This window comes from Diadema antillarum, unplaced genomic scaffold (genome assembly GCF_040938485.1).
Source record: "Diadema antillarum isolate AM-2024a unplaced genomic scaffold, OU_Dant_1.0 seq00000912_RagTag, whole genome shotgun sequence".
In the NCBI taxonomy this organism is placed as follows: domain Eukaryota; kingdom Metazoa; phylum Echinodermata; class Echinoidea; order Diadematoida; family Diadematidae; genus Diadema; species Diadema antillarum.
Genome location: NW_027271768.1, coordinates 1 through 144,179, shown reverse-complemented (window position 1 = coordinate 144,179; position 144,179 = coordinate 1). Strand labels below are relative to the sequence as shown.

Genomic DNA, 144,179 nt, shown 5'->3' with positions numbered 1-144,179 from the left:
CATACGCATTGTGATTTCCATCCTATACTACAGTACTAGATTCATATTACTTGCATTATGAAATTCTTTTACCATCAAAATATACCCAAAGCATATGGAATCATTGTTGATGTCATTGTTGTATGAATGGCCCTTTGTCCTTATGATAACAAATTTTACAACAACAACAAAAAACAAGGAAAAGTAGAAATTACGCGGTGCGTAAAATATGTCCCCGCCGGAAGTAGCATTTAGTAGCAAAATGTACAATATCGGTAAAAAATCAAGGTCAAAGGTCAAAATTCTGTGTAGAAGTTTTGAAGCCCTCACCTAGTGCCATCACAAAAAGCAAACGGAATCGAAATCGGGTTAGAAATGGCGAAGGAGTAGCATTTTGTAGCCAATGTACAATATAGGTCAAAAATCAAGGTCAAAGGTCAAAGAAGTCAAAGGTCAAAATTCTGTGTAGAAGTTTTAGCCCTCACCTAGTGCCATCACATAAAGAAAACGGAAATGAAATTGGGTTAGAAATGGCAAAGGAGTAGCATTTTGTAGCAAAATGTACAATGCAGGTCAAAAATCAAGGTCAAAGGTCAAAGAAGTCAAAGGTCAAAATTCTGTGTAGAAGTTTTGAAGCCCTCACCTAGTGCCATCACATAAAGCAAACGGAATCGAAATCGGGTTAGAAATGGCGAAGGAGTAGCATTTTGTAGCAAAATGTACAATATAGGTCAAAAATCAAGGTCAAAGGTCAAAATTCTGTGTAGAAGTTTTGAAGCCCTCACCTAGTGCCATCACATAAAGCAAACGGAATCGAAATCGGGTTAGAAATGGCGAAGGAGTAGCATTTTGTAGCCAATGTACAATATAGGTAAAAAATCAAGGTCAAAGGTCAAAGAAGTCAAAGGTCAAAATTCTGTGAAGAAGTTTTGAAGCCCTCACCTAGTGCCATCACATAAAGCAAACGGAATCGAAATCGGGTTAGAAATGGCGAAGGAGTAGCATTTTGTAGCCAATGTACAATATAGGTCAAAAATCAAGGTCAAAGGTCAAAGAAATCAAAGGTCAAAATTCTGTGTAGAAGTTTTGAAGCCCTCACCTAATGCCATCACATAAAGCAAACGGAATCGAAATCGGGTTAGAAATGGCGAAGGAGTAGCATTTTGAAGCAAAATGTACAATATAGGTCAAAGGTCAAGGTCAAAGGTCACAACTGAAATTCTGTGTAGAAGTTTCAAAGCTCCCATGTAGTGCTATCATATAAAGCAAACAGAATCAAAATTGGCTCATAAATGACAGAGAAGTAGCAAATTGAACATTTTGATCACACACGGACGCACAGACAGACGGACGGACAGACAGACGGACGGACGGACACACGGACACACACACGTACGGAGCCCGTTTCATAGTCCCCTGCTCGAACTCGTTCGGTGGGGACAAAAAGAAAAAATCCTGGATCCAAAATTTAATACATGTAATCTGTTCCTTGCGTTAATTATCTATTCTTCCCTGAAAATATCTCTAAATTTGTCTATATTTTCCAATGTTTTGCAAACAGACAGACAAGAAAGCAACGCTGGCAAAAACATAACCTCCTTGGTGGAGGCAGTTAATCAATATCTCAGGACATAAGATCTGTCATGACAAGCAGCAGAGACTCCAACTCTCCCGCTTTCGACGGGATATCTCCCGCCGAAAGCCCATTTTTGCAAAATCTCCCGTTCTCCAGCTTGAGATTTGATTTCTCCCGCCCTGGATCTGTGTCTCCCGTTGGAAAGGATATTTTACTTATTGCCATATCGTATGTTGAAAAATAGTCCTTAGATAGCACGAGAGAGTATCTAGAACCCTAGACTGGACCCCGGCCGCAAGGAATTTCGCGCTTCGCGCTCATCAACTTGGAGTCTCCCATTTGCTAGGGGTTTCAGGCGGGAGAATCTCCAGATCAGAAGGTGCTGGGGGTTGGAGTCTCTGAAGCAGTAAAGTGCATCATGCAGTAAAGTGGAAAATAAACATGAGTTAAACACTATACCTCCACTCTATTACACACAACCAAATCTTCCAACATTCATATTTTACTTCTATTTCAGCATTTTCAAAGCCTTGATTGAACACTCGTAACATTATTCTTTTGTCTTATTATTGTTGATGCAGTATTTTCTTTTTTATTTTATTTTTATAATTTCTTTTTTTTTTTTTTTTTTTTGGGGGGGGGGGGACTCCACATTCTAATGAGTTGCACATTCTGCTATGCTGATTAATCTCACAAATAGACCCTGCACAGGATTTTGAATAATTAGATGGAGCAGTTTCACTAGCTCATCATCACAAACTTAAAACTCTTGCAGTATATTCTTGTACTGCTTTACATTGCATTAAATACTTCACTTTTCAAGTACATCAACATCAAGGTGAATGAACACACTACCTCAGCAGCATTTCCACAAAATTTACTCTCTTTGTATTATAAACATTGCATATTTCAATTAACAAAATTTGCATTTCAGACATGCCGCAGAGAGAATTACTTCAGACCTAATTTTCCTCATGTACATGTGAAAATTCTCACATATTTAGCCAGACGAGAAGTAAAGTGATTAATAAACAATCTATGAAGCATTGCACTCTGACATAAATTCGCTTTTCACCAAGTAGTTGGCAGGCAAAAAAAATAAAAAATAATAATAATAACTTGAGAAGAACTCTGAGAGGATAGAGCTTGCCAAGCAGCTATTTTCCACAAATGATCTTGTTCTCCCATAGAGATCAGTGATTTCCACCCATACGTATGCATGCTGAAAATCAATACATAAATACACGAGGACATCAAATAAATGTAGAGTGTCATTAGCAGCCTTACATACTTAGAGCACTGGCTAACATACTGATGCTACAGGCCATTCATCCTTACCTGCTTGATTAAGGTCTAAATGCGCATCAAATGAAGAGTTTGTTCGCAAAAACCGATAAGTCCATATTTGCCAAATGGAGAAGTACAAGAAAAATAAAGAGAGTAATATAACGAAAATTTTTGCTTCTCTTTACCATACCTTTCTGACTTTCTGACTTTACCGTACCTTTATATGTGGTGACCAATATATCATTTAAAAGGTATTATTTTGTACTTTATGACAGAGACCGTACTTCAAAATCTTCAAAAATGGACATATCGGTTTTTGCGAACAAACTCTTCAAATATATACAAAGACAGGATTGACTTTTCCACACCTTCATCCTCCTCCTCCTTCTCTAACTCCTCTTCCTCCCTCTCATCCATCCATCCATCTTTCCTCAGCATTCTGCTTCTGCTGGCATACCATGTTAGTCTTGTCTTCTCAATGCCTCCTTCACTGCATCTTATTGTAGCAGAGAGTCTGGTACTCTTTCTCCAGACACCTCACGCAAAGAAATCTCAGCAGACACAATCTCAGCATGGATGTAGGCCACATGCTAAGAGATTATACCTATAGAGTAAGTAGTCACCATACGCGTGCGTACAAATGGTGCATCCAAAATTGAAGAGGGAGCGCACACTCAGGTCCTGACACTGGATCTAAGTCTACGTTCAAGTCATAATTATCTTCTCATATCATATCTGGAGTGATATGTTATTCTTCATTACACATTTTCATTTTCAGAATCGCAATGTGGTTAATTGTTTATATATTAGTTTCTGCGATGATATCATATCATTTGAACCATTTGGTAGAGTCCAGACCATTTTGTTGTTCGCAAAATTAACAGTGGGAACTTGGGTGTAGACTAGACAGTAGTTGATCATTATGACATTTGTTTCGGGTACATTCCAAATCACGCCATAAAATCAAACAACATCAGCACCATTATGACGCTTAAACATGACCATTGTGACGTCACAATAAAACAACGCATGGTCACTGCGCCGAATATTCAAGTCGAGTGCATTTAACAGTGTGCTGCCATCTACTGTACAGGATCCGTGCAATGGCGGCTCCCACAATGCGAAATGGCAGCTCCCTCGCGCGGCTGCCTCTCCACTGGACTACGCCCTCTTGTGGTATAATCTCTTTGGCCACATGGTAAATCATGTGGAAATCGTTTCACTATCCATCAGTAAATGTTTACTCTGGTGAATAGTTTGCGTACTGTAGCTATCCTGTCCTACTGCATTCAACCTCACTTTTAAAACATTTCACAGAGAGTCTGAGCAAGTGTTCTGTGAAGTATGTCCAACACTAACTCTGGACTAACAAGAGGAAGATGGCAAGATAGTAGGCCGTTTGCTGGATTTTTTTCCCCCAAGAACGCAGTGTATCCCTACTATAATGAAGTCCTCAGGACCAGCCATTTTCTTTCATTATGCTGTTATATCAAAATTTTGTTATTACCAAATAGTATAGAGTATAATCACATATAAATAGATGATAGATTAGGGACCTGAATTTTGATTTTGTCGTAGCGAGAATTTCGTTATAATAGCCATGTTCATCACAATGGGATTGCACTGCATTCTCTGGGATTCTACACATCATGTTTTCATATATTGTCTGTTCAACTATGAGATGGGTGAAGTGTTTCCACAAGAATCTCATGAGGTTAGCACCATCTAGATCTCTGATAGAAAAAAAGAAATAAGGCGTACGAAGAGCACCAAAAGCATACAAACACAAAGTCGTCATCATCTCATGCCACCGTCGGGGTGCGGATGCCTGCCTTTCCTTTTCACCCCCTTCCTCCCTCTACCCTTCATCTGCCCCTTCTCCTTTCTGCCTTCTTCGTCCTCGGTGGGCTCAGTCGAGGGTCCGCTGTCCGGTGAGACAAGCCCGTTGCTAATGCGGTAGTAGACGATGGTCGAGTCCGAGTCCACCATGGCGAGTGTCAGGGTCTTTGTTGCCCTGTGCTCCTCGGGAATCTCGGCACCCCGATGTGGAGTGATACTATCTAGACTGGTGTGCTTGGACTGCTTTGGTTCAATGCTTGACAAGAACTTGCTTAAACTGCACGATAGATCAAAATGACAAACAGAGCACAAAGATATACGGTATGAATAAATGTAGAGATGGACAGACACGCAAACAAATAAATATTCATACAAACAGAGAACTATAGTACCTCTCATGATCAAACAGCACGATTACTTGTTTTGAAAGCAATGGTTCACTCATACATGAATTTACAAAAGATACACATAGTGGACTTTTATATCATATTAATATCCGATGACAATTTGAAATCTTATAAAGCATAATTACATGTAAGATGCATATAAAACTGTAAAATGTCAATATTTCCCTTTTGATTCTCAAAGAAGATAGGAAGTATAAACAAAAGGCAAATATTAGTTAGCATATTGTTGGCTGAGAACCAGAAAGCCGTTACCATAATTTTGTGGAGTATTGAGTCATGTGTATGACATTGTCGAGCTCTATCTCCTCTTCATGTTCGATAAAATTTTATAAGTCAAAACCAAACGGACACTATTTTATCCAATATTTGGAACAATGCTTAAAATTCCACCTACTTTTAATTAAATAAACTTTTCATTTCATGAAAATGGATTGTTTCGTGTTTATCTCAGCTTATCAGATAGCGCCCTTGTGGTTCTCAGGAAACAATATTGTATTTGCGCATAAACACTTTCATGATGTCACTACTAAAACATTATGTATCACATTTCTCTCTAGTCAGGCAATTTATTTACATCATTGCTGCTCAATATAGTAACATTGCAAATGGGAATTTAAATAAAATTGACCCTCTTCTGTGCAAAGATATCTTGGTGTTCCCTTATCTGTGTGAAGTGCGTGGACAATGGGGATTTCATCATAGCTTGATAGAATTAATTTGAACATCAACCATCAGTGAGGGTCAAATTACTCGAATGCTCATGACAAGTTTGCTGTAGAGGAAGTTACAATCATTTTATGTGATATCCAGCATAAACAGGAAGAGCAAAAACATTTGCATGTCAATCTGCAAAACTCTTTGCCCAAAGCCGTCCATGTTCCATAATTGCCACAAGGTCGACTCGTAAAGCAATATCGGACGTTGCCGTGATATTCTGATTACAGAGGAGAAATTTACCATGCTGGAGAGAGGACAGCCTTTGTCTGCAGAGGAAGCACTGCTACATAGTCTTCCTTCTTGCTCGGTTTGCCCGTCATGTACACCATCTGAAGACTCCCGCAAGGATGGAGCTCCACATTCCACCAATTTTTGGCTGGAAAGGTGAAGTAAAACAACTATCCCAAAGTAAAATTTCTCCATGTCAGGAAAACAAATCACAAGATTACATTTCATATAACATGTATATAAATCAGTAGTGCAGTTGGCATCTTTTAGATGAGGTGCTCCCTTATAACTCTATAATGTATTAGCACCCTCTACGGCATTGCTAGTAATAACAAATTGTGATACACCACACTACTTGTCACTCTGTGATTAACGACATGCACGATGCGTATTCTTTGTGGTCGTCACAAAAGAAGATAACACATTGTGTCAGGAGTGGGATGTCGTTATCACACTAGAATTAATTACGCCCCTGGCGCCTTTCCATATGTCATCTTATGTGGTGCATACTAGCATCTTGGCATGTTTACATTTGTGACCTGCTACAACAAAAGGATCCTAAAGTCGCTGATGGCTGAGCCGAGAAAATCAAGTTTGAAGTCACATCTCATCAAAATTGGTCAAAACAATAGGATTTCTGTTTTTGGCATAATTTTGTAGTCTATTGTTTTGTCCCTCATCTGCCAAAATTTTGAAGCTAAATGATCAAAGGAAAGGCAAGAAATCATCGTTTTTCTGGCCCATGATATTCCGGCTTTCAACATAACAGAAACGTGTCCGAAGATTTGGATTTTGCGCCACAGCTATAAAACTCCATCCCTAGCAATGAGGGAGTGATCTTACTGGTCAGTGTGTGGCATCCTGATTACTGATTGGTCGTGCATAGAGCTTGAATGAACATCGCAGAGGTCGCTAGGAGCATGCCTTCTATTTTCAAGCCATGAAAACTTGTCTCGCCTCCCCTTGATCATGGTAGCGTTGGAAGGAAAACTTTGAAGGCGTTTTTCTCGAAGCTCTGATTTCCTCAACCATTTGACATGCGCTAGTAAAATCATTGATATCTCCGCAACCGAGTACTTTTATAAGTTGTTCTATATAAGAAATTGAAATAAAAGAAGAAGGGAATAATGTCATGCCATTTTCAGAAAATTGTCCTCCCCCAACTTTCGGATCCTTTTATTGTAGCGGGTCACATTTATACAATCATTCATTCCATCAAAAGGGATCCACACTTTACATACTTTACTGAAGTCCAATGCCATGACATTCCTTTGATATATTCCATGTTTTACTGGGAAAATCTCTGGGGGAACTCATGAGATTATATGACTTATTCTAGAAACTTGAGGATAGGCCTGTTAACCCTTTGTGCACTTTGACTGCTGATTGAAACTGAAAACCCTATAGCATCGTGCACATTGTCCAAAGCCCCTGGCAGAGAAAGGGTCAAAGGCATGGTCACTAGGCCAGTTAGATCATATGTTTGTTTATTCATATGACACACAGACCAACAACCACTGTTGAAAAATCAATGTGAACACTTACCATGCACTACTTTTTTTTTCTTTTGTTTCCTGTGAGTAGTAATTGTTCAGACCCTTTGAAATGTGTAGTGATATTTTCTTGTCCTTTACAAAGCAATCTTGTGCATAATAGACACATGGATTGGCCAGCCTTAAAGAAGAAGACACATTACTTCATTACACAATGGCATCTGTGTAACCAAGTAGGCAGGATGGGCAAATGCATTAATTACAAACCTGGTATTCAAAAGGGGATGATGAAGTTTATTGTTTACCTTCACACAAATCTAGGTAGACCAGAAGAGTTGAACTGAGTTGTCCAGTGTCCTGAAAACCCCATGACAGCATTTCTTTATACTGCAGAAAATAGAGGTATACAGAGGTTACATTACGACAAAATATGATGCTGTGATTACATACAAAATATCTCCTATGGGTTAAAGTCTTATGTAACTCATAATAGTATTAATTCCAAATGAATCATGTGCACACACAATAATACTACTACAGGGCATCAAATTGAAGTTAATATTGTCATTTAATGAATAATTACCACTTGTTGTTTCAGAATGGCTAAAAAGAACAAATACTTCTTTATAATAGCTACTTGTGATTGCAACTCCAGCCAGAAAGTAACCTGTCAAAACAAAAAAAAATGCCACCAAAGACAAAAAAAAAAGTGAGCAATGTAGGCCTAGGGCCAACTAATAATTGGTTTCTTTCCAACTTCTTGATTTCATGGTTGATCAGCATTTTGGTTGTCTAATGATCCTACAATTATACTTAATAATCTTATCAATTGTTTAAAATTGCTAATGTATGACGAGAACAAGTGAATACATTTCTGTCTTAACCCATTGAGGACGAGTCCCGAGTATACTTAGGCAAGAGTCCATGGGTAATGTGTAGTGCAGCAAAATCAACCTTTTTCAACTTTTGTACATGATGTATAAGTATGTATGGCTTCTGAAAGTCATATGTGACCCGCTACAACAAAAGGATCCTAAAGTCGCCAACGGGTGTGCCGAGAAAATCGAGTTTGAAGTCAGATTATCAAAATCCGTCAAAACGTTTGGATTTCTGTTTTTGATATAATCAAAGAAAAGGCAAGAAAATAGCGCTTTTCTGGGCCATGATTTTCTGACTTTCAACGGTACAAAAAATTGTCAAAAGATTTGGATTTAGTGTCGTAGCGAGACTCTGCCCCTAGCAACGAGGGAGTGAACTCATTGGTCAGTGCATGGCATCCTGGTTACTGATTGGTCGGGCGTAGACCGCTGGTGGTAAGCTTGAATGAACATCATCGAGGTTGTGAGGACTGTACCTTCTATAGTCAAACGGTAAAAACCATCTTGCTTCCCCTTGGTCATGATAGCGTCGGAAGGAAAAATTTGAAGGTGGCTTTCTCAAAATGCTGATTTCCTTAAACACTAAATATGCTCTAATAAAATCATGGATATCTCCGCAACCGAGTACTTTTATGAATCATGTTAATCCAACATTAAAGTGGCAGAGTAAGGGAATAATGTCATGTGTTTCAGAAAACTGTCCTCCCCCGACTTACGGATCCTTTGTTGCAGTGAGTCGCATATTCATTTGATCACTCATCAAACTCATGTAAATTTTTGTATCTGTGATTCATGTATGATGTAATCTTGATATATGTTTGGAGCAAGGCCTGGCCTGGTTTGGCCAATTTGACGGTTAGACAGAAAAATCTGTCTGTCCGACTCCATTGGAGTTTCTTTAATCATTTTTTATATTTACAGCTCTGTGGGATTCCATGAAGCCAGATGTAGCCTCTGCGGAACATATCCCCGACGACCACATACAGACCGATCTTTCGGTCAATATGACAATTGACACTGCGTAGAGTGATAGTGATACAAAATTACCGAGAGTGGTGAGAGTACAGACTAAACAGCAAGGCCAAGGATCTGTATCCACTTCACTACACACCTTACAACAGATAACACTGGCATGCCGACAATTCAATTAGAATTACTACCACAACCGTTAGCATTACCAATCTAAATAAACTTAATGGTATTTCACGTATTCTGACTTCTGTGTACAGCTGCTGCATGCTGTGCACTTCCCGATCCCATCACACATTCTTGCAATAACACAAAATGCAATATATGGGACACACCGCCGAGCCCACTTCGCATTGTCATTGGGTAAGCACCAAGCATTTATTCGGTGATACAATCATCCTTAAATTTACCACCTTACCTTTGGATGTTCGGTGAACCAGTTGAACCTGTCAACATTTACATCACTTATGTCGAATTGGGCCGCCATTAGTATTCAAGATAGTATTCACTTTCAGAGGTCATGTCGGCACGCAGTGTAAACAAAGCACTTACGTTTCGATGATACAGTACTAGTACTTTGTACATGTATTTTCATGCATGATCATGTACTTAGTATCATGACTGAACATGCACACTGGGAAGTTTCTGTGCACATGTCTGTATGCGTACTGACACTAGAGCAGTGATGGCATCGCCCCGCCCCCTAATGAATATGAATAATTGTTGTTACTTTTTGACCAATCAAATATGACAGTAATGATGTAATGGCATGATGTGTAAACACGATACGCCCACTCAACGCCGTGTATGACGACAACACTATCGATGTTTGTGTTCAGTGTATTCCCACTGGTCTATATTTGGAAAGTTGCACCACACTTACACGTTAGAATACTAGTATGCTGGGCTTACGGCGGGATGTTGCAATATCTTGTAATTCTGCAATGAAACAGTTTGTCATGTGCAATACAACGGCATTTGCAATTAGTACATGGCCCGAGCCAGGTATCCAGCGGTCTTCGCTGAAGGAACTGTGAATTTTACCTGATTTCCTCGTCTGCCATAGGAATAAAAGCAAAATAATCATGGTGGCAGAAATAGGGAACGTTGATTCTATTGACCCTCCTGAGGAGGAGCTCAAAAGCAATGGAGAAGTTAGTCACAAACAGAAGATTCAGGCCAAGAAAGCCGCGATGGCGCTCAGCAGAAGACGTACCCAGTCCGATGTCGAAGACCAGGAATTGTCAAAGAAGCCCGCTCATTCAGAGACAGTTCGCCAGAGCATTCAAACAGACGACGCGACGAGCATGAAGAAGAAAGGTAGAAGGAAATATAAACCTGCGCCGTGGCTTTGTGAAAATATCTCCGTCGAATCCAACGCGCCGATTCGCTCAGATCTCGACGATGCGCTGGCCTTCATGACAGGCAGACCGAAAGTGAAGAGCTGGGACGAGCATCACGCCGTCAGTGACTGGATCATAGAGGCCGACGTGGAATACTGGAATAGAACCAAGAGGAAAGGAAACTTTTCTGGAAAAGTGGGGCACGTAGCTCTTGAGAACTTTAACACAAAGTGTAAAGTCAGAGACGAGGTTCGAGTGATGGACAGACAGACGACCACGAAGAATGAGATCGACGTTTTGGAATGTGGGTGTCGGTGGTTTCGGAAAAGAGAGGTGATTCGGAGCGACGTCTTGGCACGCTTGAAAGAGGTCGACGAGGAGCTGAGTGCGTTAAAGGAGCGCTGGAAGGCAAATACAGAAAAAAAGTTAGAGCGTCTTGGATTGAAAAGGAGAGGAGAGATTACATCTACGAATACTGCAACCCAGAGTCAAGCAGAAAAGCCGAAGTCGAAAAAGTACTGCAGAGTGAAGAAGTCTCGCGCTGTGGCGCAGAGGCGGAAAGTGAGGTGGAGTCAAGAACGGAAGGAGGAGCGGGTTCGCATTCCGCACGAATATGAACTGCACGCCCTCAACGTCGAGTGCGACGATCCCGAGGAGACGGACCTCTTGGTTTACCTCATGGACCTCCAGAACAGGGAGATGAGCCCTGAGGACTACGAGATGCTGCTCCGACTCGACGACAAGATCGCGCCAAAGACGATGGATGCCGACAAGTTCGCATCCCTCCGCACCGAGACGGTTTCGGGGGTGGGGCAGGAGGGCGGTGACGGAGAGCGATGGGAGGAGTCGCCTTGCACCATCTGCATGGAGGCGTTCGAGAACGAGCAATGCGTGAAATTCCTGCCCTGCACACACTTCTTCCACGCGCAGTGCATCGAGATGTGGCTAACAAACAGTGGCAACCGATGCCCCCTGGACGGAATGGAGGTATGACGTCAGTGGACAGGCGCTCACGTGTGCCAACATCCGAATAGTCTTTGTGTCGTTCTTACTGCCCAAATAATATTCTCAAGTAATCATCATTTGCTCCTTGGCTGGATGGTGACAGTGTCTTACTATTCACAAATCAGTTTATGGAATATTTTGATGGCAAATATGGACTGATTTGTACCGACGTGAATGCAATATATCATTTTCTGTTATTGCCTATACTGTGTACTAAGAAATAACTATGATTGTACGCAACAACGAATCTATTTTGTTGTTGTTGTTCTTGTTGTTGTTGTTGCTGTTGCTGTTGATGATGATCTCAGAGTCTTTCAAGTCACTGATTATAACAATAGCATACTTCATGTTATGTCGTTCTCACTAGCCAAAAGATACTTGTCAATAATCATAGATTCAAACTTGGATGGATGGTGATATTGTCTAACTATTCAAAGAAATGAAATGTTATTTTGTGATATCGATGTGAATACAATTGCCTACAAACACCTAATTATACACAGCCCAGTCGCTGCACAGCGTCTGGTCGGGCTAACAAGTGCCTAAATTGTTTTCAAGAAATTAAGTATACGATTATACGCAAACAACAAATAGGTTTTTTTTCTAATCTTTAAGTCATTACAAATATAATTAAATGATATTACAACTCATATCTAAATCAGCTGCCATGGTGATGCCAGTGTGTTAATTTCATTGTCATCAGTTGGCAAAACTTCGATACCACGCTGCATTTAATTCGAAACAGCGCCATCTATAAATCTTAAGCACTCGTGAGCGACTTTGTTCGTTGATTATTTAACGGGAACTCAGTCTTGCTCTTGTTGAAGTGTGACTTTAACAATGAGAGCTGTTCATGTTAATTATGGTTATCATGGAATTTGACTGGTAAAATTTTAGTGACTGTGATGGTAATCTCCACTGTAGAATGTCTGATGTGCATGGAATGCGCATGCATACAGAGAGATGTATAAGCCCTAATAATACAATGTAGTATAATAAGATAAACAGATTGATGTAGACTTGTTCAAGATCTGTCTGCACATATATTGCAAAGGTCGTCAACGTTCGAGATAGCATGAAAGCTAGCCATGGCCTGTCTGGCACAGAAACTATGTCAGTTATACTGCATAGATTTTAAGCATGAAATGGTATTCAAAGTACTTATGAAATGAATAAATTGTGAGGAAAATTCTGTGAATTTGAATACAAATAAGTAAATCGGGCGATTGCAAGTACTGATATTTATGAATTTAATCATTATGAAGTGATGAATCCACAAATTTGTTGAAACATTTAAAAAATGCATCTCACGAAGTATAAAAGGTCAACCATTCAGCCTGTTGTGATGGAAGATTTCGTACAAACGTGTAATTACTTCAACAACACTTGTCAAAACCCAACGTGGTAAACTGTTTTCAATCGTTTTCTATGCCTTGTTGCATGGTAAAAGTTGCCCAATCCACTTACATCCTATCTGCATTTAATTCAAGTTTTCATTTTTTTTTCTAGTTCAACAGAACACAATATAAGGTAAGAAAATTACATATTGATGATCTCGAGTATACAACGGTTGACTGTATGATGAAAATTAGGGGTAATTGAAAGCATGTTTTTCCTTTTAATTTCAATCCAAACTTGTTACATCATCTATGTTATGAGAGGGGAAAAAAAGGATGAGCTAGGGGGCCCCGAAAAAGCAGCGCTTGTATACTGTTTACAACTCATGCAATCGACGCAACAACTTTTATTTTCTTAATTACAAATGGTAAGGCTTGTTGTAATTGAAAAAAAGAAGAAGAAGAAGAAGTATGGTGGAACTATGTTACGTCATCATACAGCTTCTTTCTTTTTTGTCTAGTCGTTGCTGCCGCCGTGTTGACCTATAATAGCTCAGAGTTAGCTACTCTTTAATGCAAGCTCGATGTAAAGTTTATTGTCAATGTCGGACGCACGGGCTGACTATTATTTTTCTTATTTTTTGTTTGTCAGTGTATGTCTGTTTATGTTTTGAAATGACTCATTCGAAACAGAAAAATTTACCTTCTTCTGGAGAAATTAAGCCACCAGACAGAGAGAGAAAAAAATGTGAGAAAAAATAAAAACAAATATTTCATCAAGTGACCTTGTATGACTTTCACTTTAGTTTCAGCTTACAGTAACTTTTGGAAGTCAATAGTGTATACATGAAATCGTTTTTTTTTTTCCAGGAGAGAGAGATAGTGAGGGAGATAATGTATGTCTATATAGTATATAGACATATATTTTCCTCTGTAATATATAATATATATTATATATATTACACATTACAGAAAGAGTGAGAGAGAAAGAGGAGGATTCTAGCTAGTCTTCTTTTACCACACATTGTTGAAAGAAACGGAATAGAATACTTCAGAGATCAAATCACCACTGCAAAACGGAGTGTAATCTGTACCATGGTGCACAACCATATCTCTAATCCTCAGATCCCCATTATGGGTTATAACTAGGGCATTAGAGTCCACTGATTAATTGTCATTGCCATTCGCACAAAATGAATGACATATATTATATGCAGGGCTCGACACTAACGGTGGCCCGGTGGCCCGGGGCCACCAAAAATGAAAGTCGGGCCACCAAATTTCAAAAAAAGGCAAATTTGGTGGCCCGCCTCGGACCACCAAAATTTTTGAAAAGTATGTCAATAAATTCGTAACTTTTTGCGCCGGGAATTAGCAGTTAAATTTGTTTAAAGGATGGATGAAAAGGACTGAATGAGTGCCTGAGAGTGAGTGTTGCAAGTTTGTTGAAGTTTATTTATGAGTAGATATGTCCAACTTCTAATTCTTACTATCATAAAACTTAAATATTTGACTCATTTTTTAAAAAAAAGGACTTTTAATGTTTTTTTTTTCGGGACACCAAATTTTTCTCTCGGGCCACCAAAAAATTGAAATTTAGGATTTTGGTGGCCCCATCGGGCCACCAAACAAAAAAGTTAGTGTCGAGCCATGTTATATGTATATAAAAGTGTGTTTATATATATATATATATATATATATATATATATATATGTGTATATATATATATATATATATATATATATATATATATAAGCGTCCATTGGGAAATTCGTTCCCAAGGAGAAATTTTTGATTCCCCTTTAAAGATGGGCCATCCCTTTTCCATTCCTTCCCAAATAGCACAGAACATGATATATTCCACCAGAATGACAAGACTATTGTAAAGCTATATTTTATCTGTGATATTTGAAGGTTGTTAGCAGTTGAATTCAAATAATGCACCCAATGCTCACCGTAACGTATTCTGTGTACAAGGCACACCTGCATATCGTTGCTGGGGCGACAAAACCTCGGTCTTGTCATCCCGGCGACGATATACTAATCCTTCTGTGGTTGTAATATGATACTTATATTCGAACAAAAGATATGCATGTTAATGCTGTCAGAAAGGAAGAATTCATTTACTTTCTTTTACTTTGTTATCTATGGCAAATAACAACACACCACTTACATAAACCAGGGAGGTGAGTTTTGTCTCACCTCCCTGCATAAACTACATACAAACCTGTAAGTGCATCACACAAGTCTGTAAAACTAGACTAGTAGTTTAGATTTGTAATTTTTTTCCTACTACGAAAAAATCATTCGAATCTTAACGGTCAATTTAAGTCAACGAATAAAGACCCTCTTGAGTTCAAAATTTACAGGTTTCCAAATAGTGTTTTCTTCAATACCTAAGTGTTCTCACCAAATTCTCAAAAATTTGCATGCAGAAGGGATGATATGTCTTTAAGGTTTTGAAAATGTTTTTCAAAGCCTTATCATTGATCTGAGGACTACTCCACAGTAGGGCATAGATGGTATAAGTGTGTATAGATTGAGGACTGTACCATCGATACAATTTAGGGGAAATTGGCAGGGATGCAAAAATGGGTGTATTTAGTGGATGTGCATAGAAAACGGGTCATTGGGGAATTTAGGTATATCTGCTTTTTCTAAAAAAGAGTCGTGCTTCCTCATTAACATATAAAATTTAATGGTATAAGATGCATTTTGTGCTCTTGTCAGTTCAATTCTGCATTGAGCCCATGTATATACATATGTATATATATATATACAAGTGTATATATATATATATATATATATATATATACATTTAAAAACATATATACATTTTCGAGTGACTCGCTCGAAACTTTGTGTGCCGAAATAAACTGTTGGTGAATTATACAGCAGGAACTTTGTTTCAGTTTTATTTTTGATGATATTATCACGCCAACACGTGTATGGACACCTTACTCTCTCTCCCTCCCTCTCTCTCTCTCTCTCTCTCTATATATATATATATATATATATATATATATATATATATATATGTATATACATATATATATATTCACATTCATTATCATTGTAAAATCCTTATCACTATTTTAAACATCATTTGGAAATTTTGGGAAGTGATACGAGAAGATTATTGTTCGAACTTTTTCACATGAAAGTTTGCAAGAATAATAATTATTCTTGAATAGTTTATCGTCCAAATGGAGAGCAGAGTGGAATGGCTGAGTGATATGCAAATGTGTATCAAAATAAGTTATTTATATTCTAACAGTTTAGAGTCATAACTGAAATGTTTAATTCTCATAAAGATAGAATCTTATAATGGTACATCATTATTGGATCGGAAAAGTTAATAGAAAGGTAACTTATCATTTCTATCAGTGTATCGTTTGCTTAATTCGGTCGAAGGAAATGTTTTCATTGCGGCGGATACCGTCACAAGCCTGTCAAAATGACTTTGAACTCAGCTGAAAACAAGCAAAAAATAAGAAAACAAGACAAAACAAACAACCAAAACGAATCGGGACCTCGAATTTCTACGTCACTGCGCTTCCGATGTTGCCCTTATCAAAATGACTCATTTTGAGTGCGACTGATCCAGGTTTGGAATGGCTATACATTGAGGATGGGAGATATCCGAAAAATCCGTTGAATGTAATGGACTAACTCTGATACGCTTGTGTGTACTTCGAAAAAAAAAGGAAGCTGTGCTAATAAAGTATCCACATTGGTGCTTATATTTGTGCTTGAATATACACGTTGTATGTCAGAGTCTGTGTGTGAGGGGTGGATGAATGGGTGTGTGAGCATGTTATGTGTGTATTATATTTGCAAATGAAAATCGGTGCAACTGTAATGTGGAATTGTTCAGAGAGAAAGACACTGCTAAACAGTTGGATGTGTACCCGATATCCCCGTCAACAATGGTCAAATACACTCGGGGAAACCGTGCTTTCTTTTTTGGCGTATGTCTGCAAACCTCTGTTGTTTTTGTCGAAAGAGGGAGTACTCTTACTGATGCGATGAAACTGAAGATCTGATTAAAATGTTCTCAAGATACAATGATAATATTGCTCACTGTTAACTGAGAACACCTCGACACGTCGTACAAAACACGATTATGTAAGCGCGCACATACGTTCATACCTACACACATTTTATTAGTACGCCCACATTAAGTATGTACACACGCATATCATTTTTATACAGGATGTTCTCTTTACTAGGGCATATTTACGAGTGAAGTTGATATTCTTGCATAATGTAAGGCAGAATGATAATAGTTCAATGGACTTCATTGTTTTCCAACTTGTGCCTGATCTCTTTCGTTTTCCTCTGGAAAGCATAACTTTCACTACAAAGCGAAGGTAGTATATCTGTAATATACTTTCTGCTCATATGTTAGAGTATGCAAGCAATAAGCTATTTTGTTGTTGTTGTTTTTTAAACTCATTTATTATTGCACATTAACCCACATCTACAGAGTGACAGCTTTTGGATGTCATGATGCATCATGTATTGATGTTTCCAAATGTTCTTATAAATGGTTTCTCTTGTGCCATAATTATGTATGAAGCAACAGTATTAACAGGTCTCGTTTCAGATCCATATGATAATGATTAATTGATAATGCCTCAATGATTTTGTTATCGCGAAATATACCTCTTAACAACAACAAAAACAACAGCAACAACGACAACATCAGCAACCTGCCTAGTTATGATGATGAATGCAAGCCTCCTTTGCGAGTTTTCGCAGCATTCTCCGATATTAGTTCAAATATGAGGACGGGATTATCACTGTAAAACATGATATTAATATTCGCGGCAGGAAAATTTCGCGAATTAGAGCCGACAGCCTTTCTCGCAGCATGAAATTTTCGCGAATTGCCACTGATGGCATCAAATGCATATTGTGTAGGGAATAACTTTCGCGTGCATTTTAATTTTGCGAATGTTGGCACTCGCGAAATTCGCGGAATTAAAATGCACGCGAACATTCCTCGTTTTACAGATGATGTTGTATAATTTTATATTTGTTATTACTTCTCACTTCGCGGTGTCGATATAGCAATAAAACTCTACCCAATCTATCCCAGTTTCATCCATTATGTGTCTGAGGAGAAAAATGGCTGTGTTAGCAGGTAAGTGATGCTCAGGAAAAAATATTTACAAGATGAACTACGAGTGAGCTACATTTTTGTTTAAAACCCAATGATTCTTGATTGATGATAAGCATTTCCTATTTTGATGTGCCTCTTCTTCATTTTTTTTAAAAGAATGAAATGGGTGGTATAGCGTAAAACATGTTTGGTATTTGCTCTCTTATTTTGATACGGGAAACTTCATATCATAAGGTTGAACGAACGAAATTAGCACACAGGCATAAACTGATGATAATTACATAATATTCAACACTATCACTCATAGCTATACAATTCAGATATTACTTTATGAGACGAAAGGACTGTGTGGCATGCACACGACGAAACAGAAATCAGATTTGTGAAATTGCAAAGGGAATAAGACAATTTATATTTAGGAAATGCATGACCATTAACAGATACAATGTACCAGCAAATCATCTGCTAAGACAGTATAATTGTACATGGGCAAATCAAGACCGTTGTCATAGTAACGTGACCACATCTCCATTTACGTAATAGTTCTCATTTGTTACAGACAAGAAAATGTCCATGGCTCTCATTATCTGGAGAGGCGCCTCTGCCTGATGTGTCCACATGGGGTAATTACATCTAGGATGTTGTGTTTTTACATCAGGTACGACAGGGAGAGACTGTTCTCAGGCGTTTGAGAAATATATGTAATAAACATGCTATTTATAATCATTATAATAATGTTTTCGCTGCATGCATCCATGCTTACATCAAGCCACGGTGTGTGTGTGTGTGTGTGTGTAATATTATGTATATATATATATATATATATATATATATATATATACAGGGCTCGACACTAACTTTTTTGTTTGGTGGCCCAATGGGGCCACCAAAATCCTCAATTTCAAATTTTTGGTGGCCCGAGAGAAAAATTTGGTGGCCCCGAAAAAAACAATAAAAAACATTAAAAGTCCTGTTTTTTTAATGAGTCAAATATCTAAGTTTTATCCAGTCATAGTAAGAATTGGATGTTGGACATACATCTACTCATAAATAAACCTCAACAAACTCGCAACACTCACTCTCAGGCACTCATTCAGTCCTTTTCATCCATGCTTTAAACAAATATAACTGCTAATTTCCGGCGCAAAAAGTTACGAATTAATTGACGTACTTTTCAAAAAAAACAATTGGTGGCCCGAGGCGGGCCACCAAATTTGCCCTTTTTTGAAATTTGGTGGCCCGACTTTCAATTTTGGTGGCCCCGGGCCACCGGGCCACCGTTAGTGTCGAGCCCTGATACATATATATATAAATATGTATATATACACACATGTAATATATATATATATATATATATATTATTTACTGTATATAAATTATATATATATATATATATATATATATATATATATTATTTACTGTATATAAATTATATATATATATATATATATATATATATATATATGTATATATTTCAGGATAACGTAGTTTTAGCTGCATCAATATAAGGACCAATATCTCATGGCTCGTTACGTTTAGACTCGGTAACTTAATTTCTAATGAATTTTATACTTGCAGTATTGGGAATTAATGTTGTGCAATTTCCTCGCTTCTAAGACAGATTTTATTCGACCAAATTTCTCGGTAAGGAGACTTGTACCAAAATTACACTTGCTTTTATTACACAGTCGAATCAAATGAAGAAGAAAAGGCAACAAAATCATCCAAAAACAAGCAAATATGAATATGATAAAATCGTAAAGCATCCGGGATTGATATTCAAATACGTGTGGATGAGTGAATGCAGAAATATTAGTAGAACAAATTAATGAAGTGTGAGGAAATTGAGACAATCCGTTCAAAAGGCTATACAACAGTTCGCAGCGTCACTACAGGACAATAATGCCAAGAGGATATAAAGATAATTCAAAATAATTCATGTCCATTTTCCAGCATAGTGAAATAGAACTTGACTTACCTCCTTCAGAAAGCAGGTAGAATTACGTCTTTAAATGGAGGAAAAGTGTAATTTTTCATTAAAAAAAAAAATCCTCAACCTTCATTGATTCTACTAGATATTGCTGCATTCACTCATTACTCAGATTATTTGCGTAAGCCCTTATAATATCAGTTTCCTTTAAGGCTGAATTCACCCGCACTGGAAATTACCACCGAAATTAGATTAGGAGGAGAATTAAAGAGAAGACCAGGGCCCCGTTGCAAGAAAATTGCAATCAATTGCAAATAATTGCTAATTTTGAAACAACCATTCTGATTGGCTCAGGGTCTGCCCTATTAAGAAGACATGCATGCAACAATGATTTTGATTGGCCAGTGACAATCAGTTGCAAGTTGCGTTTAAACGCAAAGTTTCTAGCAACGGGGCCCAGTGTAGTTTGATGAACTAACTTAAGTACAGGAAAGTAAAAGAGAACTACTTAAATAGACTGGTATAAAAGTAGAAAACAAGTGATGCAGTATAAAACTTCAAGTAACCCCGTCTGGGGTTTCTCACTATCAATCCATGAGTGAACGTTTTGGGGTGTTTTGTACTAAAATTAAAGGAGACCTCCAGATGATTTTTAGGCCTTTTCGTTTGAACATCGATATAGATCGGTTGTACCGGGCACAGAGGTTTAAATCATAGTGATTTGGATAAGGAATAAGAACGTTTTCAATATTCATAACAAATCAGAGTGAGCAAGGATGGTGACACAGCAGCTTAACACAAGAATGCATGATTGAGTGTTCAAGAAAGCAAACATAATGTAATATGAAAACACAAAACTCTACACTGTTGAACTTGTTTAAGCAAGTGGTATTGTAATAGAATGACCTGAATATATGAATGCTTGAATATATGTTAGACTCCAGCTATGTCATCATCCTTGTTCATAAGGTTTTCGGTGTTTCAGAGCATTGGTTTGTTGGTATTTAAATTCACTGGGATAAGCATTATGTGATATTGTTAATACATTCAATGCAAAATAATGAAATGGGTGCTTTTTCAAGCGTTAATTGACGGATCAGTCTGGTCGTCTGGTCTCGACAGGTTCATTCTTTGTTTGAACAGGATTGATGAATCCCATAAATTGGTATACGTAAATTAAGCTTGTGCACTGTGTCATTCTGAAAACGGGTGAAGTGTCCCTAACCGACTGAGAAAAAACAGAAAGATCATTCGTACTACTGTGCCCATGAGCTAACTCCGAACTGGCTTATTTTTGATTATTTGGACTGCCCCTTTAACTATAATCGATAGGTGATGAAGATGAGAATGACGACATAGAGGATGGTAATCATAATTGACCATGATAAATCAAGATGACAATAAAAGCAGGAATTAAAAAAAAAGTCAAGATAACACTGTCCTTTGGTTTCGGGTCGTTAATCAGATAGAGCTATTACTTCCGCTTTACACTCACTTCATGGTCCCACATGATAGCAAGTGACGTATGACTGAACTTTGTCTGAACTATGAATGTGTGTATATATGGTGTGTGTGTTTATGACTGCCACATATCTCTTTATCTCCCGTCATCACCGCTTACCATGAGCAGGCGAAGGTATGGTTTATATCCCTGAACAGAGTTGGAAGCATGACGTTTGCATGTTAAGATTTTGCTTTACTGAATGAAAACTGTCCCTTTTAAAGGTATATAAACCTACATAATCATCAACTATACTACTTTAACAAAGTGTGTGTGTGTGTGTGTGTGTGTGTGTGTGTGTGTGTGTGTGTGTGTGTGATTCATATCGTAAACGAGAGATGCAACAATATATATCACAGGGAATGACGCAAGTTTCTATGCATGTGTATTGTCTGCGCATGATAATCTTGCATTACAAATATCCTGCACGCTCAGATGAAAATTGCTCTGTATCTGCACAGAAGTACACGTGCAAGCCAATCGCAAGAATCGATCTTGTGATTCAAAATCAAAACGTGAGATTTTAATGAGAACTATAACTCTCTAAAAAAAAATCGAGTGAAAATATTCACTCTTAAAAGAGTGAATACAAAAAAGAGTTAATTTAGAGTGAAATTGGAGTGAATTTTGAGTGAAAATGTTCATTTTCACTCATTTTGGAGTGACCTCAGGGATCACTCGAAGATTTTGGAGTGATCCCTGAGGTCACTCTAAAGCGAGTGAAAATGAACATTTTCACTCACTGAAAATTCACTCCAATTTCACTCTAAATTCACTCTTTTTTGTATTCACTCTTTTAGGAGTAAATATTTTCACTCGATTTTTTTAGGAGAGCAACTTCTGCCAACTTTTCCTCTGTAACAAAGAAAATGCAGTAAAAAGTGAAAATACATAATGTATGAGTACTCTTAGGCCTATGTCCTATAAAAGGTGTAAAGAAATTGTTTTGTTTTGTTTATTGTAAATGTACGATATTATGTACGTTTATTTTTTTTCCCGTTAGTTATTCCGTTCACAACATCACCCATAAAAAAACAAAAACAACAAAACAATGAGAATGAGAAAATTTGCTTAGCACTAATGGCATAATCTTCCTCTGACCAATAATTTCCTCCTCTAATTCACCATGCACACAAACAGAAACCAAGACCCTTATATAGCATACCTGTATGTTGGGAATAATCAAGAGTACGTAGTATTTTGATACTTGATCTCTTGGTCAAAAGCATGTTATGACCACTGATGATAATGAACTATACTCCTGCGTAAAAGCATGATGTCTTCATTAATGACTTTGATATGCCCAGGAGAAGATGGCACATTGATAAAACAGGTTTATACTGTGTAATAATCTACATTACAAAAAAAGAAATGAAACGAATAATCACAGTACATGTATATAATGATGTTGCTCTTTTTCATGCCAGCGACTGAAAGGGAATCGAGCGACATAATATTGATGGTTAATGTGTTATCAGGATTTAGTTATTGGGATAAGTTACCTTTTGTGTATAATGATTGTCATATTCATGTGTGATCAAGTGATCAGCGCATATCAGTGTTATGTACAGTATGCCCCCCCCCCCCCAAAAAAAAATACTATAAAGGGACTTTTGCATTGATAACACACAATATGATTCTAAATGCTACTTCTGGGTCTTGAAATGTAACATTTTGCAGAAACCCCCATTTAGTTTGGTTAAGCGGTCACAGAGAAATGCTTATTGTTGTAAAGCATGTCATGAGTCTGATTCTTCCAAGTTTAGCACTTGGATGCTCTTGGACGTGCTGGAACGGTATCTTAATGTGTAAACACAATAGACAGAACTTGGAGGGAAGGGATTCCTGACATGCTCTACAAAAATCCTCATTTCTCTTTGGCCATTGAAGCAATTGAATGGGGTTTTCTGTAAGATGTGGGGATTGAGTTATAGTTTCATACTCTGAAATTGTGTTTGAATTAATTCACTATTTTAAAAGTTATAGTAGCGGAGGGTACCGTTGAAATTTTTTAAGGACATATTGTACAAAGAAGACGACCAGGAATCATTGAAGTTTGGATGTTTGACGTGTTCACTCATTGAGCGTGCATGTTGTCAAAGTGAGAAAAAAAATCGATGAGACAATCAGATTGTATGCGATATGTATTTCATTCATTTTCAGTAAAAGTATAACTCAAGTAATAGACTTCTTATTGAAGGAAAAACTGAAATCAAAAGCCTGAGGACACCCCTCTATGATAAGAATAATATGATAACATCCAGACAATAATTTGTCTTCATTGATCACTTTTCTCACATATTTACGCTAAAGCTTTATCTCCTTAACTCGAATTCACATACCTGTATATCAGCCTGCCAGCTTGGTAATTTACCCACAGTTCATCTGTAGTAACCCGCAATCACTTATTCATCAGTGTAAATCTTTATCTATCGATTATGATTTCAAGCTCATGAAATCACCTAAACGTGCTAAAAGTATCTATTACCCTGTATTTCCATCCATCTGTTACAAACACTTGCAGGAATGCAAATATTATCATTTGGTATACACGAAGGCAAAATGATGTTTATTTCATACATTTCTTCAAGTCATAACAGTGACCTATTATCATAAGCCTATACAGCAAACTATCATTCTCGCACTGAGCTGCGTCTGATTTCGCAACATGTTGGTAATCAGCGACATTATTGGTGCGCCAATGAGAATGCGTGAAGTAACTGTTACTAGTATGAGGGTGTGCGTAGCTGTGATGGCCGAGCGGTTAAGGCGTTGGACTTGAAATCCAATGGGGTCTCCCCGCGCAGGTTCAAATCCTGCTCGCAGCGTTTACATGATTTTTACTCTTTTGGAAGTCACAAGCGGAACAACTGCAGCTTAATAACAATATGTGAGATGTAGAATCTCTCGTCCTTATAAAAGTGTTATCACAAAAACTTGGCTGAATTATATCATCTTGATGATTGTTATTATCTTTTTAAAACAACATAATTATGTCAGAATTCACTGTACCTCAGCAATCTATGATGATGCAGATTGTCTATTTTCATGGACATTGATTAAAGTGTTTCCCTCTTATTTTGCTGAGCAATCTATTCTTATGCCATGCAGTGTGTATTATTCACTGCATATCATGCATGCATAATCAATCGAAAAACTTTAGAGTTTCATAGGAGGATAAACCTGCAAAATGCACGAACCGAAACCCCTGCACCAATGAATTTATTTAGCGAAAATCAGCGTCCGCATTTACAACATACTCTCAGTTTTTCTTTTTTGCATTTCAATAGTATTATGTTAAAGCCCTTCATCGACTGTCGAAAGGTTTGATTGTAGCGTGATGTTATTTGCGTTATCTGTTGATTTTACCGTAACAGCCACGTACATAATTATCCCACGAAGACAATCTAAAGAATTTCATCTGACCGTAGTGAGAACTGTACACACTCAAAATACATTTGTTTATACCGGACCAAGATTTTGGAATAGCTTGGATAATGATTTAAAAGAGTCTGTGAAGTTAATTACATTTAAGTATAAACTTAAAAAATATTTGTTTTCGAAATATACCAGTTAATTTTGTTTAATGAAAAAACCCGTCATGTTTCACTTGTCCTTGAGATTTTGTAGTGTGTCCATAGACCTTTTCCATCCCTCTCCTTTTCCCTCTCTTTTTCCTTCTCTATTCTTCTCTGCTCCTCTTTCCTCGTTCTTCGTTGTCCAGTATCTGTCTGAGTGCATTTCCCCAAGTTCTGTCATTTCTGTGTTTTGTGTTGTTATTGTTGTTATTGTTGTCGTTATGGGTTTTTTTTTTGTGGCCGATTGCATATCTTCCTTTCCGTTCAATTTTCCTGGCATACCTGGCCCCATAGTGTCTGTGCCACAAATGTGATATGTTATATAGTTTATAATGTTTGCATTCCAATATTCTAGTAAGTATTGTTCATAGCATCAGCATCATATATCAATGAGTAAATGTACAATAGTATATAGAAGAATTTAAAATGAATATGTTTTATTGGTATAACAAATTGGTGCTGTTGTTGTATTGTCCCAGTGTTCCACGTCTTACAAGCTTGGCTTTCTTAGTGGAACACTATTTTCCATCTTTGTGATTATTTACTATTTTTGTTGCCATGGTAAAGTGGCATTGCTTCTTTTTATGACCTCATTCGTGCATATACTTTATATTGTATTTGAAAAAAAAAATCCTTTATCAGACGAGTGTAAGAAAAATGAAAAAATTGTATCACTTTGGATTATGTCAACTTTTTGTTTTCTTTTTTATGATGGAAATAGATACACTATTGAATTGAATTGAATTGAATTGAATTATTTGTCCATGTTTATACATCAACATGACGCTTATCCGTGACGCCGTGGATAACAAAGGGAATTTTTCGTTCCATCAAGAAAAGAAATGTTTTATATGAAAATAGTTTACGGCATCCTGATAATGATAATGTAATTCGATATAAATTATACAGAAATAAACTTACACAGATTATCAGTCTTTCCCGCAGAACGTATTATACGGAAGCTTTTGAAAATGCTACTTGAAATATGTCAGCCACTTGGAAGGTTATTAACGACGTCATTGGTAAGCAAAAGAAGGTGTCAACGTCTCAAATTACGAATGATGGACAAACGTTTTGTGATCCTAAAGATGTAGCAGGTTGTTTTAATGAGTGCTTTGTTAATGTAGGTCCTAGTCAAGCTTCTAAGATTGATCATACACAGACAGATTTCTCGCAGTACTTGGGCACGTCAAACGATAATTCATTATTTTTCAAACCAACAGATTTTAATGAGATCCTTGATATTGTGCATTCTTTGAAATCTAGTCATACATGTGGTCATGATGAAATGAGCACGTCTTTTTTAAAACAGATTGTTGGGAGTATATTGACACCTTTAGTACATATTTGTAATTTGTCGTTGTCAACTGGTGTATTTCCGAACGCATGTAAAATTGCAAAAGTTATTCCAATATATACAAAAAAGATGACTCTTCTTTTGTTTCGAATTACCGATCTATCTCTATTCTTCCTAGTCTTTCTAAAGTCATAGAAAGACTTGTTTATAACAGACTGTATGATTTTTTGTTACAAAATGATATACTGAACCAAGACCAATATGGTTTCAGGAAATTTCACTCTACTGATATGGCACTAGCCCAGTTGTGTGACAGAGTGTCGACTGCCTTAGCTGAACAAAAACATGTCATTGGTGTGTTTATGGACCTAAGCAAGGCATTCGACACTCTTGACCACACTATCCTTTTACGCAAATTACATTGTTATGGAGTTCGTGGCATTCCATTGGAATGGTTTGAAGATTATTTATCAAATAGACAGCAATACGTATACTATGAATCGGTAAACTCTGAAGTTTTACCCATACATTGTGGCGTCTCACAAGGATCCATATTGGGACCACTACTATTTCTAGTGTATATAAATGATATTACAAATTCCTCTAAGTTACTGCAATAGATTCTGTTCGCCGATGACACCAATGTATTTTGTTCCAATTCTGATTTTCAGTCGCTTTTAAGAACTCTTGATACTGAATTGCCGAAATTATCTACATGGTTTAAGAGCAATAGATTGTCACCGTGACTCAACATAAAAAAGACAAATTTTATTTATTTTCATAATAAGAAGCATAAAGATGAAATGCGCCATTTGAATATAATGGTGGATGGTATATTATTGGAGCAAAAAGAAAGTGTCAAATTCCTTGGAATATATATCAGTGAAAATATGAAATGGAATGCTCATGTGCAATACATCTCAGATAAAGTGTCTCGTAACGTTGGTATACTCTGTAAGCTTAAGTATTATGTCCCAAAGAATATTCTATCTATGCTTTATAATTCGTTGATAGTGTCGAATATCTCATATTGTAACATTGTTTGGGCAACTGCGAAAAGTCACATTGACAGTATATTGCTCCTACAAAAGAAAGCTATACGTATATGCACCAATTCAGGTCATCAGGACCAGTCAGATCCTTTGTTCGTAGAATTAAAAACACTAAAGGTAAATGATATTAATTTCTTGCAAAATTAACTTTTTATGTTTCGTCTGTGTAACGGTCAGATGCCACCTTCTTTCTTCTCATTATTTCAGTTAAACAAGGATATACATTCTTATCCCACAAGGCAATCTGATAAATTTCATCTATATACAAAATCCTAAAACGGTGATGGCTCTGAAATCTGTCAGACACACTGGACCTGATATTTGGAACTCTCTTCCTTCAGAAATTCGAATTTTAAAGTCTATGTATTCTTTCAAGAAAGATGTAAAGACAATGCTGCTCTCTGGATATCAGTGATCTTATAATGTCATTGCAATTGTATTGTATATGAAATTCCCTCGTTGAATTACCGCCGTTCAGAATTTATTGCGTAATGTCATGTAACCGACCATGACCTGTAACTGTTCACCTGTACCTCGGTGAGAAAATACTTTGCCATGCTTTACTATTCAGCGATCCAGGTGATCTCACTTTGTGTATTAGCGAAAGCAGACAGACCTCTCCTCTCTCCTTTTCTCCTATCCTATCTCTATGCAAGTCATCCCTCCCCTTATTTTCCTATATGTTATGTATTATGTACGAGGGCTGCAAGCAAATCAAGCAATGCTTAAGCTGTAGCCCTTCTGCGTTATTCATTGCATCACTGATATGTTCTGTTGTACATTGTAAAGGCAATGAAGAAACTGTATTGCTGTACATTCTAAAGGCAATGAAGAAACTGTATTGCTGTACATTCTAAAGGCAATGAAGAAACTTACCTTGTTAGCAATTAATGTTTATGTATATCCATTTGTATGTATGGTACCATCAATGTATATGATATATGTGTATGTATCTGCATGAGCAATGATATAATGCAGGAACCAATAAAATCAAATCAAATCAAATCAAATCAGCAATGACAAACTGTCTTTAGTCATTGAATGTTTCAGAATGGAGAAAGGAAAGACCAAGTCAAAACCATACAACAACTCGGAAACGTTGAAATTTGCTACTTGACGGTGTAATGATTAAACTGAACTGCCCGAATTTAAAAAAAAAAAAAAAAAATCCCCATTGCGTTCTTTTCTGGGACTATTTTAAGAAAAATCAATTACCGTCTTAGATGCCTTCGCGAAAGAATTAACACTTCGTCTTTGGCAAATTAATCAGCAGCAAATGCCAGCAGAAATTCATGGTTGTGCACATGTATTAAAGGTCCTGTTTACCTTTGGGAGCAGTGATTTAAAAAATATTCAAGATATCACATTTGATGCATAATATGTGTCGGTCAGTTGCATAACAAGACATCCTTCCATATAAGATATTTGCAATAGAGCTCAAAATATAAGGAGATATCATTCTTTTTCTCATTAAACCATAACTGCAGACGGTTTAATCTGGAGAAAATTTTATTACAACTATTATTCACATTAGTTGTACATTTAACAATACTTAACATCGATTATACTGGTTCAAATTCTTACATTGGTTATTTCTATCCCTAATTTACAGTTCAGAACCATTTTGAAGTACTAATACTGGGTTTTGTTTCATCTGCAAATGGTAAATTATGCCTTTAAGATATTAATAGACAAGAGTATTTGTTGAATGACACATTCTCGATGTAAAGATGAGAGAGATATTTCCCCTCTCTCTTTCTCTCCGATTTTCCTTTTCCATATTATGCTGTCAACATGAGCAGTGATATCATCATGGATTCAGTCCACTCACTTCAGCCAATGGCTGGGCTTTTTTATGAGGCCGTGTCTTTAGAAATCATTCAGTTACAAGAAATACCTTTGTACATAACATAGCAAACAAAAAAGAAACAAAATACACATAATTATACAATAGAAACAAGAGAAAACTAAACAAATCATAAATCAAATTTGGTTCAAGTATATCAGAAGAAGAAGAAGAAGAAGAAGAAAATATACACGATCTAACAGTTCAGTGCAGATCTAATTTGTTTCTATTCATCTCGTTTTTAAACATAAGAGATGTGACGATTGAGTTGAATATTTTCTCTCAAAAGTGATATGGTTTACGTGCTGATGTCATCTCACAACTCTCAATATTATCGTTTTTGCATTAAAAACATAATCATAATAAAATCATTTTCCCCGTTGACGATTAGGCAACTGCTGCCGTTCATTTTCCCAAAGCTTTCAGTGATGGTTATTGCAATGAAAAACAAAAATAACTACTTAAATGAAAAAAAAAGAAGCATTAATTAGATTCATAAGGTAAAAGTGTTTTCTGGTTGATTTCATCGAAGAAAAAAAAAAGGTGCGCAGGTCAATAACGAGACATATTCTTTTGAATATTAAAATCTGCATTTGTATTTGTCACTTAAAACAGTAATCAACGTTTACTTTCATCAAATATCTACTACTTTGTGTGAGTGTGTGTGTATGATTTCATATATATTCAATTCAATTCAATTTATTTTCATATTTCTCGATGAAAAATTACATCATATATAACAAAATTAAATGAAATACATGACATACATAGAATATTGCAAATATGTAAAACATAATAGTGGTCGATCTGTTAAGTATGGAATCTGTGAATGAATGCTAAAGAAATATGAAGGAACCTACTTAAAAGCGAGCTTGTTGAGCGTAGGTCCCGGTTAAAAACGAGTTTAAGATTGAGAAGGGGAGCACGGGTACAACAATGACCGGAACATAAGAGAAAAACAAAATAAAAAAGTACAAATATACAGTTATATAGCAAATTCTTCTCTAGTGCAGGTTAGGGGTCGGAAAAGCCACATGCTGTATATAGGCGGATGAACCATTGTCGTTCTGGCAATACAATATGACTTAATATAGTTATAATAACAATGATACCGTTCAGACAGTATTAGAAATGTGTACATTGCGTGTATTAAGAAGGGAACACATGCACCTGCAAATCCATTAAAAAAAAAGACATTCAACAACCAGTTGCAGTTCAGTGAGAATGTGAAATACCAGCTGTTTCCTCGTCCCAGCTATCTTTAAAGAAGGAAAAATATACATAAACACAGTGATAGAATTTAAGGGCGCAAACAGCTGGGCTCTTAAAGTCTGGTTTAACATGACAACAACCCTGGAGTACAGTATAACGGGAGAGTCCTGGACAGCACAAAACCGAATTTCAATGAGCAGATGTATAGCGTAATTATTCAATAAATACTGCCTTAATTTGCATTTGAAGGATGATAGTGATAAACAACCTTTGAGTTCAGGGGGGAGGTCGTTCCAGTATTTCGGTCCCGCATACATAATTGTTTTCATCGCGAAAATTATGCGAGTACGTGGAAGGTGAGAAGCGTCCCGTTGGCGGGTGGGATAATATTGTGAACTGAGTATAGTTTCTTTTGAACATGTGAAGAAAAACATCAGGAAGATCATTCGTTGAGTATTTATACATGAAAATACCTAGATTGTAATCAAACAAATCAATCAATTTCAGAATTTTATTCTTGTGAAAAAATTCATTTGTATGAGATAAATATCCGGCGTTATTGATAATTCTGATGGCGCGTTTTTGAAGAAGGAATAGCGAATCAAGCAAAAATTTGGACGAGTTACCCCATGCTAGAATTCCATAGTTGAGGTAAGGGGAAATCATTGTTGAATATATAATTTGTAATATATGTATGGGGAAATTATATTTCAGCTTGTTAAAAATTCCAATGTTTCTGGACAAAATTTTGCTTAAATAGTTAATATGGGTTTTCCAGGATAGATCACTATCAATGTAAAGATATATATGTATGATATATATCTTGAAATTTTCCACGTGTTGGACTTCGCATGTTATTATTACGAGAAGAAGGAGTCTCGAATACGCCATCTGTAGCTTCAACAAGAAGGTTTTTATTCACAAAATTCCAACCCACCTCGTGCCTTCGTCAGTGTATGTATAGTGTATACTAGTACAGTGTGTACATGGGTTGAAAATGTTGTGAATAAAAACTTCTTGTTGAAATTATATTGCGTAATCGAAACTCCTTGTTATAATATGATATAAAATGAAATGAAATAATACAACATGATATGATATGATATGATATAATATGATATAATATAATATAATGTAATATACATTTGCATATGTACGTATACATACACATATAAATGTATGTACATATATATGTGTGTGTATGAATGTTTGTGTGTTTATATAATACTCCATTCTAAAGCCCATTGAATTTAGCATGGCGCGGAATTGTTATCTGACCGCCTCGATGTTGCAGATGTATGTACAGTATAGGACATCCGTGGAAGCTTATCTATACATATGCACTTCCGCCTTCTATCAAATGTGACGTCAGAGTTCGTGTTTGTTATTCTTTTTTTCATAGTATTTTGTTTACCAGGAGTCATAGGATTTAGCTGTGATAGTAAACTTTTCGATGACTAGATACGTTGTCGTCATCTGACATGACATAGCGCAGAAATACAGGATACATCACTCACGATCAGGACTGCGGCTTGTTTAAGCAATCTAAAGGCAGGGTACTATATAGTTCATGTCACAAATCATAAAAGGCATAGGAAGAATCCAGCGTAGTCTCCTATTCAGAGACGCTATTAACCCAAGAGCAGCGCCGTTAGCGTTGCGTTCATACTTTGACTTACTGCCACATTCGTATGTCAGCTTATGTTGTTTTGTTACATTGTGTACGTCATTATTGGCCATCGTTCTAACGGTATGTGACCCTGCATCACAAAACCATAGAAGGTCGCCAGACATGGATGTTTAGATAAAGGCATGATTCTAAAAGAGCAGACTCTATAAGTTTTAAAATGATGTATAACTCAATTCATACAGACTCTCGGCCTAACCTATCTAAATATGGGAAAGAAAGCACACAATTAGTGTGAACTGAGAAAAGAGGCTCTGAAGCATCAAATCTTTACTAAGCCGTGCTACCTGTGTGATGAATGGGACAAAAACAGGATGTACACCACATAGCAACAACAATGAAGGGATTATTAGATTAAACTGAAATTGTACATGCTCATCAACACATTGTGACCATGGTCAATGACAACTTTCAAAGCAGTATATAGCATTTTTCTTTCGAAAGTTATTAGAGTTGAAAGTGAAGAGTGCGTAAAGAAAAAAAAAGAAATGCAAAGGGGCGCCTCTAATCACACTATTAAATATACTCTGCACACACACACGAAAAACGGTCGTAGAAAAACTGCTGAAAACACACTTTCTTATTCGTTTTATGATCCCAACCGCAAGAATGATGTAGAAGAAAAGTATGAAAAATTCAAGATTGACTTGGTTAACCCGTTTTACTTTTTTTTTTTTTTTGGAGTCCTCATGTGAAATCAAGTGGTGCTACTCTTTGTTGGTTTTGTGATGCACGGTCATATACGTAATAACATAGATAATGAGCCAGTTTACCGATGCACTATTCCATTTTTAAGGAATTGAATCAGGTTGCGATATGGGAAACTTGTATAAAACAAGATTACATTCTGCTGTTGATACAGAAAAAAACAACAACAACATGAGGACAATAAAATGTTGCAACAATTTTTGAACACACGCTAATTTTTTTTTTCCCAGTAGAATACCAAAGATCCAGGAATTGCACTAATATATCGCTATTGGATCAGGTTGAATGAAGAAAACCTTTCTGCTGTATTTTTATCGATGTTCGTAGTGAAGTTTATATTATACAGTCTTATCTTATCAGACATAATATATAGGGCGTATAAAAAAAGTTACACTTTTGAAAAAAAAATTGTCTAAATCACATTTCAAAATATTTGGAAGATTTTACCATATCTATGGATACCAAATAGTCTCATCTATCAAGTGCAATCAACAAAACACAATTTTTGTCCACGCTTGGCTGAACACTGACGCTCTCTGTCCAGAGTGTGAAAAATGGCTTGTGCCAAATTGAAAGAAGATGGAAAATTCAGCCAGCAGTCCAAAGAAGTGTTCTCATTCAAACAAATTGCTCTTTTGCTCACAGTTTTGATTATATTATGCTAGTTTAGGAATTTCTGGCGATTTTCTGTCATGTTTTAAATGATTCCATTGTGTTATGGAAGGTTGATTAACAACATCAAGATCTTTCAAGCACAGTTATCACAAATCATGCACAGACATATCGGACCCACATGTCAGTCACTCAGTCAAGAAAAAAAAAGTACAAAATTAATGCATCCTCAGGTCATTCAATCAATACAATCAATCCAATCAATCAGTCAATCCAATCAATCAATCCAATTATTCAAGCAATCAATCAAGCAAGGAATCAATCATTCTTTCAATCAATCAGTTAATCAATCAATCAATCAGTCAGTTAGTCACAATTGTATATATGCTTGTTTCATAAAAAGTGGCAGATCGACATAGGGAATATCACTCCCCCCCCCCCCCGTGGCTCATAGGCTGATCAATGTTTGAAAAACTGATTTATTTGTTAGTTTATTCGTTCAATCAGCCAATCGAGTATTCAAATGACTGAAAAGTGATTAATTATTGGGTTGATTTACTGATTGATTGAACGACTCAATGACTGACTAACTGATATATCGGTTGATGTATTGATGGGTTGATTGATTGATTGACTGATTGATTAATTAATTGGTCAATCAATTGATTAATGGGATAAATGATTTGAATGTTGATTAATTTGGTACCACTACCGCATTAATGAATAACTGGCATATGGTATTGATGTGTCCGTGTATTGTGAAAACTGTGCTTTAAAGATCTTGAAGTGATTACACACTCTAATTCTCACTAATTGATTTAGAAATGAAATCATTACAATTACGATAAAGCTGACAAAAAAATCTCAGACTATCATAACTTTAAGCCAAAGAGCAATTTGTTTGAATGAGAGCACTTATTTGGATTGCTGGCTGAATTTTCCATCTTCTTTCAATTTGGCGCAAGTCATTTTTCACACTCAACACTGACACAAAGAGCGTCAGTGTTCAGCCAAGCGTGAACAAAAATTTGTTTTGTTGATTGCACTAAGTCTTGATAGATGAGACTATTGGGCATCCACAAATATGTCTAAGTCCAACACTGGAAAATTCCAAGATGAACATATATATACATGTATATATAAACTCCCGTATGCTAACTATCTGCCCTGAAACCGATCACATGACCCAATTTTTTGGAATACTCTAGACAGAGACATAGTTCAATCACTACACATCTCTTAACTCCTTTGGGCATAAATTCAAATTCTTTCTTGTAAATTTATATTTGTATAACTTTAGCATTTTTTATGTTGCTGGGCACTCTGCGTTTGTGCTTTGAATTTCCTTCATTATCGGGCTGTAGAATACTTTCTCTCTCTCTCAGGTCGTGATTACGCCGCTCTCCATCTTTTTTTTTTTTTTTTAATTCAAGTTCCATATTCCACATTCCATATTCAGGCTTCATATTCCATTTGATTTCGGAGTAAAATATGTATAACACAACATTCAATTTTAGACATAATTTCACAAATGTATAAGGACATGTAATAAAATTATGTGTAAATATGAGGAACCTACTAAAAAGCATATAAGCGTTTAGTACTACATGCTAATTACGAAGATGACGAAACACAAGCAAAAATCGGTATGTCGAGATTATGATAAACTCTACGGAATGTACAAAGTAGTTTATGATATCTTGAATGTAAGGGACACTCATTTTGTTGCATTCTTCGACTTATGTATTTTCTCCACTTCCTAACTTGTGATTCTTTGCAACTGTAAATTTCATGTAAGAAATCACTTAATTTAGCTTCCGGGAATCTACACCGTGAAAACAGTTTTTCTGTGTTATAGATTCCCACATTTTCTGATATCAATTCTCTGAACAACATTTTTTTGTTGCATTCGACAACTTGCATATTTGATTGTCAATATGATGATCATTATACTTAACAAACAAACTTACCGGGCGTTGGGGCTTCAAGTGTGCCTATACAGAAATTGATTTACGCATTGAAATGATGCAAATGACTAATTGCATTAAGCCATTAAACCATCTTTTCTTATTTTGGAAACGATAGTATGCAATGCAACGCTCTAAAACTATAGCATGGACCCTATAGGACCATAGCAACGTTACTTTTGATCCACCTGTTATTCATCAATAATGTCTATCCATGCGGGATCGAGTTTCCCTGCATGGTCATCGAAAGAAAATCAAACTTTGCTCGAAGTATTAACAACAGAACACACAAACACACACACACACACACACACACACACACACACACACACGCAATTACAATCACATAATTTCGTTCATTTTTATACTTAGCACCTGTAACTCTATTATGGCAAGTTCGTATAGTCGTGTGAAGGTCATTCTGGAATCATTCAGCCACACGATATAGTATGTTGGCATGTTGCCAACTTGTGATGGCCAGCTACTGAACGAAGAGCAAAACGAATCCGCCCATACAGGCACAGTTTAAATTGCGAGAAAAAAAAAATCTGAGAGGATTTGAGGGAATTCTGGGTGTGTTTGAAAGTTACATTGACGCATGCGCAGGACGCTACACTTGTGTATAGGCCTATCGAGTGGACAGGCACGTATCGGCGTCAGTTCTGCGACAGCAAATATCTGGGTAATCTCGGTCGTCATATTTCATCAACAATCGCCCCTGTATTTGATTGAAAGTGAGGAAAACCCTTGGATTTTACAAGTAACGTTTGTAAATAGCGCATTATGATCATGACGTGTGTCGAATTTTACTCTTCCTTGATCGGCTCTGTCACTGAAATGTTTTACCGCGTGCAAAATGTTTTGTAAAGAAATTACACCCTAGCCGCACTATGCAGTGGTACACTATACCAAGACGGATGCGGCCCTTCTGTAAGTTCAGTAAGTTCAGTCATGATAAACCCCGCATAGGATAAGGAATTTTTTCTTTCCTCTTTTCCTCCTTTAGGAAAGTGTCCTCTTTACAACTTCTTGTTTGTTTGTTTTTAGCTCTCCTTTTAACTTTTCTCCTCTTTTCGTCTTCTACTTCTACTGTTTATTTCCCCTCTGTCTTGACTGATGATTAGGGACTCCAACCTTTCATCTCGAGTATTATGCATTTCCTCTTCTCCATATTCTACTCTACTGTTCTAGGTACATGCCCTGGATTAAAACAATGAGTATATTAGGCCCTATAGCAAGCTCAGTTAGAAGTTTCATTCAGATTATATACAAATAAAATTTTCATTGACTTTTAAAAAGCGGCTGCTATATGGAATAAGATAAAGTCAAGCAGAGAGAATGGTAGATGTCGTATATTATTGTGAGACCTGCAAAAATACAAGGAATTTTCACTCCTTTTTTATAATAATGTGCATGCCTATTATGATTAGCAATCACTACTGGCTGCTTATTAAAATGATATGCTGTTATTACCTCTAAAGTCTCACATTGACCTAAATTCTCGTTGTGAATCTATAATCCCTGTACTGTATAGGACCTAATTGGCTAACACATACACGGATCATTAATTCGAGAAATTAACAGAAACTCTGAGTGTCGATCAGGGCCCAAATTCTTGATAAAGGCTTGTTGCCTCATTTTAATAAACCCTGTTGGCGTTTGAACTTGAGGCAATGACGCATCTAGTCTTAATGCTAAAACAGATGGATATATAAATGGAATAATATATCGTGAATGATTACATAAATAAATCAGGATATAAATAGGTATAATCAAATAATAATCAAACAAATAAGGAAATGATGACCAACTGAATATTATCTTTGGAGTCCTTACCAGTATGATAATCCCACTGCTGTGATAAGGAAAGGGTCTACTAGAAACGCTGCCTTTGTTCAAGCTCGACTTATTAAAATATTGTTTTCCATCATTAAATCTCATGTTGATGTGATAAGCTGAGAAATGATCATAAACTATAACCCATACACAAACAAAACGCATTCAAGCAAGAACATAAGATCTTACGAAGTATGATAATGTAAGAATTAGAATTCTATAAAGTTTTAAACCACTACTATGTTGTCACAATGCTTTGTAGACAATTTAAGAAACATTACAATGAATGTATAATGTAATGGAGACGATTTGTTATTGTTCCGGATCATTGAGTTTGTACCCCCCCCCTCCTCCCCCCCCCCCCCCCCCCCCTTCGCCCTCTCCCGTTTTCCCTCTCCCGGTCGAAAGGGTAGTTTACAAACATTATGAAGTCAGCAGTTTATGAACAGTACTGACGAGTTCATCGACAAAACTTAAGTAGATAAGTTATTAACGGACATAAACATGAAATTTATTTCTGGCCGATCATGCTATCAGAGGCTACTTCACCAAACTCCAAGTAAGTTTTAGAGAGATTGTGCAAATGCGCATGCGTAGTCTTCCTTGCACGATCGCAACATGGCGACGAACGAAAAGGTGAGGCTTTATCACGTACGAAAAAGCTGAATATTACGTTAATGCGGAAGGAGTAGTGCTGATTACTATAGATTTTCGTAGATCTATGATCAACGATGCTAGATTTGTGCTTGTTGTGAGGTGTTATGTGGTTGAATTTGGAGAATGTGTGTTTTACGACCACTTGATCGGTGACGATCATGCTAGCAGCACGCGTGTGCTTCGGCGTGCTTTCGTCACTCGGCCCCTCGCGCACGGAAATTAATCCTTCAATCTGTGTGAACTACTGTAGTCGGTGGTGGGGCGAGCTGAGGGGTCGATACGGCGCTCCGCGCCTATATTGTTGGTATGCTGTTCAAGAGTTGCTCGCTCCGTAAAAGTAAAGATGTCCGGATCCACTAACTCGTGGTCCTGCATGAAAGGAAAACTGAGGCCCAGGAAAATAATAACCATACAGCTATAATTCGAAAAGAGAAATGTAGAAATTGATATAGCTTGTGCAATGCATCTCTTGCAATTTGATGTCATATTGTGTGTGTGTTTGTGACGAGTGCCTTTCTAATCTTTCCTCAGATAGAAGATGTGAATAAAAACACCTGCTGACAGTAAATATGCCGAGTCCATCATGGTATTTATTTGTTGGAGTTATTGACTGAGTGTGCTGTGGTTGAAAGAGGGATGGGACACTTTTCAATAATTTCTTTTTCTTTATGAAAAGTTGTGTTGAGTAAATATTTTGCCAGCAGTAAAGAGTAAAAAAAAAAAAAAAAAAAAAAACTAGCTGTGATTTTTTTCATCATTAAGGTGCTTCTGAAGATAGCAGCAATTACTATTCTATCAGTGTTTGAAACATTTGTTTAAATTGGGTCAAGATTTTAATATATTATCGTGATATTGACATATTCTTGATTCCATAAATTATAGTGACATTTGTTCGATGTTTGAGCCGTTATATTTTCTCGTCTTGTTTGATATCGGTAAACTTATTGTTTTTTTGTCAATTAAAGTGAGCTGTCAATAGTTCAACAGGAAATTCTTATAGAATTCTTACTTCATTCTTTTTTCTTTGCATGTCTTACAAAAGATCGAGTTTGAAAAATGTCAAACTAGAGAAAATTTTTGAAGGATATTCATATTGTATCTCTAACTAACTGTGTATTGAATCTATTTGAATTTCTTCCTTTTTCTTTGTTTAAATGTGACATGATTATCTTGTTGTTCAGGTGTAAACAGTGATAAATATATGTAAGAGAAAGAGGAAAACAGTAGGGCCTACCTGTAGAAGATGGCATATATTTGAAAGTTGTAAGCAAGCACTACCAGGTAGCCAAGGTTATTGCTGAATTGAGTTGTTGGACTGCACAATATTTGGTATGGGAATGATGTTATGTTTGTTTCCGATTATTAAGAATAATACATAGCATACCGGTATTTCACATCTGTTATTTTCCCTGAAAGAAGATTGTCTGCAAAAGTTGCAAACCATCTTATTCAAAAACCATTGATGGTTTTTGAAAAGCACATTGTGCAGTACATAAAAAGAAAGCACTAATGTTGTCATACCAAAAGTTTGTCAAGAGAGTAATGATAGTATATTTTTCACACACATTTTTTGTCTTTTCCTCTCATTAGCAGTGCATATACTGGAATTCTTTTCTTACTTAAACCAAATAAGCCTTGGAAAAATCATTAAATTGGCAACTCTGAATTTTACTGCGCGTCTTATGATCCAAAAAGACGTAAACGTCTCTATGTATTTTGCCTACAAAAAATACAAGTCTGCAAGTCTCCTAATAAGCGTGCAACTCCACTATTTCAAATCACACAGTCTGACGCCTGCATGAATGAAGAAAGTATCGATGATGAAATTAGATCGATTATGAAATTAGAAGGATCATCTCTCGAGAAGAGAGAAGCGCTGAGTGTCATTTCATTGCAGGGGTCCATATGCCTCACTACATGCAGCGCACATAGACACTGCATCCGTGTATGTGCATGTTAGACAAACTTTCTACAGGAGATATGAATGGAATGTTCCAAGTCCTAGAACACACGGCATGAAGTTATGAGACAGTCACATGCAGCAAATGATCATGCAGTCGATTTGTTGATTAAGTCGACTTTTTACTTGGGAGTTCATTAAAATTAATACGTATCTGGTGCGTAAGGTATTTCAAAATATCAGTCTACTTCTTTTAGAACAAGTCTTGCAAATCATGAAAATAACTCCAGAGAGCAAGAAGCTTCCTTGCCTAATATTATATGTAACTTTGGTGTGTTATTTGTACATAGGGCCTATGTATGATCAGGCTACCTCGCTCATCACATGCTGGCCGTGGGAAAAAGGCAACATTTTTAAACGAACATAGCAATTAGATCAAAAAATGGCAGTGATTTTTTACAACCAATGAAAATAATTGTGATATCAGAATTAGAATGATCTGAACTTTTAGATGATGTGTGTCTTATTTAGCGTAATTCTTCATGAAGTTCTCAGAGAAGAATGAATACTAACTATAATTTCAGTGTTTTTTGTGAATTGGGAATTATGAGGCAATTGGATGGTTGAATTCACGACAGCAAATCTGATTGAAAGAATGAGAGAAAAAAAAAACTATCTTTCAAAGCAATATCTATGCCAGTTTGCAGTTTCGCAGTTATACTGTAGGTCAACACACAAAACTTGCAAAAAAAAAATGAAAACACATGGAAGGATACCCCTTGTACTGTTATTGATAATCCTACTCCCAAACCAAGTTTGGCATTGGCATCCATTTAAAACATTGCTCATAAAGACCATAGATCTACAAGTTAGTATGAATTATCGAAAATGAAAATGACTCTAAATATTTGCAAGCTGATAGTAAGCCTAATTTTTGTCAATGAATCGCAGTTCAAAGGCTTCCTAAAGACTGTAATTTAGCTGATTTTGCCATTATTCTCACACAGAAATTGGGGAAACATGAAAAACGTAAGTGTAGAATGACGATAGTTTTATATCAGATATATGGATTTGTTCATATGACAACAAAACTGAGAATCCAAATTTCATTTAACTGTGCCCTTTTTGACATTGACCACACATTAAGAAGACAACCATGAGCTGAAATACAATAACAGTTTTTGGGCGTGTATTTCGAGCTAAATCTGAGTGTTTATAGTTTACATAGTGTGTAAAAGTCTACATTACTTTTCCATGTTAGATGAAGCTAATTCATTATGATTGCACAAAATGAAAAGGAAATTTCACAAAATTTTTCCATTTGAGAGAGGAATTAGTTTTACATTTTGCAATTAAAAGAGGCTTTCAAAAATTTTGAAACTTAACTGATTGCATGTGAACTACGAGAGGCTTGAATTTAAAAAGAATGTTTAACCGTACCATAGGGAACACAATTATAAAATTGTGATAAAAAGATGGAATCACCAAACAGCAGAAATGTTTTGGTGCTGAATACGTAGCCTGTTATGCTAATTTGTGAGGACCCTCATCTTATAATGAACAATTCTAATACTTGTTTTGGTGCATTTTCTTGTAAGTGTGGCCTTTAGCCACATCATTTTCATGAAATACTAACAAATTTCAATGTATTACTGTATAATACTGTATTTTTTGAATTTGGAATTGTAAGGCAATGATCAGGTGGTTGACTTCATGTCAGCAAATCTGATTGAAAGAATGAGAAAAAAAAATACCACTTTTCAAAGCAGTATCTATGCCAGTTGCCGGTTTCGCAAATATACAAGCCTCAGCAATTTATAATTTATGAAAAGGAAATCATGGTATTTCCCAAACTCTTCCACCTTCGCATGCCCTACTCAGTCGACAGCGTGCCCAGTTCATATACTTTGCTCAAAAAGCACAAACCCACCCAAGCCAATCGATAACTCACCCAATGCCACAGTACAATGAAAGCTTCCATGATTCTATTTCCCTAACTCACCCAATGCCACAGTACAATGAAAGCTTCCATGATTCTATTTCCCTAACATTTAGCTGTAGTTGCTGTGGTAGAAAGATATGGATTTCAAAACAAAATGTTTTCCAAGAGTCTTCGTACGTTGTGGTCTCAGAGTAGCGTGGCACAGAGGGGTTTATACCAAAGCACACAAAGAGTTACGGGTAATCGTGAAATCACCAACATCCTATCATCTACACACACCCAGCACACACCCAGATGCCAATACATGTATGGGTTTACAGGCGTTTCCCATTATAACAAAGTCCTCAGGACTGGTAGTTTTCTCCTGTTATATCGAAATTTCATCTTAGCTGAATAGTAATATATAGATATATATGAATACAATAATTATGAGACCTTGATGTTTAGTTTCTTTTAACAAGAGTTTTGTTACAATGGTTTTGTTATGAATGGAGTGCACATAGGCAATTACTGTATAAGCTGTTATTTTTGCGAGGGTTTAATTTTCATGAATTTCGCGAATCATGGTTGCAAGTGGACGGTGAATTTAACAACAGGTGAAAATGCCGCCATGCACTAGGGTAATAGTGCATCTACATTCATATCCTTGGTGTAAAGTCACGAAAATGTTTGTCGCCTCCTCATTCACAAAAATATCTGCATGCGAAAATAACAGCTTTACACTAATGCATTCTTTGTGAGCCACATTTGCATGCCCAAATTTGCATATTTTGCTCAAACACACAAGCAGGCATAAATCACTAAACAAATGGGAATATGCCACATGAGATTGAAAGTAGGCCTACCGTAGCCACAGCTATGTCATTAAACAACTTTGCTGCATGTACTGCATTTCTAGCATTATCATTTCTATTAAAGTTACATGGGTTTGAGAAATTTGAAAATTTTTTTAGCCACAGACGAAAATTGTAGCACTTGTCACAGTGGGGACACCACGTTTGATATTTTGTACGTTTTGATATTTTGTAGGTAAGCTTTGGCTGCATGACTCGTGTATTTATTGTTGAATAATAAAGTTGGTAGTGGTTTTGCGTATGATTGTATTTTGAGTTTGGGTTCAATACTGGACAAGCACTTCTTCAAGTACTGTAAAAGTGGATATTTTCGCGCGACTAATTTTTCGCGCTTGGCCGGGTAAGAAGAGTTTCGCGTGTTTTTAATTCCGCGGAATCAAGACATCACGCACAGGAACATATGGCAAGCAAAAATATTCTCGTGCTTTAATTTTTGCGCTAGTTTCTGGTTGCGCGAAATGCGCGAAAATTTAACACCACGAAAATTTCCACTTTTACAGTAGTCTACCTTTATTACATTAATCATTGCACTTGCTCAATTTTTAGGGGATTTATGCCCCATATTAGTTCTTCTCTGTGGACTGACACACACACACACACACACACACACACACACACACACTCACACATAAAGTACACATAAATCACATGTTATTTTTGTCTCTAACCATGTACTGTACTGTGAGTGTGAATGTGTGTTAGAGAAGCTGAGACTAACAGGGAGGGAAAGAGTTTCATAACTTTTCCTAGTTTGGAATGAGTCATCAGCCATTGTCATGAGTCAGTGATGTGCTAGTTGCCCAACGATAAGTGGAATAAGCAGACAAGTATCCAGTTATACGCCATACTTCAATGTATGATGTATGAAACACAAAACTTGTGTGAAATTCAAAACCCTACGAAAACTGCAAGTTTGGGGCATATCAAACGTTCCTCCCTGTCCTGACAGCAGTGGGATGTGAGGAAGTATAGCTCACTTTCTCCAAAACTGATGACTAAATCTGACAGCTGCAGATATCTTGAGCATAATTAAGGTAAATACTCCCACGCAGATGGAGTACTGTGCTTTGCTATTCACATAGCACTAATCAACATTTTCCATTACAGTCCTAGAAACCGTATTCCTACAGTTTGAGTGATACAATGTGTCCTTTTATTGCAATTTTTTTGTTTAACTTATCGTTGGTATTTCACAAAGTAGGGTAATACAAAAGTAATATAAAGCATTTTTTTTTTGAGCCCATTGTTGTTTTGTACAGGTAATTTGGTAGGTTTGGGGTTTTTTATTGCAGAAATTTTGAAAAGCAAATTGTTACTAAATTAATAATTGATTCATACATGCAAGTTTGTAACATGTTTTAGCAGTTAAAAGTACCATGTTCTCTCAAATTTGACAAATGTTTGCAAATTACTATCTGAACTCTATGCTCTTTTCAGATTTTATGAATTTAACATGTTCCATCTAACTTCTTTTCCAACATTTGCTTCTCTACAATTTAGGCTGCATATTCCGCAAGGTTTTTATTTTTGTGAATGTTGCAAGTCAGGTGCTATTTGTGAATTTAGCAACAGGCAAAATTATTTTAATACTCTGACCACGACATGAATTTGACATGCATGCGGACATGTCTCCCTTCATTACTGTACTCCACTATCACGAATTAAACCACTTGCAAAACTGTCGGGAAGTTTCAATTCGTAAAAAGATTAGACTTGCTAAATAAACAGTTAGGCCCTACCATATACAGTATACAGTTGAACCTCTCGTATCCGGACAAGTCGGGACCGGGGCTCATCCGGATAAGGAATTTGGCCGGATACGGGAGACTCAATGCTTAATGTACATAATATACATACACATGTACAGTAGCCCATTGTAGTACCACATGTAGTAATGTGTATACTGCAACCTTTTCATTGTTACACTCAGTAACAGACCCCAAAATAGAGGTTGGTGTTTGCAAGAATGAAATCATTTTCTTTTATAAATTCTTGGGATTATTTACCAAAATAACTATTAAGAAATGTATCAAGTATATGTAATTCATGTGTGTTTGTGTAGGAGTTCTCAAAGAGTTGGGAATCCCCCTTTCCTCCCGTAATTATTTTTTTAAAAAAATCACGGCGAGATTGCGTCCGTATAATAGAGAGATCCGGATAAAGGGAGGCCGGATGAGAGAGGTTCAACTGTACGTTGAAATTCAAAGGTGCAAATTAATTGACAAGATATAATCTGCAGCACAATTGCGTGAACCTTGAAATGCTGCCCGTCACGACCTTCTTAGTGTATGAATCGTTAGTAGTGCATGTCGAGGGAGCTATTTGGGAAATTAATCCACACGAGGTAGCCATGGACCATGCAGAAATTAGCATTTGGCTTGGCCAGTTGTATTATACATGTAGCTGCCCAGAAGTTACTAGAAGTAGACTTACATGCTAGTGCCTGATCACAAGACGTACGTTGCTCCATACAGTCTTGTGGAATCTTCTTCAGCTTTGTGATTCATGTCGTGTGAAGAAGTTTTATGGCATACTGTTTTACTCCAGATGTTGCATGTTTTAGTCTGAATACCAATAGGTCTACACAAAATGTTTTTGCTCTGATATTTATTGCGAGCAGTAACGAATGAGTATTCTGCAGTAACACCTTTGAATGATCTATGGCAATTGTGTGTCATGCTAGGCAACACACTCAGTTTCTGCCGTAAAGCCCTAAATTTGAGCCCAACTCGGAGAAGCAAGCTGGCTAGGTCATTTGTACTACCTAGGCATCCATTTTAGAATCTGGTCTCATGTTTGCCATGGTCATAGATTGCCTTTCAGATTAATCTCACAAGGTAACCTTCATGCCCAATATAATTATACATACACAGTATGTGGTGGGGCAATTGGCCTATGTCATTGGAGCATTACAAAAGGTATTTAACCATTTGCCCCACTAAGAATATGTGCAAAAACCTCATGTCTTACAGGCAAGTACTCATCCATGTAACTTGCCTAACAGTACTATTCATTCACCTAGAGCGCCTGAGTAAGTGCATTTGTAGCACACTCATACATTTTGCCCATAAAAAAAGATCATCAGTCAAACTATTATTAACAGGCTGTTGTGAATCTAACCTGAGCCTGAAATGGTGTAAACCACCTCAGAAAATGCATCCCATTTGTGGTCCGAAAGACAGATTCTTAGGATGGATCGCCCTTGCAGATTCAAGTCTGTGCACACTGAATGCAAGACCATTTGGAACAGGTTGAGTTGCCTGTAAGAAATACTCCATAGTTTCCTTATGCCCAGCAAAAATTGTGTTATCAAAGCCTTCTCTTATGTCGAATATTGACCGACTGCTTGATATTATGACTCCTGTAAATTATGCCTGTGTAGAAATGCTTGTTGCTCATTGATTATTTCATCCTGCATTGGAACTCCTAGTGACCATTTCTTAATAAGATAAAAGATTGAGCAGTCTTTAATTTATGCATTGCCTCGTCAAAATGGCACTTCTGTATAACACACCCAGTTCTGGTAAGCAGTTTGTTGATTGGTTTAACGATCAATAGGCTTGCATGAATGCCTAACAGTTCAATTCAATTCAATTCAATAGAACATTTATTTCCAGATCAATTCGTGTAACAGCGGTAACAATTTAGTAATGAAAAACTGGAGGTGACAACTCAGTAAGCACAGCTTGAAGTGAGTGCACCTTTAACATTTGAAAATGTAGTTGAATCTGATTGAAACATAGCTAAAAAGACATTTTTTTTTTAAATATACATAACATATTTACAAGACGAAGTACAGATACACAAGAGACTAAAGCTAGGGATGCAGGAGGGAAAACAGATAGGAAGAAGGAAAAAAAAAAAGAAAAGAAAAGAGAAGAAAGAAAAAAATACATTAAGGAGAGGTAAAGAGAACCTAAAATACACACTTGTAATACTAAAACAAACAAGGCAACATTGTACATACATGTACATGTATTTCATTTTAGTATAATCAAGAGAAATTTAGCAGCCCTCACTATAAACTACCTTATATGGATGAATACAACTTTCTCTTGAGTCTTATCTTAAAACAATTTTGAGATGGTGCATTTCTTATGTCTTTAGATAAATTGTTCCATTTCTTGGGGCCCATAAAACGAATATTATGTTGGTAAGACATGGTTCTGGGTCTGGGCAAATGCATTAATGACGAGGAGCGTGTATTGTAATTATGCACATTCTGATTGATATCAAACAATTGAACAAAATGGTCAGGCATAAGTTTGTTGACACACTGATATACAAAAATACATTGCTGATAGGTGGTGATATTTTTCAAAGTAAGCAATTTTAGTTTTGAGTATAACGGGCCTGCTTTAGATTTCAGGTTTGCTCCATGTATAACTCTTACTATTTTATTTTGCTTTGAAGTCAATTTCTTTAGACTGGACTGAAAAGTACTTCCCCACACCATGTTGCAATAAGACAAATAGGGCAAAACAAGAGTGGAGTATAACATCCGTAATACATCAGTAGGTAACATGTAGCTTAGTCTGGATATAATACCAATGCTCTTTGATATTTTTTTCTCTGTCTCTTGTATATGAGGCTTCCATGTTAATTTGGAATCTAAAATAACGCCAAGAAATTTAGTTTTCTTTACCCTGGGAACAGGTAATTGCATATGTGCTTCATTTTAAATCGTTTGTGTTCAGCATACAATGTATGTGAAATTGTTATAAGATTGGAAAACATGTATACTCAGATCTGAGCAGAATCGCAAATTGTGGAAAATAAAATATTTGTCAGAAATCCAATCATTAGATACAGAATTTTATGTTGATAAACATACTTCCCTTCCCATTTCATATAAATTCTCCCTACATTCATTGCCTTTGACTCTCCATTGTTCCACATGACATGGTGACATAAATGTGTTGCTCATTGAATTTACTGTCCAATATTACCTCTGCCAAGGAGGTGTTTTGTAGGTGTTTGTTTGTTTGTTTGTTTGTCTGTTTGTTTGTTTGTTTGTCAGTCTCTGTGTTTACAAAATACTGTAAAACATGATATATTCGCGGCACGAATTTTTCGCGAATTGGAGCCGACGGCCTTTTTCGTGGCAAGAAATTTTCGCGAATTGCCGCTTGCGTTCAATGCATATAGTGTAGAAATTTCGCGTGCATTTTAATTTTGCGAATCTTGGCGCTCGCGAAATTCGCAAAATTAAAATGCATGCGAACATTCCTCATTTTACAGTAGCATAAAAAGTTATGAATGGATTTAGATGCAATTTTCAGGAGCAGTTAGTGATACAGGGAACATTAATGTACCTTACCCAGGGCTCGACACTAACGGTGGCCCGGTGGCCTGGGGCCACCAAAAATGAAAGTCGGGCCACCTAATTTTAAAAAAGGGCAAATTTGGTGGCCCGCCTCGGGCCACCAAAATTTTTTGAAAAGTATGTCAATAAGTTCGTAACTTTTTGCGCCGGAAATGCATAAATGCATGCAGTGAGTGTGTACAAAAGTATTAATTTTGTCTTTTGTGTTTTGAGAAATAGAAATATGTTATTTATTTATGTTTAGATGTTGCAACCCATGTGCCTGTCAATGAATAACTTAGTCTTCACCATTCAGCAGTTAAATTTGTTTAAAGGATGGATTAAAAGGACTGAATGAGTGCCTAAGAGTGAGTGTTGCGAGTTTGTTGAGGTTTATTTATGAATAGGTATGTCCAGCTTCCACTGTTCTTACTATGATAAAACTTAAATATTTGACTCATTAAAAAAAGGACTTTCAATGTTTTTTATTGAGTTTTTTTCGGGCCACCAAATTTTTCTCTCGGGCCACCAAAAATTTGAAATTGATGATTTTGGTGGCCCCATCGGGCCACCAAAAAAAAAAGTTAGTGTCGAGCCCTGCCTTACCTATACCTAAATCTGACATCAGATATCAATGTGGTGGCAATATGCCTACCGTTTGAGTAGCACTTTTAAGTTTGGCCAAACGTTGATATTTTCACACAGTTAATTTTTATGCTTTAGGGACTCATGCAAACACGTATTCGTGGGGTCTTGAACTTGCACTCCGCAATTGCTTCATACTCGTATGTTTTCATCCAGTTTACAGAAAACACATGAAAATTGATATACTGCCCCATCCATTCAAATCTACAGCCTACACAAAACTACCACATACACACATGCAGTAAAATGAATATGACAAATAGTACTAGGACACATGCACACGCACACACATATACCAGGAGGCATCGCTGGCGATGCCCACCATTTAACCCATTCAAAATGAGCAGAGAAACTTGCAAAGATGTTTTCGCTGGTCGTAGAATTTGCGCCAGCCAAAAGTAGCACGAAATACATGAAATTAATATACAGCGAATATTTCCGCATTTATGGTACATTACAAGACAGGTTGCTCTTTCTAGAGCAGTTTTACATCTACTTAAGTCAAGGTATTTCTGAACTTGAATAATAGCAAGTAGTATGAGAAAAAGTACAATTATGAAGACCAATAATCTGCTCTAATGAAAATTTTATACAAATAGGGAAATGAAAATGACATAATTCTTTATCAGAGTAACACAATGCCTGTTTATGCACAAAGGAAACAAGATACTGTGTTGATAGCAACCAAAGGAAAGCATTCTTGTTTTGTTCTGTTTTCATTTGAAGAAAACACCGGGTCAGGTCTTCCAAGAGCTGGTAGCATAAAGGCAATGCAGTGATATTTTTGCACCTGGATCACACCAAGCACCCTATGAAGACAGTAGAGGCAGATAGACCTTTAGGAGAGCTATTTTAACCCGTTCCATACTGAATTCTACAATCCCCATAGACTTAACACACAGGCCACCAGGTTCCCGTACTGAACGGGTTAACTGAAGTCAATAGTGCTTATCGAAAGGAAGTTGGACAAATGTGTCTTGGGTCATAACCGGCTTAGAAGAGCTATGATATTCCATGAATGTGTTTCTGACTTGGCTTGCATAGAGCAATTTCATCTTGCTTGTCAGTCATTTCCCAGTACCTCAAAATAAATATTTTTTAGTTGAAAGTGTTCATTTAAAAAAAAAAAAATCATACATTTCCACACAGCTTTAAGATACATATCAGACGTTTCCCGAGCAAATAATGATTGGTGATATTTCATGATCTGACAATTTAAATTCATGACAGACATAATTAAAAAGGTCAGTTTGTCGAAGCTCAGTAACTGTATTTAAGATATGAATATTTGATATCTTTCTTGAGCTGAAATAGCTATTTTTTCAATACATGCATACTTACAAATAGCCATAAAGGGTTCTGATGAGAGAGCACTTCATACATCAAGGGGCCTTTTGGAAGTTTGTCCCTTTGTTGAAGATTCTATCTCAGGGGAGTATTTTATCAAACATTTTGTCGGATATTTTGTCTGACAATTTAGGGTTTTTTCTTAAAGCTTCTGGAACCCTTGTATTTGATTGGCTGAGAACAAATTTGTCAGGAAAAATATCTGGCAAATCCTTGATGAAATGCCCATCTGGATAATAATTTACTGCTGGTTTTGCTTGCAGTTGAGCAAGTTTATAAACCACACCACTTAAGATTTTAAATGTTAATTTACCTTCTCAGACTTAGGGTTAAACCTGAATTGATGTGTAATATTTTTACTGCTAGGTGAGTAGAATCTTTTGTTTTCTTTGATCTAAAGTCTAAGAACCTGTATGCATGTCATAGGCCAGTGGTTTAAAATATTATCACCCTGATTGTAAAAATGAAACTGGGTCACAAAAAGATAGTTGTTGTATAGCATGCTACTCAAGAGAATTTGATTTACAAGTAAGTCAAATATAATGAGAAATCTCTTGAAATGAAGATTTACAATACTTAGACATTCATGAAATAATTCCAAAATCCAGGAAATCATATAGGCCAAAAATAAAGAGTAATGATTGAATAATTGAATAGATAAATAAATAGATGAATAATAATGATAGAATTCTAGTAAGTTATATGGTTTAACAGAATATGAAATGTAATCACCTTTACATTTAGATTTGTACTGAAGATGTAATGTGTACAGCAAATTTGGGTTAACAGATGTGTTCAACGAGGCTAAGAGTTTTTAGCATGGATTCAAATCTGGTAGCCATCTTGGAAATTTGAACAGATAAATTCAATCACGAAAGTCTACTAGAAAGAAGAAAGCGGGTCATAGGTGTTACAAGAGTTGCTTTTAAGTCGGGACTAAGGTTGCAACTTTGTATGGCCTACTGCATTCACATGCATTTTATCAGCACTGTGTATATGAAGTACATATTTTTGTATAGTTAGTAGAGAGTAGAAGTTGAAATTATTGATCGCTTCCCAGGCCTATATCACGACTTTACTACACAACCAGTCCATCTTGGTACTGATACCATCACATCAGATGGTTTGGGAACATGGTTGGTTTACATATAGAGAAACTGTCAGTTTCATGCATTTGTTTTCTCTAATATCCGACCAGTATTTGCTTTAGCCACAGTCCTGAACTCAAATACATACATACACATTGTATTGTAGGGCAGGCTTCTGTGTACAGTGTGTAAAAGTCTATGTGACCTAGTGATATGCATGTAAAACCTGTGTGTCAGCACACACACACACACACTCAAGAGACGTGTACACACACGTACAACATCCTTGTACCGATACACAGCGTTAGTCTAGTGGGTACCATGACCCATGAGCATGGTGTGGGGAGCCACTGTTGCCAATTTGCAGATCTAATCACTACTCCTATTTGTCTACAGGAGTGCATGGGATCCCCATAGCTTGTAAAATAGGCTGATAACCATAATAATAGCAATAACCAGTATTACATGATCATCAACCGACTTGGTCATGAACTACCTATTATCTGGATGAACATTAGTTCCTGCACTGCAGAGTACTTGTAAAAAAAGAAAAGAAAAGAAAAGAAAGTTCCTGCTGATGCTAGTCTACAGGAGTGTGTGCACCCTATAGAGACATGCTCTAGCTTACAATAGAGATTGAGAAGACAATCGTTAGACTTGGATGTGGTAGACATGGGCCTACATTCAGTGGTGGTTGGATGTGAAGATAAAGTTAACCACCATGGTGAATATCCTTTCTGCTCATGTTGTTGATCACATTATATTACTGTAAATCATAATAGCCGACGAGTCTGAAACCCTTCATAAAAACTATGTGGTATATAGGAAGAACTCCTTAGAACCACGTGTCTCAGTGTTGCCTATGCAGTGTTTACTGTAAAACACAATATTTTCGCAGCATGAAATTTTTGCAAGTTGCCTCTAACATTCAATGCGTAAAGTGTAGCTAGAACTTTCGCGTGTGTTTTAATTTTGCAAATCTTGGCTCTCGCGAAATTCCTCGTTTTGCAGTAATCGATAGCTTCAATTGCAAAGCTACACATTGAGTTTGTAAAATTGAGACCCTAATTTGCCTGTTCCAAGGTGTGCTTAATGCATACCCCAGTAATCAAATATTACATATTGATAATGCTGAGTTTCATATTCATGTCTCAACAATCCATTATTCACATTGTAGAAGCAGGTATCAATGCGCACAATGACCATTACATCTACAATATATACCTGGCAGAGCATATTAATGAGTATATTACAGGTGAACAAAAAAAAAGGGGGCCAAGAAGAGACACAATCCATGCCAATATCCAGATTTTATGATAAAGCTTTGTTTGCCATACATGTTCAGCAGCAGATGTATGGACATTTGAGGGAAGTCAGAGAAATGTCTTTATATACTGGCAACATTACTGGAGTAAATATGTCAATATCATGCAGTTAAAAGGGAAGTTCATACTGATATTATTTTGTACGAGTTTGTACTCAGAATTTTACCAATTGCCATTCTCTTTCTAATAGGCCTTTTATTGATATATAATTGAGTAATAGGCCTACGTTTTTGCATGCCTTCCTCAGTGGATAGATCCTGTCTAAACTTGAATGTTTGAGAAAAAAATATGCCCATGTTTTGTTTTGTTTTTATTTCTACGACTAAAACGCTGAATAATCAGTGTTTATTTACATCAATGTAGGACAATTTGTCAATCAGTCCAATGTGAAAGTAGTTAAATTGTATGTACAAAATGAATGGAAAGATGCTCAGCACGTAGTTCACACAGAGTTGCTATGTTGACTTTCTTTGAAATTTACATATCATTTCTTTTTTCATGTTTCTGTTTTTTTCCCCCTCAAAATTGTTACTGATTGTAATACTTCTGATATTTCTGTTTTCATACAAAACAACATAATATCAGGGTGGTCTTTCCTTTTAACCATTTCATCAACATTGGCAACCTGTTTGTGTTCAGTGTTAACCCGTTGAGGATGAGTTCCAAGTATACTTGAGCAAGTGTCTATGGGAAATGTGTGTTGTAGCAGAATCAGCCCATCCTTAACAGGTTTAAATGGCAGTGTTAAACTAATATTTCCAGTTCCAAAAATATGAGCTGAGTAGTGTTAAATGCTACCAGTATCACCGACACTGCAAATAATATATATATCTTTTATTCGCACAATTAAAGGCAATCAAATAACATAGAAATCACATATACAATAAATAAACATGACAACAAAAAAAATGTTGACAGATTTAAAAATCACATTTCAAGTCAAACACAAAGAATCAATAATTTCACATAATTCGGTTCGATTAAAAAGATCACAATGTTTGACCCCATCCCTAATGTCTACTAAATCCCTCACTGACTGGGCTTTACACTGTAACTCACTGTCTATATTTAAACTAGTATTGTTATACCCAACATTAAGGCGCTCAGCCTCCTTCACATTACTACAAAAAATAGAATTCTGATTTAGGCATGCAACCCTAATGGTAGATTTCAGCAAATTGGAACCAAAGTGAAGTGCTTTGCTATGAAATCTCATGAAAATCTGTACGAGCTTTTGCTCAAGGGGAACACTATTAGATAATTCAGCCACAAGATCACAATGAGTTCTATTACTTATCTTCCATATCTTTCTCAGAGCCTTTCTCCATGCAATACAAATATCACTAAATCCCTTACTCAAAACAGACCAAATAGGTGAACCATAAAAGCTACAGCAGTATTGCTTAAAAAGCTGACACTGTAAAGATGAGTAAATATGTCCAAAATCAGATCTGAAAATGTTAAAACTTCTCCAAAACTGAGCAAAATATGAGACAATGAAAATTTTACAGTGAAAATTAATTGCTACATGCTTGGAGAAAAGTGAAAGGTCTCTGAAAAGATTTACCAAGATTAGTCAGTTAAAATTGTGTTCAAATGATGTTTCCCATCAGCGGTATTAGCATTTCTAGCATTATGCTTGTTTAGCAGCTGGCTATATGAGTAAAGAGCAAGGTTTTCCAAACAATTTTTTTTTTTTTGCTGCTGGGATGTTTTCAATCCATTTGAACATCATTTTATGGCTTAGTCAACAAGGTTTGACAGGGTTTTTTTAATAATTTAAACACATTACTAGGATTGTACCCACTAGTTACAATATAGCAATCTCAAAAGGATTAAAGGGAAGTTTGTGTTGAATTTTGTCCCATTAAGGAAGTTGCTCCAAGTAATGGAAGTGTAACAGGAACCAAAAAATAAGAGCCATGTTAGCAATATTCATCAGAGAATGATATCCATGGGATGTAGAGTTGGAATGTGCTGAAATTTGTGATGTTTTCATCATGAAAGAAGATTCTGAAACATAAGACAAGTATGTAACGATCAAAGGTCAACCACTTGACCCAAACACAGACAACAATACACGAAGAGTGTCTGCTGCAAAAAGCATTCTTCTGAATAACAGACCAGTTTACTAATACATGGCTCAGCTGCCAAATATCCTGGAGTCGGCATGAGGCTCCACGAAAATGTTTAATTTCTCTTCATGTTTAGAGAAAAGAATACAAAAAAGAAACCTTCCAATTCAGGTATTGTTGTGCCCTATTGTGTCAAATGTAATGCTTATCTTCCTGGATGCCCTGTGGAGTCTCCTTGATTTTTATGTGGGAATGTTGGTAGTACTGATGTCGATGCTTTACACATACCTTTGTGAAAAAGACATTCTGACAGCCAGAAATCTTGCCCTGAGGCTCCCTTGAGGCTCCCTCCAGGCTCCCTTGAGGCTCCCTTGAGGCTCCCTCCAGGCTCCCTTGAGGCTCCCTTGAGGCTCCCTTGAGGTTTGCCCATCAGTGCAAGAACTAATGCGTGCAAAGTTTATTCTAAGTATTACATGCATGAGTACATCCAGGTGGGCGGAGTAGCTTTTACTAGGTCCCTAGAGGAAAAACATCAATAAATTTGAATACACTAGTAAATTGATAAGCACGTCATGACATCAGGAGTCGTACAGCCCACGATTCATATAGCTCACAAGTCGTACAGCCCATGAGTTATAACATTACAGCTCACAAGTCATATACTGTATACGCCATATATTTCGCGAGTCTAAATTTTCGCGAATCGGGAATTCCCGACGATTTCGCGAGTGGTTAAATTCACGATTGTGAAGTCCTGTACTGAACGGAGAAGTGTACACACATACGTGACATTCACATCGGGATCAGAGTCGATATTTTCGCGTGTCTTTAATTTCGCGAATAGCACCTAACTCGCAAAATTCGAGAAAATAAAAACCTCGCGAAATATTTGGCGTATACAGTAGCCCATCAGTTCGACACTAAGCAAACAAGGCCCACGAAACCAACACATAACGCGTCATGTTGTTTTTGTCAAACTCGTGGGCTTTATTAGCCTAGTGTTGAACTCATGGGCTGTATGACTCATGAGCTGTATGACTCACATGGACCTGTTTTCAATGTCGAACTTGTGGGCTGTATGACTCATGGGTGTCAGTCTTGGATGACCCCGTAAATTGGCCCATACATAAATCAGTGAAGTGCACACGATTATGCACCATGTCTTGACATATACTTGCATGCAGCCTCAACAATGAGGACAAATGTGTCTGAAAATAGCAGACCTGGTCATGTAACAGCATGTGCAGATGTTTTACAATTTCCTGGAAAGAAACAAATACATATTTAAAGCAAAAAAGAATGGCTTTAGAAATGAGAAACCTACTTACAAACAAGGAGAAGCTTGTAGAATGTAGGCTCCAGAATAATGATTTTAAGAGTTTGCTACAACAGGCTAATGATGAAAAATAATAAAACATACCAGAATAGATCATAATGTTGATATTTTAAGTATTAAGTTATGTAATTCACACAAAAAGATAAAGTGTTCATAATTACACGTAAATCTATGGTAACAAAGCTAACAAACAATTAACTTGGTCAAACAAATTTAGTTACTCGAAGAAGACTTCATTGTGAGTATATTCACAAAGATATTTCCAGTGATTTTAAAACATTTGATTCTGATAAATTGGCTTTGAGATTTTGCTTAAAAGGAATCAGGAGAACTTGACTGAATCAGAACAGACTCAGAACTGTTCTAAAATGACAGGTCTGTGGAAGTAATTGTCTTAAAGCAAGAAAAGTACAAACAGGGAAATAGTGATAGGATCCACTTTGTCTTATAGGGTAAGTATAAATTTCACTGTATAACAAACAAAGAAAATACACTAAGCAGGTCACCAGTATTCAATTTAAACATAAATCTAGGCTTGACACTAACTTCTTTCTTTGGTGTCCAGTTCGGGCCACAAAACTTCTCATTTTTTTTTCTTTTTATGGACCTTCAGTGAAATTTGATGCCCCTCCCCCCTCCGCAAAAAAGAAGAGAACATAAAAGAATTAAATGAAGTCATGACAAAAAGATGAACACTAATTTGATAAAATATCCAATTATTGAATTTAGGCATTGTAAACATAATTTTCCATGACACGAAATCTTTCATGAAATGATTGAATTAACATAGAGGTATACGTAGTCTATCACATGATAGATAAAATTTGGCTGTGAAATTTGGCTATGAAATTTGGCTGTGAATAGGAAAAATAAGTTGCAAAACAAATTTAGCCATAAGGTAGCATTTGTTTAGCCATGAAAACTATAATAGCAACGATCTGGCAACCCTGATCGCCCCAGCTAGCTGAAATGAATACAGTTATGGAGCGCTCAGCCACAAATTTTATATTCTTCTGGATTAGAAAAATATAAAAACAATATACACACAAATTTTTGGTAACCCAATTGTGCTGCCAAAACATGATTTCTTCAAAAGTCGTTGCCTGACATGTTTTCCTGGTTCCCCCCCCCCTCCCCCCGTCCAACAGGCCACTGAGCCACCACTACTGATGAACGTTGAATAGATTATCCAATGTGATACAATTGATGCAAATACAATTCTGAAAGTAATTTACCAGGAACAGTTTATTTGTATGATCCAAGAAATATGCATGATTGGTTGTCTACATGCCTTGGCCTTTTTTCTGAATTGAAAAAATAAAAAATAAAATAAATGAATATTAAATAAAAAATTGGTTTTTAAACATTTTTCCTCAGGCCAATATTCCATAATTTAAGTAAGGTTACAATAGAGTTATAATACAGAGAGTGCAACATTGTTGTGGGGAATGGGTATAATTTCAATTTATGATGAACCGCAGCATTCTTAGATTATAATTACGGGTACTTAAGTACCGATTGGTAATCAACATAATCAAATAAGTTGTGCAATGTTGAATTTTGGCTAAGAGTTTTGAAACTCAATAATGGTACTCATCATTTATTTTCATACAAGTCATAAGGCATCCAGAATCTGATGCAACATTAATTTGCCCCAACAGTGGTTAGTGATCACTCCTCAAATAGGCAACACAGCTTTGCACAGATCAATATAATCAGCACCATGCATATTGTGTGCTTTGTTGCGTGTGTAGTAGACCCCATTGTGTGTAATAGGGAACTGGAGAAGGTTGCGCTCTCACACACACATATAATATACTCTATCTCTCTCTCTCTGACTGCAATGAACATGCAATGTGCATAATGTGCTTTATAGAGACCAAAGGGTTGTAACCTTGTAGTAGGAGCTGACTATCAAATGACCATGTGCTCATCTCTATAGATTATTAATGTTTGTTTCTATGTTTGTTTGTTCTCTGCTTGTTGGTTTGTTTGTTCTTCTGGGGTGTCAGTTCATATAGCATGCATACATGGAGTGCTTGCAATATGATTATTTGTATTAATGTGTATTTGCAAATGCCTTCAAATGAGGACTAATGTCAAAACTGCATCTTCTGGCCAGGTGTGAATGCGCTTAGACATTGCATTCCCTCATGCAAATATGCTCACTTTGGATGCCTGACTGGGCATCCTCAGGGGTGTAATTATAATTGGACCCTTCATATGTATTCACCTGCTCTAGTTCAGGTTCATGGGATCCACAGTGTCACCCTGGTAAAATGTCGTTGTGATACGTCTTCTGTTCCATTGAAGAGGTGTTTGAAAATAAAAATGTATTTAATATAGAATGGGTAGCAGAAATCCTGTGATCCTATTGGTCGAGAGCTGTGTTTTCATTTTTGCTGTCCGCATACTAACTATGGAATTTAGCCTAAATCCACTCATCTTCGTGGGCTGAGCATCCCATAGTTACCTTATTCACATAATTCTGACTGATGCACTCAGACCTGGGTGTCATTAATTTTGTATATTGGGTTCCAATTACAACTGCAGCTACTCTGTGTGAGTGTGTGAATATCCTAGTGTAGACCCTGTTACAAAATTTGTGTGTATGTGTTTTGTGATGGAGCCCCATGGAAAAGAGGTGATTTGGAGATGAATTAAGCATGAAGATTAAAAAAATGAAAGAAATCCCTCCTCCCCCAGCAGCATTTGGCAATTCATAGCCAGTAGTTTTCTGCAGAAAGTTGCCAGAGCTATACCTGCATTGAGAATGCTTAGACTGTGGTCATAACATGGATTTAAGTATGTCGGACTACGCATTGTGATTGAAATCTATTTGCTCTCATTTCACCTCCCGAAACTCTGATCCTGAAGCTACAGTGTATTGCTGTCTGTGATTGATCTTCAAGTGTATGTGTTACATGTGTTTATTAACAACCATCTTGACATAACATGGGAACTTTATTCCATTCCTGGTTCCTTAAAATTTACTCAGGATTGTAAATGCAGTGAATGGATTACTCTAATACTGTATACGCCATATATTTCGCGAGTCTAAATTTTCGCAAATCGGGAATTCCCGACGATTTCGCGAGTGGTTAAATTCGCGAGCGTGGAGTCTTGTACTGAACGGAGAAATGTACACACGTACGTAACATTCATATCGGGGTCAGAATCAATATTTTCGTGTGTCTTTAATTTCGCGAATAGCATCCGACTCGCGAAATTCGCGAAAATGAAAACCTCGCGAAATATTCAGCGTATACAGTAGTTGTGTGTTTCTCTATTTGTCATGTAGATATTGACAGAATTTATCCTAGATAGAGGGAGTTAGGATGAATTCAAGACTGGAACCAAGGGCATGAGTTTAGAGCTGCACACTGATTGAACAAGAGGAAATACACACATATGACCTGTTGACCCTTATCAGTCGGTCACATTACATAGTACTCTCTGTGGACCTACATGTGTATGTACAGTAGTTTACACAGAAAGACTTATGTACCATGTATCATCTGCAGAGCTACCAAGTCTCACGCATTCTGAGTGAGACTCAAGCATTTAGGGGCCATCTCACGATCTCACGCATAGCACCCATTTTTCTCACGCATTGGGCAAAGTCTGTAACTTGGGCCTAATATAATGAGCATAGCCCAAAGGATTGAAGTGATAGTTGCAATTGAAGGTACATTTAAAAAAAAAGTCACTTATGCACCTGATTGCACCATAAGGGCTAAAAATTAAAAAAGCTCAATACCGTGGTAGGGGTAAAAAAAAAACCCTCCCACCCTCGCTCGCACGCACATTCGCGCGCTTAGATGCGGAGTCATGAAAATCTCACTCATAGAAATTTGTTGAACTTGGCATCCCTGCATCTGTCATCATATACAAGCTTTATTTATTTTGCATCTAGCTATAGATGTTGACAACAGAACAAGAAAATAAGACACTTCACCAGTTGACCATTAGCCAGCTAACATTACTTTGCAGTGCTCAATATCTTCATGTCATGCATAAAATTCCCTTTTTTAGTTCACACCAAAAGGCCCAAATATAATTTTTTTTTCCTCAATTTGTATTCACTACTAGTGATCTCACACAGCTAAAGGATCCTTTACTGTGTATGGACTGTAGACAAAATGCAGCACACACACGTACACACACAATGACACTTCTACTTGCACATTCCAAGTCTAGCAGCTGCTACGTAACCATTAATCAGGACTCGGATGAAATTACAAGAATACTGCTTCAATGGCACAATATCATAACATCATTCACTAGGTAGGTTATTTGTAACATTGACAGCACACATCAAAACACATTTTAACATCAAAAGCAATATGAAAGCATGTCTTAGTAAAAGCATACATGCATGTGAGTATGTAGGCCTACTGTGAGGTCCATATGATATAGTGGTATTCAAGTGTGTGCAAGTTACAGCATGCTGTGTAAGCCCATGCACTGAAGTTGTGGTATCCCAAATTTCTTTCCGATTAAGATCACAATAGTTGCTTAGATACACTGTTTAGCATTGCTTTGATATTGAAATATCAGCGCTACCGGTACATGGTCCTATTTACTACCAGTGTTTCATACATGGTTCAAAAAATTATGGAGGAAACAATTGCAGTTGAAAATTAAAGGTAAAACATAGTTTTCATACACCTGCAAAATCTGTAGATTTTTGCTCTAAAATGGACACACATGTATTTAGAAGAAAAAAAAATATGCAGAATAATGTTGCAATAACATGATATTAAAAAATTGATGGGTAACAACGAAAATGTGAAATATATGTATTACCATGAAATGTTCACTGGAAGTAGATTACTGCAATCTTAGAGCATACCCGATCGTGGTTGCTACATTAATTTTTGATAATCAACAAATTGGTCCAGGATAGTAATATGGTGTGAGGGTGATTTGCATGCAGCTTGTTGGGAAATGTGATTCCAGGGGCTTGATCAATAATCTGATAACATTCTACCTATTACCCATTATATTCCACACTAGCAGCACCTGTGGAAATCCACGGGTCTGAGGTTTTTTTTCCTCATAATTCTATACGATTTCGCACATTTTAATTGATGAAATAAAAAGAAAAGTTTTCTCGTTCTTTCGTTAATTGTGCACATGCTATCTTCTACCCATGACCACCACCCCCCCACACACAAACATTTCGATCACCGCAAAAAAAACCCCAAAAAACAAAACAAAACAAAACAAACATTGGGAAAAATGACCAAAAACGCTTATGAGATTCTCCGAAAGTTCTGCCCACAGATTCTTCCCGTCGGAACGGGGAGATACCCTTGACACTATGACTTTGATATTTATTACCCCCTGCTCTTGCAACGGCTGGTCTCAAGGCCTCCCATTTTTTTTTTTAATTCTTATTTCTTTTCCCATGTTATGATAGAAGAATCAAATATTTTCGTCTTCATTTGCTCCCTCCTATATGTTTTTATCACCAAAATCTTGGTTTGATAGATCATAGAACCATCCGTTTATCTGCTTCAGACTGTGCATCACCATTATTATTATCATCATATTATCATTCTTATAATTGTTATTATTAATATTATTATTGATATTTGGGGAGGGGGATCATAGTCATTAGGTTTTTTAAGTATTAGGCACCGTGGGATTTTTTTCTGTAATATTTCTTCACCCACGTTATGAGAGAAGAAATACACGAAGAATATTTTCATCTTCATTTGCTCCCTCATTTCTGTTTTTATCATCAAAACTGAGTTTGATGGATCATAGAACCACCCGTTTATCTCATTTAAACTGTTCATTGTTATTATTGTTTTCATTATTATTACTCCTACACTCTGTATAACATTATAATTAATTAGGGGAGAAGAGATAGAGAGTAGAGTCGTAACATAGGAATGAACCAAGGGAGGCGGAAATGTTAATTTGTTAAGAATTGTAGAAATCAGTTTCCCCCATTTTTCTGCTCTTGACAAAAAGCTTTTCTGAAGAAAATCCTGCGCAAACTGTAAAAACAAAAACTACTTCACTGCACTAACATACGTAATATTGTGCTACTTCATAGACCCCATAGTGTTTTTCTTGCTATTGTGCTGAGAGAAAATAAAAATATTTCTGTCTTCATTTGCTCCCTCCTTTTGCTTTAAAAAAAAAAGCTTGGTTTGATAGATCAAAGAACCACGTTACCCGTTTATCTGCTTCAGACTGTACACTTTTATTACTATTATTATTTTTGTTATTATTAGTATTATTATTATTATCATTATATTAGTATTATTATCATTAATATTTATTATTATTATTATTATTGTTATTATCATTATTATTTGGGGAGAGGGAGTTAGTCATTAGGATGAATAAGTATTAGGCACCCGTGGGAATCCATGGGTCTCAGGGCCTCGTATTTTTTCTTTAATATTTCTTTTCCCACGTTACGGAAGAAAGAAAAGAATGTTTTTGTCTTCATTTGCCCCCTCCTTTTTATTTGTGTAACCAAAACTTGGTATGATGGACCATAGAACCACCCATTTTATTTCCACTCGTAACTTCAGTTCAAAAATAGGCGGTCGGCAAAGCGAGGTTCTCCCCTACGTCCGCTCATCTTATGAATAATTCAAAATGTTTTACAGCAGCTAAGCAGTAAACGAATGGACAGCGGCACGATCGGCAAGGACAAAATTTAAGTGGATATTTAGCTGTCCTAAACAGTCTGAGTACAATGATACCCGACTTGAGAGTAAACTAAATAACGTACCTGAGCTGCATAGTATCCTGCAGTTGTGTAAAATACAATAAAATAACAGCATTCGTTGTTTTCATTTGGGCACGCCAATTAATGGCGAACGTCCCTGACACTGTACATAAATGCCCTTGTATGACCGCACCGTTTATTACCATATATGAGAGTCCGAGAACGTATCATGATATGCAATGCAACCAGCGAGGTGGAAGCTATTCCACCTCCCTGATGCAACACAGCAACAGGCTCAATGCATACACGCCACTCTTCGTGATGGTATACTTAGTATTGCCCGTACCCATATAGTGCGTCAGCATGTGTCATCCATTGTCAGTTCCGCCAGCGATCAGCTGGGCGAGATACGTTCTCGGTAGAGTATCTACACACATGGCGAAATAGGCAAGCTCCCGTGTATTACCGTGCGTACGGGTGTACGCTCTCTGCGAACAATCAGCTGGGTGATCACGAAAGATGATCTAGAGCTTTCGCTGCACCCCGTTATCCCACTGAACCAGGGGTCCAGCGCATGTTTTTGTTTTTCTTTGTTTTTTGTGCCGCTCTCGACGTCGACACGGAGGCGGAGCGCGAACGAAGCCCGGACGGGGAATAGAAGAGACCCTCCCGCTGCCGACGGCACCGGTCTCGGGGGCCCGGAGCAGACGGCTTCGGAGGAGATAGCTGCACAAAAAAAGCACGGGAAGGCATGGGGGCGATCCTTACGCGATTATAATATAGGATACTAAGAATCTTGCTGTAGGATTGGTCAAGAGCTGATCATGTGATAAAATGTAGTTTTGCCAATCACATCACCTAAGAAGAAAAGTTCGCTACACTCTATGATGATAGTCATTTTTGTTCGCTGATCTCTTATCCACACAGTCCTAACGCGTGATATACTAGTGACTATAGAGTTTGAGTACGCACAAAACAAAAGTGCATTGCACTATGGTCTATCATCTGCCCTGGGTCAAGTGATAGACCACGGTGCAAAGCACTTTTAGCGTCAGTGAGACCATGCCATGTTGTAATCGGCAGCCTATGTCTAAAGTTGACTCGTATGTTACCGTACCATGCGTGCACGTAGTCTAGTTGCCCTTCTGGCGCTCTGGCGCTGGTTTCAGAATGTTCAGCGTTTTTAGCAACAGCATGATTGGTAAGTGAATGTAACCTAAGCCCTAAAGGCTTGGCCTAAGGATGCCTAGATCTACCTACCTAGGGTAGGTCTAGACTCTTTGAATCTCGCTAGACCTAACGTAGGCCCTATAGATCTGCAGTTTTAGTATTTTTGGACTTGGAGTCTAGTGGTCTAACTAGATCTAGCTGTGTTGTTTGCCCCCCCCCCCCCTTCCCATCTTGTTCGTGACAGTTTGTTCAAATGATTTCAGATGTGGAAAAACGGAAATATAGATGTGGAAAATAAAAGCAAATAATCAACTTTTGATATCAGGCAATGAGACAACACTATCACTTTCTCGGCGATATGAATGCGTACGCTTTCTTTCCTCAGTTGCGCTTCAGAAAGATAGCTACATCCAGATCTCCTCAGAAGTGATAGTTTGTCCCATCACCTTCACCAACGTTGATTATTTGCTTACTACAGAACAGGGAGGGCTCTTTAGGAATAAAATTTGTGTACTACAATCGCTATTGCTTTACACTTTTGATTCCAAAAATACTCCAAAACAACTCATTATCCTGGCAAATTGCATCAGTCAGACAAGTTTTTTGGATGACCCTTTTGATACACTGTTTATGCCATATATTTTAAAATTGATGAATTGATTTTTTTTTTTTTTTAAATCAGGACTTCCAGATAATTTTGGAGGGGTTAAATTTTTGATCATGCAGTACAGTAATCAACAGAGGAATGTACATTACATATGCACTTCATATTCATGTTAGGATCAGATTTGATGTTTTTGTGTGATTTTAAATTCACAAATGCACCTGACTCGCAAAATTTATGAAAATAAAACCCCAAAGTAAATTCCAAATTGTAGGCGATCAAATTTGGTCTCTTCTGCGAACTGGTTTGCTTCGACATACACGTATTAAAGGGAAAAAAAATCAAATTTTAATATAATTTGATTGTGATTTTTGTCATTGTATGTACTGAAAAGTGACAGCTTAATTTCCAAAACTTTTGAGTGCTGTAGTGTTTTTGCATCTATTCTAATATCATTTGCAGTGGACTTTGCAAAGTGTGACAGAATTGAGCTGCCACAGCTTTTGTAAAAAGTGTCTTGTAACAGGTCAAAGGTCTTTCTCCAGTGCCGTCTTGTAAGAAAGTGCAGCTGTATGACTCCCATCATTGTATCATCGTCAGTTTGGAAAATTTTATCAGAAATGGACTGGAAGGGTATACATGTCTAGAGAGCAATGTGCTTTAATTAATTTGCTTCTGTGTCATGAATGATTTTGTATTCTTATATTGTGTGAAGTAAGTAAATTATTTCTCCCCTTTGCTAAATGAAATCTTCTGCTGAAAATGCAGTGCTACACCAAGTACAAACTTAATGAATTCAATAAAATAGAACAAACAGTAGTAAAAGTTTCCTAACCCATTGAGGACGAGTCCGGAGTATACTCGGGCAAGTGTCTATGGGAAATGCATGTTGTAGCGAAATCAGCCCCTCCTCAACTCAACGGGTTAGAACCTGACATTTGATAAAATTACGAGATTTTAGATATTTGCATGTTTTCATAAAGTGATAATATTTGTTGCAACCACTAGTTCATAGATAAGAATACTGTACAAGCTGAAATTTTTGCATTACATAACAGATATTTTCGCAAATTGTCACTTATTGGACAATATAGCATGTTTTTATGCCTCCGCCCATAGGGTGCCGGAGGCATTATTCATTTTGTGGTTTCAAGAGTCTAGTGATGGTTCCTTCTCCTTTCACAAAGCGAATAAGAATAAGTTACAGGCAATAGCATTTTGTAACTACAAGACCAGCAACTGCTGAGCAAAAACGTAGTAACTGTGAGCCACTTCCAATGTCCTGCCCCGAATAAGAATAAGTTACAGGCAATAGCATTTCGCAACTACAAGACAAGCAACTGCTGAGCAAAAACGTAGTAACTGTGAGCCACTTCCAATGTCCTGCTCCGAATAAGAATAAGTTACAGGCAATAGCATTTTGTAACTACAAGACAAGCAACTGCTGAGCAAAAACACAACTGTGAACCGCTTCCAATGTCCTGCTCATATGGTCCTTGAAGCGGTAAGCGGCAGCCGTTTTCACACAAGCTCTATGAAAATCCTTGCTTGAGAATTTACACCAAATTTTTCTCGAGTTATTTCAGAATAGCAAACCTTCAAAATTGCCTGCCCAATCAATCTTGCAGAACCTTGAGAGGTACCGCTGACAGCAGGTCACGCATGGTAGGCGTGATGGGATATATCATGCTAATTTCTTGCAGCCAACTCATAATATCAAATAATGTGTTATTTTTATGAAATGATCATCCCATTTTTCCAAATTTTTCTCCAGTTTGCCTCAAGATGATTTCTCCGTCAAATATTTCAATTAGTTTGAATTCACATCATATAGCACACTATTTTGTGTCCAATTTAATTGCCCAGAATTTCCTGAATCCGAAATGCGCAATATTTTGAAACATCATGTTTACGTGAAAAGGCCTAATGGTTATGCTACCATGGTGCAGTATACATACTCTATAGTACCCAGACTGCAAGATGAGATTGATCTCTGTGATTCTGACTTAGACCCCGTATACAGTGAGTGAAAGTCCTTCATTTCACTGTAAACGTGCAAAAGGCCAAATGCGGTACCAAAATCGGCCGCGCATTTGGCCAAGCTCTGGAGGTAGTCTCAGCTGCAGCTCGGCCTGGGTTCAGCCCCGCCTTTTCTCACTGTAACCAAGAAACTGGGCCAAATGTGGTACCAAATTACGACCGGCGCGCTCCAAGTAATAATTGCTTGTTTACAAGCAGAGCGTCACTACGACAAAATATTGAAAGGTTTGAATTAAAAGCCTGGGCCGAGCCCTCCACTGTAAACGAACAGAATTGGGGGGCCGAGTACCGCAATTGAGGCCAAGCTCAGCCTGGGCTCAGCCCGAGCTCGGCCTAGCCCTGCACTGTATAAAACGGGGTCATAGAGATCTGTGATGTAGGCAGGCTGGCAGAAGATCCCTCTATGCCGAGGGTGGCTGCCACATGACCAAGAGCAGTCAGTTATGACGAGATGCCTACTCAAGGTGATATAAAATGTCATGATGATTGGAATAAAGAAAGCAATTGTTTCTCTTATTGAAACATTTCACGCGTGTACACTGTCCTCAACAGCAGTCAGTGATGGGATTCACACGTATGCAAATTAGCAGGCTATAAATCTCAAGATTTGCATTGGTGAGTACAATCTCGAGATTTTTGCATGTGCGGACACAAAAATCTCTCCAATTAGTGCTATCAGCATCTCAATGCTAATCCCAAAAAATTGTGCATTTATTTTGGAATTAGTGTACTAAGTTGCCCCGTGGTGACCGTGTGAACGCTGGACCAAATAGGCTTGGGATTTTATATCCCCATAATTCAACAGGCACATCACAACAGCATGTGTACCACATCACTGTGAGGCGCAAGAGCAATAGATTTATTGATTGGCAATATTTATGTGGGCTATTTCTGTCCGTGTGAATGCTCACAGAAAATCAAGAAATTTGGAGCATGAGTGTTTTCCCACTGTTTCTGACTGTGTGAACGCTTACAAAATCAAGATTTTGAGCATGATCGTCATCCTGCTATTTTGTACGTGTCAATGCAGCTAATGTCCCCTATGTCTCCCATTTCAATGGTTTCCTGTCAAAGAAAAAGACCATTTATACATTTATTTATTTTATTTATTTATTTCCAGTTTTATTTAACCAGGGTAGCCTCGTCAGTTATAAAACTGCTTTCAATGAGGGCCCTGCAGATGGGTAAAAACATAAAAATACAATAGATAACATTTAAAAACAAAAGTTTACAGATAAAACTGCAACTGACAAAACATAGATTCAGAACATAGTTACACAATTAATAACAATAAACTTAAAATGTCTTTAAACATAATCATTAATACATCATTAAAAATATACATTATATTACACATACATGTCTAAGATTATCATATATTAATTTTGATAAATTTCGATGCATTGATAAACTAGAAAAGCATTCTGAGAGTGCAGACCTCAGCCAAGCAACTACTTTCCACCGATGATCTTGCTCTTCCATAGAGCTCAGTGATTTCCACCCATATGTATGCATGCTGAAAAATCACCTGATTTCCCAATATACGTAGTAGCCTTTGTTACGTCATACAAAACCCTCAGCTGAGTGGCGTGCCTGGCCCTAGCAGAAAGTGGAGCATGCACTGAAGTGCGCATGTGAAAACCTCAAAAATGTGCAGCTTGAAATCCCAAGTTCATTGACCCTACCTGCCAAAATATCAAAAATCCTATATAAAATCCATTAGAATTTCAGGATCACTACCAAAATTTGATGATCTGTTCCTTGTCTCATTCTCAAACTTTCCTGCAAGTTTCATCCAAATCCGTGCACAATTTTAAAAGTTATTTTGCACGCGGACAAACAAACAAACAATCAGACCAATGGTAATGAAAACATAACCTCCGCCCTTGGCGGAAGTAATAACAGTACCAGTATTTGTTCTTTGTCTGTTTTTTTAAAGATATGTGCAGGTGACTGCTGCTCCCAATTACCAGGAATGTTTTGCATAATACATCAAAGTGTGTATCAGGGCCCCATTTTATCAAAAGATAAATTTGGTTTTAAATTTCCCTACCACACAGGCTGCCATAGACTTACAGTTGAAATCAACTATATAATCAATTTTAACTCTTCATAAAACAGGGCCATGATGCAGTTATTATGTAGACCAGATGCATACGTCCATTCATAAAAACAAATTAAGACTTGATCCATGAATGCTATTATTACTGTGTAATTAGTAATTAGGTTTAATACTGATAATTACTGTAATAGAGGTTATCGACTTTTATTTTTCACATAGGTGAAATTTCATAACTTGAGGATATATAACAAAAATATGCTGCTTCCAACTAAGAGTAGATTGAGATTAAATGTGCATGGTATTTAGAAAAACACATGCACAGTGACATCAATGAGAAGCAAAATGGTGGACAGATGTAAAATATCCGGTCACTGTCCATAGGAAGTTAAACTGTACTTGTCTAATAATACATATACACTCCAATGTAATTTACTACTGTACCCTTACATGATAGGATAACATTGAAATGCTTTTTGAAGTGGAGTTTTGTTCTCACTCACATGTTTCTGTCCTGGAGTAAGGAAATTGCTGGTTTATATGTCTCCTTGCAGTCCAGCATGGTATAATAATATGTATTGATATCATGTTTATATGAAATACACAAGGAGAATTCAGTAGATGCTATTGAATAAGGGTATAATTACTGTTAAATGTTACGACCCTCGACATACGTCACGGAAAGTTTCACATATTTGATTACATCTACCATGGTTTTGACATTGTTTTCCCATTGGAAGGATGGTGTGCGTACCAACAAGTTTGCTCGCCATGATGTTACCCTTGTATTTTAGCAGATCTAGAAGTTTCTCATGTGTGCATAGAATATGAGCCGATAGTGCATTAGTATCAACATACTGTGACTACATAATTTCTCATTTGCGAGCTTCATTTGAATGCAAATTTGGTGAAGAAAGTCCAGATAGTAACCTGTACCCTTCTCAGAGTAGTGATTACATCTCCAAATTGGCAACTTCCTCTGTGCCTTTGTTTGGTGGTTGAGTAGGCAGGGGAAGCCAGCGTTCCTTCACCAACAGAGTGGAGTAAAGCCATGTTATGAATGGTGCTCTGTGTGAGTGTGTGCACTGAGAAGAGAGCAACAACAGAGAATGTGCTTGAATGGGACACACATGGTATACACACTTCACTGCACAACCCGGTATGGGCTCTTTTCCTGTGTGTGTGTGTGTGTGTCTGTGTGTGTGGATACACACTGCGAGTAGTCCTTAGATCCATACATGTGGAGGAAGCTATTGTGAAGAAGTCCCGCCAGGCTTGAGGGGCAATAAGGAAAAAAGAAGAAGAAAAAAAAAAGAGAGAGAGATAGAATCGGTGGTAGTAATTTTGTATACCCTGGCCGGCCAGTTAGTAGTCTCATGTGGAGCGACATGAATGGAACTTGCTCCATGCACTTGGCTGTAAAGTCCAGCTTGTGGTAGTAGAATGTGATCAAGCTCAGCTATCATATGTTGCATAGTGGTGTGTGTCGGGTGCTGCTGCCAGAGTAATCTTGTTTGCCAGCTGTGCTGTTGGTGAAGTTGCAGTTATGCGCACAAGGGGAAAGACTTACCGATACGTGGTATGTATGCAAATTTATGCATGTTAACTCGTGACTTTAACATTCAGTATACAGAAGTGTTACTTCAAATGCAATTTCTACAAGGTGCCTTCAAGCAAAACAGAGGTCAAATTGAGTATGCTCATTTAAGTGTTGCTTAAATTCCATTGGAAATCCACGTATAAAAAGCAAAAAGGAAATTTTTTCCCCTTTATGTTTATGACAAGGTTTAGTTGAACTTGTTAGGGGTCATGGATCTCATAAATCATCCCTCAGATATGGGGCATTCATCTGTGTGTACGTGTGTTAGCCCTTTAAAGAAAATAAACACTCGTAACTCATCTTCTCAAATTTCACATTTTTTTTTTATGCCAGTGATAGCTTGTAACGGACAGTACAAATGTACATTATATGAGCATATAGCTCATGCACTAGCTTACATTTTGTTTTAGTAACTGCAGGCCTTTGAACCATGCAAAGTCAAACCTATCATGAGATTGAGAAATAAAATTTTGCTGTACTAGTGCAAGTATATGTGTGTGTACATCAGTATTTGAACTGTATCAAAAGAAACATTTTACGTACAGGAAATTAGACTGCTTTTTCAATTCTTAACCATGGCAGTACTTAAAAGTATTGCATTTTGCCTGTCAATTATGTAGAGGATCATTCTAATTTGCTACATACATTCTTAACTAACAAAAACATATTTTACATGTAGGGTCCTCTGTAACATTCAACCATCTCAACACATTCTGTCTGGAACTCAGCAGCAATTTATAATGTAGAAGTCGTCCTAAATCAGTAATGCAAATTTGTCAATTTTCAGCTTGGAAAAAAAAAAAGAGATCCTGCTTATTTTGTCTGTATTGCACACACCCAAACCTGATTCTGAACAAGTGTACACCTTGTATTACATCTCTCTCCCTAATTGTATTGTGGAGATGTACAATGTACAATGTATGTTTACTCAGAATTGATCCATATACTACAAACAATAATGGATTCATTTCTCAATTCACAATGCATAGTTCAAAGGACTGTGCTGTACAAATGGAGCTGTATTTCTGTGTTTTGTTTGTTTTGGGGATTGGCTTTGGTTTTAGGAAACAGTTTCTTCTGTCACTATGTTCACTTGAAATGGCACATATGCTATTCTTATACTCACTGCACAAAGTATACTTAAACCTTAGGGGGAAAAACACCTCAAGCCATGAATTGAAAACATTTTGTGTACAGAAGAGGGAAGAATGCTGCTCGAAATTGGCAATGACATAAATATGGATACTTTGAACCTAGCCAAAGAAAGATTTTTTACAATACAACTTAAATACCATGCTATTTTGTAATATTCTCTTGTCTGCTTTTGTGGCTCTGCTGATACGTTAGTACAGTGCTGCCCACAATCTGAAACCAATATATACTCACATTTATTGTGAATAGAAGGTGTATATATTTGGAGGAAACAATATAGTTTTCTAGGCCATCTGCGAGAACAAAAACATACATCTGTGTTCATGCAAAAGCAAACTGACCTAAAGTTTAGGTAATTGTATTGGTAGAGTGTGATGATATCCCATTGTACAGCATTGGGGAATACCCAGAAAGCAGCATGAAACGCCCAAGTCCGGTACTGGTGCAGAAGCTACCACTTAGATATGTTTTTTCCTATTTTCTTTACTATGTACATATTCCAGATCACTCCATTTGAAAGCATGAATTGCTGGTCTTGGGGTTTTGTTTCTTTTCTTTTTTTTTTCCTTTTTCATTTTTTTCCTTTGTAAACCAATCTTTAACAGATGTATGATGAGATATCAAGGTATTGTGCATACATGTACATCGTATATTCCACATGTATGAATAATATTTCGCATATAGGTAGACACTTGTACTAGTGGTTGAAATCTTGATTGAGTATTACAGTGACAGAAAGAGAAAAAAAGTATTACCCTTATCAGGAAAATGGTGATTTCCTACCCTGGACGCAATATTCAGCGCATTTGTGGTATAGGAAGCCATATTTTTGCTACCGGGTAATTCTTAATTTCGTAAATATTGGTCGCCTAATGAAATTCATGGACTTAAAAACACTTAAAGGGATCATATAGTTTTGGTTGAGACCTAATTTCAGGTTTCTGACATTATCTGGTGAGATAATGAGAAACCTCTTGTGAAATATGAAAGAGCACATGATTCCATGAGGAATTAAACATTTATTTGATGAAAATTGGTTTTGAAATGGCTGAGATATCCAAAACAGAGCGATTCTAATAAAGTTTGGGACCCACACTTTATTACGATCGCTTTGTTTTCCTTTGTTTTTTGATGTTTCAGTCACTCCAAATCCGATTTTCATCAAACAAACTTTGAATTCCTCTTAAAATGATATGCTCTGTATTATTTCATAAGTGTTTTCTTGGTATCTTGCAAAAACTTAAAAGCCCAATTCTCATCTCCACCAATACTGTACTATCCCTTTAAAGATATTTTGCATTTATAGTATATCCTTTCATCTCCTTTTGCTGTAATATGAATTTCATACAGAATAATTATCTCCACGTTGCACATGTTGCAGCTTAATTTTAGTCCTTTTTTTTCAAAGAGTGTATCACCTTGTGCAGCCACAAAAATGCACATTGTGTAGTTATCAATTTATATATTTCATTTTATTTTCTTAAAAAAGAGTGTTTCACCTTGTGCAGCCACATACATTATGTAGTTCTCAATTTGTAATATGATTGTTTTACTTCAAAAAAAAAAAACAGGATAGTCATATTCAGAGCCTAGGGGCCTGCTTTTTCCAAGTGAGCCCTGTTACAAATATTACACACCAGCACACAATAAACTCATTTGGTTCATAAGAAAAAAAAAAGCATAAATGAACATGTGAAAGCATTAAAGATGTGATATCATACTGAGATAAAAAGAGATTGTTTGACCTGTACTGATGCTATGTTTGCTGTCTCCCTGTTTCAATTCTTTACCAGATTTGCTTTTAAAAGATGAACTAATTCTCTTGTGCTTAAGAATTATGCATATAAACTGTACTGTTATACTAAATGCCATATGATTTGTAGCCATTTTAATTGGGACTGTTTTGGGAGTGGTGAAATGTGATCAACATATGTGTTGCCATGAGGAAATATATCTTTCCTTTCATGATGCAAAGTTTAAGTGATTTTCTATCTTTGCAATGATAAATTGCACATATGTGACCCGCTACAACAAAACAATCCAAAAATCGGGGGATGACAATTTTCTGAAAATGACATGACATTATTCCCTTACTCTTCTAATTTAATTTCATATATAACACAACTCATAAAAGTACTCGGTTGCGGAGATATCGATGATTTTATTAGCGCACGTCAAGTGGTTGAGGAAATCAGAGTTTCGAGAAAAACACCTTGAAAGTTTTCCTTCCGACGCTAACATTATCAAGGGGAGATGAGAGAGTTTTCACCACTTGACAACAGAAGGTATGCTCCTAGCGACCTTCGCGATGTTCATTCAAGCTTAGCGTCAGTGGTCTACGCACGACCAATCAGTAATCAGGATGCCACGCACTGACCAATAAGATTACTCCCTCATTGCTAGGGGTGGAGTCTAGTTGTGGTGCTAAATCAAAATCTTCGGACTCGTTTCTGTTACGTTGAAAGTCGGAAAATCATGGTCCAGAAAAACATTAATTTCTTGTCTTTCAGTTGATCATTTAGCTTCGAAATTTCGGCAGATGATAGACAAAACATTAGACTACAAAATTATGCCAAAAACAGAAATCCGGTTGTTTTGACCAATTTTGATGATGTGACTTCAAACTTGATTTTCTTGGCTCGGCCATCAGCGGCTTTAGGATCCTTTTGTTGTAGCGGGTCACATATTTTCGAGGATGCATCATTTTGGCATTTTGTTGACTTTGTGAATGTCAGTATACTCACAAAATGTATGATGTACTGTACATCAGGCTCGTATTACATGGAAAGCAGATATGAGACATGGTGTAAATTACCATACATTCAATATTTGTTATCCATTACCATATGGGTGGGGAAACAACTTTTGCTGCCTTAAGTGTTACATTTAACAGTTTTGTTTGTTTTTTTATTGCAGATTTTTACAATATTAAAGGGATAGTTTAGTTTTGGTTGAGACCTAATTTCAGGTTTCTAACATTTTTTGGTGAGATAATGAAAAACCTTGTATGAAATATGAAAGAGCATGTAATTCCATGAGGAATTCAACATTTATTCGATGAAAATTGGTTTTGAAATGGCTGAGATTCTATCCAAAACAGAGCGATTCTAATAAAGTGTGGGACCCACATTTTATTACGATCGCTTATTTTTTACTTTGTTTTTTAAATGTTTCAGTCATTCCAAACCCGATTTTCATCAAATAAACTTTGAATTCCTCTTAAAATGATATGCTCTGTACTATTTCATAAGTGTTTCCTTGGTATCTCGCAAAAAGTTAAAGCCCAATTCTCCTCTCCACCAATACTGTACCATCCCTTTAAACTGTTATTCACAAAATTACCCATTTCAAAAAGTATTGCCTCCTGTAGCACAAGTGAAGGCCTGCTTCATGTTGTAATCCAAGGTGGGAAAACAGGGTTTGTTTTTCCCCCTGCAAAGAGTTTGAAGCTACTCAGGTCTTCCATCACTGGCTCTGAAATTGAAAATCAATGGTTCTAAAGATTGACCTACAATTACCAATGCTTGAAATTGAATATGATCTATGTGGTGCATGTGCATAAGAAAAAAAAAAAATGTCATGGTACAATGCAATTCTGTAAAAAAAATATACAAATGTAGAGATTTGTTTAAAAACCTGCAATTTGGTATCTCAACCATGTCCTGCCCAATTTCAAAGTCTGCTTGCTTTGAAACAAAAACTTTGAATAGATACAGATCTTGAGAGTGTGATATCTTTTAATATCTCTGTGAAAATGGTATTCTTTAAGAATGCTGAAAATTTAAAACCATCACGTTCTCTGAAACATACAATCATTGATCTATGGTTATAACTTCACCTGCAATTACATGCAAATTTGTGTAAATGCCTGATCTCTTACACACTTAATGATAGCTTAAGCTCCTTGCAAACACTTGCAGATGAAAAAAAAAAAAAAAAAACTCAGCTTGAGTGCTTCAAAATAGTTCTAAAATGTGAGGAGTTAGGGTTCCATAAGAATAACCAACATGAAAATGTTAATCAGTAAAATCAATGTGAAAAATAGTTTTATTAAAAATTGTTTATAGAATAAGCCATCACCATGACAGTTTATTGAGAATTTTTTTTTTTTATTTGCAGCTTTATGCCAAATTTTTTGCACTATCTGTTTTGTGATACACTTGAACTCTACACATAGTATGTATGCATCAAGTGTGATTTGTAAATGATCAACAGTGGGACATATTATCAGTGAGAAATTTAGGGTGTGGAGGATTTGCAAATATCAAATGTCAGGAAATCAATGTTTCAATGTTATCAAGCCTTTGTGGTGATAGGTCACAGTGTATTATTAAAGTCATTGAAGAGGAGAGGTGCAATATTAGGGAAATGAATGAATGCATGCTCTTGAAAGTATTCTGCTGATATTTGACATGGAATTAACATCCAATTGGACCCTTTTTCTTCTTGGCTGACATTGGCTACAGACTTGAATCAGTTATGATCATTCTTGTTCTATGTCACACATGCATTGCGAGCTTTGCGCCACATGCATTTTTGTTGAACTTCTGTATTTACATTTCCTCTCTGCTTTCGTGAAAGAGAGGGGATACCCATAGTGCTTAACCCGTTGAGGACGAGTCACAAGTATACTTGGGCAAGTATCTATGGGAGATATATGTTGTAGCAAAATCAGCCCGTCCTCAACGGGTTAAGGTGGCAATGGCACACCCCTGCCCCAGGCTCAAGGGTGGAAGCTCCAATGGCAAAGAAGGAGTTTGTTTGCAAAAGAACAAATTTTGTTTTCTTTATTAAAAAAAAAAGAAGAAAGAAAAATAGAGAGATTGAGCAAATTTAGCAATAGTTTGTAGTACAGCCGTACGTCAATCTTTGAGAACCCAGAGTTGTTCAAAGAGCTCACTGGATAGCTCCAATCAATCCATGAGAGAGAACCTGAAACTTCTTGATGTACTTCACAGAAACACTTGTGTTTTCACTGGAAGTTGCCTCTCTATTCCCTATACACTCTGTACACAACTATCATCACAGTTATTAAAAAGGGAAAAAAATCTCATAAGCTCAGTTTCTTTGAAACTCCACTGACTTTCACCGTTTGTTTTGCTTTTGCTTTTTGGACATGAGACTCTTCCCCACACTTTAGTTGAGATGAGCATGTTGGTCATTAAAGAATGGTTGCATCTGTTTTCATCCTGTGCTCATTCCTGTTCACCCCACCACCAGGAAGAATTGGCAGCTAGTCGTGCATATTTACCACCTGTTTCTCAAGCAAATGCTGAGAGTTGTGTGTGTGTGTGTGTGTGTGTGTGTGTGTGTGTGTGCGTGAGAATGTGTACGTTCTTGTCAGTATTATTGCTGTGATTGGAAATTTGTAATTTAATTCTTTCCTCTGTTTTTACAAATTGTGTGTCTGCTCATGTCAATCATTAATTTTAGTACTTCTACAACATCATATATAATCAATGATTAAGAACAAGAACTGGTAAAGACATGATTGTTGAATTATAATTTTTGAAATAGATGAGGAGTAAAAGTTGCTACTTAATTCACACTCTTAGGCTCTTGTGCGGGGCAGATACGAATATCTTAGACAGCTTTGATTCAGGCAACTTCAGAACACATGAAAAGTAAAGATATTGTCTATCTTAACACCCCCCTCCCCCGTGTGTTCTTATCTACAGGTGTCTACACCATAAGATATTTTCCTCTTTTGTACAGATTAAATAGTATCAATACAGAAAAAAAAAAGAAATCAATGTAAAATTAACAGATATTCTTGACAAATTGATTCTTTGTCTCGCCTTTGTAGTAAGGAACATTGAAAGTTTCAATTCAATTGAAAAAATACAGCTGTTGGTTTTAAAAGTTTTTACGTCATATACCCGACTTTCCCTTTAGATTGTACTTGAAAAATACTGTGTGAATTAATCTTCAAGAATTGAATTTAATTTGATATGATATCTCCTGATTTAGAAAGTCTTTGCATGGTGACTTACACTCCCAAACATTTGATTACAGAATGTGCCTTGGTACTCTTTGTTTGCTAGCCAAGGGATTCAGTGCAGACATTGAAAAGCAAACATACAAACTTAACTTTTACTATAAATGTGAATATCTTTTCCTGTCTTTTTATTGATTATTGAAGGGCGAAGTTGTCACCAAACCCAATGAAGTGGCAAAGACATCCAAGCCAAGTGATGCGGTGAAGGTGGTCAAGCAAGGAGCCGAGCAGTCCAAACCAAATGCAGGCTCAAACACCCCCAAGCCAAGTGACCTGTCCAAGGTTGCAAAGCCAACGGATCTCTCCCAGAGTGCCATACCTACTGACCTCTCCAAGACTGTCAAGGCGACCGATCTCTCCAAGGCAGCAAAATCCACTGACTCTTCCAAGTCAACCGAAGCTGGCAGTGACAGTGGAGATGCTCCTCCAAGACCAGGACCTGCCCTTCCTCCAGCGAAGTCGAGCGAGCAGAAAGGCAGCGACAGCGACAGTGAACTCAGCCAGCGTCGTCGCTCAGGCAGAAGGGCCACCTCCAAGTTGACCAAGGATTCTGAGGGAGGCAGCTCTGCGGAGGAGACAGAGAACGAGGAGGATCGGGGCAGGGAGGCAGTCAAGGCAACAGGGGATAAAACTGAGACACCCAAGGGGGAAGAAAATGCGTCCATGCAGGTAGGTGCAGGTGGGGAGCTGTCACAAGAGCCAGTTGCTGAGTGTAGTGAGCCTCTCCAGGTGGAGACCAAGGGTGCCGATGACCAAGCCCTTCCTGGAAGTGCAGAGAAGCTCAGCCCTGGCAGGGTCATGAAGGCGAGGAAGTCTTTCCCAGCCAAGAAGGCCAGAGGGGGCAGTGCCGACAGCGATGACGATGAAGACAGCATTGAAGAGTATGTGGAGATGGCTGTGGAGACCTCTGACCAGGCAGAAAGTGATGATGCCTTTGAGATGGCACCCCTTCCTGGTGAGGACACACAGTCACAGGGTGGCGTCAGCAGTTCCACTGATGATAGCAATAAACCAGATGGTAGTTTGGACTCGGCTAGCAGTACCTCTGGTTCGTCCATGGCATCAGATCAAGCCATGAACAAAGAGATGAGTAGCATGCTCACTAGTGACAAGAAACAGAATAGACTGAGGACAAACATTGACCAAAAAAGTGGGTTGGAAGTATCACTTCCAACAGTAGCAACACCTGTGGCTGACATAGCTCAAGGTTCCGCCTCCTCTTCAAATGCTGCATCAAAGAGAACTCTTGAGGAATCATCAGCAGTAGATGTCGAGCAACTTGCCGCTGGAAGGTCCAGAAAACCAATGCCGTCCAACACCTTGATGAAACCTGTGGACCCTTCTGGCACCCAAGCTTCAAAGGACTCTCCATTTGACAAATCTGTCCGTGAGCAGTTGGATCATGAACCATCTGTACAGCAAGCTGCAGCTGAGCCAGTTGTAGGTGCAGTGGCAGAGTCGCAGACAATTCAGTCGGGTGCCTCCACTCCTGTTGCCGACTTTCCTGTTGGCAATGCTGGCTCTGTGATTCCGGACAGAACAGCCATCCCCAGAGGCATGCCAGTGAAACGTAGCACCAGGCATCGGAAGCCAACCCACTTTGGCCAGCACTCCAAGCGGAAGAGACACAATAAAAATATATCTGACTCTGGTAAGTAAAAGATTTCCTTGTAGGGAATATTTGATGTTGTTTCTGTGACAATCTGCATGTCATGTGTGACAAAGTACAAATGATAACTGGATGTCAGTCCTATTTTATGCAGTGTTGTTGCATTTAACTTGTGGTAGCTATCCTGATTGATGCTATGTGTAATCTGTGACAGTTTTAGCCCAGTCAATCATGGCATTAATGCTGAACAAAAGATCAAATAACGTGTATATCTTAAATTCACAAAGTTGTCACTAGAGTACCAAACAAGCAAGCAAATACTAGGTAGACATTAGATACATGAGTGCATAAGTGTTTCATGTGACATTTGTAACGGGTCATTACCTTGGTATTAGTAGGGTGAGTGATATTGTTCTTTTAGTGTCATATGTGTTATTATTTTAATGGTTCTGTATTAAGGTGACTATTGTTCAAGGATATCACTTGCAAGCTCCTGAAGTCCCAGTGTCAGATTTTCTGCCATCATGGTCCTTTAAAGTTTTGAGAGGGCCTATGTGGCTTTAAACAAAATCATCCTGTATTTGAGAGGATTTGCTGAGTTGGATGCCAGAAAAAGTGAATGTCGAACATCCACAGTGTCACCATATGATATAGTAGTTGCTGGGTAGTAGTAAACAACTTTACCAAGAGTCAGGGTTTTGGTTTGCAGATTCAACGGATCGTCAGTCTGAGTGCAGTGGCGATGCAAGATTTCCAAGGAAAAAGGTTCGCCGAAGCAACAGTTCCTCCACCCACACCAGCCATGAATCATCATCCGACCATAGTTATGCCTTAAAGAGTGAGTCTTGCTTGTAAGGATGTAACGGAGAGGAAGAAAGCATTATTCACTATACAGAGTGCTCCTGTTACAATGAGCATAGTAATAACAAAATTCTGCTACTATGAAGTAAAAATTCAGGTCCCAAAGTTATTGTCATTAAAGTCTATGGTGCAGAATTCCCTTCGGTTACAATGAAATTTTGATACAATAAAAAAAAAAAAAATTGCTGGTCATGATGGCTTTGTTATAATGGCAGTCGCCTGCAAAACCGTATTTAAGTTTTAACCCTAAGTGTGCCAAATGACTATTAAAGGTGTATTTAGAGATAGTTCAGGAAGTCGGATGTAAATATTGTATATCAACAAAGTGTCTCTATTTAATCATGAAAGAACAATTTTGTTTAAATGCTGAATTTAAAAATTATATTTAATCAGTCTTTATTCTTAAAAAAAAAATGGAAACTATGAGCTTTTCGTGCATTTTCCTCTTTATTTATAAAGGAAACATTCAGCCACATTTTTCCAGACCAAAGCTGAATAGAATGTTTCTGATTCCTCTAGACCTGTTTTACTATTTTGTCTCACAAATGAACTTTGTCTACTGAGCATTCTCTAATTCGATGATTTGGCATCCATTCACACTTGTTTTGTCTGCTGCAAGTGTTTTCCTAGATGTATTTATTCTCTTTACACTCATACATCACTTTAACATGTTACTTGCCAGATTCTAGGATCTACACAAATTTTTGTACAGGACCAACTGGGGGGGGGTTCATAAAGCTGTTCTTAAAGTTACGTAAGACTTATGAGTAACTGGTGATCATTTCTTGTGCTGATTTATTGAAATTCTGTTAAGTATAGCACATCACAACTGATCACCAGTCGCTCGTAAGTTGTTCGTAACTTTAAGAACAGCTTTATGAAACACCACCTGGCTTCAGTACTGTAAGCCTTGCATGAATCGTAAGATTTTCATTTTTGTTCTTTTGTTTTTTCTTTCCAGACAAGCAAGCTCCTGTGCCACTTACCTTGCCTGATGCTGCAGGAGACAATCCAAAACGAGGGGTAGGAAAGGGGAAAACCCCCTCGCACAATATATCCGTCTATCTTACCAAGTTGATCAACAGCATTTAAAGTGACCTACACCGTACAATTATGATTGTGTCTTTTAACCTGTTTTAGTATTGTCATGTTGTTACTACTTTTATGTTGTCATTATCAGCTGTTATGATCTATAATGCTAGTAGCAGTAACAGTAGTAGTGGGGCGGTAAGATGACAAAAGAATGCTACATGTATATGCCACCTCGTTTCTGGTAAATCGAGTCTGAAGTTTTGCAAACATACGGCTCTTTTTGTATTTTTGTTAAATCTTTCATACTTTCCCCACAATGGACCAACAGTGTCAGTAATATATTAAGTGCAAATTGACTTCACCAGACCCCTTTTGTTGGAACAATTTGCATAAATCAAAACATATGTTGTCTATACCGCTTGATCCCAACCAAGGTATTGCTATGGCAAAACAGTGTAAGTCCCGATCAATGGCGCACATACATGTCTCTGCGCATGTTACTGTGTGAGGCCGTGCAGCCTATTATTGTGTATACATGTGGATAGCAAAACAATGCATTGCATGTAGATGCATTGTTTTACCAAGCTCATGACTGAAGAGTGCTAAGAAGGGGCAAGTGCATCACAACCTACATTGTTTTGCCTACAAAATTCTAAAATTTCCAACTGGGAGGGGGCGTCATACAAGTATGTCAATATCGGGATAAGTTCTGATATCAAGATTTGTTTTAGAGTTAGATTTCATTATTACAAATTGAGATATGTGACTTAGTCAATTTTCCTAAATTTTCAGCATACATTGTTTTGTTCTATCTCACAGCCGAGTAGTAAATGTACTAGTGGTAGAATCAGTTGTTTCAGCAGCAGTACTAGTGGTAGTGTATGGATTAGTGGTAATTATGATGATCATCATAAACATCATCAATAAGATATTGTTATCAACGTATTACAGAAACTTACAATAATAATAAAAAAATCACGTTCACTGTATCTTTATGCAGCTTGAGCCACCACTATGCTGTTGTAAGATGGAACAAGAACGACCAGCCACTGTTGTTGCCACAACTTGCGAGGCCCTGGAGGTTGTCAAAGGAAACGTGAGTCAAACATCCGCACCGCTCTCTGTTTCAACAATGCAGTCTCTTTACTCTGGCTCTCTCCAATCCCTCACTCTCGTAACAGAAGTGCCAAGTCTCACTCGGGATGCTCCACGAGAACTGAAATTTCTCTTCGTGTACACTCACCGCAGAGTTTAAAATCCTTCCTGATTTGGATATTATCTTTGTCTGTTTACGTATCTCCCCGATTGTTTGTTTGAAACTTCTTGATTTTGTTTCCAAGTGTTGGCAGTCTTGTTGTAATGAAAGGTATACTTTCTCAGAGCCAGAATGGAAAGAGACCATCACTGTCTTTTTTTGTTTTCTATACCTTCTTGGTTTGCAACTATTCTGCATTGCCAATTTTGTGAGGGAAGATCAGTGGTCGACTGGCAATGTAGTTGTGATTGTAAAGTGTCAGACTCATCACATACTGGATTTCTGTGCTTTGATGTTGATTCCCAAAAGAGGTAATTAGAAAAAAACACCCTGTAATAGATTAAAACATTGACAGCAATGGAATGATGAAAAATACTGTCCGAAAACGACCATTTTCAGGTGCTGTATTTTTCTAAACCTTCATGATGAACTACTAAAGATGTACAGTGTTTTGTACTCAATATACTGTATGCAAACTTTTAACATAAGTTATAGTTATATATAGTTGTATTAAAAGTTACGGAATAATGAAAAAATGCAGCGTTGGTGAATAAAACCCAGTCATGATGAAAGCTTCCTCCGATGTCCCAGAGATTCACAGAAGTTGAATCCATGATGGCATCAATCACCTTGGAGAACTGATGCTGGTGTGTTTTATCTGCTGCTTTGTAGCCATGGAAACATTTATGCTTTTCACAAACTTGTTTTGTCAAACTGTCTCCAGTGCACTTTGTAGCACTTTGTAGCTGTATCTTTAATGCACTCACTGACTTTTCTCTTTTATTCATATCAGCTAATGTTCATAATTAAAGACATAGACAGCAGAGAGAAAGAGAAGATCAAAGAATGAGAGTGCATGTGTGTTTCTGTTTTCATTTGTTTATGTGTGTGCATTTTTAATGCTCAGAAAAAAAAAGTGAATAGAGTGACAAATTACATATACAAACACAAAGAGCAACTTAGATAAGCATTTGTGTTGCCTAGTGACAGACAATCATCATTATTAGTCATCATCATCATTTATAAGGATCAGATGAAGGTCATATTGTGAAATGAAAAATGTCAGTAACAGCAGTGCTTATTGGTGGAAATGTTTCGATTTGTCACAAGCTGTCCATCTTCCATCATAGAATGCTTATGTTCCTCTTTTTTTCTCTCTCTCTCTAACAGATTGCTGTTTGTGGAAACAAAGTTGAGTCCATGACTGTGCTGAGACCATCCACTCGCATACCTTACAGAGCCCTCTGCCCAGACCACAGGTAACCACCAAAACATACTGTCAGGATCTACAAAGGGAGTTTGAATATAGTGTGTGGATTACTGTAAAAGGGAATAATTTTTACGTAATTTTTTTTTTTTTTTAATTTTTTTTTTTTCACTTGGGAGGATGAGATGAATTTTGCTTGTTTGATTCCAGGGAATCATGATATTAATCAGTGGAACAATGATGGGCATAAATTTTTGTGCGCTTTTATTTTTGCACTACTTTCTGGTCGCACGAAATGTGCAAAGATTTCCACTTTTACAGTATGGAAATTTTTACTGCATTTAAATGCTCATCAAACATTGCATGTACCAACAGACATCCCATGATGAATGCATACTCACATATGCAAATGGAGTTATGCCTATTTTTACACTTGTCTCAGTCTTGTGATGACATTTATCCGTGGATTGAATTTAAATTACTTGTGTAAGTTCTGCTATCATATTTTGATGAGCCGGCATCTTGATCGATTGCTTGTATTCATGGATTTTCCTCATTGTGTGGATTTCAAGCTTTTTTTAAAGGCAAGATAATATACATGTACTATCTTGAACAAATTTTGTAACACTTGTCTGTTGTCTTTAATACATCATTATGTCTTCAAATCCTGTCTAGATGCTATTGTCAAACAATGAGAAAATTTAGATAAGACTTTCATAAAAAGGCTTTTAAAACAAGGTCTTTGCGAGTGTCATTCGGTAATTGCAAACTGTTGGTAATTTTGGCAGGACCACTATTTTGTCTAAGATTCTGGACAAATTATCTTCCGGCATTTAGCTATCATTTAATTGTATTTCAAGATGGAAACTTAGGCGGAAACGGAAATACACCATCATTTTATAAATAGAATGACTGCCAGTATGCAAAGGCGAAACAAATTTTTATTCACATTAGTCACTGATGTGAACAGTGTGTGCATGATGATTTTCTGCCTTTGCCAGATGGTTGCCAAATTTTTTTATTACTCTTAAAATGCCCCCCCCCCCTTTGTTCTTCAGGTTAAAGATGTTGGAACACAAGTGCTGTCCAGGCTGCGGTTGTTTCTGCTCAACGGTAAAGATGCCTTCTTCGCTATGCTGCTTACAAACAAATAAACGAGATAAAAGTAGTGCTAGCTCTAAGTTTTGAATCAATTCTTTGTTATACATCTGTATATGAGTTAGTCTTGGTTTTCTTAAAATTTCCAATTTTACTTGCTCCAACTTTACATCTGTATTGTGAAAGGGTATGCGCATGAGGCAAGCGCCTCTTTTTGTGTGTGGTTGGACTGCCCAGTTTTTATATTTTGCTTGATATTTGAAACATTATCCCGTACTGGCCACTTAAAACAAAGGGATGTCATTAACTCATTAGGGATGAGCTGATTTTGCTGTAGTACGCATTTCCCTTTATAGGCACCTACCCAAGTATACTCAGGGCTAGTCTCCAGTGGGTTAAGGACATGAATCATAAGTCTTCACCAAATAGTTTGGCACACAGAACTGATTGACCTTCAGAGCTGTAGTGCTGGTACACATTGTATTTTAAATTTTGATATTTCTGAAGTTTAAATGGCAAGCTACACACACTGGTTATGATGATATTTCTCTGATGTTCCGGAGAGTCACAAAAGATATGACTCGTTGATGGCATCATTCACCTTGGAGAACTGATGCTGGTGTGTTTACTTGCCTTTGTAACCATGGGAACCATGATGCTGTAACAAGATGGGTTATCCTTTCTCAGAGTAAATCCTGTTGAAGGTCATTAACAGATCACTGCGTGTGTGTTCTTGCATATCAACTTTATGTATCATTTTTCTTGAGGCCTTAAATCATAATAATCTTTGTCATGGACAAAAACGTACACTATGACGGTCATCACACAAGCATACATAGAACAGTTATGTTCACTGTCTCTTTCAAGATTAGCATAGCTTGATATGTGCAGTGCTCAGAAAACTGGTAAAGCTTGACATTCCTGTTTGGATATTAATCACATTTGTCATGAGAGGCGCATTCCTATGCTCTTTTTAACCAGTTGTAAATTATCAATGTATTTCTATATTATATAAGTAGCATTTTTATATTTCACACATCACACTTTTTGTGATTTTCACATCTTATGCTGATATTAACCAATTGTAAACCCACAGCATTTATGTCTTTAATGCACAGAAAACTCAAAAAGTATTAGTTTCATGTTCTGATATTTACACTTGATCACCCTTGTGGTGATTTAAACATATTGTGCTGTTCTTCACTTCTCTGTAAAACTAGAAGCATTTGCAGCATAAAACTTTTGTGAATTGGAGCCTACGGCCTTTGTTGAGGCAAGAAAGTTTTCTCAAATTGCCACTGACATTCAATGCATTGTGTAGACAAGACCTTTTGCCTGCATTGTACTTTTGCAATTCTTGGCTCCCCGTGAAATTTGTGAAAAGTTTCATGCACACGAAAATTTCTGATTTTACGATTACTGTAGTCAATGTTTATAATGGTGATTGGTATTAACCCGTTGAGGATGAGTCCTGAGTACTGTAAAACGAGAAATGTATGCGTGCATTTTAATTTCGCGAATTTCACGAGTGCCAAGATTTGCGAAATTAAAATGCACGCAAAAGTTCTTGTCTACACTATTTGCATTGAATGCCAGTGTCAATTCGCGAAAATTTCATGACACAAAAAAGGCCATCGGCTCCAATTCGCGAAAATGTCATGCCGCGAATATATTATGTTTTACAGTATACTCGGGCAAGGTCTATTGGAAATGCTTGTTGTTTTCCTCAACAGGTTAAAGGCGCATGGACCCAGTGGGTGCATGAGCGCTGTTGGTGATGCTGCCGATCATCGTTAGCATTGATATGAAGATTGCAGAAGTTGAGCTGTCATCAAGAGTAAAGCGCGTAGGTGTTGCTAGGTAACATTGCCATCGTTGTCTTCTCTGCACATCATGCAGTCTGTAGTAATGCCAGGGTGGGTGCATATGTGCTTCTTAATATGACGTCACAAAAGAAGTTTGCTAAAGCCATCATCCCCCTCAGCCGAATTGTGAGCCGAAATGTGATTGGACCACTGACTACAGTGTATCAGACTTCTTCCGACTCGTGGAAATGGATCACAGCGTAAGCACTAAAGAGGAGTTGATAGCATAGGTCTATATAGGAAACTTGCACTGTGCGCCTGCGTATGCATACGACTAAACCACCGGGTCCATATGCCTTTAATAGGAATTAAGTACATCTTTAACATTATCTTACTTCTTTCCAGGGCTCGGTCATGTCGTGCACCATGGAGAAGGTGCACCACAACTTCCACAAGGAATGCATCCGGGAGATTGAGGGCACCCTCTACTGCCCGCACTGCGGAGACGACGCGACCTTCGCCAAGGAGGTCAAGCTCCCGGTCACCCCCGAGCTGGAGAAGATGAAGACATTGCCGGGCTCCGTCCTGCTCAGCTACGGCCAGATCAAGCTGCCCAGGGCGCTGCTGGAGACTCTGACCGGCATCTCGGGGACGGTCCTCAACTCGGTCAGGAACGGGCGGGGCCAGGACCAGACGGAAGCTGCTGCCAAAGACAAGACAAAGTGAGTGTAGACCTGAGCAGAGCTCAATAATAATAATAATAATTGATATGATTTATATAGCGCCAAATCCACTCTGCAGAGTGCTCTAGGCGCGGAAGGAAGAGAAAGTGAAGGAGATAAAGGACATACAAATATCAAGTACATGTAATGAGTAGTCAAATTGAGGCTTTAAACAAGTGAGTTTTTAGACTGCTTTTAAAGGAGTCTGATGAAGAACAATATGTGTAAGATACAAATTACAAGTAAATCTGTTAAGAGCAGGATATCTTTCATGGTCTGCGCAAATTTTTGTGTGTCGACCTGTACAGATTTCAGTGCTCTTACTTTCCCACAACAGCAAAGAGAGTGTGCGAGCAGCAGACAATAAAGTGTAGAGGTGATTTTTTCTTTTCATTAGTTTTAGAGCAGTGATATGTTTCATCACATTGCTGTACCTGATTGGATTTTAGCTCTTACAGTGGTGGAAGAAGATTGGGTAAATAAATGAATTCATAAGTGAATAGAGGCCAAGTGTAGCCTTCACAACAGGCAAATTTAAACCGCACACATAGTTTTTATATCCTTCTGTAGCTTGGTCCTTTCTTTTGTTCTTAGTGCAGACCATTATGTTACATATGTAAATTTATGCCTCCTTCTGTAACTTCTTACAGCAGTGATGTGTGTCAAATAGAACACCTGAATTTAAATTGTTGAACTCTCAATCTTCTTGTTTGTATCCAGGGCTAGAATCTCGTCAAAGAGAGGTAAAACCCAGGGAACCCCAGCTGAGAACGGAGTGGCCCAGGCAAGTCCGAATGAGAAGAAGATTACTCTGAAGAATGGGATCACGATATCTACAGGTGAGCCGCTAGTGACCTTTGAACTTTAGAAGCAAAAGGGGGAAGTCTTGGTCTAGAAGCACAATGGTATTGATTCCCCTACCTATTGATTCAAGACTGTCACTGCAAGGAATTCTCCCAGCAGAACGCTTAACCACACAAAATGTTCACTAACTTTTCAGTGAAGGCCAAGATGCAAATTTTCCACAAGGGATTTTATTTGTAGATTTAAAATGTATGATAGCAGATGTCAGATTGACTTTGTAACGGGTAAATGAATGAAACAAAGATGCTGGGAGGATTCCATAAGTGATGACATTATTGAGAGTACCGTGCCACACTACTCACTGAAAATAACAGTGTGCTGATCACAAGAAACAATTCACTTGGCAGTAGTCTGCTGTGTGCTGGTAAATAGACTTTACATTCTGTTGAAGATGAGTACACATGAGTGTGGTGGGTTTATGGGTTAAATATGTTGGATGGTTTACTAAACAATGATTTTATTTTCATCTGCTTTCATGCCCCATGTATATCTATTGAGCATACTGATTGTGACATCATTATATCATTTTGAAGTGTGATAGTTGTGTAGAATTTAGCTGTGATGATTATAATCCTGTGTTTCCCAATAGCCTCCCTCCCCGATGGACCTAGCAAAGAGACGCTTGAGAAGGCAATGGAGTTTCTGGATCCTGTCAAGTAAGTTGAAATCTCTACTATCTTTCTGTAAAGTTTTTGTACAAACCAAAATGAAAAATGAATAGTGAATGCTGCATGTACTTTGTTCCTTTCCCATGTGAAGATAAACTGAGTTGGGGGCATACAGTGTATCAGCAAAACTACTTCTACAGAGCTGCCAAGTCTCCCTGATTCTGCAGGGGTCTCCCTGAAAATGTCAAAATCTGTTCATGTCTGAATAAGAGAATATCAAAATCTCCCTGATTTGGGAATTAATTTCGCCCACTGAAATGCATGTACCACACAGATATCTCCCTGATTATTGTGTGGAATCTCCCTGATTTGGATGTGGGAATGTTGGCAGACCTGCTTCTATACCAAAGTTCTACCAGTAGTTGTAGACATCAGTATTTTCTCAGCTGTCATTTTTCACTTCTGTATCCTTGAAGTTATACCATGCTTATGTAAAGTTAGCTCTTAATACAGACATTTCTTCCAAGTAATATTTTGTTGTTGTTTTCTTGTAACGTAAAAATTGTCTCATTTGAAATGTCGGCATTCATTTTCTATGGTGTGTGTGTGTTTTAGGGGGTTTGATATCATATTATTTACCTTTTCTTATCAACATGTGAATAATTTCAAAATATTCAAAACGTGTCTTTTAATTTCCAGCCCCAAGCGGCAGCGTTTCCACCCCAAGAATTTATTTATGTCGTCAACTCAGGGAGAAGTAGACAAAGTCCTCCAGATGTTAAGTAAGTCGTCAAACATTTTCATAGACACTTATCTCTGTGTTATGTTCACAGCATGTCTTTATGTGTTAAATAGGGGGGAATTCTGGGACTCGCAAGATAGTTATATGAGTAATTGAATTCGCGGTCAAGAAACACTTATGACGAACTGAATGAGAGGTATCATCAACTATGAAGAGAAAAATCAGCAATTTCCGAGAGGAAAATCAAATTCCTCCTGTGGATACAATTTACTTTGCTCTTGTGTTACAACAGCTCATTTTCATGAGCTGTTGAATTCGCAAATATCAGTCGACTTGTAAAATTCAAGGGAAACAAATACACTACAAAACAAACTGTGTATGCAGTATTTTGCATACCAGAAAATGCTCATATGCCTCTCTGGAATTTCAGGCAAAGTACTGTTAGCCTATTAGCATCACTTCTGGCACTGCAAGCTAGTTATTAAAAGGCTAGGATGTCTTCCAACATGGTGTACAATTCTTTAATAATCAATCACCTTCTGTAATATGATTGAAAAGAAACAAAAGTTAAAAAAAAAAAAATAGATTTTCATGCGTGCTGAAAAAGTGGATTCAGTGCACAGAGGTGTATTCAAAATCAAGAAATTGCATGTAAACAAAATTGGCGTATTTTGGTTTTGGCAAAAGGAGACGGCCTTTATTAACCCTAAAAAGACTGGGCTATTTTGGTAGCTCGAAAGACTGGGGGGGGGGGGGGGGGGGGCCTAAAGGGCCCCCCCTTAAGATCTCGGCCGTGGATCGCGCGATCGCCGCGGAAATTTGCACAATGGTAGTGTGCGATGTAATCTACAAGATCGTATATTTAAATTTTCCAAAATGGTCTTCTTTTATTTTATTTTGATTAATTAAGCTAATTTATGCGAGAAATCAGACTTTTTGATCTAAATCAATAAATAAAGCTCCAAAAGTGCTCATTTTTGGTCTAAATATTCTTTGTGGCATTCTTAGCAAATGTACTTGAAAAAAAATTCGGTATCAAAATTGATTTCTTATTTATTTTATTGTTTTATGAATTTCTTATGTATTTCTTTGTTTTTTCGACCTTTTGTTTTTGTTGTTTTCGACCTTTTGTTTTTGTTGTTTTTTCCAGCAAAATTTGTGGCAGACCCTTTTTGAAGCATAATTCTACTAAAACAAATTAATTTTAGCCATTGAGAGTAAAAATAAGCATATTTATATAAACAATGTGAAAAAACTCAATTTGTATTGACTTTGTACACAAAATCACATTTTTGAGCCATTTTTGGTCTCGCGAGCATGTACAAAAAGTTATGTAACTTCAGAACCGTACCCCCGGGCATCAACAAATTTGGTGTCAAAATGTGCGGGAAACTCGAAAGAAAAAAGTCATAGAGCATCGTGGTGAGAGCATTGGGTGTTGCAGAGTAATCGCGCGAAATGTCGAGGGGGGGGCCTTTTAGGGTTAAAGCTAACCACCCTTGCTTACGAGTGATCTGCCATTAAGAACAGACAAAAACCCAAACCAATTATGTTGTTACTTGTCTTTTCCTAGAATGAATAGACATTGAAGAAAATCTCTAGTGATTACTACAATTCTGAAGTTCATATTGATCCTTTTGATTATCCCCATGGTAACTTCCCACCTGCCTATAGGCGAGGGCTTTGACCCCAACTACCGTTTTCCGGCCCACAACCTGGAGACGCCACTCCACGGTGCCGCGGCCAAAGGTCACCTTGACATCATTTGCCTCCTGCTCCAATCGGGAGCCAACATTGAGGCCGTCGATGCTAACCTCGCCACACCACTGGTAAGGAGTGCCCCAAGAGTGGGCCAACTCTGCAAGTCTACTCTTATAGGCTGGTGATAAGAAATGCACCTTTGGCCACTTTTGAGTGCTCAAAAGCAAAGCAAACCAAACTGTACTATGCCATGCCACTGTGGCAGCATTTGAGTACTCTGTGGAGAAAGTGTACCTCGTGACTTATTTTTGGAATCGAGTCAGAGGGATCACCCGTTTCGTAGCAACAGGGTCATGCACCTGGCCCGCCTATGAAAACATACAGGTATCCTCAAACAATGAGAATCAACACGTTCTTCTCATACCAACTTCTGGTATGGTATGGTATACTTTTGGAGCATTCGTGTGCTCCTCCAGTGTGAGAATGGTACAGTACAGTATGCTTAAAGAGAGCGCTTGAACACACCCAGGGACAAGGACTAGCAAAATGAAAGATGTCGCTCTGATCACTGCCGAAGTGTCAAGGTAGTGATCAGAGCAAGAAAAATTTGGCTTCCTGCTGTTTCGATGCTTACGTGCATGGAATCACTCTTCTCTTTGCTAACATTTACACAATTAGTACCAATGGGATGTACTTAAATTTCATAATTTTGAGACAAATTTTTTTTAAAACATTTAGTAACTGCAATACACTTTTTATTTCTTTGTGTGTGCTCGTCACAGATCAGCCAAGTCTCCCTGACCCTGAAGGCAGCTCGTTGAGAAACCAGCTGTTCCCTCAAGTCTATGGCATGAGAATATGAAATCCTCCTTAATTTTAGAATTAAAATTGCCTGTTGAGATGAATGCAGCACTTTAGGGTAGTGCCCTAATAGTTCTTTTGGAGCATTTGTGTATTTATAGTCTTGATTATGAGATGCCTCTTTCAATTGATCTCTCTCTCTCTTATCATTTGCTGTTGAATCTCCCCTCCCCCCCCCCCCCCCAAGCATGCTGCTGCAGAGAACAGTCACCTGGCCTGCGTACAGTACCTGGTGAAGTGTGGAGCCAACATCAACCACAAGGTGAGGAATCCTTTGAGTCCTTTAACCCGTTGAGGACGGATTGATTTTGCTACAACATGCATTTCCCATAGTCACTTGCCAAAGTATACTCAGGACTCATCCTCAATGGGTTAAGTTACATTTTCCTGACATGGCATCAACAACATAGTCGCTGGATCAATTCTCTGTTCAGCAGAGAGAGCGGGGCTAGCTTTCTGAAAGCCAATGCTCCTGATAAACACTTTTGATGTTCTTTGCTTTCACTGAGGGACAAAAGTTGTGTGAGCAGGAAGAGAACTGGTCTGAAAAGACTTTCTTGACCCAAAAGCATGACAGACTGAATTGTCTTCCGTTTTCTCAGCTCGTAATCACATACGCCGTATTTTAGACATCAACCTCCTTTGTTGACTTTGGCATGCTGTGAAATAACAGGAAGCTTTGCTGATGTCCTCAGTTTCTTGAAACAAAATTCCTTGAAAAAGAAGGGGTTTTGTGTGTGTGTGTGTGTATGTGTGTGTGTGTGTGTGAGAGAGAGAGAGAGAGAGAGAGAGATTAAAGGGACTGTACAGTACTGGTTGAGGTGAGGATTCAGCTTGTAACGTTTTGCGAGATATGTAGAAACCACTCTATGAAATGTTAAAGAGCATAGAATTCTAAAGTGAATTAAAAGTTGATGAATATCAGTTTTGAAGTGACTGAGATATCTAACAGGGTAAAACAAAGAGATCCTAATGAAAGTCATGGCCTGCAATTTCATTAGGATTGCTTTTTCGGATATCTCAGCCATTTCAAGGCAAATTTTCATCAAATAGACATTGAATCCATCTTGAAATTACATGCTCTTTCATATTTCATAAGAAGTTTCCCATCATCTCACTAAAAATGTTACAGACCTGAATCCTCACCTCAACCAGTACTGTACAGTCTCTTTAAGGTCTATCATTTATATCTCTGCCTTGATTTATCAGATAGAGATTATCATTGCTATGTGGCTGGATGTTACACGACAGTCACAGATGAATAATGCATTTAAAAGATCTTTCAAAATGGTAACTTGTATTTATTCAGGAACTAGAATTACCATTGTGGAGCTGAATCTCTAATTCTAATGTGTTGATAGTGATGATTCAATTTTTGTCATATTTGTTTTTAAGCTGACAACACAGCTGTCATAAATGGCATACTCCTTTGAATGTTGTTTGCCTGCCAGTTCTCAAAGGGTGAAATACATCAGCACCAGCTGCTTCTTTTGCTTTTCCTTGCCCTAGGATGACGAGGGGTCTACCCCGCTCCATATAGCGACCAAAAGTGGCAACATGGATATGTTGGGCTATCTCCTCACACTCGGCAAGATAGACCTGAACTTACAGGTTAGATTGGCGCTATGATTTTTTTTTTTTTTTTCCCCTATGCCTGATTCAGTTTTGATCCATCACCATAAAAAAAAAAAATAGCTGGTAAAATAGCTGAGAAGAAGTGCAAAATATCACGGCGATTCAGCGACTAAAATGACAACTTTGAATTTTGTAGAAAGGATCTTGGAACGATGAAGGACTATTCAAACAAATGTGTGAATGGTGGGATTATACTTGACCTTGGTGATTCAGGATTGAAACATTTATGTGAATTATCTCTTTGCTAGCAGGATAATTTGATTTGCTAAAATTCCTGACTCTGTTATTGTATTCTTGTTTTTGGTAGATTGAATGACAAGTTTCTAAAACCTTTATATCAACTCCTTCGAGATGTGATTTGATAATAACAAAAGAGACCCAAACAAGGTTAGAGAATATGTGAAAATGTATCACAAAACCGACAAAAAGTTGCACACCTTGATTTTGCATGAGAACTCAAAATGTTGAACCGAGTCAATCTTCAGTATTTCATATTTTCTGAAAGAGCAATTCTTCTATGTAATTTTAAAATTTGGGTTTATAAAACAAATGAGAAATTGCATCTTAAGCAGGTTTTACAGAACACTATTTTTATGGTGTGATAGGTACATTGTATGTGTTGGAGACTCATTTTCATTTCGTGAAAACCCTTTACATGCTGGTCACTTTCAACCCTTGATATTTTTTGAAAAGATAATGCTACTGTATTTAAAGTTGGTATCAGTCGTGAATAGAATTTGTTTAACGAGTGTGGAAAATTTTAGCTTAATTTGATAATCCCTTCATTGTGTTTGTCAGAGTGTTACATCCTGTTTTTTGTCTCATTCATTGCACTGAGTACACCTCAGTAAAGCTCTTGAGTAGAACTAAAGACTTTTTCAAAGGGTTTCCTTTTTTCCATCATTTAGACAGGTTACGAAGGTCCAGTTGTTTTGAGTTACACATCATTGTAAAGGAGACCTCCAGATGATTTTCAATTTTTTTTTTCATTTGAACAACTATAAATTAGTTATACTAGGGACAGAGTTTCAGAATTTGTGATAATTGGGATGAAGAATAAGAATATTTTCAAAATTTAGAACAAATTGCAATGAACAAGGATGATGACATGGCAGAGTCACCATAAGAATGTTTTAGTTGTGGCTCAAGGAAGCAGAACAAAAGAAGAAGGCATGCATAGATTATACACAGGTGAACTCGCAAGCAAGCGGTATTGTAATGGAATTACACTGCTACATTTCAGAATTATGTGAACCTCCTATGTCATCCTTGTTCAGTGTAATTTGTTTAAGGCTTTTAAAAGTATTGGTTCTCTGCTCAAGAACCACAATAAATTCCACAAATCTATACATGGAGTTGTCAATTTATGTACTACATGATGTGAAATTATGAAAATCGTCTGGAATGCCCCTTTAAAGCATAGAGTGTACTCTTTCATGTCTTCCCTCAACTAAAGCCCATGTCAGGCGACTTTTCAATAGTTTTGTGATGCAGGGTCACATTTGTAGTCTTATACCTGAAGTTCCCATGTTAGCCATACCCAGTTGTGTGTAAATCCCATCAGTAGAAATTGAAATAAACTTGTCAACGCTTGTACATAGTAAACCGCACTGAAAGAATGAATGCAAGAGAATTTCAAGATCATGGGCATTCATTCTTCCACTGCTGTTTGGTTGTCAGGACAACGGAGGCTGGACACCAGTCATCTGGGGAGCAGACTACAAGAACGCTGTTTCAGTCCGCTTTCTGCTGGAGCACGGGGCTGATGCGTTGGTCAGAGACAAGGTTAGTCATGAAGCACAAGCTCCATAACGTAGGATGGGGGATGGGGTTGATAATGGCCAGAACTGGGAAGCGGTCATGGTGAATTGAAGCCCCCCCCCCCCCCCCCCCCCCCCCCCCAAAAAAAAAAAAAAAAAAAAATGTAGGATTCTGGAGAATTGGGAGAAGCGTATGCCATTCTTGAATGCAACTTAATGTGCATCCTGGATATGTGTATGCACTGTGATTTTACCCACTTTCATGGAAGTGCCATAACATGCAAGGGTAGCTCTTATACTGAAGTGGCACCATTGACAGAAAGGTGGTGGCGGTGGAAGCAAGCAAGCATTGCGTGGGAAATTAACATTTTTCGTACAGTACAGTACTGTATATTAAATAAAACAAACAAAAAACAAAGTGCAGTCATATTTCAAAAGAGGTTTCATTCCCACTCTGGTTGATACGTTGCATACAGGTACCAGGTAAATTTCATGGAAACTTTCCAGTTTATGGAGCTAGCATAGTTCTTATTGTGAAACTTATTGCCAGAGAAGGGTGAGGTCGAAATAAGGATGGACTTCAAATGTGACCCACTACAACAAAAGGATCCGAAAGTTGGGGGAGGACAATTTTCTGAAACTGGCATGACATTATTCCCTGACTTTTCTCCTTGATATTCTTATGTAACACGATTCATGAAAGTACTCGGTTGCGGAGATATAGATGATTTCATTAGCGCATGTCAAGTAGTTGAGGAAATCAGAGTTTCGAGAAAAACGCATTCAAAGTTTTCCTTCCGACGCTATCATGATCAAGGGGAGGCAAGACACTATTCACCGATATAGAAGGCATGCTCCTAGCAACCTCAGCGATGTTCATTCAAGCTTAGCGCCAGCGGTCTGTGCATGACCAATCAGTAATCACGATGCAACGCACTGACCAATAAGATCACTCCCTCGTTGCTGGGGGCGGAGTCTAGCTGCGGCGCTAAATCCAAATCTTCGGACACGTTTCTGTTACGTTGAAAGTCAGAAAATCATGGCCCAGAAAAACGATGATTTCTTGCCTTTCCTTTGATCATTTAGCTTCGAAATTTTGACAGATGATAGACAGAACATTAGACTACAACATCATGGCAAAAACAGAAATCCGATTGTTTTTACCGATTTTGACGATGTGACTTCAAACTCGATTTTCTCGGCTTAGCTGTCAGCGACTTTAGGATCCTTTTGTTGTAGCGGGTCACAAATGGTCAGTTTGTAGAATACAAAACAATCAAGTGTTATTTTCAACTCAGATGTTCAAGTAAGATACAACTGAACTTTAAACAAAAATGAAAATGCAAAGACATATAATGGGATGTACTGAAAAGATACCACCATGTTAATTCCCATCTCTGCAGGAGCAAAACATTGGTCTCCACTGGGCGGCCTACTCTGGCTGCCAGGACGTCATGGAGGTATTCCTGAACCACAGTAAAGACAACAAGAACCACCTCAATGCCCTCAACGTTCACGGCGACACGCCCCTGTGAGTTTCCCTTCCCAGCATGCATCAGTCATATATCCACCCTCTTCCATTACAATCTGTGGATTGAGCATTTTCTAAAGTATAAAAACCACCACGATTTTAACTTTGCAAAAATTGACATACACTGTATTTACTTTCCTTGCGTCTGTCATTATGCTACCAGCGGTCACACAACATCTGTGTAAAGATACAGGCTACAGAAACACGACTTCCAGTAAAGCATTGTAAGAGAGAAAACGCATTTCTTTTCATCTTCCTGAATATATGTGTCCATATCTTGTCATCTTGATTTAAGTGGGTGCTTTATCACAATTTACTCAATGAGAAACCATTCACAATAAATATTTGAACTCGTTGACGAGCATTTCAATTGTTACCAGAAATTCTTACAGCCTATCTAGATAGTAAATTTATGTTCACTTGACTTAAAGTAGTTGCAGTGAGTGTTGCATCTCACATTCATTCCGGGGGAAAAATAAGTGGATACATTGTTCTTTGAATATGACATTCTTTAGGCTCTGTATATCCAAAATATATCTTTAACTAAAGGCAATGTGATAATTAATGGTAAAGTATTCTGATGAAAAGAAGTTTCAGGTATGGAATGCATAGTTATGCCAGGGCCTGACATAAACCTTTTTCTCTAGTGGCCCATTCAGGTCCCTGAAGTCATTACGTTGAAAATGGTGGTGGCCTGAAGAAGAAATGTACTGGCCATAGATATATTATGACAAAGAGGAATCTGATTTGAATTATGGTTGCCTGATCGGACCACCAAAAGATATGCTTTGTGAAAGTTTGGTGGCCGGACACTAATTTTTAGTGGCCCTAGGCCACCACTAATGTTGAGCCCTGGTTATGCGTATATCTCTCACAGGTGTTCTCACATTTTGATATTATGTCACTCTCAAGGATTATACTCCATTTATTTGCATGTCAGTGTGAAAATGAACTGAGAGGATTCTCTCTGAGTCTCCTCACAATTGTTCATTGTGTGCACAAACCGCAGAATGAGAGAGTAGATATAATATGTTGTTATGCCACCAAATAAGTGAATAAATAAATAAGCTGTTGAGTTCGGACGTTCAGTATGTGACTACCAAGTTGCCATGTTCATTCGTGCATTTTTGCAATTTTGATTTTTTGTTTTCATTGAACAGACACATATCAGCCCGGGAGAACCACTATGGTTGCGCCATGTGAGTATGTTTTGAACCTGTGCTTACCATTTGCCATGAAACCAGTCAACATCACCAAAAGTCATGTTGACATCATGTGACCTTTTTTTGAAGAGAGTGAAATATAGCTTGAACATTGGGTATCACATATTATTGTTGCATCCTAAATGTCTTAATTGATTACTAAAAATGATAATAAAATGGGAATGACTAGGACTAATGGAGACATCTAATCCTGTGTGAGATGGAAAGGGCAAGTGAAAGGGGATCAGTCCAACAGCAATTTAATTCACTATTAATCACTGGCATCTGGGATGAGTCAAACACGAGATGTATGTGGCCATGTCAAGAGTGCATACGTACTACGTTTGCTCCATGGGGGACTATGGCAAGTGCGAAAGCCATTTCTGTTCATGATTTGAATGGGGATTGCATCCATCTGTGGCTATGAATGTGGGTCTCATATGTGTAGAACCATTAACATTAACACCAACCTTGAAATGAAAAAAAGAAAAGATATTCCCTATGGGCTGGTGTGAAGCCATTTGGGAAAAGGCAAGTAAAAATAATTAAAAGAATAAGCATACATTTAGCACAGGATTTAGTGCTTCAGCTTCTTTTTCCATGATAAATACTGTGCTTTTATCAGCACAGACACCTTCAACATTGAGTCAAAAGGAGCCTGAGCTTTCAGTTCTAGCAGATTCTTGTCAACATGACAGATATAAAGGGTAAGCAGCCAGTTGAATGGACTACAGACAATAACAACTCCACAAGCACTAACTAGGAGAGACTAGGGAGTCCGAACAAGGAGTACAAAAGGGGTAAAGTTGGGTGTCAAAGGCAGGGAGCCACACAGGTATATGGGGGGGGGGGGGATTAAAGGAGAGAGGTGAGCACAAACCAAGGAGAGGTAGGGCTAGTGATGAGGCCTCATGAATGGGCAACCTTTGAAGGATTAAGATGAATGGGGAGGCAACATCAAACATGATGAGGAACAATAATGATAGGTACAAAAAAGGGGATCAGATAGAAAATCCTGAAGCCCTTTTTGACTCCATGTTACTCTTCTTTCTGGCTTCTATTTGATGAGCAGTTTTCAGCAGCTTTTTTTTTTCCCCACATATTCTTAAACTGAGATAAATGCTTGGCTATTGGACGAAAAATAGAGTAGATACTTGCTCCATCAAACTAGTTACCATCTGCATCCAAATAATTTTGTTGTTGCTAAGGGACAACAGTCCCTCCAGTACTTTTTTTTTTTTGCAATTGTGAGATACTGAAAGCAGGGCTCCACACTTACCTTTTTGTTTGGTGGCCCTATGGGGCCACCAAAATCCTCACTTTCAAAGTTTTGGTGGCCTGAGAAAAAAATAAAAAACCTAAAAAGTCCTGTTTTTCCAATGAGTCAAATATTTAAGTTTTATCATAGTAAGCATTGGAAGTTGGACATGTCTACTCATAAATAAACCTCAACAAACTCACTCTCAGGCACTTATTCAGTCCTTGTCATCAATCCTTAAGAAATTTAACTGCTAATTTCCGGTGCAAAAAGTTACAAATTTATTGATGTACTTTTCAAAAAATTTTGGTGGCCTGAGGCGGGCCACCAAATTTGCCCTTTTTTTGAAATTTGGTGGCCCGACTTTAATTTTTGGTGGCCCCGGGCCACCGTTAGTGTCGAGCCCTCCTGAAAGTCTGTATACTTTCTGAAAGAAGAGTGTTTATTTGATAGTGTTTTTGTTAACATCTGTCTTGACCCTACATCTACAGGCAATTGTTGGTCCGCCATGCTGACGTTACCATCAAGAACAATGAGAGTGAGTTGGCGCTGGACTGTGCCAAGCCCAAGTCTGACGTGTATCTGGCCATCCAGGCCAACATCCGTATGAAGATGGCCATTAAGAGGAGGAACATTCGCTCCGAGGTCATACTGTCCAGGTAATCCTGCGCCAGGAGATTTTTTTGACCTTTAACCCGTTGACGACGGGCTGATTTTGCCATAACACATATTCCCCACTGACATCTGCCTGAGTATACTCTGGACTAGTCTTCAGTGGGTTAACTCTTTATGTGCCACATTGCACGTCCGACTCAGTTGACGGTGTGCCAACTTCGCATACGCCAAACTCACAAACCCGCTCAAACCGATTGATAAATCGCCAATTGCTGCAGTACAATGAAAGCATTTCTCATGACTCCATTCCTGCCACATGTAGTTTGCGTTTAATGGGGTAAATGACTATAAAAGGTGTGTTCCCTACTCGATTTGCCAGTAAATTCCAAGTTTCTGGCACTGTTTTGTGTGTAAAAGTCATGCCTCTACAATAATGTAGCTACTGGTCATTTTAAAGAAGAGCAATGCATAGATTTGTCAGACAATTTACATAAAAAACAAAGCATGTTATTTTCTCTATAACCTTGCTCCGTTCATGTTCAGGTAACAAAAATCGACAAAAGTTACATAGATTTGAAACCCGAATGTCTTCCCAAAGCACGACTACATTTCCGTCTCAGAATAATGTGGCAAGCAGGGGGTTTACACCATGGCACATAAAGAGTTAAAGACACGATAGCATAAGGAAGCATGGATGGTTAGATTGAACCAATCTTCAGTTGCTGCCCATTAGGGTACATTTAGAAACCTTACATAGCTCCCATCAGTCATGTGTCAGCAAATGTGTGCATCGAAGCAGCTGCTCAGCGGTAACAGTCAAATCAGGTCCAGATTCTTCGGCTGTGTGTCAACTTACATAGAGATCAGTGATAAAGCTATACACAATTTGTCACAGGGATTCTCGATAATATCCGAGCAAGGCCGGCCTTCCCACTCCAAATTGTTCCCATGCTACCTGGTCTGTAAAGGACAATCCACCTTCATAGACATGTGGGTTGAGTGAATGCAACAATATTAGTAGAACAGATCAGTGAAAGTTTGAGGAAAATAGGACAATCGGTTTAAAAGTCACGAATTTTTAAAGTATCAGCACAATCACTGCTGGATGAGAAGACTACTACAGTGCATGATGTCACATGCGCACAACAATATAAGGAAAATAAAAAGAATTTCGCAAAACTTATTTTTTTAATAAAGTGCATGTTTCTTTGACTTGATACTGATGTATGTTAAGGGTAATATTATTTCCCTTGCCTTATGAAAGAGAGAAGTCAAGTGTTCTTTTGTTATGCGAGAAAAGTGAAAATACGTTGAATTTTCTTTATACTTTCTTTATATTGTTGTACACACGTGACATCACAAGCTATAGTAGTCTTCTCATCCAGCTGTAACTGAGCAGAAACTTCAAAAATTCATAACTTTTGAACGGATTGTCCAATTTTCCTCAAACTCTCACTGATATGTTCTACTAATATTGCTGCATTCACTCAACCCACATGTCTATGAAGGTGAACTTGTCCTTTAACTCCCTGTGTGTTTTGGTGTAACCCACTGTGTGCTACATTATTCTGAGACTTCAACTTCAACAATTTATGTTTATGTTTAATTACAATGCAAATGCACTTCCCAGTATTTTCAATTCAATGTTTCCACGGAATCAGTTTTTTCATAATTATCCCACTAGACAATCTAATGAGTTTCATTTGCCCCTCCTGAGAACTTTATTAGCTCAGAGTACATTTATATACACCGGTCCTAGATTTTGGAATTCATTAAGCTGTGAAATAAAAAATTCCCCTTCTTTGCATTCTTTTAAGCGCAAGTTGAAATCATTTCTGTTAAATCCTCTTTAATATATTTCGTTATTAGTTAGATCTCATCAACCTCAGGGTTCATCATCCATCCACCAATCTTTCGATTACTAGGCCCATTTACACTTGCTTGGAAAAATCACGATTTTTCTAAAATCGCGACATTTGGGTGTAAGTTGCTACGCAACTACACCCAAACGCCCTCGAAACATTGCCAGAAAAATTTATTTTTTATTTATTTATTTCACATATTTAAAAAGGGTAGCCCAAGTCAGCACTTGCTGGTTTTCATCGGGGCCCTTTAAAAACACAACACATAAACATTCCAGAATTACATTTACTAACAGGCATAGAAAAAAAAATATTATATACATTCAATACAATCAAAATCAAACATATAGCGCTTATAGAACAATTTCAAAGACATGTAAATACTACAACGTTTCTAAATGAACAGAAATGAATTGGGAAAAACTACAACAATAACATTTATTGCACAATTCAAACAACCTATAAAACTGTGAAAGACCGTGTTAGTCATTGATTTTTAAAAAAAAAATCTCGATAATGAAACACACATATCTTAGGCTCCGTTTGAACAATTCTAAGTTGGGGGAACATCGTGTCTTTAAGATTCACAGATCATAATCTGCTTTTGAACAAACCTAAGTTGGGGGAACATCTTGTCTCTAATGGCAAATTATTCCAGTGAGATACCGCTGTGCACACAAATGATCTCCTGTAAAATTCGGTATTACATCTCGGGATCTCAAGTTTGCACTGCCCCAAGTTGCGTGTAACGCGTTGGGCTACTGCATCATGCATAACAAACTTATTTGCGAGTAAAAAGGGTGCAAGATGGTGCACACATTTAAATGTCATGCATGCCATTGCTTTTGAATACAATGTTTGTAACGTTGGCCAATTAAGCTGATTGAGCACTTGCGCGGATGGGGTTTCCCATGAACAGCCAGCTATAATGTAAGCGGCTCGCTTGTGTAACCTGTTGATGGTTTCGTAGTTTTGTTGTGACAAATCACCAGCCGGAGTGCGATTTTTTGAAACATCGCGAAGTTTGAGGCGAAGTTAGCGAGTGTAAACCCAAGCTGCAGAAATATCGCAATTTTTCATCATGTGACTTTCGGTATCGGATTGCACCGGGAGTTTATGCGGGCTCCTGATCCCTCTTTGGAACGTGTAGAGAGTACGTCGGTCACTGGCCAGAGTGGTACACGGTATAGACAGCTGTGTACAGGTCTAAACGGCCGATCCTCGATCGGCTCGTGGTCTGTCACCTCCCTCTCCCTGATGAAACTAGTACGTGAAAACTACTACTAGTAGCACACCTGAAGTTCTCCAACCACGTATCATCACCCCATGTTCTCCCAGAAAATGCGTTGATTCAGATTGTGGGAGTGCCCGTACGTACTGCTCTTGATATACGTTGTTTGTGGAATACAGGAGTATGTAACAAGTGTGAGTTCTTGCTGTCGCCTGATAAAATACTGACCAGTCCTAACTTCCAAGTCCTACTTCTCACTTTTGTCATATCGGCAAAATTTCATGATCCTCCTGAATGCTGCCGCAGCTGTAGATGAAGTTTTACACACCTACTTCGTATGTGATCTAATATAGCAAGCTCTATAGTTTTACCGTAAGTAAACAGTCTTGAGAAGCACAAATTTATGTGTGCATTGCACTGATAAAAAGCCCTGGCTCAACATTCCAACCAGCTAGAATAGCGCGCGCTTCCACTCAGCTACCGTGTTGAAAAGAGGTAAATTACGCATGCGCACTACCGACCAAAAAATCGCGATGTTTCGTGAAGCTCAAACTTCGCATGCTTTTGCGCAAGTGTTAACGGTGGACCAAAATATCGCGATTTTAAAAATCGCGATGTTAGTAAGTGTAAATGCGGCTGCTGACTTCATTATTACGTAATGGATTACATGGATTATTATGCAATAGCCATTAAATCCCTGCACAGTTGCGTGCAGTACCAGCCCTCTGAAGCACATTCTCAATCACCCCCTGTTCCATTTCCCTAGTTCAGCGTGTAGGCATTCTCTTATTCTCTTTCTCTTTTTTTTTTTCCTTTCTCTCTCCCCGTTCTTTCCGTCTTTTTTGTCAAGTCGTGTCATGTCTTTTGTATTTCTCCTGTCTTGTTCCGTTCTGTCGTAAATTATATCTGTGATAAGTATTTGTAAATAAGTAATTCATAAGTTTGTTCATTTTTTGAGTGGTTCACAACATACAAGCTTGCTTTTTAGTGGACCTCTCAGTTCTTTTTTTTCTCAACTGAACCATAACTTTGTACTTTTTTGCCAGTATGCATTCTTTTGTTTATTTGTATCATATATCTTTTACAAAGTCGAATGTTTATGTTTATGATGTAATTCCAAATATATTATGCGTTATGTATGGGATTCTCAAAAATATCCGAGCCAGGCCGGCCTTCCCACTCCAAATTGTTCCCATGCTACTGGGGTCTTTAACTCCTTGTGTGTTGTGGTGTAAACCCACTGTGTGCTACATTATTCTGAGAATTCAACTTGCCACTTTTGGAAAACATTGTGTTTTGTCAAAGCTGTGTAACTTTTTTTTTATAGAAGCATTCATGCCAGTGATGTAGGAGAGTTGTAGAGAAATTCCAGCCAAGTAATAGACCAAGCTCTTTCATGTTTATTTCATGCCATGAAGTGTGTCTCTGCTTCTCTGGCAGGTTTATGTACAGTGGGAGTGCAGAATCAGCCAAGTAAAGTGCTATATACAAATTATTGTATGACAGAACTGTACCCTATGAAAGTGACTAGACAGCCAGTGACTGTATCAGAGATTGGCAAGCAAGTTTTGTTTTAAAACATGATGTCCATTTCTTGACCCATATATGAAGTTTGTTGCATTTCCTGTTCACAAGATAAGAAAACATGTACATATTGTTTTCTCAATATCTGTGGTAGATATGAAATTTCATGGACTTATCTCCACTACCTGTAATGTGAACTCATGCCAGACCATTTGTGACCCGGCGTCACAAAACCAACTAAAAAGTCACCACGCAAGGATTTTTAGTTAATGGCAGATTCCAAAAGAGTGTGCTTTTGAGTGCTGATTGGCACGGAAAACCTCATAGCATTGTACACACTGTCCAAAGTCCCTGGTACAGAAAAGATTAAGTGACCAATTTTGAAATGCATATTTGTGTTTTTCAGGGACATAGCACATGGCCTGGAGAATGTCCCCATCCCTGTGGTCAATGCTGTCAACAACGATGGCGTGCCGACAGATTTCCTGTACGTCAAGGACAACTGCGAGACGTCCAGGCTCAACATCGATAGGAACATCAAGCACATGCAGGTAAGATCTAAAGTCTTTCTGTCAGTCATTTCCATAATCTCTGTCAAAAATAGGCATAAATAATTTAAGGTCAGTTCTCTATCATCATGCTTAATGCTTGCTTGCTGTCATTGCATTTATGAAAGTGTTGAGTTCAGGACACTGTGTGAGGTTGGTAATGTGTGACTAGAAAGTGTCAGGAAATGAATACAGCTAGTAAGGATACTGTAGAAATAGCAATTTTCACGACATGAAACCTTCACAAATTTTACAAAGAATCAAAATTCACAAAGTCAAATGCTTACATTTTCCCCCTACACAATGCATTTGATGCCAGTTGAAATTAGTGAAGGCATCATGCTGTAAAATAGCAATTATCAGCAGTTTTGTACTGTGAAATTTTCTGGTATTATGTAAGTCTAAAGTGTAGACTGATACATACATTTGCTGCAGCAATCCATTATGTAGATACAACAGATACACTACATTTTTTTTTTTAAACAAATTCAGCTTTGAGCCGCACTGGATAAAAATGAACAATTAAATCAGCAAACTTGTATTTATATGCTGTTAAAAGGAAAATCTCCACTCTCAGTGATTAAACTATCTTTATTTGCATGTCAGTGTGAAAATGAATAGTGAGGATCAGATTCTCTTCCTCCTGTTCATCATGAGCACAAATTGCAGAATGAGAGAGTGTTATCACCCAAACGTTTTGTTTCTGTTTTTCCTGAAACTATGCCTTTATTGTAATATGGCCTGTCTCTCTGTCTTGTACACACACAAATAGTTACAGTTGTGTAATAACTCAGTACCAGAATGGTGCAATAAAATCACACTTTTAATGATTTTGCTGTACAAATTTTGTGTTGTAATTGCTAGTATCCTCATAACCTTTTCTATATGAAAAAACAGAGAAAAAAATCAGCTAGTGTTATCTACATAGACTCTTCGCTTTGATTAATCCCTGCAACTTCTTAGCTGTTACTTTTTTGTTTGTTTCATAAGATTTTTCCAAAAGAGATAAACAGTAATGCCAACTAATCCCTTTTTGCAGTATTTAGTACTGTATTTTTTTTTTGTTTTTGTGTATGTGTGTATTTTGTTTTGTTTTGTTTTGTTTTGTTTTTGTTTGATTTTTTTTTGTTTTCGTTTTTTTTTTTGGGGGGGGGGCAAAAATAAGTACGCAGGTTTTGTGGGAAAATACTGTATTCCCCAGACTGTGTTACTCTACATGTCTATTGTATGAAAAGTTGAAATTCCTGTTTTTCTACGGAAAACAAACCTTTTCAGCCCTCAGAATACTGCAGTGCTATTCGCAAGGTTGGCATCCCTGGTTAGAACAAACCAAGGAGGAGAGAAGTATTGAGTACATCAAATTAGATTGGTATGATAACCATCAATGATGATTAGTGTGTGAGAGGCACTGTCATTCAGGGAAAGGGTTAGTTTGAAAGCTGATCCCACCCCAGAAATGATTACGTATGAAGGAGGTGTTTGGTAGTAGCGAAAAAGGTCTTTGACCAAAACCCAACACCAGGGTTTCTTGATGCCATCGTCACAAATTGGTAATCTCCACCTCTCGTCAGTGTGAAGATAGCGTTACAGTTTAAACAGGGCAGGGCTAACTAAGGAGTTTGGTGGTGTTGACAGTGTGCTATGGGATGGATGAAACGACAGTATGAAATACCACAGTGTCATGGATACACTGTAATGCATCTTATTTCTCTCTTTCATGAATCCTTAGAGTTTTACTTAAAAAAAAAAAACTCGACATATTTTTGCATTCATGTATGGGCTGGCTACTGAGTAGGTTATTAACCTGTTGAGGACGAGTCCCGAGTATACTCGGGCAGGTGTCTATGGGAAATACGTGTTGTAGCAAAATCAGTCCGATCAGTGGGTTAAGAAACTGTTAAGTCATATCAGCATTCTTTGAGAAGTGAATGCATGCGATCTTAATGATATCGTGCTTTGAGATAGGTTTGTACATTCAAAAACTTCACATGAAGTTATAAATTTAAAAAAAAGTAAGATTTTCACAAAAGCACAATCACTACAATCATATGCTCTTCATAGTTGCGGTTGATGGAATGGTGACACTCATTGAACTAGTGGCTATATAGCAGTAAGTATGCAGTTTAGACATGGAAGAATGTTCATGATATCATGACATTCTTATTCATTTCTGGGATGCATCCTGTGCTGAAAAGGGGGAAAAAACAGAATATTTCAAATGTATTTAGTCCTTTCAATGTCATACATTTCAGAACCAGTTAGGGGAGGCACTTCTTACTCTCATGGTGCCATGCCTGCAACTGATGCAATGACACATGCTTCACCCTTTATGTGCCCAGACACTGAGCTTAACTTGCCAAACTTTTAATCCCTTCAAAATTGGCCTGGCTGTAAAGGAACCATGTCCACTCAGGTGTAACAGTGTGCCTCAGTCTACTATTAACAGGAAGGCTAATGTATCACAATAAGGATTAGGAGGTTGAATATGTAATCTCTGTTCTTTGTGCTAATTAGCAAACAAAGCACTCCAGTGTGTGTGCCACATTTAAGAGAAGCACATGTAAGGTTAAAGGGATGGTATAGTTTTGGTTGAGACCTAACTTCAGGTCTCTAAGATTCCTTGGTAAGATAATGAGAAATCTCTTATGAAATATAAAGAGCGTGGAATAAGAATTCAAGGTCTATTTGATGAAAATCGGTTTTGAAATGACTGACATATCCAAAACAAAGTGATTCTAATAAAAGATGAGACCCGCCTTTCAGTAGGATCGCATAGTTTTACTTTGTTCTTGAATATTTCTACCATTTCAAGACTGATTTTTATAAAACAAACTTTGAATTTCTCTTAGAATGGTATGGAGTTTCCTAGTATCTCGTAAAAAAGTTCTCAACTCCACCAATACTACACCATATCTTTAAACGATTTGTCATCTTCCCTCGTTCTAACGCTGCAGGGTTGTAACTGTGAGGATGATTGTTTCAGCGAGGCCTGTGCCTGCAGTCGCAGCAGTGTCAGGTGCTGGTATGACAAGGTAAGAACGGTCGGACGGCGACAGCTGGACCCTGAAAATGGCAACACTGTGCAGGTCAGACTGCCAGCCCATTAAAGCAACCAGAACTGACCATGGATATTCAATATTAATCAAGTCTGCATAATTTGCGAATGCTCAACCTCTCTCGGGCAGGCTTGCTTAGGAGTGTACGTTTATGATAACTAAAACAACTTGCCTTTACTATGGCCCATGTAAAGCATACGTGGTTGGAGACCTGTTTTTCACTTATTTTAGAGCATTTTTGGGCATCATGACTGGCAGTGAATTGGCTTGCATTTGGGCAGTAGTAGCTGTGTGTTAGCATACAACAGGAGAATTCTGTAGAAGCTGTGATGAAGTTAATTGTGTAGCAAAGGCACCATTCGCTACCTGCCTTACTTCCCTCCGATTAGATCTTTCTTTTATATATAGATTAGAGCAAGTCAGGAGCTAGTGGAAACGCTGGCAGTCGATCAAATTATGTATCATGTGTAATGGATGGATTGACATAGCTAGTGGATGAAAACTTATTTCTGTTTGATCATATGAACTTCAATAATGAACCAATAATTCAGTTCTTAGATCCTCACTATGTATCTATGCTATACTTGTGTCTTTATGTATGTATTCTATGCATGTATCAATATGTTGTACGTATTCATGCAAACAAAACAAATTTTCAGAAATGGAACCATGAAATCAGATTTGAAATGAATTGAGCGGTCATGGAGCAAGTTGATTAGTTCGTCTGCTGTTCATTGTTAATGAAGCAGAGTGTTTATAAAAGAGACAGATAACAAGCTCTGGTCGTTGGCTCTCCTCAGGACGGAAGGTTGATGCCGGACTTCAACTACCAGGAGCCGCCGATGATCTTTGAGTGTAACCGGGCGTGTCGCTGCTGGAGAAACTGCCGTAACCGGGTGGTGCAGAACGGCCTGCGTCAACACATGCAGGTGTTCCGCACCCCGTCCATGGGCTGGGCCGTGCGCACCATGCAGGACGTGCCCAGAGGGTCCTTCATCTGCGAGTGAGTTTGACAGTGCCATCTGTGCACTTGAATTGCACAGGGATCCATTAACTCATTAATTCGATAATCAGTGTTACGTTTGAAGCCATGTCATTATAAGGATATGATAACAATTACTTCATCTTCACATTAAATGGGCAGAAGGACTGGGAAATACTGCAGATTTAATGAAGTGGAATATTTTGAGCATTTTATTTTTCTTGCTTGGGCCATTCTCAATAGATATCCCTTGTTCATAAGTTCTTGGATGATAACATTTCTGTAAATATTTCAAAATAATGTCTTGAAAAAAATGTTAACAAAGTGAGAGGGTAGTATTTGTGCTAGGTATGTAATATAAATTTCAAAAAAAAATCCAATTTGTGAAATATCCCTTTGAAGTACCAAAAAATTTTCTGTTTTGAACTGAATTTCAGCACCGTCGTTAAGACCCATTTGGCATCCCTAAGTGTAACAGCCTTTTCTTGTTTGTATCATGTAAGAAGGGGGCAGGGAAATGAGACTCGATTCCATCAGTCATGCAAAATGCATGAAGTTTGATACAAAATAAGATCAATAAACTTGATTTAGGGAAAGTCCACCTGTGTCTGAGGTATCCAGGTGATACTGTTCAATTGTCATGTTCAAACACCAGGAGTAATGCAGCTAGTGTTATCACCTTGAGTTTAACAGCCTGTGTGGAAGATTTATGGCACCAATGGTCGAGAATTGGTCTCATGACCCATTGCAGGTCCTACATCCCCTCCCCTCACCTGCTCTCTCTCTCTGTCTACTAGGTACCTTGTCGCTCTCCAAATTTTAATCAAAATCTTGCCAGTCAATGGGGCATTATGCCCATTTATCATCCCGTCATGCGACGACCGCTAGATTCTCTCCCCCCAGTCTTTCGATGTGTTTGTCATTTCCGGTTTGTTTCTGGTTTGTGTCCCGTCTGTCGGTGTGACAGACCAAAAACGCGATGTCTCTCGGTGGAAAAATAAAGGCTTTACGTCCAATGGAAGTCTCAGTGGACACAATCATGAGGCAGACTGCATCATTACTGGTTTGTTACCTCACAATCCACGCCAAGAAATAATTGCAAAAACTATTTCAAATTCACACTCGTCTTAAAAGAAAATGTGATAAGATACCCAGAATGAAAAATGATTTTTTTTATGGCCATAACAGAAGTAAGGAAAGAAGTAGAAATACAACACTAATTAAAACATTGTAAAACACCTTGTTGCTACAGTTACCTGCAAGTTTGTATACTGTGAAATAGGATATATTCACGGCATGAAAATTTAGCGAATTGGAGCTGACGGCCTTTCTCACAGCATGAAATTTTCACGACGTGCCACCGGCATCCAATGTATATTGTGTAGGCAAAAACTTTCGCGTGCATTTTAATTTCGCAAAAGTTACCGCTCGCAAAATCAAAATGCACGCGAACATTCCTCGTTTTACAGTAAATGATATATGTCCCCTATGGTCTGAGCACTTTCTCCAAGAGTAGTTTCATTTTGTGTGTGCAGCATGTTTGAAACCTGTAGTCTTTACAAGAATGCTCATTCAAGGGGCCAACGACCTAGAGCTATGGCAGCAGAGGGCTCTTCAACATACTGCCACAGCAGACTTTTGAGCCCAACATAGAATAACCACAAACTTTGAACAGAGGGCAAAATTGTTTTCCATTTTTTGCTCTCAACATCCATCCATCCATCCATCCATCCATCCATCCATCTATCCATCCATCCATCCATCCATCCATCAACAATCAATCAATCAATCAATCAATCAATCAATCAATCAATCAATCAATCAATCAATCAATCAATCAATCAATCAATCATCCAATCAATCAATCAATCAATCAATCAATCAATCAATCAATCAATCAATCAATGAAAAGATGTGTTTGTTGAGAATGGCTAATTCTTCCCCTTCCACCATCTTTGTGGTGTAGTTTCTTATCACATCCTCATACAACCTTTGTATAGGGTGAAAAGCAGAAGGGTTTTAATGCCACCAGCCTCTTTCTCTCTGTTCCAGTTGCCCTTCTTCTTCTCAACTGATCATGCCGATTCCTCTGTACACATTGTCACGGCATGAGATGTTTGTCGCCCTCATGTGACCCTGGTAAACTCCTATATGGTGACACAGCATTTGCTCCTGTCCCAATTGCTCTCTTCTTATTTTCTTTGAGGACTTAGGGTTAGGGTTGTGGTAGGGTTTTAGATTAAGTTTGATGTGAGGGTTAGGATTAGGGTTATAAATGTTTGTGGGTAGAAGCTATGTTTGGTTTAGCGTGCAGATATTTCGTGGAACAGTCGTTGCAGGAGCAAATGTCATGGAACCTTCCTATACAGCGTACTCCCATTCAGACAAACACGGTTATAGCAAAATTCCAATTACAATGTAGTAAAATTTTAGGCTGCATCATTATCTGCTCTATGTTTTTCTATTGTTTATCTGTTCTGTTTTAACAAAATTTTAATATAACAAAAAGAAAGCTGCTGGCCCTAAGGACATCATGATAACAGGAGTCCACTGTATTATTTCTTGCCCAGGTATGCCGGTGAGCTGCTGTCAGATGCTGATGCTGACCAGAGACAGGATGACTCCTACCTCTTTGACCTAGACAACAGGGTAAACTCTTCATCTTGCTCATTTTTATGTTTTCCTCAGCGTTAGAAGCATAAAATGCTACTATAAAGTGTACTACTAATCAGAGTTTTGTAATATGGGCTGTATGTTCACAATTTTACTGTAGGGCTGTTGCCAATCCACCATCTTTGAATTCTCTTCTGATTTTACTGAGATTACTTTGATTTTTTGCGATGATCATCTGAAAATTTGTGAAGACTTCTGAATGATGACGCTTTGAAAAAGGACATTAGTTAAGTATCTTGAAATTCTTTTCTTGGCACATGTATGCAACTCATAAATTTTGAAATGTCTGCCAGTTCTCTTATCTTTGAGCTTAGAACCTTTGGTATGCTTTTTGCTCCTGTGTTAATATACACTTTGCCTAGATAGAAGTGTGCTTCTCAACCTGACTGAGTTTTGTAGAATTGTGTGACTGCGCATATCTAATGGGTCCCTTCATTTCTTACAACCCTTCATACACTCTTCACTCTCAGCTCTAAATAACTTTTGAAACGATCATGCCACTGCTTTGATTATTAGTATTGGCCATGAATAGAATGTGCTTAATGAGTGTGGACGATTTCAGCTTAATCTAATAATCCCTTCATTGTGGGTGCTACAATGGTTTGAAAGTTTTACATCGTGGTTTTTGTCCCATTCATTGCCAAAAGTGCAGGCTGGGGAGATTAAGTATTTGAATAGACCCTAAACTTCAAAGCCTCTTTCTTTCTCAGTACACACTTTCCAACAGTGTGTATGTTCTTTCCATTATTATTCAGATAGGTTTAATAGGGAAGTCCATTTGTATTGAGTTATACATCATCTTAAAGCTTAGAGTCTGCTCTTTTAGAATCTGCTCTTAACTAAAAATCCTTGTCTGGCGACTTGCTGATTTTGAGATGAAGAGTCACATCTGACTTGTTCTCAAGTTGTATGCATGTAAGAATAAGCATATGTCATGATTAATATGCCCCCAAAAATGATAATGATTGACTGTAGCCAATATAATCATGTTTCTAAATAATTTGTACTGCATTATTTGATTGTTTTGTTTTGTTTTGTTTTTCTTCAGGAGGGAGATGTATATTGTATAGATGCACGTTTCTATGGCAACGTCAGTCGATTCATCAACCACCGCTGCGAGCCCAACATTGTCCCGGTCAGGGTGTTCGTCGACCACCAGGACCTGCGGTTCCCGCGCATCGCGTTCTTTGCCTCGCGAGACATCCGGGCCTACGAGGAGTTAGGGTGAGTGACCCCTGAACTTTGTGACATCATAATGGTCCACACATCTGTCAGTGTCTCATCTATTTCACCTGTCAATCATACTGGGCTAAATTTTTCTAACTAACCTCCTTGGCCCGAATTCACGAAGGCGGTAAAATCTTTGTCCGTGGTTTAAACCATGGACAAAGACCGTAGTTTTGTATGGGGCACCAAGTGCCGCATGGCCTATTTCGTTACGAAATCAGTCATTACAGTATACGTAACAAAATAGGTCACGCGACACTTGGCGCCCCATACGTTTGTCCATGGTTTAAACCATGGACAATGACTGTACCACCTTTGTGAATTCGGGCCCTCATGTGTCCGGTTCTTTAGTCTTTCTTTGAACTACAATGTATTTCTGCGATAAATTTGGCGTCTCTTCAACACCAAGTCTTTACACCAACTCCACCAATGTTCAAGAGTGTCATTTGTGTGTGTGTGTGTCTGTCTGTCTGTCTGTCTGTCTGTGTGTGTGTGTCTGTATGTGTCTGTGTCTGTGTCTGTGTATGTCATTCTCAAAGTTATTATTTTGTCATTGTGGAGTGCTACCAAAATCTTTTCCTGCTTTTGTATGCAAGCCATATGTTCAAATTGATCGTTTGCGTGTACACTTTAATCAAATGCTGCTGGAAAATACTAGTAGTACATCCACTTTCGTGCAAGGCGATTTTTAATCAAATTTTCTGGGTTTTTTTTTTTTTGGTGCATTGATGCAAACATGAGTAAGCAATTGCGCAGCATGAATTTAGTAATCCACAAATATTATTTTGAGCTACTCAGCACAAAAATAATGATGCCTAGAGTAGCTACATTTGCTTCCCTTTCACACAAGTCTTCCACTCTTCTTACTTAATCCCTTCACATATCTACCAGAGATATAAACTCACTTCTTTTCTTTTCTTTTTTGCCGTATTTTGTAGTTTTTTTGCCAAGAAATACACAAAGTAACGTGGAAAATACTGTAGATTTTTTTTTCACTGAAAATCATAATTGCACATGTCTATTGCAGGAAATGCCAAAATACTGTTTACAAGGTTGGCATGCCTAACTTACATACATGCATATCACATGTTATTTTCCTCTGATGCCATATTTCACCCTTCAAACCATATTTCACCCTTCAAAGAATGCTTCTATGGAGAAAAGTGTTCAGCAAGGCAAAAGTTTTGTGGATGACATGTTTCCAATTCATATGTATCCATGGCAATTTGCGCCCGCACAGTTCTGTGCTGTTTATAGTAATGATAATCACGAGCAGTCGCAGTGCTATTCTTTTGCCGCGGTGCTTTCCACCTCGCACAATGCACACCAGTAATCAGCCCACCTGAGCCTGCCTTTTTCCTGGAAGACTCGCATTTATTGTGAGTCACAGTGACAGCAGGCTACCATGGCAACAAAATCAGCTGAGATGTTGTTGCCATGGTAGCAGAAGTAGTTGTTGTTATTGTTTTGTTTTGTTTTTTAATGTGTGTGTGTGTGTGTGTGTGTGTGTGTGTTCCAAGTGCTCCCAGAGATTGTGTCCTGGTAAATGGTAGTCCAGCAATGGAGATGAGAATGATGACAAAGACTTTGATTACTATGGCAACAAAGATGATTTTGTCTGTGGCGGTGATGATAATGATAGCAGTGATAATGGTGTATTGATGTACGTGATTCTTTTTTTTTTTTTTTTTTTTTTTTTTTTTTTTGGGGGGGGGGGTTGTAACGGACCAGATTAAAGGAGACCTCTGGATGATTTTCAGATTTTTACATTTGAACAACTATAAATTAGTTATTCTGAGGCCAGTGTTTCAAAATTTATGATAATTAGGATGAAGAATAAGAATATTTTCAAAAATTTAGAACAAATTGCAATGAATAAGGATGATGACATTGCAGGGTAACCATAAGAATGCATGAGTTGGGGCTCAAGGAAGCAGAACAAACAAAAGAAGGCATGCATAGATTATACACAGGTGAACTCACAAGCAAGCTGTATTGTAATGACATTACACTGCTACATTTCTGAAATATGTGAACCTCCTATGTCATCATCCTTATTCGGTGTAATTTGTTGAAGGTTCTTGAAAATATTGTTTCTCTGCACAAGAACCACAATAAATTCCATAAATCTATACATGGAGCTGTTGATTTATACACTACATGATGTGAAATTATGAAAAATCATCTGGAATACCCCTTTAATCAACATACTGTGTGGAAAAAGTCACTGTTGTAATGGCAGTGCTTATGTAAATCCAAATTTTGAGGTAATTTTAGTTGATATGCTGATGATCACAGAAAGTGAGTTGATCATGATAATTTATGGCAATAAGGGCTCATGGATGTGATTGCTTTTGGCAATGAAAACTTGGATATCTCTTTTGATGAAAAAGTTTATGTAGCACCTTTTTAGCAAGGTCATTAATGTTTACAACAATGACAGTAAAGATTGTGATGATGGTCATGGTTTAAAAAAAAAAAAAAAAAAAAAAAAAAAGATGGCAGTGGTAGTGGTGATAATGGTGATAGTGATGGTGGTTCTCATAATGGTAGTATAAACTTGACATTACTGAGGTACCTGCTACAACAAGGACTGCCATCTCATCTGTATTGCTACAGTTTCGAAATTTCTGTCATCTACACATTACCTCTAGTTTCAAGATAGATGACATGACTACAACTCTTGTACGTGTACCTTATGCAACCAGGACTTTACACCTCAAATTCTGTCCAAGTTAAGATTCTTCGTTGTTTTCAACAAACAACATGATGAGATGTGATGGATATTAGGAAATAGATACACTGTATAGGAGTGAATATGTTCAACCTTTCCAGTGTTGCTAAAAACCATCTGTATGAAAGGATGGTGGTATGCCATGAATGGATGACTCTAGTGTCAATTTTTCACCAATTAATACCAGTGAAGATCAAGATTAAAATGTCTCTGCACTTAATTGCAGCTTTCTATGAATGAGAGACCAATTATTCAGAGATATTTCAGAAGGAAGGATATGTACTGATTTGTTAATGTTTCATAGTCACTCTGTAGGGTGATACTCAATTTAAGCAGTCATTTGATCTTCACTATCAGGTATGTACTTTTTGCTAAATTTATATCATTATCTCATTACTACCACAAGCTCCAAAAAGGGTAAAATTTCAGAAGGAGCAGGTGGTGTTGTACAATCACTTGTGTTTGAGATATCTTTTATCAGTCTAAAGTGGCAACCCAAAAAATTGAATAATACCTCATGCAAATATGCAGCCCCTGTCCTAATCAAATTGCAACGTGTGCAATTTCCCTTCATTAAAGATTTGTATGTACTTTAGCGTGGGTGGTTACAACATGTTGCGTACTGGAGTGAAGAAATCAGTGAAATGATTTTTGTGTATGATCTTTGTTAGCATGTTTTAAAGACCCTTGGCTGTAATTTACCAGCGATGACTCCCAAAAATTTATTTATTTGGGCACTTTCCCTACAAGGCATAATCTGAAATTGTAATTAGGTTTGTATCACATCTTTGGGTCCAGGTTCCAACCTCTGTCACCAATGTGTTGAAATTCTTGTATTTTTTTTTTTACCTTGTCCTCAAAAGTTGACTCGTTTGTCGTAAAAAGTTGACTCATTAGAGAGTTCGGTTCCAATTTCAGCATCTAACCTAGACTGGTTTACTTGTGTTTTCAAATGAAGGGGTTTTCCGCTCTTCAGACCTAAAGAGGAGCTGCTCAATTCTCATAGAGATTTGAATAAATTTGAATGTTACATGAGTCTATTGAAAGAGTGTATAGTTTTAGATGAGCTCCTCAAAGATGACAGAGCATACATTATTATATTGGCAACCCCCTTTCAAAAAAAAAAAAAAAGATGAAAAGAAGCAGGTCTATGGTAGGTTTTATTTTTTCAGCTTTTCTTAAAGTCATTGTCGTAGTAACCAATCCTTCCCTATTCCTACCCCAACCCTCTAGAAAGTCTAATCTAGAAAGTCTACCTTTCCCCTCCCCAACCCTATAATATCCCTTGCATAAGCCTCTGGCTATTCTATACTAACCTTCTTTTTTTTTTCTTCTTCTTCTTTTTTTTTTCGGGGGGGGGGGGGGGGGTTATTGGGTCCGCGTACTTAAAGGAAACCTTGGATAATAACTTTTAATGAGGATAGCCTGATAGCCTTTAATCCTCCTTCATAAGTCTTTACAGATGGCATCCTTCCCCCATTTCTTCTGTCAAATACTAGTAAACTAAAAACTGAGAAGAATTTCCATCAAGCAAGGCAGGCAGTCAAAGAGGCTGGTATTAGTGGGGGTAGCAGTGAACATGTGAATCTAGATCATTCCTTACCCCTTTTACTCCCAAGAAACTAGCATGGTTTATGTACATCTTCAAACCTGTGCATATCTGCCCAAGTTCTTTATATTTTCATTTTGTTTTTGTTCAGGTTTTTGTCCCCCTTTTTTTTTTTCCAGACACTTAATGCACGACTTTACAGGGAAGCAAATGCAAATTGTGTACTCTGCATTCAGATCTATGCTGGACGGAGAAGCTCCTCTCGCATAGCCAGCGGGAGAGAAAAATCTGAAATTCGCATATTAAAGGTTGCCATGGTTACCTAAGCTGCTAAAGCCTCAGTTTTACTTTTCAATGCATAAATTTGTGGTGATTGTGAAGCATCTGCAGCTTCTGTTCACAATAATGTAGGGGGAAATAATACTGATGTCTGCACGGCATATGGCAATTCCAGCCTCAACTAGTTACGAACTTACATTGTACATCAAGTCACTTTTTTTTTTTTCATGCTCTGTATTTTAGATATCTTCTTGTGTTATTGTGTTTTATTTTGTCTTTTATATTTTTTCCCTGTGCTTACTTTTTTTTTTGTCCAACAAACTGCAGTAGTACACCATCGCTATGATATGGAAATCTTTTTCCATTTCTTATGTTTTATAGGAGTAGAAAATCTATTTGGATCATCATTACAGTATAGCACGAGAACTTGTATTATTGATTGTACACCTAGTCTTTTCTGACAGCATCAAGCTGTATTCATTTTGAGTGCAATTCCACATTGTGTTTACATTGATTGTTGATGAGTAGACCCAAAAAAAAACACCAAAAAAAAACCTGAATTGATGAACAGAACAGCAGTAGTGTTGTTTAATTGGACTTTTAATGAAAATATCACAAAATTGTAAGGTTTTTTTTACATTGCTTTAACCAGACAGTGCCTTGGGTTGCCAGTTGGAAAGTTCTCAGCACTTGTAACATGTAGGGCTATCATATTTTTGAGAGAGAAAATAAATGTAGTCTTGAATATGTAAATATGATGAAAAAAAAATTAGTTTGAGAGTATTTCTAATATTCATTATTTCAAATAAATATTTATAAATATTTTCTTGGTCTCTGTGTGTCATGAAGAAAATACCCCCAGCTGTGTTTGATGTCACTACACTCTTTGCTCTTTGAAAAATATGAAGTCAAAAAGACAATAACATGCTTTTGAAATAAGTGAATTTTAGAGGTGTGTTATTGCAGTAAGTATTGTATGCACTATGTAGCTTGTGAGTGCAGTATAGTAGGGAAGAAACCTTATTCATTTTGTAGCATTTGAAATACATTGTGTAGCCTGTCATGACACTTGTGATTGCCCATAAAATTAGCGGAACCATTGATTCAAATCAAGTGCAAATCTTAACCCAAAAAGTGCTGTGCCTTGCCTCTCTAACGTGTGGAAATGAAGGACCCTTTGTGGAAAGTGACAAAGCAATATTCACATGGCTTGTGCAGCAAAGAGTTTCTGTCGCTTTTCAACCATGTGACTGACCGAGGCGGAGAATTCCTCCCTTGTCCGTCCCATTGGCACACCTGCACTGACCTGTCAGATTTGACACTTTCTGCAAAGGTCACTACGTTCAAAAAAAAAAAAAAATGTCAGCTAGATTCCATTGGCAGGTCGTCACAACGTATTCGACTATGTCAAGCAGGAGTGTTTAAAGTGAACAGCATTTGCCCACAGCTAATTGAGCAAGTAGATGCTTTGACCATACTATACACACGCATACACACACACACACACACACACACACACACGGATACGCAAACACACAGACACATACACACATGCACGCACATTCTGGAACACGTGTAATGATGCTACAAGCCTTTCCTGTAAGTCTTCATATTTCAACAGACTTGCACGGCAAGCTGCACACTGCAGGAGCTCTCCTTGATCATAAGCAGAAGTTGAATTTTTGTAATCCTCATATTAGCAATTCTGAAGTTTATTGCACATTGCACGAGAAACATGATGAATTCATTACATCTCTATGAAATCAGAAGAAATCATAAATGTATTTATAATACAGATACACAGAAGATAGAAGATGCTGTATTTTCAAATATTTTCAAAGATATTTCCAGTAGATTCAAAGTTAATCAAGTATTTTTTTTAAAATCAAAAATACGCAGAAAGAATCATGTATTTTGTCAACATGGTGTATTGGTCATTTAGTTATATTATTCTATTTCCTTCTTTACATTTGTATGTTTGTATGTACATTTGGAGACTGTTAAGATGATTTTTGTGCCTGAGTGCATGACAATAAATAAATGAATTGAATTGAATTGAAACTGACCAAATCTCCAATTTAAGAGAACAACAGGAAATATGTTGCCCATGTAAAAATTAGTTACATACGAATATAGGTTTATCAAGAGACTTTTGGAAATTCTTCAGGCAAAACAAACAGTATGGTATATGAACTACAAAGGTCTCAAATGGAATAGAATTTCAATTTTACTTCATGAAACAGTAACAATAGGTACATATTGTAGTAACAAATCATAGTTAAAAGATCCAGCACCAAAGCACATACATGATATATCTAGGATCCTGTGGGTCAGAAATGAGAGACATATCTCTCACCAGCCTCCACTGCAATGAATTAAAGTGCCATGCTATTTTATCTCAATCTGAAAGGAATCGGTTGAGTCCTAAATGACATTCACAGTTTAGTAGACAAAGAATTTAATTCTCGCTGTACTGCCGACAAGGGGCAGGTCAGTAAATTTAAAACACACTGAATTCATCACATTCAGGCGTTTGGCAAATTAAATGTAGAGAGAGAACAGAAATGATGATTCAGAAAGGCATCACCTTTGCATCGTACACCATACATAGCTCCCACTTTCTTCCGACGCCTCCCTCGTGGCCATTATTTGTCTGCTGACGATGAAAAGCTGCTCTTTACTGGCAACTAGTAACTTCTGTATTCCTGTCTCCATCGTGTGATTTCCTTTTTTTAACCCTTTGTATGCTTTGAGTAATGATTGGCACAGCAAAGACCCATAGCATTGTACACACTGTCCAAAGTCCCTGGCGTCGAAAGAATTATGTGCTGGGTTTGAAAGCTCGTGAACACACAATAGGACAGAATGTCAAGGACCAGATTCCATTTTGTCACTCTCACGACCAGATCCCAGGCTGAAGTTGGCTGCTTATTTTTCAAGGCAGTGTCTCTGATGCCTATCATAGACACTGTACTCTCAGTGACCGGGCATCAAATGAACGGCTTCCATGTGAATTCATGTCGACGAATTTAGTGTCTTGTGATGCTCTTTCAGTTAGAACGGACTGCTTTCTTGGAGCAAATATGCTGCATATTTTTTAAACAACATCTTGTGATTCTTTAGGATCACTGTGTAGGAGATGAGCTAAAGATAGCAAAGAATGACCCCAAAAATATGATTCTTGGTGCTGCGTTGTGAGTTTATGTATTTTTCACTCAGTCATGATTCACAGAATCCTTTAAGAGAATTCCTGTTCCTCTTTGATAAAGGATGTTCTCTCCTGGTTTTGCTTCATGACCTTTCAAAAGCAGAAACACAAAAATGCTAAAGCCTACTCTCAAAGGAAAATGAAAAAAAAAATCTGCTTCTACTTCTTCCCTTTCTTCTATGTATTCTTCATTAAAATTTGTTTTCCTTTTGTTAACTACTTGCTCTTCTCTTTCTTTTATTTTTTCTTTCATTTTTCTTAATTTCCTCTTCTGCATCCCTCCTCTGTTCTTCCTTTCTACTTTTCCTCCTGTCTCCCATCTCCTGCTGAGTACATCTACTCCCTCTCCTAAATAGCCATTCTTTTCCACCCCAGTTGATATTATGGCTTTCTGCACCAGTTCACATCAAAGTTTATACCTTTTTTGCCGATCTCTCTCAATGGCAACACTTAAGTCCGGTATCGGTGGACCGCTGAGTAAAACACGCCATGTGGAACGCCAGTCATCCAGCCTGCGTTTTAACCTTTCTCGAGGTGGGCGAGTTCCCCGCCCCCAAATACCGCACAAGATGTGTCAGTTGGGAGACATTCGTTAGCAACATTACAGGACATGTTCCGCCGACCAGGTTTGAATCCCAGGAGGTAGTTGGAGGAATAAATATCTGCCTGTTTGTTGATGCAAAAGGGAAAGTGTTGTACTCTCCTTTTTGTTCACTGTTTTTTCTTTAATAGGAGAAGCAAACTTACTAGAGTTGCCCAGTTGTGTGAGATACCACATTCAAAGTGACTATAGTAATTGAGTAATATGAAACAAAAACTATAATGCAAAACAAAAACAATAATGCATATAGGAAAAGGTGTGGATTTTAAGATCACACTTTTTCCACTGAGTACTGTCACATGCCACAATATGCAAATTTGCTCCAGCCATGATGTCATGCTCAAACTGTCCCATAAAAAGAAATAATAATAATAATAAAAATGATAAATCCTGTGTTCACCATACCATATATATTTCAAATATTTATGCCTCCACCTAAAAGACTGCCAAAGACATTAAATAACGTACTTATTCTCTTAGTCATTTATGTTATTTCTGCCATATATATCAATTTTATTCTAATTCAATAATAAAAGATTCTCATGGTGTATAATGCGGTGAAATAATGCAGGAATTGCTTTTTTTTAAAGTGTTTCATACAGACACTGGTGCAGAGTTCTGTTATAACTTATCTCAATTTATGATAAATTGCTGAGATGTATTACATGACTCATAATATTCAATGAATGGCTGCAGAAAGCTTGGAAAAAAGTGAACCTTCTGCTGTGCTCAAAAGATACCCCAATATGCTCAGAGTTTTCAATTTTCTGTGTGTCTCAATTAAACGACATCTTTCACCTAATGGGATTATGCTATACAGCAGGGTAATTTGTCTTCATTGAATGCGTTTTTTTTCTTTTTTTGGAAAAGTGATCTTTTTCATTTAATAAGATTATGTGCTACTGCAAAATAATGGGTCCTTTTACCTGCATCGAAAATTGCTCCTGTACTAGATGACATTATGCATGAATATACACTGGATTACCAGTAACTGTAGTGCATGCCACATTTTGAATAAAGGCAGACGGAATAGCAACTGGTGGGTATTATAAGAATTTATGACTTCTGTGGATAAGATTAATAGAGCATCAGTTCTTGCTCTGACTGAAGTAACTTGAATCATATCGATGAACAGCACAGTCAAGCTTAAAGGAAAAATCCACCCCAAAGATAAATAAACTTCAAAGGAAAGATAAAGATATTCCCTATAGAACGATACAAAAAATGACTAAAATCAGATAAGAAATAAGGAAGGTATAACATTTTGAAATTTCACATTTTTTCGTATGTCATGTCATTAATTGTGACATCATATGATTTTAGTATTTTCGTATGATGTACATATTTATGAATAATCACATCGCTTATTCAAAAGAAACCACTAATGAAAAATATTCATAGCCTTTATACTGAAAAACTATTATCAATTTTGAAATCTTCATAAATGTAAGCTTTCCAATGGTATATAACTCATAGGGTATCATGCTTAATAAAAATATGAAGAAATATTGAATGATAATAACTCAAAGATTTATGCTCTGTGGGCTAGTCTGGTCTATAAACCCAAGAGATGCTATGGATGGGACTACAATAAAGTAGGCCTTTACACGTACATATGCATACAGCAGTGTTTGATCTCACATAGATATGGACCTGTTCTGTCAGCAGCCTGCTGTAAACCTGAATACCAATCCAACTGAAAATATCAGTAGCAGGAAGTGATGCAAAGGACTGTGGGATATCAGGTCAGAGTTCGCAGGCTATAATAAGCTATTGTAAATGGCGCCATCGTCCAAGCCATTTCTGCTGCGGATTATCCCGTGGATAGGCGTTTGCGGCGGTTGCGCAAACTACGGGATATTCCGTAGATCGGAGGATATGGGTTAACTCTGGTGTGAGAACATACTCTCACTTGCATTAGCTAAAAAATAGCAATTTTTCCCTATTTCATATGTAACATGTGATACATGGAAAATTGTGAGGGTATGACATCATCAACTTCTGTAAGGAATATTTTGCTCTACAGTGTTTAGTACATTCTACATCCCTGAAATAAGTCAATTTACAGGTACTTACACTGTACTGACAAATTGTATGAACCTTCAGAATATTAGAGTTTCACTCTCTCTCTTTTTTTTTCTTTTTTTGAATAACAAAACTTTTTTAATTTTGAAATAATCAACCTTCAGAATAACGAACGTTAATTATCAGGTCAACCTTTGGAATAGCAAATCTTCTGATAACAGAACTTACATCATTTTCAGACTAATGAACCTTTTGAATAACGATTCCACACGCTCACCCTCACACACACACACACACATGTACACAAAATGACCTATTTCAGGGATGTTGGCAATGATGAGAGGAGAGAATGAAGAAAAGGGACATGTCTGGAAGGTAGTTGCCATGGCAACTGCAACAGAATGAAAGAGAGAGAGAGAACAGGTGAGAAGGGGGGGGGGGGGGAGAGGAGAGATACTTTCTATCTGGCACTGGTAATGAGTTCCCAGACCCGTGACCCCCCCCCCCACCCCCCAGGTGACCATCATTAGACATCGTTATGACAGCTCATTACGGGACGATAGTGAGGTGCCTAGAGGGATCTCTTCTCTCCCGCGCTCCCCCTCGCCTTTCTCTAGGACCGCTCCGTAATCTTAGCAGAGAACGGGACTGGGTGAACAACTGTGTCAATTTTTTTCTTTCTTTTTTCCCCTTTTTCCGGGGGGGGGGGGTAGTTTCTAAAATGGCAGATGTAGAAATAGACTTACAAGGTTGTATATGCTTGCCACACATGAGGACATGTGTTCATGTGATATGCACATGTTTAGGACTGGGTCAAAATCATACATCAAACCAAATAGCATCTGTCAGGATTGTGAACAGGATTTGGTTGCAGTCTTTCTTCGTCATTCAAAGTCTTGCTTTTGAATTCTGTGATTTCTGCTTTAATGTCAATATACATTAGAAAGGAATGTCATGCTTTCACGGGAAGATACGTGTAAGTGCAAAAGAATTTTTGAAAAATAACAAATGTCAACTTGTCTGATTGTATCTACAGTTATTTCATGCGACTGGAAATCCTCATTTCTTAATAAAGATCTCTCATATTTTTCCTGTAGAGTAAGAATATCTGTAGATTTCCTCTGGAGACTTATCATCAGTAAATAGAGATTACATATATGTACATTGTACTAACCTCGGGGCCCTTCTTCACACAGTTATGTTGTGGGAGTGCCTTCAGTCAACAGAGTAGTGTCTCTCTATGAAGAAAAAAGATGTACACAAATTTAAGCCCCTCTAAAAGTGTCCTATGTTACCAGCAAGAGGCTTACTTTTTAGCTATAGATACATATGTGACCGTGCACCTCAAAGCGAACATAAAGTCGCACACACTGATTTTGCATGAGGACTGAAAATGAGTGAAATGGGTCAACCTAGCCGAACTTGACTTTTTCATATTTTCTGAAAGAGCGGGTCTTCTTTTACATTATACTAAAATTTGGTATCATAAAACGGGCAGGAAAGTGTGTTATTTTAGCAGTTTATCTCGAACATCTTTGATAGAATAGTGTGATTAGGTGTGTCTTTAGAATCCCTTTTTCATTTCTGAAAAACCTTGTCCACACTCTTCACTTTCAACTCTAATAACTTTTGAAAGGATAGTGCTACTGCTTTGAAAGTTGGCATTAATCATGGACAGAATGTGTTAATGAGGCATGCTTAATTTCAGTTTGATCTGATAATCCCTTCATTGTTGTTACTCTGGTGGTTTACTTCCTGTTTTTTGTCCCATTCATCGCACAGCCAACACTGTTTGGTAAAGATTAAGCGCTTGAATAGACACTGTACTTCAGAGCCTCTTTTCTCAGTTCACACTTTTCCTGAGTTTGTGCTTTCTTTCCAATATTTAAATAGGTTAGGAGAGTCCATTTGATTTGAGTTATACATCATTTTAAAGCTTAAAGTCTGCTCTTTCAGAATATGGTCTGAACTAAAAAAATTCATGTCTGGCGACTTTTTGTTTGTTTTGAGGTGCAGGGTCACATATGTTCTGTATCTAATTCATCCTGGTTGTGCACTTGCTCATTTCCAGATTGATTCCATGGGCTTGAAAAGACATTTTTCTTCAAGCTTGTTTGTTCATTTCCTTCTGAGAAGATGGCTGGATAGCACATATTCAGCTATGCTAAGCTGGTCTTCCAGTTGGATGTGAGGTTGGACCACTTCACCGGGTTAAACACCCTGCTCTTTTCGATGAATGAATGAAGCGGGATCTTTTACGTGCATGAGTTGTGACTCTCTCATACACGGGACCTCCATTTTATGTCCTATCCAAGGGACAGAGTGTTTTGCCTCTTGCTAGAGGGTACGGTATGATTACACACAACAGTACTCAGTCCAGACTCGGGTTCGAACCCGGGCCCTTAGGATCATCTGGCAGATGCGCTACCAACTGAGCCACCTCACTCATCTCCATACCCTCCATTCATTCCTTCGTTTTTCGAAACAACCTTCATGTGGCTCATTGTGCATCGGTGATATGAATATGCATGAAAGTCACATTGTTTTTTATAGCATTTTGACAGGGCCCTTTCACTGTGTGGTAGCGAGCAAAGGGGTTCGAGTGAAACGCACCCAGCAGAGAGCGATCGGGCGCCACACGATGTTGGGCAGCAAAAGTGCGTGGTCAAAAGGCTACACTGCTACTGGCTAGCGCATGTGCGCAGGTTTCAAATCTGTAGTATGGTGCAGTTGTTGTTCTCACAGATTCCTCTTGACCAAATCATGTAAAGTCATCAATATGAACAGAAATGGGACTATTGGAGAAACCAAATGTTCAATGTATCCTGTTTTCGATAATTGGACTACATGTGTATACACGTATTCAAATGGAAGCAATTTCAAATATTTTAGTTGGAATTTAGCCACGATACTACTCCGTCTGAGACCCAGAATCCTGTTATCTGCAGCCCGAATGCTTCGCATTCGGACTAGTCGCAGTTAACATTGTTCCCACCCTGTAATTAGCATCACCTTCCCATTGGACTGAGGCACATTGCTACGAGTGAGTTGGCCTGCTAACTTTACATATAGGTCAAGTTTAGGAGGGTTTCCTGTATGCTGATGAAAAAAAAAAATTAAAAGTATTACCTACATGCCTTGGTACATAAAAGGCCATCACAAGGACTGAACAGTGAATTGCTGCAATTTTGTGTGTATGTGTGTGTGTGTGTGTGTGAAACTACACTACTGAGAAAATGCATCTCAAAGATTTTAAGTTGCAATAGTTTCAAGCAGTGTGTGCACATCATAGCTATTGTAGTCCACATTGACGTGCGTGGAGAAATTACATATCTTTAACACTCCCAGGCACCGTTCAGTGATATCTAGCGTATGATGTTTTGTCCTCTCAAACTGTCCATAGCCATTTGCCTCCCCTGCCATAGTCAGAGAGCTGCCACCTTGGCCATGAAATCATATTTTCTGTTCCTGAAAAAAGCTACAGTGACCGAGGGAGATGGTCTTTTCAAGTGGCAAACTGGCGTCGTCATGACAACACAGCTGAGGATGTCTGTGGCTGGTATCAAGACGGCAATAGAATGTTTCACAGAGAGAGAGGGAGAGTTTTCTTTCTCTCTCATTGGACTCCATTAGAGAGTGTCGGCATATATTTTTACGCGGCATTGCTAGAGAAATACGGTGGAAGAGTTACTGTGGTGTATGAGGCTTGAAAGCACAAATTTAATTTTTTTTCTCTCATTCTTTTTCAATGGGTGTAGGGAAATTGGGTTGTAATCACATCTTTCTTCTTCTTTAGAATGTGAAAACATGTTCTCTTCCATGCTATGCTATGTCAGTGGCATCTTCACCTAGATCTAAGATTATGGTTGCTGCAAAGAAGAGGATGTAAATAATTTCCTTCTCCTCCTCATTTCTTTCGAGTTGAACCTCCTCTCTGCCCCCATGGTTGAATCAGCAGAGCAGAAATTTTTCGTACATATACAAATTGTACAAAAAAGTGCAGAATCATGTATACTCATGACAACATTTTCTGCACCTTTAGCTCTTTATGTGCCACGTTCGCACGTCCGGCTCAGTCGACGCCGTGCCAACTTCGCATATTCTGCTCAACAAACAAAGCCGCCAAAACCGATCGATAAATCGCTAATCCCGCCGTACAATCAAAGCGTTTCTCGCGCTTTTGTTCCTCTCACATACAGCTTGCATTCTATGTGGTGATTGACTATCAAGCGGTGTTCCCATCTAGATTTGCATGTACATTCTTAGTTCCTGTCACTATTTTTACGTGCAAAAGTCATGCCTTTACAGTAATGTAGCAACTGGTAATTCAAAAAAAAAAAATTGAAAATAGAATTGTTATACATTGTATATGGAAGCAAAGTTTGGCATTCCTCTTTAACTTTGCTCACTATTATGTCCAACTTAACAGAAATTTGTAGAAGCTATACAAATTGGAAAAAGAGAATTCTTTCTCAAAGCATGACTACCTTTGTGTGTCAGAATAACGTGGCACACAGGAGGTTTCCACCATGGCACATAAAGAGTTAGAGAGCATTCTTACAAAGTGGTCAAAACCTTAATGAACGAATTTTGATTTATTTTTTCTTTATTTGATACCTATGATATGAGAGCACCATTATGGAAGTATTCTCGCTTAGGAATAAAAATATTTGCATCCCTGTTTAACCCGTTGAGGACGAGTCCCGAGTATACTCGGGCAGGTGTCTATGGGAAATGCGTGTTGTAGCAAAATCAAACCGTCCTCAACGGGTTAAAATATGAATCGGTATGCTACTGTGAGCCCTGGTTTCTTCTTGATGAGTTTGTTAGGATACAAAACCGACAATTTGAAAACACCATATTAAAGGGTGTATACAGTTCTGGTCGAGGTGAGGATTTAGCTTTTAACGTTTTGTGAGATATTCAGAAACCACTCTATGAGATGACAAAGAGCATGCAATTCTAAGGGGTATCAAAAGTTTATTTGATGAAAATCGGTTTTGAAATGGCTGAGATATCCAAAAACAAGGTGAAACAAAGAGATCCTCATAAAAGGCCTGTCGCCTTTTATTATCATCACTTATTTGGATATCTCAGCCATTTGAAAACCAGTTTTCATCAAATAAACGTTGATCCTTCTTAAAAGTACATGCTCTTTCATATTTTTGTAATGGTTTCTCATTATCTCACTTAGGAATGTTCAAAACATGAATCCCCACCTCAACCAGTACTGTACAGTCCCTTTAAAGCAAGAAAGTTGAATGATAATTTCGTGTATAGAGTGTCAAAAAGCACGGTTTAGAACAGTGTCATCTTGTTGTGCAAAAGTTAAGACAAAATCATTACCGTCTGGTGGATAATACTTGGAGAAGAAAGAATGATATCATGGTCTCTATTAGGCAGGGGAGACTCAAATACATATGTTTGTACAGTGCTTTAGAGAAATGCTCAGTCATTAGTAATGCAGCTGTCATTTGTATGACGCACCTCTTGACCCCCGGGAAAGGTGCGTCATGGTCGCGTCAAGTACCACCAATTTGATGACGCGTGGTACCGTCATGGAAGCAAAATGTCCGTCACAATACTGACCCATTATGTGCGTCATAGTCGGTCATTTAACCAGAGTGTGTCAAAAGGTTCGTTAATGGGACCGTCATGTAATTTTGCGAGGCTTCTTGCATGGTATCCCTCCGTAACAGAATAAAACAAACTCGCGATCGTGAGCCAGCCGAATTCAGCGGCTCCTGAAAACGCGAAAATAACACAATTTTCATTCAGTTTTATCATAACATACTGATACTCACTTCATTCTCGTATGTCTTCTTTTTCTATCTGATGTCAGACTAAAGGTCTTTTCAGGAGGTTTGAGCACAAATTTGCTCAAAAAACACACTACCAAACACGATTTGTGATTAAAATCATCACATACAGCCCGCGGCATCGCGAAGCTCGCTATCCTTCAATCGCATTCACTGTTGTAGTGTAGCATCGACCGACGTGACCACCGTCGACCGTGAAATCTGCTGCAAAACCACGTGCGTGATGTGGACCGTGTTGTACATAGCGTACATACACGTGTATACAGAAGACGAGGCATGGCAGAGCAGAGGCCAGGCCGCGATTATTTTTTTCGTAACCCTAACCTGCCGATCGACACACAAACGATTATGGAACTACTGAGAGTCTTATTCATATTTATGAACAAAATATTTACGTCGATGTAGGGCAATTTGTCAATCAGTTGCAATACTGACAGTCTATTATATTAACTTAAAATAGTAAATTCTATTCAAACACTAGCCATATAAACCATGTACCTAACTTAGGGTTTAATAAGGTTCGTGTTTAAATATAGGCAGGGGCTTCAATCAAGCTGTTTTCGAATCGGGGAAGGGGAGGCGGGAGGTTACGGAAAAAAAATTACTGTGGCCATGCCAGGCCGTAGTTTCGCGAAACTAGATATAGTTCGAGGACATGCCATAGCAACGTGTAGGCCTATATATCAAAACACGCGTTTCTGTGGGATGTCCATGAACTAGGGAACGGTTTTGAGAAATTCGAAGTCATTCGAAGTTGAAGTGGTCTTTTCGTATGCATTTTTAGGTGATCCGAGTATCCTCTCGAATCACCTTCTGTATCTGTACGGATTCTTTCTTTCTTCTTCTTCTTCTTCTTTCTTTCTTTATTTCTCCCCAAAAGTTGTGCAGAGGTTAGCTCAGAAAGTGCTATGCCTATCAAGTTCATACTTATACCATGGAGGTAGAACTACCTCCATGCTTTATATACCATGTATGTATCGTGTCCCAAAGACGACAGATCTAGTTATTTTTTGTTGTTCATATCTCAAAAATTCGATTTCTTATTTTTTTTTTCAACTGGTATTTGGGAGTCTTGTAATATATTTAAAATGTTGATAGAAATTTCTGAATATATTCAGAAAGTACGCCTAGGCGCCTACTGTTTGGATAAACGGTAAACATACAGTCTACGTTCGATACGAAGAAATCATTACGTCTTTCACTTGAGGAAAAACATACAAAACAAACAAACAAAAAACACGTATGAACGAATGTTGATAGCCAAAACTTTGATAAGTATTGTAAGCAGTTATGATGAGCGTGAACTGAAATTAATTGTCATGATTTTGCTGTCTAACCAGGTGATGACTGCATCTCATTGAACCTACTCGTAGTGAATTTCTCTGGGCATACGAGACCTTTTTATTTTTGTGATTGCATTTTTAATTGACTGATTAATCGATCTTTTTTTTTTTTTTTAGTGTTCAGGGAACATAAGATATTCGATCAAGTACACTATATTCGACTGTTTGATGTTTCCTACTATGCGCCAAAAGAAAGGCTATAGAATCACGATATCTTTGCAATGATTCCTTTAATTCAACTAATGAGCTGGTTCTTCGATCGATATTTCCAGGATATTTACACGCTGTTTATTCCAGTGCGCGCATTCTTTCGTCTGGCACGCACCTGGGTGTGGCACCTGCTTTTGTGGAAATTTCCACAAGGGGAGAGAGGTGGGGTGTCAAGTTTCTTCGAGCCGAAGAGACTGCATGTAACACAATCTCTTCGCTCTGATTTATTGTCATTCGTGCTTTCCCCTTATTCTTTGCTGATGTTGAACATTAAAAACTTTACGAAGGTTGGTAGCACGTGGTTCTTTTTTGTTGTGAGGTGTATGTAATTTCTTTTTTATCATTCTTGTAAGGGAAAAGAAGAGTAAGGGGGAAAGAAGAATAAGAGGGAAAGTGAAATAAAACAAACGGCACGTACGCTCAGCATTCACAGTAAGCCGTCTTTTTCCACCAGCATAGTTATCATCATCACCATCAGACATCACTCAGACAATTTTAGCCTTTTCCTATCAACATTAAGAAACACGCATACAATGTAGTCCCTCGAGACAAACACCTAGGAAAATAAATAACAAATACAAAGTATCAACACCTCCAAACAACACAAATACCGGTACATGTATTTAGAAAGACAACCCACAGCACACTAAAGCGGCTGGTATCAAACTTCGTCGCTTCGGTTCGAAAAAGTGATTGCAGCAAGCGGAAAAATCGCCGTTACGAAAATAGCAGTGCGAGACACTTGAAAGAATTACGTAAAATACTTCAAAGTACAAAGGGAACGGATAAAGTGATATAAAATGGAAGAAATCGTACCAAACAAGGTGTGAGAAACGACAGTGGAGAACGGTAAGTTTAGTGTAGTAAATTTAATTAGGCCCTAGCAAAAGTTGGCAGCACCGAAAGCTACGCGAAAATAAATATAGACATTGGAAACTCGGTATTGCGACGAGATCCTTAGGATCAAGTCAATAAACGATACAAAACAAAGGAAATCAATTCATTTTGACCGGAAAATAGTTTGTTATAAGTATTCTGTTATATGAGATCTCTTTTGATTGGCCTAGAAATAGGCCTACATCGAATTTCCACGATACTCGGCCTCGGGAAAGAAAGTTCGAACGCTTTTCATCTGCACATACTGCAGTGCACATCAATACACGAACAGAAACTCACCTCTTCCTTGCAGAAAAATGATGCTATAACGTTACAAAAAACACACACAACACTCTAAAAATCATTTCGTACTTGAGAGGAAAGGGACAAGCGGATGGAGAAGAAGAGAAATACAAGCAGACATTGCACAACGGAACGCTTCTACCCCGACTCAAAACGAAATAGGGGACTGTAGTGTAGGCCTAGTGGCAGCTAGCCTTTAAACAAGGCGACTCGCTCTGTGTGCCCCCGTATAGCGCGTTTACCCCACAAACCTGTTGGCCGGCGAGTGGAGCGAGCCGCCTTTATCCACTCGTTCAGGGATGTGTACTTTTGTCCTTGTTGTTGCTTTATATTCTGGTGCCGTGCGTATTTTCTGCATCAAATTTGTACGCAAATTTGTCAAAGAATATAAAGCAACAACAACGACAAAAGTACACATCCCTGAACGAGTGGATAAAGGCGGCTCGCTCCACTCGCCGGCCAACAGGTTTGTGGGGTAAACGCGCTATACGGGGGCACGCAGAGCGAGTCGCCTTGTTTAAAGGCTAAGTGGCAGCTGGCTACAGTGTGTGCAGCTACTATACTCACGCTCCCCAGCCGCCCACACATGGGGATACCACGGCGATCCATGTAAACATCCGAGGGTCCGTAGGCGACAGGGATTCACGCGCGCAAATTTCCGTTCGGTGCACACAGTTCGCAGGCAGCGAATTGCGTGAGCGCACACTTTTCCAGTCTGGTACGTACCGCGAATAACATGTGCGTCAAGGGTCAGTCATTTTCACGAAGAGGTGCGTCACCATTTTTCATGGTTGATGCGTCAATGTCTCATAAAGGTGTGTCACTTTTTGTGACGGAGGGTACGTCATGGTACCTAAAAGGTATGACGCACATTGGTACTTTGACGCACCTATCCCGGGGGTCAAGAGGTGCGTCATACAAATGACAGCTGCATAATACACCGACGTTGACAGACGCCCATATGAACACCCCGGTGATGCGACACAGAACGCTGAATCCTTTAATTACCCATTCACAAACTTTTTAAGAGGTCTGACACACCTATTAAATCTTATCATACACAGTCATTCAGATGAAACAATAAGTTCATCCAACACTGAATATGCCCGTAAAGATTCAGCTATTAAATGCCAGTTAAGGAGCTGAACCTTTAGTGCAAATACATGTATATAGGGAGTTGCTATGGACCAATTCAAATTTAAAATAGTGTGACTTATATCAGCCTTACTGCTCCCAAATAAGAAGAAAAGATTATTTGATCAGTTATGCAATGAGCTAGTCATTGCTTTGTCAGTTCATAAATCAACTATTCTTGGGCAGACTTGAAGCCCCCCCCCCCCCCCTGTTTGGGTTGCATCTATTATCAACTATTGAGGACAACACCTGAAACAAACAGGTGTATTAAACTTAGGGTAAATGACATCAGAAAACAATGTTAATGTCACTCTAGAGAGCTTTTGCTACAGAACGGGAAGACCAAGAGTACACGGAAGCAATCAGCCATGACAGTCTCCGCACTCAAACTCCCGTCCCCATAAAATATCTGAGCAGTTTCGCTTTTCCGAGTGGACGGAGGTGTAGTGACATGATCGCTGATCTTGAAAGGCTGGCTGGCTGGCTCAATCCTGCCCAGCATCTAGACCTGACGCCGACGTTTCTCGGATTTGATCATGCACAGAGGCATATTTTGCACACGGCATGCTCAACTACCGGCCACGTCATGCTTGCGAAAGCTCGCTACCAACCCATAGAGGACGAGCTGATTTTTCTACAACACGCATTTCCCATAGCTTTTTGCTAGATGCTAAAACCGGAGGGGGTGGATTCCCCATATTTTAGCCTAATTAAAAGCATTGAGAGTCTACTTTTTTTCTTGTCTTTTTTTTGTCTGTTTTAACATATTGAACAATTGTAAATCATAAAAATTTCCAAAAGTCATTTCAATTCTTATGTATTGTATTGTTGTTGTAGTTTCCTAGGAATTCTTTTTTTTTTTACTTTTGTTATATTGTCATTGTCATCGTTCAAGTAAGTCCAGTGTCAAGACTAGATTTACCGATATAGTTCATGTTATACTTTACCTGGATGACTGAGAATATTCATAGACATTGTTCCAAGTTATTCATTAATTTACCTCTGCAATATACCAGGATTTTACACTGCTCCTGTGTCAGATACAAAGAATGTTCTAACCTTTGGCTTTTGAAATGCTACTCCATGGAGGTTAGATAAATCCTCTGGTAGCATTCTGATTCCTTCAATGGATCATTCTGTGTGTGACCTCCCACACCGGTTATTATCCAGAAATAACATGCGAATCCCTGTACTGCCCTTCTCATTGCAAACATTTTGAAATTGAGGCCACGATCAGGGTCGCATCTTTTTAATTCATCATTCTCCATGAATAAGTTATCATGAACTGAAATGATATGTATTTTGGAATGCAATGAGAATGACGCTGATATATCAAGTTTTCAAAATATTGTTTGAAACGACTCTTTGCATCTGAGTGAAAATTTGCATTGCGAACGTTTTACAAAGATGGAGATTCATCCTTCAGTAGGAGTCGCGAGATGTTTGTAGTCTTTGCCTCAACGCTCTCGGGGGCCCGCCATTTCAAAATGCCATCTACAATGTATGGAACCAGGTCACCATTGACAATAGAACTTGAAAGACTTACCGCAGTATCAGGTAGATGTATTATCAAAATCAGACGCTAAAAAAGACAAAAACAATTGGTATCTGAAAGTCTTAGGCTTTTACCCGATTACAAGGCATTGGTTGAATGAACATCGCTGTACGTACAGTATATCACACATCAATGCTATACAAGCCTCTTTAAGTTTGCCTTTCCTTTGACAGATATGTAAAGCTGCCTTCTAGCAAACAGTATTGACATGGATTTTAGCCTTGATCATTATGCATGAGATTTTCTCTTTTTTTTGGGGGGGGGGGGGGAGGGGGAACAAGGAGTGTGTCTCTACTCTCTAGAATCAAAAGCCACACTTGGTTACTTCAAAACTTATATTCACTGGACGTTCTTAATCTTAGAAGTTTTAAACTTGGATGATAAGCTTGTGGTTTTAAACTATGATGCATGTCCATATACGCCTTATGTTAACCCATTGAGGATGAGTCCTGAGTGTACTCGAGCACGTGTCTGTGGGAAATGCATGTTGTAGCAAAATCAGCCCGTCCTCGACCGGTTAAAGAGCGAATTTTAGAGCAAGAGTGCCACTCGATTAAACTTCAGAATCAGAAGAAATACATGCACCTAGTGAATAGCAATAAACCAGATAATGAGCAACGATACAATAGCGTACAGTACTAATACTTTGCACTGGAGGTTGGTCCAGAAGCTGGGGGGGGGGGGGGGGAGGTATTGGTTTCTTGGAGAGGTCATGCTAAATTCAGGTTTCATTTCAACTGATTGACAAATTGCCCTACATCGACGTAAATAAGCACTGAATTTTTATCATGTCTTCTACCAAAATACTGACCAATTCAGTGCTTATTTATGTCGATGTAGGGCAGTTTGTCAATCAGTTGCAATGAAAACATCTCGACATAAGAATTTCATGAATTTGAAAAATCCAAGTTTGTTGATTATTGTAGCCACACAATGCTTAACTATGAATGGACAGCATGCCTCATGGCTAGAGTGTAAACCCTAATATGTCATTGTGGTTCTAATCATTGACTACCGGTAATCTTTTAGTTCGTTAATTTTCAAGTGTATCTATATGGGACTAAACTACGAGCTTATCATCAAAGATTAAAACTTTGCCCCAGTCTCAAGTTTAGGAACGTCATGTGAACATAACTACAATAGCAACAGTCATAAGGAAAAAAAAAAAAGATGATTATCATCTATATCATCTCTTCTTCCTTTCTACTATCCGTCTATCTGTCTGTCCCTGCTGTCATTGACAGCACTCCTCAAATATTCACTTGGAGTGATTGAGAATATATCTTGATTAATTCACCATTTATTTCCCTTTAAATAGATACATTTATAACCTATAACTGTCTGAACCTAACATCTGCTTGATTAGCCATATTACCTGTGCTTTATTTCCCATGGTATTCATCAAGAATCTTTATAATTGGTAACTTCACTTGAAAGTAAGAAAGGCTCCTTGACACCAGTGGGTATACTTTGATGTAAGTTAATTCTATGAAAAGTATTTTAATTGAATACTTATTTAATAACTTGATCATCAGTTTTTGCACGGAGATAATTTTCTGAAGTAATGTTGGTTTTGTATAGTCCCTGAAACTGATATTTATGATCTGTATTTCATGCTTGTCAGGTATTCACACCTTAAGGGAAAATAGGCTAAATATTTGGCATCATAAGATTACCCATCTTCTGCACAAGCGAAAGTGTTTTCTGCTCAAGTTGTCTCTTTCATTCATAATGCTACCATCTTTGAAGTCAAGTTGTGTGGTGCAATAAATTTGTGTTTATCATACCAAGGTTCATTTGAATGCTACTAGCTGTTAATTAGACGTGACGCTCACACTCAACTTCATCCCCCCTCCCCCCAATATATGAATAATCTTTTCTTGACGCCCGGTTGCCATTTGTATGACTCTTTCCAGGAATACTGTCATTGTGAGTTGTCATCCGTATGAAGCTATGAACTTTGTCCCAGTTCTTGGTGCATCCCTCTACCTGTCCCCACCCCCTCTTTCTTTCTTTCTCTCTCTTTTATCTCTTTCTCTCTATGTCTTTTCTTCACTCTCATTGACTTTTCATTTCTGAGATCAGTGCATGGGATCAGATTGGTGTTGTCAAGGTCTCGTGTACTTATGGCCCTCTGCTGCTTTTTTTTTTAATGACTGCCGAAGATTTCTTGCGCGATTTGAGTCGGGCCGTCGCCAGAATGGTGTTTACCCACGATATTGATCCGTGTTCTCGCGTCTGTCCTCTGCTGGCAGGGCTGCCATCGTATAGCCTTTCATTTGCTGAATGGACCCCGGGTTTGGATTTCATAAATGCATTAATTCACAGAATACGTAGAAGGGGGAAATTACATAGTAATGATTAAATTGAAGATTTTATCAGTGAATTTTTCAGTGAGTGTGGCCTTTCACACATGTATTTCATACAGACAAAATGTTTATAAAGAAAGCAAATGAAAGCATAATTATATATATCTGAAATGCTTGTGAACTTAATATTAGGTATATTTTAAGTCTATTATGATGACTAATGTGATGAAATGTTGACAAAGAAACGATGTTTGCGACATTTTAATGTGCAGGTCTGCATACCATTCCAGAGCATTAGTTTGCAAAGTAAAAGAAAAACTTAAGTGTCTTTTTCATTTCTGAATGGATTGAGATAGATCTTGTTCAAGCGAAATTAAAAAAAAGCCTCCATTAATTTGTATACTGAGTGACAGAAATAGGTAGCATTCTGAAATGGATGATACGAAGTTGTCTACTTGTAAACATTTTATTGGATGTAAAGTTACAAATTTACCTTGAAGACATACTATTCTTTGAAATAAATAATTAAAAAAAACAAGTATGAATTAGCATTTAAATGACTTGCATACATATATGCATAAATACACCAGGGCTCGACATTTTAGGAGGCCCAGTGGCCCAGGGCGCTAAAAATTGATTTTAGACTACCAAACTTCCCAAATGGTGAAGTTTTGCTGACACGATCAGTCAACTAATATTCAAAATGAGTTGTTTCTATGTTTTATTTTATTTCAGGCCTCTAAATTTCTTTTTTCCGGCCACCAGAATTTCAGATTTTTTAGATTATTGTGACCCAAACTGACCACCAGAGTTGTCTACCTATGTACATGATATACACCATATTTGTGTGGATGTGTTTGAGTGATTTGACTGAAAATATGTGACTAGATGTAACATATTGATGTCTGATAATGGCAGAACTTTCATCTTCTTACAGAATACATGAAACTTTCAAAAATTATAGGGAGAATATTTCAGTTTGCAAAATTTTGATCTCAAATGCGATGAACCGTATGCTTGTGCATTATGTACAGGTGTACATACCTGATTCGAAGGTATTCGAAAGAGTTCAAATGTGATTTGACCTTTATTCTGACTATTCTGACTATTTTCTAAATTTGCACAAAAGTCTGTGAACGTCATCGATTTGTCATGATGCTGTATTATTTGCATTCATTGTGATGCGTTCATGGTGCAAAACTGTGCATGGAAGTGTGCACGCACCCTTTTCGTTCGTTATCTAAAGATGGCGTGTCACCTCCATCTATAGTGAAAGGCTGCCACCCTTTAAAAAGGACTGGTGGGTTTGTGAGATACGGTGTCCTGTCAGGTAATTTACAGCTGTGTTTGTGATGTCTCAAGGTGTTTGGGTAGAGGCAATGATTGGCTTTTCTCTGCCAGGAATTTAAAAAAAAAAAAAAAAAAAGGAAAGGGGGGGGGGGGGTGGGTTACAGGGGCAAGCAGGAGTTCGGTTGCTTGAGACCCCTTGCAGCATGAATTATAAAAATGAACCTTTTTTTTTTTTCTCTCTCTCTCTCTCCTGAACCAGCCTCCAGTCATCAGGGGCAGTTCACAACCTTTGGTGTATGTGTAAATGTCTGTATGTGAGGATGCGTCTGTCTGTTGTGCATGCCTATTTTCTGAGTATTTTAATTCATGCATTTATGACTAGAAATATCTCATTCATTCATTGTAGTGACTCTGACTCCGACCTTATTAATGAAAAGTTGCAGTAGCAAGGGCGGATCCAGGAATTCCGTAAAGGGGGGGGGGGGGCAAACAATATTTCTGGTGCTAATTCCAGGTTTCATCTCATTTTTTTCCTTTTTTTTTTCTTTTGTTTTAACAACAAATAAAGAGGGGGGGGGGGGCACGCCCAGTGTGCCCCCCTCTGGATCCGCCACTGAGTAGCATGCAATCATGTTTCTGTGCAGTTAGTGATAAATCAAGATTGAGATTCAAAAAGCACAAAAGTGATTATCCACCCAATGATTAAATTTGACTTTCCTGAGCTGCCTGAATTCATCTCATGCCGTAACCCCTTCTGCAAGTAAAACCCCAAGATTGAAAGAAAATACTCTCTAACTGCAAAGTCTGTCAGTAGTTTGAGCCAAAATTTTGCTCCTCCTGATTGTATTTATGGTCATGTAAGCATGAATTCGGCAGGAAAGTGCGATTGCCAACGAGTGACTGGCTGCAGCCTTTAATAGAAAGATGTCTTTAACATGTGAACCCTTTTGTAGCCAAATCTTTGACCTGTCTCGGAAGAGTTCAGTGCGACACGCCCCGGCCATGTTTACTCTGGATGAAGAGCCGCCAGTAGAAATCATCAATTTGCTTTGAGCACCGGAGTGATATTACAGCATTGGTCGCCATGACGATGATGATGTTGTAGGGTATCATCAAGGGAAATTTAGGTCCTGGACGGCAAGAGTCTAGGATTTTCTCTCCCCCTTCCTTTCTTCTCTTTTTCTTAAGCTTAATTTTTCATGGGTAGCGTGTTGGCATAGTGGTGAAGTTATAATAGTGTGAAGTGTAAATAGAGAGAGCTTTGCATTGATAATTGTGTTTAGATATGGTGAGGTATTCTGCGCTGTCCACTGGAAATTACTCTGAGCTATATAGAGTCTGCAGTGTTGCCAAGTGTGCAAAGAGGAAGCAGGGCTGAGGCCTTGTTGTGTACCATTTCCTGGCCAGATGGATGCTGTGCTCTAGATTCACTTTGTGTTGTTGTGAAGGGGATGGGAAACCAGCCCTTTGGGGGTCAGGAGCTTACCAAAATATCAATGTAATAATATTGATATCAATGTAATATTAACGAAAATAAACATTTATATTTATGAGATAGTTGAATTGTGTCAATATGTTAGCATCATTTCCCTCTTATTTTAAAACTCTTGAACAATGAGCATAAATCTTACCAGTCAGGAGTTGCCACTAAGAATGAGGGAAGATTGTTTGGCAGGTAGCTGACGCATTATATTTCCTTTTTATACATGAAGATATACTGTCAGTAGTTGATGGCTCTGCATTTTCTCTTTTTGTCTCCTCTTCAACATTTTTGTTGGTGGTTGGAAATAATTGACAAGGAGTCAACCCTCAATGAGTTAAGATTCATAATGCAATGTTCAACTTTGGCATTGCAGTGGACATGATCTACTTTTTATTGTATGTTTCATTGCACCTCTGAGGCAGTTTTGAGACAAGTAATGAGAGAGAATGATGGTATGAGCTTGAAAGACAGTTTGAATTGTCCTGTACGAAGTTGATGCAGTGTTTACTTATTTCCCAATGTTTTCATTTGAGTACATTGATGAGATACACTTTAAAATGTCTGTTGAGCTTAACCGATAAATGCACCATAATGAGAATTTATCTTCCTTTCTTCTTTCCCCACCCCACTTACAACCCCTGTCCTCTACCCTTCTCTTTTTACCCACTTCATCCCATCCTCTGCCCCAATTTTCCATCCCAAATCCTTCTTACCTCCTACATCCCGCTCCTTCCAACCCACTTTTTACCCCCATCTTCCATGCCCAATCCCCTTACCCCTCCATCCGTACATCTTTCAATCAACATTCTACCCTATCTTCCATCTCAATCTCCTCTGACCCCCCCCCCCCCCCCCCCCCACCCCTCTCTATCCCTCCACCCCTCCTCCTTCCCATCCATTACAGGTTTGACTATGGAGACAAGTTCTGGGCCATTAAGAGCAAGTACTTTCTCTGCTGCTGCGGGGCGCCGACCTGCAAGCACAAGGAGCCCAAGAAGTCCCACCATCTCCTCATGACGGCCCAACCCAGCTCCAAGTGATGCCTCGGCCATGCCCTACCATGCCCTGGTCCCTCCGCCCCTCATCAGGATCCCATCCCCCTCAACCTACCGCACCCCATGCCCTGCCATTATGACACATGTGAGCTGGTCTCACACACAACGAAGCGAACAAGGCTAAGGAGAAGAATACCAAAACCAAAAATGACGAATGTATAGGTTAGGTGATGGATATGTGTTCAATGCATTTTTTATTCTCATTTCTAAGTATTCCAATTTCTATGAAAATAATGATTTTACACACCAAATTTTTAATATCTTCTTTTACTTTTCCTAATTACAATTAGGCACAAGACACTGGTATTTTGATTTGCCATCGATTTTATACTCAACAGAGAGCATTTTAGTAATGCAAGAATGACTGGGTCAGATTTAGATTTGCACACAATTGAAATGAAATCACACTGTGCCCACAGGATGGACAGAAATCAGTTCAATTTTCTCTCACTTGTCTCTTACATTCTCTTTCTTTCACGGTCAAAAGTCTGAGTGCGGAATTAATCGTTCATTTTTAGTGATGCAAAATATTCCGTCATGTGCATTTCTTGTATTTCTTGTATTGGCCAGAGGTTGACAGAGGTTGATGATCTACATATAACGACAAACACTAACAGTGTATCTTTGCCGTTCTATATACTGTAATGACAAGGCATACTGGTACCAGACTGGCTCCACACAAGGTTTTGCAGAGAATACAGAGTTCACGGTTGGATAATTATAAACAATTTAGCAGCAAATTAATACAGGATATCTTGTGTGGTTCTAGATGGAATTGTTTGTTGAGAAGCCAGCCATGGCTAGCATGAATTGATGGGTCATGGTTGCAGCATGTTTGTTTGTTTGTTTGTTTGTTCATTCGTGTGTTTGTTGGTCTGTTGTTTTGCAGTCGGGTTTGTTGTTTGTATTTGGGGTCAGTACCTCATGTTGTTGTGTATATATCAGCAACATTAAGGGTGAACTTATTGCCAGGAATCATTGACCAGGGCACTATCTTGGTTGTCACAAGAAATTATTTGCCAGGAAAGAAGGGGGGAGTGGAAAAGGTATTCACACTTCAAGCATAGAAGACTTTGCTCTGTTAAGACAATGTGGTGCTGTACAGTCAAACCTGCCTTTGTGACCACCTGTCTATTGCAGCCACCTGCTGCAAACAACCACGAAAATTACCCCCCCCCCCCCCCCGAGAAAAGCCATGTTAATGACCCTGTCTATGACAACCACCTCTCTATAAAGGCCACTTTTTTCATCTCCTTTCTGTGGCCGTCTAAGATAGGTTTGACTGTATTTTGGTCTGTGTCTGAGTCACAAGTCAGGGGGTTGCTGGTAGCTGTGAAGTCATCACCTTGGGGGGGGGGGGGGGGGGGGGGGGGGGGGGGGGGGGGGGGCACCCGAGCAATATTTTGTTTGATGGGAGCTGGGAATTCCCAGTCCCCCAGTCCACTGTACACTGCTCTCTAACAGAAACAAGAAGTCATAAACTTAGGTCAGAAATTCATGCTTTGAGAAAATCAGCTATACAAATAGCCATACAAACAGCCATGATGACAGACAAAGTATGCAAGTAGATTCCAAGAGAGAAATTTGTTGATTTTAGTTAAGATTCAGCGCTTTTCCAACATGGTCAACGTTTGCACATCACAGGCAATTGTGATAGCGTTACTAGATGCAGTGCGCTCCTATTATAACGAACACGGTTGTAATAAATTCCAGTTACAACGTAGTAAAAATTCAGGCTGGAAGATTATCCACTCTTTGTATTTTTATTGTTTATTTGTTGAAACGAAATTTCAATATAAAGAAACAAAACCACCGGTCTCGAGGACAGCGTTCAGGAGTCCACTGTACAGAAGTACTTGTCACAATAGAAGTTATGACCTCATTTTACCCTCAGTGTATTAGCCAAATACTAAGTGAAAGTTTTTTGGAGCTCCCTGGTTTGATGAAATATATTTTTTTTTTCATTGTAAAAATTGAACCACTAAAAGAAACATTTTGCATTGAAGCATTAAAGACAAAATTATTATTAATTGATATTTAAGTGATAGTGTCTACCTCTACTTGATGCAAGTTGGTGAATGTCATTATCATGTATGTGAAATGCAGTGTCAGAGGTATTATTCATTCCTTCTCTTTTCAATTTGTCATCTTTCTTTCTATCTGTCCAGCCTTCACTCCTCTTTCCCTTTCTCTCTCCCTCCACCTCCACCCCCCCCCCCCCCCACAGTAGTACCCTCTCAGCAATTAGAAAAATCAGTAATTAAACAGAAACAATCACAGAAAAGATGATCCACCCAGTGATAGATATGTCACATGTATTTCATTTGTGACACATTTATATCCATGCATGGCCAGCCCATGCTGCATACTCTAAACTGTCATGATCAGCTGTTGTAGTTGTGTTCATTAAAAAAATAATAATAAAAAATAAACATACAGATAGACACACAAAGCAAACAAATAAAATTCTGCAGCAATAAAAAAGCGTTCAAGATAACTATATATGAGTAGGATAATCTTAAATGCAGACCATTATGGCACAATAAGGATTGACTTGGATTAGCTAATTCCTGTCCTTTGAACATTTCAATGCCAGGTGTTTGTGGAGTAAAGTAAGGAAAATATGCCAAAGGTCATATTCAGTGTTGTTTAATACCTGTTTCTGATTTTCTAGGAGATTTACTGAAAGATGTAATGCATCGCCCACAGGCAAGGAAAAATATTTCACTTGTCATATAAGGTGATCAAATCTCTGTGAAAAAACAGTTCAATGTAGAGTATGCAGAGCTGTCTTAAAGGAGACCTCTGGGTGATTCTCAGATTTTTACATTTGTACAACTATGAATTAGTTATACTGAGGACAGAGTTTCAGAATTTGTGATAATTGGGATGAAGAATAAGAATATTTTCAAAAAATAGAACAAATTGCAATGAACAAGGATGATGACATGGCAGAGTCACCATAAGAATGCATGAGTTGGGGCTCAAGGAAGCAGAACAAAAGAATAAGGCATGCATAGATTATAGACAGGTGAACTCGCAAGCAAGCGGTATTGTTATGGAATTACACTGCTATCATTTCTGAAATATGTGAACCTTCTATGTTATCATCCTTGTTCAGTGTAATTTGTTTAAGGTTTTTCAAAGTATTGTTTCTCTGCTCAAGAACCACAGTAAATTCCACAAATCTATACAGGGAGTTGTCGATTTATGTACTACATGATGTGAAATTATGAAAATCGTCTGGAATGTCCCTTTAATTCTACTCCAGTTTTCATGTTTATGATGCAAAAGATAGCTATTAGTCAACCAAATATATGTGTTGAGATTCCATTCAATTCAGTTAAATATTAATTCTATTCAAATTTATTTTCATTTTTTAACAAAAAGATAATAATATACACTTTACTCTCTTTTGTTAACGTAGACAAGACTGTGTGAATTCAGCCGAGAAGCCAAGAGTGAAACCATATAATAGTAATGATACATTGTAATTATCAAAGAGAAGTAAACAATATGCAATGTTTAAAGGACAAGTTCACCTTCATAGACATGTGGGTTGAGTGAATGCAGCAATATTAGTAGAACACATCAGTGAGAGTTTGAACAAAATCAGAAAATCCGTTCAAAAGTTATGAATTTTTGAAGTTTCTGCTCAGTCACATCTGGATGAAAAGACTACTATAGCTTGTGATGTCACATGAGTACAACGATATAAAGAAAGAATAAAG

General features: G+C 37.9%; 2 protein-coding genes and 1 non-coding gene across 3 annotated transcripts; 2 read left to right on the top strand and 1 right to left on the bottom strand.

The window, feature by feature from the left end:
• Nucleotides 1-3,910: 3,910 nt before the first annotated feature.
• On the bottom strand, nt 3,911-9,931 carry LOC139741264 (tRNA-splicing endonuclease subunit Sen15-like). Its single transcript, XM_071651859.1, has 4 exons — nt 9,792-9,931; nt 7,832-7,913; nt 6,046-6,181; nt 3,911-4,958 (listed from the first exon to the last, which is right to left on the bottom strand). The coding sequence occupies exons 1-4, from the start codon at nt 9,858-9,860 to the stop codon at nt 4,640-4,642; spliced, it is 606 nt and encodes a 201-aa protein (XP_071507960.1). The 5' UTR covers nt 9,861-9,931; the 3' UTR covers nt 3,911-4,639.
• A 14,432-nt stretch (nt 9,932-24,363) lies between these two features.
• On the top strand, nt 24,364-24,445 carry Trnas-uga (transfer RNA serine (anticodon UGA)). The gene has a single exon. It is a non-coding gene; the product is annotated as a tRNA-Ser (tRNA).
• Nucleotides 24,446-69,696: 45,251 nt separating this feature from the next.
• Nucleotides 69,697-141,517, top strand: LOC139741262 (histone-lysine N-methyltransferase EHMT2-like). Its single transcript, XM_071651858.1, has 24 exons — nt 69,697-70,035; nt 77,351-78,857; nt 79,525-79,653; nt 80,638-80,699; nt 81,709-81,804; nt 83,134-83,222; nt 84,229-84,283; nt 86,479-86,795; nt 87,516-87,634; nt 88,249-88,315; nt 88,967-89,049; nt 90,684-90,838; nt 91,759-91,833; nt 93,081-93,182; nt 94,887-94,991; nt 96,370-96,497; nt 97,658-97,696; nt 99,449-99,616; nt 104,596-104,740; nt 107,692-107,769; nt 108,594-108,796; nt 111,346-111,424; nt 112,497-112,672; nt 140,298-141,517. Exons 1-24 carry the CDS (start codon nt 70,003-70,005, stop codon nt 140,431-140,433), a joined length of 4,146 nt encoding a protein of 1,381 aa, XP_071507959.1. The 5' UTR covers nt 69,697-70,002; the 3' UTR covers nt 140,434-141,517.
• Nucleotides 141,518-144,179: the final 2,662 nt, after the last annotated feature.

What these genes read in the sequence shown, in the direction of transcription:
- LOC139741264 (XM_071651859.1), bottom strand. Translation starts at nt 9,860, where the DNA reads ATGGCGGCCCAATTCGACATAAGTGATGTAAATGTTGACAGGTTCAAC. An exon ending in GGTTCACCGAACATCCAAAG is followed by an intron (nt 7,914 to 9,791) that starts GTAAGGTGGTAA and finishes TATTTTCTGCAG; the next exon opens with TATAAAGAAATGCTGTCATG. An exon ending in GCTGTCCTCTCTCCAGCATG is followed by an intron (nt 4,959 to 6,045) that starts GTAAATTTCTCC and finishes TCTATCGTGCAG; the next exon opens with TTTAAGCAAGTTCTTGTCAA.
- LOC139741262 (XM_071651858.1), top strand. Translation starts at nt 70,003, where the DNA reads ATGCGCACAAGGGGAAAGACTTACCGATACGTG. An exon ending in GCTGCCAAAGACAAGACAAA is followed by an intron (nt 86,796 to 87,515) that starts GTGAGTGTAGAC and finishes GTTTGTATCCAG; the next exon opens with GGCTAGAATCTCGTCAAAGA. An exon ending in AGATAGACCTGAACTTACAG is followed by an intron (nt 93,183 to 94,886) that starts GTTAGATTGGCG and finishes TTTGGTTGTCAG; the next exon opens with GACAACGGAGGCTGGACACC.